Consider the following 144,179-nt stretch of genomic DNA (forward strand, 5'->3'; position numbering starts at 1 on the left):
GGCAGCTTTGGAAAGCCTTACTCTTCACTGAAATGTAGTACTACACTCTATAACACAGTTGAGAGACAATGTTCCCGAGCTGCCTCAGTTCATAACAGTGTGTAGGAAGTTGTTTGATAACGTGGTCAAAGCTTATACTTGGGCCAGAAAGCAGAATATAGGAAACTACATGAAAACATGAATAATTCAGTGAAAATGACTGTAAACAGATGAGAACTTGTTTAGAACAGCTGAAAGAGAATCTCCAAGTCAGTTCTTAGTGTAGAAAAGGTAGCTAAGATAAGGGAAATCCTTAATTCGAGTTAAGATAACATCAAACACTGTATGAATCCTATATTCATTACTTAAAGGAGACTAGAGTGGTAAATGTGTGTTATACAAGGCAGAATACCATTGAAATAGAGAAAGAAACACGTTCGGCAGCTTTGAAAAGCCTTACACTTCACTGAAATGTAGTACTACAATCTATAACACAGTTGAGAGACAATGTTCCCGAGCTGCCTCAGTTCATAACAGTGTGTAGGAAGTTGTTTGATAAAGTGGGCAAAGCTTATACTTGGACCAGAAGGCAGAATATAGGAAACTACATGAAAACATGGATAATTCAGAGACAATGACTGTAAACAGATGAGAACTTGTTTAGAACAGCTGAAAGAGAATCTCCAAGTCAGTTCTTAGTGTAGAAAAGGTAGCTAAGATACGGGAAATCCTTAATTCCAGTTAAGATGACATGAAACACTGTATGAATCCTATATTCTTTACGTTAAGGAGACTAGAGTGGTAAATGTGTGTTATACAAGGCAGAATACCATTGAAATAGAGAAAGAAACACGTTCGGCAGCTTTGGAAAGCCTTACACTTCACTGAAATGTAGTACTACACTCTATAACACAGTTGACAGACAATGTTCCCGAGCTGCCTCAGTTCATAACAGTGTGTATGAAGTTGTTTGATAACGTGTGCAAAGCTTATACTTGGGCCAGACAGCAGAATATAGGAAACTACATGAAAACATGAATAATTCAGTGAAAATGACTGTATACAGATGAGAACTTGTTTAGAACAGCTGAAAGAGAATCTCCAAGTCAGTTCTAAGTGTAGAAAAGGTAGCTAAGATAAGGGAAATCCTTAATTCGAGTTAAGATAACATCAAACACTGTATGAATCCTATATTCATTACTTAAAGAAGACTTGAGTGGTAAATGTGTGTTATACAAGGCAGAATACCATTGAAATAGAGAAAAAAACACGTTCGGCAGCTTTGGAAAGCTTTACACTTCACTGAAATGTAGTACTACACTCTATAACACAGTTGAGAGACAATGTTCCCGAGCTGCCTCAGTTCATAACAGTGTGTAGGAAGTTGTTTGATAAAGTGGGCAAAGCTTATACTTGGACCAGAAGGCAGAATATAGGAAACTACATGAAAACATGGATAATTCAGAGACAATGACTGTAAACAGATGAGAACTTGTTTAGAACAGCTGAAAGAGAATCTCCAAGTCAGTTCTTAGTGTAGAAAAGGTAGCTAAGATACGGGAAATCCTTAATTCCAGTTAAGATGACATGAAACACTGTATGAATCCTATATTCTTTACGTTAAGGAGACTAGAGTGGTAAATGTGTGTTATACAAGGCAGAATACCATTGAAATAGAGAAAGAAACACGTTCGGCAGCTTTGGAAAGCCTTACACTTCACTGAAATGTAGTACTACACTCTATAACACAGTTGACAGACAATGTTCCCGAGCTGCCTCAGTTCATAACAGTGTGTATGAAGTTGTTTGATAACGTGTGCAAAGCTTATACTTGGGCCAGACAGCAGAATATAGGAAACTACATGAAAACATGAATAATTCAGTGAAAATGACTGTATACAGATGAGAACTTGTTTAGAACAGCTGAAAGAGAATCTCCAAGTCAGTTCTAAGTGTAGAAAAGGTAGCTAAGATAAGGGAAATCCTTAATTCGAGTTAAGATAACATCAAACACTGTATGAATCCTATATTCATTACTTAAAGAAGACTTGAGTGGTAAATGTGTGTTATACAAGGCAGAATACCATTGAAATAGAGAAAAAAACACGTTCGGCAGCTTTGGAAAGCTTTACACTTCACTGAAATGTAGTACTACACTCTATAACACAGTTGAGAGACAATGTTCCCGAGCTGCCTCAGTTCATAACAGTGTGTAGGAAGTTGTTTGATAAAGTGGGCAAAGCTTATACTTGGACCAGAAGGCAGAATATAGGAAACTACATGAAAACATGATTAATTCAGTGAAAATGACTAAACAGATGAGAACTTGCTTAGAACAGCTGAAAGAGAATCTCCAAGTCAGTTCTTAGTGTAGAAAAGTTAGCTAAGATAAGGGAAATCCTTAATTCGACTTAAGATTACATGAAACACTGTATGAATCCTATATTCATTACTTAAAGGAGACTAGAGTGGTAAATGTGTGTTATACAAGCCAGAATACCATTGAAATAGAGAAAGAAACACGTTCGGCAGCTTTGGAAAGCCTTACACTTCACTGAAATATAGTACTACACTCTATAACACAGTTGAGAGACAATGTTCCCGAGCTGCCTCAGTTCAGAACAGTGTGTAGGAAGTTGTTTGATAACGTGGTCAAACCTTATACTTGGGCCAGAAAGCAGAATATAGGAAACTACATGAAAACATGAATAATTCAGTGAAAATGACTGTATACAGATGAGAACTTGTTTAGAACAGCTGAAAGAGAATCTCCAAGTCAGTTCTTAGTATAGATAAGGTAGCTAAGATAAGGGAAATCCTTAATTCGAGTTAAGATAACATCAAACACTGTATGAATCCTATATTCATTACTTAAAGTAGACTAGAGTGGTAAATGTGTGTTATACAAGGCAGAATTCCATTGAAATAGAGAAAGAAACACGTTCGGCAGCTTTGAAAAGCCTTACACTTCACGGAAATGTAGTACTACACTCTATAACACAGTTGAGAGACAATGTTCCCGAGCTGCCTCAGTTCATAACAGTGTGTAGGAAGTTGTTTGATAACGTGGGCAAAGCTTATACTTGGGCCAGAAAGCAGAATATAGGAAACTACATGAAAACATGAATAATTCAGTGAAAATGACTGTATACAGATGAGAACTTGTTTAGAACAGCTGAAAGAGAATCTCCAAGTCAGTTCTTAGTGTAGAAAAGGTAGCTAAGATAAGGGAAATCCTTAATTTGAGTTAAGATAACATCAAACACTGTATGAATCCTATATTCATTACTTAAAGAAGACTAGAGTAGTAAATGTGTGTTATACAAGGCAGAATACCATTGAAATACATAAAGAAACACGTTCGGCAGCTTTGGAAAGCCTTACACTTCACTGAAATGTAGTACTACACTCTATAACACAGTTGAGACACAATGTTCCCTAGCTCCCTCAGTTCATAACAGCGTGTAGGAAGTTGTTTGATAAAGTGGGCAAAGCTTATACTTGGGCCAGAAGGCAGAATATAGGAAACTACATGAAAACATGAATAATTCAGTGAAAATGACTGTAAACAGATGAGAACTTGTTTAGAACAGCTGAAAGAGAATCTCCAAGTCAGTTCTTAGTGTAGAAAAGGTAGCTAAGATAAGGGAAATCCTTAATTCGAGTTAAGATAACATCAAACACTGTATGAATCCTATATTCATTACTTAAAGGAGACTAGAGTGGTAAATGTGTGTTATACAAGGCAGAATACCATTGAAATAGAGAAAGAAACACGTTCGGCAGCTTTGAAAAACCTTACACTTCACTGAAATGTAGTACTACAATCTATAACACAGTTGAGAGACAATGTTCCCGAGCTGCCTCAGTTCATAACAGTGTGTAGGAAGTTGTTTGATAAAGTGGGCAAAGCTTATACTTGGACCAGAAGGCAGAATATAGAAAACTACATGAAAACATGGATAATTCAGAGACAATGACTGTAAACAGATGAGAACTTGTTTAGAACAGCTGAAAGAGAATCTCCAAGTCAGTTCTTAGTGTAGAAAAGGTAGCTAAGATACGGGAAATCCTTAATTCCAGTTAAGATCACATGAAACACTGTATGAATCCGATATTCTTTACTTAAAGGAGACTAGAGTGGTAAATGTGTGTTATCCAAGGCAGAATACCATTGAAATAGAGAAAGAAACACGTGCGGCAGCTTTGGAAAGCCTTACTCTTCACTGAAATGTAGTACTACACTCTATAACACAGTTGAGAGACAATGTTCCCGAGCTGCCTCAGTTCATAACAGTGTGTAGGAAGTTGTTTGATAACGTGGTCAAAGCTTATACTTGGGCCAGAAAGCAGAATATAGGAAACTACATGAAAACATGAATAATTCAGTGAAAATGACTGTAAACAGATGAGAACTTGTTTAGAACAGCTGAAAGAGAATCTCCAAGTCAGTTCTTAGTGTAGAAAAGGTAGCTAAGATAAGGGAAATCCTTAATTCGAGTTAAGATAACATCAAACACTGTATGAATCCTATATTCATTACTTAAAGGAGACTAGAGTGGTAAATGTGTGTTATACAAGGCAGAATACCATTGAAATAGAGAAAGAAACACGTTCGGCAGCTTTGAAAAGCCTTACACTTCACTGAAATGTAGTACTACAATCTATAACACAGTTGAGAGACAATGTTCCCGAGCTGCCTCAGTTCATAACAGTGTGTAGGAAGTTGTTTGATAAAGTGGGCAAAGCTTATACTTGGACCAGAAGGCAGAATATAGGAAACTACATGAAAACAAGGATAATTCAGAGACAATGACTGTAAACAGATGAGAACTTGTTTAGAACAGCTGAAAGAGAATCTCCAAGTCAGTTCTTAGTGTAGAAAAGGTAGCTAAGATACGGGAAATCCTTAATTCCAGTTAAGATGACATGAAACACTGTATGAATCCTATATTCTTTACGTTAAGGAGACTAGAGTGGTAAATGTGTGTTATACAAGGCAGAATACCATTGAAATAGAGAAAGAAACACGTTCGGCAGCTTTGGAAAGCCTTACACTTCACTGAAATGTAGTACTACACTCTATAACACAGTTGACAGACAATGTTCCCGAGCTGCCTCAGTTCATAACAGTGTGTAGGAAGTTGTTTGATAACGTGTGCAAAGCTTATACTTGGGCCAGACAGCAGAATATAGGAAACTACATGAAAACATGAATAATTCAGTGAAAATGACTGTATACAGATGAGAACTTGTTTAGAACAGCTGAAAGAGAATCTCCAAGTCAGTTCTAAGTGTAGAAAAGGTAGCTAAGATAAGGGAAATCCTTAATTCGAGTTAAGATAACATCAAACACTGTATGAATCCTATATTCATTACTTAAAGAAGACTTGAGTGGTAAATGTGTGTTATACAAGGCAGAATACCATTGAAATAGAGAAAAAAACACGTTCGGCAGCTTTGGAAAGCTTTACACTTCACTGAAATGTAGTACTACACTCTATAACACAGTTGAGAGACAATGTTCCCGAGCTGCCTCAGTTCATAACAGTGTGTAGGAAGTTGTTTGATAAAGTGGGCAAAGCTTATACTTGGACCAGAAGGCAGAATATAGGAAACTACATGAAAACATGATTAATTCAGTGAAAATGACTAAACAGATGAGAACTTGCTTAGAACAGCTGAAAGAGAATCTCCAAGTCAGTTCTTAGTGTAGAAAAGTTAGCTAAGATAAGGGAAATCCTTAATTCGACTTAAGATTACATGAAACACTGTATGAATCCTATATTCATTACTTAAAGGAGACTAGAGTGGTAAATGTGTGTTATACAAGCCAGAATACCATTGAAATAGAGAAAGAAACACGTTCGGCAGCTTTGGAAAGCCTTACACTTCACTGAAATATAGTACTACACTCTATAACACAGTTGAGAGACAATGTTCCCGAGCTGCCTCAGTTCAGAACAGTGTGTAGGAAGTTGTTTGATAACGTGGTCAAACCTTATACTTGGGCCAGAAAGCAGAATATAGGAAACTACATGAAAACATGAATAATTCAGTGAAAATGACTGTATACAGATGAGAACTTGTTTAGAACAGCTGAAAGAGAATCTCCAAGTCAGTTCTTAGTATAGATAAGGTAGCTAAGATAAGGGAAATCCTTAATTCGAGTTAAGATAACATCAAACACTGTATGAATCCTATATTCATTACTTAAAGTAGACTAGAGTGGTAAATGTGTGTTATACAAGGCAGAATTCCATTGAAATAGAGAAAGAAACACGTTCGGCAGCTTTGAAAAGCCTTACACTTCACGGAAATGTAGTACTACACTCTATAACACAGTTGAGAGACAATGTTCCCGAGCTGCCTCAGTTCATAACAGTGTGTAGGAAGTTGTTTGATAACGTGGGCAAAGCTTATACTTGGGCCAGAAAGCAGAATATAGGAAACTACATGAAAACATGAATAATTCAGTGAAAATGACTGTATACAGATGAGAACTTGTTTAGAACAGCTGAAAGAGAATCTCCAAGTCAGTTCTTAGTGTAGAAAAGGTAGCTAAGATAAGGGAAATCCTTAATTTGAGTTAAGATCACATCAAACACTGTATGAATCCTATATTCATTACTTAAAGAAGACTAGAGTGGTAAATGTGTGTTATACAAGGCAGAATACCATTGAAATACATAAAGAAACACGTTCGGCAGCTTTGGAAAGCCTTACACTTCACTGAAATGTAGTACTACACTCTATAACACAGTTGAGACACAATGTTCCCTAGCTCCCTCAGTTCATAACAGCGTGTAGGAAGTTGTTTGATAAAGTGGGCAAAGCTTATACTTGGGCCAGAAGGCAGAATATAGGAAACTACATGAAAACATGAATAATTCAGTGAAAATGACTGTAAACAGATGAGAACTTGTTTAGAACAGCTGAAAGAGAATCTCCAAGTCAGTTCTTAGTGTAGAAAAGGTAGCTAAGATAAGGGAAATCCTTAATTCGAGTTAAGATAACATCAAACACTCTATGAATCCTATATTCATTACTTAAAGGAGACTAGAGTGGTAAATGTGTGTTATACAAGGCAGAATACCATTGAAATAGAGAAAGAAACACGTTCGGCAGCTTTGAAAAGCCTTACACTTCACTGAAATGTAGTACTACAATCTATAACACAGTTGAGAGACAATGTTCCCGAGCTGCCTCAGTTCATAACAGTGTGTAGGAAGTTGTTTGATAAAGTGGGCAAAGCTTATACTTGGACCAGAAGGCAGAATATAGAAAACTACATGAAAACATGGATAATTCAGAGACAATGACTGTAAACAGATGAGAACTTGTTTAGAACAGCTGAAAGAGAATCTCCAAGTCAGTTCTTAGTGTAGAAAAGGTAGCTAAGATACGGGAAATCCTTAATTCCAGTTAAGATCACATGAAACACTGTATGAATCCTATATTCTTTATTTAAAGGAGACTAGAGTGGTAAATGTGTGTTATCCAAGGCAGAATACCATTGAAATAGAGAAAGAAACACGTGCGGCAGCTTTGGAAAGCCTTACTCTTCACTGAAATGTAGTACTACACTCTATAACACAGTTGAGAGACAATGTTCCCGAGCTGCCTCAGTTCATAACAGTGTGTAGGAAGTTGTTTGATAACGTGGTCAAAGCTTATACTTGGGCCAGAAAGCAGAATATAGGAAACTACATGAAAACATGAATAATTCAGTGAAAATGACTGTATACAGATGAGAACTTGTTTAGAACAGCTGAAAGAGAATCTCCAAGTCAGTTCTTAGTGTAGAAAAGGTAGCTAAGATAAGGGAAATCCTTAATTTGAGTTAAGATAACATCAAACACTGTATGAATCCTATATTCATTACTTAAAGAAGACTATAGTGGTAAATGTGTGTTATACAAGGCAGAATACCATTGAAATAGAGAAAGAAACACGTTCGGCAGCTTTGGAAAGCCTCACACTTCACTGAAATGTAGTACTACACTCAATAACACAGTTGAGAGACAATGTTCCCGAGCTGCCTCAGTTCATAACAGTGTGTAGGAAGTTGTTTGATAAAATGGGCAAAGCTTATACTTGGACCAGAAGGCAGAATATAGGAAACTACATGAAAACATGAATAATTCAGTGAAAATGACTAAACAGATGAGAACTTGTTTTGAACAGCTAAAAGAGAATCTCCAAGTCAGTTCTTATAATAGAAAAGGTAGCTAAGATAAGGGAAATCCTTAATTCGAGTTAAGATAACATCAAACACTGTATGAATCCTATATTCATTACTTAAAGGAGACTAGAGTGGTAAATGTGTGTTATACAAGGCAGAATACCATTGAAATAGAGAAAGAAACACGTTCGGCAGCTTTGAAAAGCCTTACACTTCACTGAAATGTAGTACTAGACTGTATAACACAGTTGAGAGACAATGTTCCCGAGCTGCCTCACTTCATAACAGTGTGTAGGAAGTTGTTTGATAAAGTGGGCAAAGCTTATACTTGGACCAGAAGGCAGAATATAGGAAACTACATGAAAACATGGATAATTCAGAGAAAATGACTGTAAACAGATGAGAACTTGTTAGAACAGCTGAAAGAGATTCTCCAAGTCAGTTCTTAGTGTAGAAAAGGTAGCTAAGATAAGGGAAATCCTTAATTTAAGTTAAGATGACATGAAACACTGTATGAATCCTATATTCTTTACTTAAAGGAGACTAGAGTGGTAAATGTGTGTTATACAAGGCAGAATACCATTGAAATACATAAAGAAACACGTTCGGCAGCTTTGGAAAGCCTTACACTTCACTGAAATGTAGTACTACACTCTATAACACAGTTGAGACACAATGTTCCCTAGCTCCCTCAGTTCATAACAGTGTGTAGGAAGTTGTTTGATAAAGTGGGCAAAGCTTATACTTGGGCCAGAAGGCAGAATATAGGAAACTACATGAAAACATGAATAATTCAGTGAAAATGACTGTAAACAGATGAGAACTTGTTTAGAACAGCTGAAAGAGAATCTCCAAGTCAGTTCTTAGTGTAGATAAGGTAGCTAAGATAAGGGAAATCCTTAATTCGAGTTAAGATAACATCAAACACTGTATGAATCCTATATTCATTACTTAAAGGAGACTAGAGTGGTAAATGTGTGTTATACAAGGCAGAATACCATTGAAATAGAGAAAGAAACACGTTCGGCAGCTTTGGAAAGACTTACACTTCACTGAAATGTAGTACTACAATCTATAACACAGTTGAGAGACAATGTTCCCGAGCTGCCTCAGTTCATAACAGTGTGTAGGAAGTTGTTTGATAAAGTGGGCAAAGCTTATACTTGGACCAGAAGGCAGAATATAGAAAACTACATGAAAACATGGATAATTCAGAGACAATGACTGTAAACAGATGAGAACTTGTTTAGAACAGCTGAAAGAGAATCTCCAAGTCAGTTCTTAGTGTAGAAAAGGTAGCTAAGATACGGGAAATCCTTAATTCCAGTTAAGATCACATGAAACACTGTATGAATCCTATATTCTTTATTTAAAGGAGACTAGAGTGGTAAATGTGTGTTATCCAAGGCAGAATACCTTTGAAATAGAGAAAGAAACACGTGCGGCAGCTTTGGAAAGCCTTACTCTTCACTGAAATGTAGTACTACACTCTATAACACAGTTGAGAGACAATGTTCCCGAGCTGCCTCAGTTCATAACAGTGTGTAGGAAGTTGTTTGATAACGTGGTCAAAGCTTATACTTGGGCCAGAAAGCAGAATATAGGAAACTACATGAAAACATGAATAATTCAGTGAAAATGACTGTATACAGATGAGAACTTGTTTAGAACAGCTGAAAGAGAATCTCCAAGTCAGTTCTTAGTGTAGAAAAGGTAGCTAAGATAAGGGAAATCCTTAATTTGAGTTAAGATAACATCAAACACTGTATGAATCCTATATTCATTACTTAAAGAAGAATATAGTGGTAAATGTGTGTTATACAAGGCAGAATACCATTGAAATAGAGAAAGAAACACGTTCGGCAGCTTTGGAAAGCCTCACACTTCACTGAAATGTAGTACTACACTCAATAACACAGTTGAGAGACAATGATCCTGAGCTGCCTCATTTCATAACAGTGTGTAGGAAGTTGTTTGATAAAGTAGGCAAAGCTTATACTTGGACCAGTAGGCAGAATATAGGAAACTACATGAAAACATGGATAATTCAGAGAAAATGACTGTAAACAGAGGAGAACTTGTTTAGAACAGCTGAAAGAGATTCTCCAAGTCAGTTCTTAGTGTAGAAAAGGTAGCTAAGATCCGGGAAATCCTTAATTTAAGTTAAGATGACATGAAACACTGTATGAATCCTATATTCTTTACGTTAAGGAGACTAGAGTGGTAAATGTGTGTTATACAAGGCAGAATACCATTGAAATAGAGAAAGAAACACGTTCGGCAGCTTTGGAAAGCCTTACACTTCACTGAAATGTAGTACTACACTCTATAACACAGTTGAGAGACAATGTTCCCGAGCTGCCTCAGTTCATAACAGTGTGTAGGAAGTTGTTTGATAACGTGTGCAAAGCTTATACTTGGGCCAGAAAGCAGAATATAGGAAACTACATGAAAACATGAATAATTCAGTGAAAATGACTGTATACAGATGAGAACTTGTTTAGAACAGCTGAAAGAGAATCTCCAAGTCAGTTCTAAGTGTAGAAAAGGTAGCTAAGATAAGGGAAATCCTTAATTCGAGTTAAGATAACATCAAACACTGTATGAATCCTATATTCATTACTTAAAGAAGACTTGAGTGGTAAATGTGTGTTATACAAGGCAGAATACCATTGAAATAGAGAAAAAAACACGTTCGGCAGCTTTGGAAAGCTTTACACTTCACTGAAATGTAGTACTACACTCTATAACACAGTTGAGAGACAATGTTCCCGAGCTGCCTCAGTTCATAACAGTGTGTAGGAAGTTGTTTGATAAAGTGGGCAAAGCTTATACTTGGACCAGAAGGCAGAATATAGGAAACTACATGAAAACATGATTAATTCAGTGAAAATGACTAAACGGATGAGAACTTGCTTAGAACAGCTAAAAGAGAATCTCCAAGTCAGTTCTTAGTGTAGAAAAGTTAGCTAAGATAAGGGAAATCCTTAATTCGACTTAAGATTACATGAAACACTGTATGAATCCTATATTCATTACTTAAAGGAGACTAGAGTGGTAAATGTGTGTTATACAAGGCAGAATACCATTGAAATAGAGAAAGAAACACGTTCGGCAGCTTTGGAAAGCCTTACACTTCACTGAAATGTAGTACTACACTCTATAACACAGTTGACAGACAATGTTCCCGAGCTGCCTCAGTTCATAACAGTGTGTAGGAAGTTGTTTGATAACGTGGGCAAAGCATATACTTTGGCCACAAAGCAGAATATAGGAAACAACATGAAAACATGAATAATTCAGTGAAAATGACTAAACAGATGAGAACTTGTTTAGAACAGCTAAAAGAGAATCTCCAACTCAGTTCTTAGTATAGAAAACGTAGCTAAGATAAGGGAAATCCTTAATTCGAGTTAAGATAACATCAAACACTGTATGAATCCTATATTCATTACTTAAAGGAGACTAGAGTGGTAAATGTGTGTTATACAAGGCAGAATACCATTGAAATAGAGAAAGAAACACGTTCGGCAGCTTTGGAAAGACTTACACTTCACTGAAATGTAGTACTACACTCTATAACACAGTTGAGAGACAATGTTCCCGAGCTGCCTCAGTTCATAACAGTGTGTAGGAAGTTGTTTGATAAAGTGGGCAAAGCTTATACTTGCACCAGAAGGCAAAATATAGGAAACTACATGAAAACATGAATAATTCAGTGAAAATGACTGTATACAGATGAGAACTTGTTTAGAACAGCTGAAAGAGAATCTCCAAGTCAGTTATTAGTGTAGTAAAGGTAGCTAAGATAAGGGAAATCCTTAATTCGAATTAAGATAACATCAAACACTGTATGAATCCTATATTCATTACTTAAAGGAGACTAGAGAGGTAAATGTGTGTTATACAAGGCAGAATACCATTGAAATAGAGAAATAAACACGTTCGGCAGCTTTGGAAAGCCTTACACTTCACTGAAATGTAGTACTACACTCTATAACACAGTTGAGAGACAATGTTCCTGAGCTGCCTCATTTCATAACAGTGTGTAGGAAGTTGTTTGATAAAGTAGGCAAAACTTATACTTGGACCAGTAGGCAGAATATAGGAAACTACATGAAAACATGGATAATTCAGAGAAAATGACTGTAAACAGATGAGAACTTGTTTAGAACAGCTGAAAGAGATTCTCCAAGTCAGTTCTTAGTGTAGAAAAGGTAGCTAAGATCCGGGAAATCCTTAATTTAAGTTAAGATGACATGAAACACTGTATGAATCCTATATTCTTTACTTAAAGGAGACTAGAGTGGTAAATGTGTGTTATACAAGGCAGAATACCATTGAAATACATAAAGAAACACGTTCGGCAGCTTTGGAAAGCCTTACACTTCACTGAAATGTAGTACTACACTCTATAACACAGTTGAGACACAATGTTCCCGAGCTGCCTCACTTCATAACAGTGTGTAGGAAGTTGTTTGATAAAGTGGGCAAAGCTTATACTTGGGCCAGAAGGCAGAATATAGGAAACTACATGAAAACATGAATAATTCAGTGAAAATGACTGTAAACAGATGAGAACTTGTTTAGAACAGCTGAAAGAGATTCTCCAAGTCAGTTCTTAGTGTAGAAAAGGTAGCTAAGATCCGGGAAATCCTTAATTTAAGTTAAGATGACATGAAACACTGTATGAATCCTATATTCTTTACTTAAAGGAGACTAGAGTGGTAAATGTGTGTTATACAAGCCAGAATACCATTGAAATCGAGAAAGAAACACGTTCGGCAGCTTTGGAAAGCCTTACACTTCACTGAAATGTAGTACTACACTCTATAACACAGTTGACAGACAATGTTCCCGAGCTGCCTCAGTTCATAACAGTGTGTAGGAAGTTGTTTGATAACGTGGGCAAAGCTTATACTTGGGCCAGAAAGCAGAATATAGGAAACTACATGAAAACATGAATAATTCAGTGAAAATGACTGTATACAGATGAGAACTTGTTTAGAACAGCTGAAAGAGAATCTCCAAGTCAGTTCTAAGTGTAGAAAAGGTAGCTAAGATAAGGGAAATCCTTAATTCGAGTTAAGATAACATCAAACACTGTATGAATCCTATATTCATTACTTAAAGAAGACTAGAGTGGTAAATGTGTATTATACAAGGCAGAATACCATTGAAATAGAGAAAAAAACACGTTTGGCAGCTTTGAAAAGCTTTACACTTCACTGAAATGTAGTACTACACTCTATAACACAGTTGAGAGACAATGTTCCCGAGCTGCCTCAGTTCATAACAGTGTGTAGGAAGTTGTTTGATAAAGTGGGCAAAGCTTATACTTGGACCAGAAGGCAGAATATAGGAAACTACATGAAAACATGATTAATTCAGTGAAAATGACTAAACAGATGAGAACTTGCTTAGAACAGCTGAAAGAGAATCTCCAAGTCAGTTCTTAGTGTAGAAAAGGTAGCTAAGATAAGGGAAATCCTTAATTCGACTTAAGATTACATGAAACACTGTATGAATCCTATATTCATTACTTAAAGGAGACTAGAGTGGTAAATGTGTGTTATACAAGCCAGAATACCATTGAAATAGAGAAAGAAACACGTTCGGCAGCTTTGGAAAGCCTTACACTTCACTGAAATGTAGTACTACACTCTATAACACAGCTGAGAGACAATGTTCCCGAGCTGCCTCAGTTCATAACAGTGTGTAGGAAGTTGTTTGATAACGTGGGCAAAGCTTATACTTGGGGCACAAAGCAGAATATAGGAAACTACATGAAAACATGAATAATTCAGTGAAAATGACTAAACATATGAGAACTTGTTTAGAACAGCTAAAAGAGAATCTCCAAGTCAGTTCTTAGTATAGATAAGGTAGCTAAGATAAGGGAAATCCTTAATTCGAGTTAAGATAACATCAAACACTGTATGAATCCTATATTCATTACTTAAAGGAGACTAGAGTGGTAAATGTGTGTTATACAAGGCAGAATACCATTGAAATAGAGAAAGAAACACGTTCGGCAGCTTTGAAAAGCCTTACACTTCACTGAAATGTAGTACTACACTGTATAACACAGTTGAGAGACAATGTTCCCGAGCTGCCTCAGTTCATAACAGTGTGTAGGAAGTTGTTTGATAAAGTGGGCAAAGCTTATACTTGGACCAGAAGGCAGAATATAGGAAACTACATGAAAACATGGATAATTCAGAGAAAATGACTGTAAACAGATGAGAACTTGTTAGAACAGCTGAAAGAGATTCTCCAAGTCAGTTCTTAGTGTAGAAAAGGTAGCTAAGATAAGGGAAATCCTTAATTTGAGTTAAGATAACATCAAACACTGTATGAATCCTATATTCATTACTTAAAGAAGACTAGAGTGGTAAATGTGTGTTATACAAGGCAGAATACCATTGAAATAGAGAAAGAAACACGTTCGGCAGCTTTGGAAAGCCTCACACTTCACTGAAATGTAGTACTACACTCTATAACACAGTTGAGAGACAATGTTCCCGAGCTGCCTCAATTCATAACAGTGTGTAGAAAGTTGTTTGATAAAGTGGGCAAAGCTTATACTTGCACCAGAAGGCAGAATATAGGAAACTACATGAAAACATGAAAAATTCAGTGAAAATGACTGTATACAGATGAGAACTTGTTTAGAACAGCTGAAAGAGAATCTCCAAGTCAGTTATTAGTGTAGAAAAGGTAGCTAAGATAAGGGAAATCCTTAATTCGAATTAAGATAACATCAAACACTGTATGAATCCTATATTCATTACTTAAAGGAGACTAGAGAGGTAAATGTGTGTTATACAAGGCAGAATACCATTGAAATAGAGAAATAAACACGTTCGGCAGCTTTGGAAAGCCTTACACTTCACTGAAATGTAGTACTACACTCTATAACACAGTTGACAGACAATGTTCCCGAGCTGCCTCAGTTCATAACAGTGTGTAGGAAGTTGTTTGATAACGTGTGCAAAGCTTATACTTGGGCCAGAAAGCAGAATATAGGAAACTACATGAAAACATGAATAATTCAGTGAAAATGACTGTATACAGATGAGAACTTGTTTAGAACAGCTGAAAGAGAATCTCCAGGTCAGTTCTAAGTGTAGAAAAGGTAGCTAAGATAAGGGAAATCCTTAATTCGAGTTAAGATAACATCAAACACTGTATGAATCCTATATTCATTACTTAAAGAAGACTTGAGTGGTAAATGTGTGTTATACAAGGCAGAATACCATTGAAATAGAGAAAAAATCACGTTCGGCAGCTTTGGAAAGCTTTACACTTCACTGAAATGTAGTACTACACTCTATAACACAGTTGAGAGACAATGTTCCCGAGCTGCCTCAATTCATAACAGTGTGTAGAAAGTTGTTTGATAAAGTGGGCAAAGCTTATACTTGCACCAGAAGGCAGAATATAGGAAACTACATGAAAACATGAAAAATTCAGTGAAAATGACTGTATACAGATGAGAACTTGTTTAGAACAGCTGAAAGAGAATCTCCAAGTCAGTTATTAGTGTAGAAAAGGTAGCTAAGATAAGGGAAATCCTTAATTCGAATTAAGATAACATCAAACACTGTATGAATCCTATATTCATGACTTAAAGGAGACTAGACTGGTAAATGTGTGTTATACAAGGCAGAATACCATTGAAATAGAGAAATAAACACGTTCGGCAGCTTTGGAAAGCCTTACACTTCACTGAAATGTAGTACTACACTCTATAACACAGTTGACAGACAATGTTCCCGAGCTGCCTCAGTTCATAACAGTGTGTAGGAAGTTGTTTGATAACGTGTGCAAAGCTTATACTTGGGCCAGAAAGCAGAATATAGGAAACTACATGAAAACATGAATAATTCAGTGAAAATGACTGTATACAGATGAGAACTTGTTTAGAACAGCTGAAAGAGAATCTCCAGGTCAGTTCTAAGTGTAGAAAAGGTAGCTAAGATAAGGGAAATCCTTAATTCGAGTTAAGATAACATCAAACACTGTATGAATCCTATATTCATTACTTAAAGAAGACTTGAGTGGTAAATGTGTGTTATACAAGGCAGAATACCATTGAAATAGAGAAAAAATCACGTTCGGCAGCTTTGGAAAGCTTTACACTTCACTGAAATGTAGTACTACACTCTATAACACAGTTGAGAGACAATGTTCCCGAGCTCCCTCAGTTCATAACAGTGTGTAGGAAGTTGTTTGATAAAGTCGGCAAAGCTTATACTTGGACCAGAAGGCAGAATATAGTAAACTACATGAAAACATGATTAATTCAGTGAAAATGACTAAACAGATGAGAACTTGCTTAGAACAGCTGAAAGAGAATCTCCAAGTCAGTTCTTAGTGTAGAAAAGTTAGCTAAGATAAGGGAAATCCTTAATTCGACTTAAGATTACATGAAACACTGTATGAATCCTATATTCATTACTTAAAGGAGACTAGAGTGGTAAATGTGTGTTATACAAGCCAGAATACCATTGAAATAGAGAAAGAAACACGTTCGGCAGCTTTGGAAAGCCTTACACTTCACTGAAATGTAGTACTACACTCTATAACACAGTTGAGAGACAATGTTCCCGAGCTGCCTCAGTTCATAACAGTGTGTAGGAAGTTGTTTGATAACGTGGGCAAAGCTTATACTTGGGCCACAAAGCAGAATATAGGAAACTACATGAAAACATGAATAATTCAGTGAAAATGACTAAACAGATGAGAACTTGTTTAGAACAGCTAAAAGAGAATCTCCAAGTCAGTTCTTAGTATAGAAAAGGTAGCTAAGATAAGGGAAATCCTTAATTCGAGTTAAGATAACATCAAACACTGTATGAATCCTATATTCATTACTTAAAGGAGACTAGAGTGGTAAATGTGTGTTATACAAGGCAGAATACCATTGAAATAGAGAAAGAAACACGTTCGGCAGCTTTGAAAAGCCTTACACTTCACTGAAATGTAGTACTAGACTGTATAACACAGTTGAGAGACAATGTTCCCGAGCTGCCTCAGTTCATAACAGTGTGTAGGAAGTTGTTTGATAAAGTGGGCAAAGCTTATACTTGGACCAGAAGGCAGAATATAGGAAACTACATGAAAACATGGATAATTCAGAGAAAATGACTGTAAACAGATGAGAACTTGTTAGAACAGCTGAAAGAGATTCTCCAAGTCAGTTCTTAGTGTAGAAAAGGTAGCTAAGATCCGGGAAATCCTTAATTTAAGTTAAGATGACATGAAACACTGTATGAATCATATATTCTTTACTTAAAGGAGACTAGAGTGGTAAATGTGTGTTATACAAGGCAGAATACCATTGAAATACATAAAGAAACACGTTCGGCAGCTTTGGAAAGCCTTACACTTCACTGAAATGTAGTACTACACTCTATAACACAGTTGAGACACAATGTTCCCTAGCTCCCTCAGTTCATAACAGTGTGTAGGAACTTGTTTGATAAAGTGGGCAAAGCTTATACTTGGGCCAGAAGGCAGAATATAGGAAACTACATGAAAACATGAATAATTCAGTGAAAATGACTGTAAACAGATGAGAACTTGTTTAGAACAGCTGAAAGAGAATCTCCAAGTCAGTTCTTAGTGTAGAAAAGGTAGCTAAGATAAGGGAAATCCTTAATTCGAGTTAAGATAACATCAAACACTGTATGAATCCTATATTCATTACTTAAAGGAGACTAGAGTGGTAAATGTGTGTTATACAAGGCAGAATACCATTGAAATAGAGAAAGAAACACGTTCGGCAGCTTTGAAAAGCCTTACACTTCACTGAAATGTAGTACTACAATCTATAACACAGTTGAGAGACAATGTTCCCGAGCTGCCTCAGTTCATAACAGTGTGTAGGAAGTTGTTTGATAAAGTCGGCAAAGCTTATACTTGGACCAGAAGGCAGAATATAGTAAACTACATGAAAACATGATTAATTCAGTGAAAATGACTAAACAGATGAGAACTTGCTTAGAACAGCTGAAAGAGAATCTCCAAGTCAGTTCTTAGTGTAGAAAAGTTAGCTAAGATAAGGGAAATCCTTAATTCGACTTAAGATTACATGAAACACTGTATGAATCCTATATTCATTACTTAAAGGAGACTAGAGTGGTAAATGTGTGTTATACAAGCCAGAATACCATTGAAATAGAGAAAGAAACACGTTCGGCAGCTTTGGAAAGCCTTACACTTCACTGAAATGTAGTACTACACTCTATAACACAGTTGAGAGACAATGTTCCCGAGCTGCCTCAGTTCATAACAGTGTGTAGGAAGTTGTTTGATAACGTGGGCAAAGCTTATACTTGGGCCACAAAGCAGAATATAGGAAACTACATGAAAACATGAATAATTCAGTGAAAATGACTAAACAGATGAGAACTTGTTTAGAACAGCTAAAAGAGAATCTCCAAGTCAGTTCTTAGTATAGAAAAGGTAGCTAAGATAAGGGAAATCCTTAATTCGAGTTAAGATAACATCAAACACTGTATGAATCCTATATTCATTACTTAAAGAAGACTTGAGTGGTAAATGTGTGTTATACAAGGCAGAATACCATTGAAATAGAGAAAAAATCACGTTCGGCAGCTTTGGAAAGCTTTACACTTCACTGAAATGTAGTACTACACTCTATAACACAGTTGAGAGACAATGTTCCCGAGCTGCCTCAATTCATAACAGTGTGTAGAAAGTTGTTTGATAAAGTGGGCAAAGCTTATACTTGCACCAGAAGGCAGAATATAGGAAACTACATGAAAACATGAAAAATTCAGTGAAAATGACTGTATACAGATGAGAACTTGTTTAGAACAGCTGAAAGAGAATCTCCAAGTCAGTTATTAGTGTAGAAAAGGTAGCTAAGATAAGGGAAATCCTTAATTCGAATTAAGATAACATCAAACACTGTATGAATCCTATATTCATGACTTAAAGGAGACTAGACTGGTAAATGTGTGTTATACAAGGCAGAATACCATTGAAATAGAGAAATAAACACGTTCGGCAGCTTTGGAAAGCCTTACACTTCACTGAAATGTAGTACTACACTCTATAACACAGTTGACAGACAATGTTCCCGAGCTGCCTCAGTTCATAACAGTGTGTAGGAAGTTGTTTGATAACGTGTGCAAAGCTTATACTTGGGCCAGAAAGCAGAATATAGGAAACTACATGAAAACATGAATAATTCAGTGAAAATGACTGTATACAGATGAGAACTTGTTTAGAACAGCTGAAAGAGAATCTCCAGGTCAGTTCTAAGTGTAGAAAAGGTAGCTAAGATAAGGGAAATCCTTAATTCGAGTTAAGATAACATCAAACACTGTATGAATCCTATATTCATTACTTAAAGAAGACTTGAGTGGTAAATGTGTGTTATACAAGGCAGAATACCATTGAAATAGAGAAAAAATCACGTTCGGCAGCTTTGGAAAGCTTTACACTTCACTGAAATGTAGTACTACACTCTATAACACAGTTGAGAGACAATGTTCCCGAGCTCCCTCAGTTCATAACAGTGTGTAGGAAGTTGTTTGATAAAGTCGGCAAAGCTTATACTTGGACCAGAAGGCAGAATATAGTAAACTACATGAAAACATGATTAATTCAGTGAAAATGACTAAACAGATGAGAACTTGCTTAGAACAGCTGAAAGAGAATCTCCAAGTCAGTTCTTAGTGTAGAAAAGTTAGCTAAGATAAGGGAAATCCTTAATTCGACTTAAGATTACATGAAACACTGTATGAATCCTATATTCATTACTTAAAGGAGACTAGAGTGGTAAATGTGTGTTATACAAGCCAGAATACCATTGAAATAGAGAAAGAAACACGTTCGGCAGCTTTGGAAAGCCTTACACTTCACTGAAATGTAGTACTACACTCTATAACACAGTTGAGAGACAATGTTCCCGAGCTGCCTCAGTTCATAACAGTGTGTAGGAAGTTGTTTGATAACGTGGGCAAAGCTTATACTTGGGCCACAAAGCAGAATATAGGAAACTACATGAAAACATGAATAATTCAGTGAAAATGACTAAACAGATGAGAACTTGTTTAGAACAGCTAAAAGAGAATCTCCAAGTCAGTTCTTAGTATAGAAAAGGTAGCTAAGATAAGGGAAATCCTTAATTCGAGTTAAGATAACATCAAACACTGTATGAATCCTATATTCATTACTTAAAGGAGACTAGAGTGGTAAATGTGTGTTATACAAGGCAGAATACCATTGAAATAGAGAAAGAAACACGTTCGGCAGCTTTGAAAAGCCTTACACTTCACTGAAATGTAGTACTAGACTGTATAACACAGTTGAGAGACAATGTTCCCGAGCTGCCTCAGTTCATAACAGTGTGTAGGAAGTTGTTTGATAAAGTGGGCAAAGCTTATACTTGGACCAGAAGGCAGAATATAGGAAACTACATGAAAACATGGATAATTCAGAGAAAATGACTGTAAACAGATGAGAACTTGTTAGAACAGCTGAAAGAGATTCTCCAAGTCAGTTCTTAGTGTAGAAAAGGTAGCTAAGATCCGGGAAATCCTTAATTTAAGTTAAGATGACATGAAACACTGTATGAATCATATATTCTTTACTTAAAGGAGACTAGAGTGGTAAATGTGTGTTATACAAGGCAGAATACCATTGAAATACATAAAGAAACACGTTCGGCAGCTTTGGAAAGCCTTACACTTCACTGAAATGTAGTACTACACTCTATAACACAGTTGAGACACAATGTTCCCTAGCTCCCTCAGTTCATAACAGTGTGTAGGAACTTGTTTGATAAAGTGGGCAAAGCTTATACTTGGGCCAGAAGGCAGAATATAGGAAACTACATGAAAACATGAATAATTCAGTGAAAATGACTGTAAACAGATGAGAACTTGTTTAGAACAGCTGAAAGAGAATCTCCAAGTCAGTTCTTAGTGTAGAAAAGGTAGCTAAGATAAGGGAAATCCTTAATTCGAGTTAAGATAACATCAAACACTGTATGAATCCTATATTCATTACTTAAAGGAGACTAGAGTGGTAAATGTGTGTTATACAAGGCAGAATACCATTGAAATAGAGAAAGAAACACGTTCGGCAGCTTTGAAAAGCCTTACACTTCACTGAAATGTAGTACTACAATCTATAACACAGTTGAGAGACAATGTTCCCGAGCTGCCTCAGTTCATAACAGTGTGTAGGAAGTTGTTTGATAAAGTCGGCAAAGCTTATACTTGGACCAGAAGGCAGAATATAGTAAACTACATGAAAACATGATTAATTCAGTGAAAATGACTAAACAGATGAGAACTTGCTTAGAACAGCTGAAAGAGAATCTCCAAGTCAGTTCTTAGTGTAGAAAAGTTAGCTAAGATAAGGGAAATCCTTAATTCGACTTAAGATTACATGAAACACTGTATGAATCCTATATTCATTACTTAAAGGAGACTAGAGTGGTAAATGTGTGTTATACAAGCCAGAATACCATTGAAATAGAGAAAGAAACACGTTCGGCAGCTTTGGAAAGCCTTACACTTCACTGAAATGTAGTACTACACTCTATAACACAGTTGAGAGACAATGTTCCCGAGCTGCCTCAGTTCATAACAGTGTGTAGGAAGTTGTTTGATAACGTGGGCAAAGCTTATACTTGGGCCACAAAGCAGAATATAGGAAACTACATGAAAACATGAATAATTCAGTGAAAATGACTAAACAGATGAGAACTTGTTTAGAACAGCTAAAAGAGAATCTCCAAGTCAGTTCTTAGTATAGAAAAGGTAGCTAAGATAAGGGAAATCCTTAATTCGAGTTAAGATAACATCAAACACTGTATGAATCCTATATTCATTACTTAAAGGAGACTAGAGTGGTAAATGTGTGTTATACAAGGCAGAATACCATTGAAATAGAGAAAGAAACACGTTCGGCAGCTTTGAAAAGCCTTACACTTCACTGAAATGTAGTACTAGACTGTATAACACAGTTGAGAGACAATGTTCCCGAGCTGCCTCAGTTCATAACAGTGTGTAGGAAGTTGTTTGATAAAGTGGGCAAAGCTTATACTTGGACCAGAAGGCAGAATATAGGAAACTACATGAAAACATGGATAATTCAGAGAAAATGACTGTAAACAGATGAGAACTTGTTAGAACAGCTGAAAGAGATTCTCCAAGTCAGTTCTTAGTGTAGAAAAGGTAGCTAAGATCCGGGAAATCCTTAATTTAAGTTAAGATGACATGAAACACTGTATGATTCCTATATTCTTTACGTTAAGGAGACTAGAGTGGTAAATGTGTGTTATACAAGGCAGAATACCATTGAAATAGAGAAAGAAACACGTTCGGCAGCTTTGGAAAGCCTTACACTTCACTGAAATGTAGTACTACACTCTATAACACAGTTGACAGGCAATGTTCCCGAGCTGCCTCAGTTCATAACAGTGTGTATGAAGTTGTTTGATAACGTGTGCAAAGCTTATACTTGGGCCAGAAGGCAGAATATAGGAAACTACATGAAAACATGAATAATTCAGTGAAAATGACTGTAAACAGATGAGAACTTGTTTAGAACAGCTGAAAGAGAATCTCCAAGTCAGTTCTTAGTGTAGAAAAGGTAGCTAAGATAAGGGAAATCCTTAATTCGAGTTAAGATAACATCAAACACTGTATGAATCCTATATTCATTACTTAAAGGAGACTAGAGTGGTAAATGTGTGTTATACAAGGCAGAATACCATTGAAATAGAGAAAGAAACACGTTCGGCAGCTTTGAAAAGCCTTACACTTCACTGAAATGTAGTACTACAATCTATAACACAGTTGAGAGACAATGTTCCCGAGCTGCCTCAGTTCATAACAGTGTGTAGGAAGTTGTTTGATAAAGTGGGCAAAGCTTATACTTGGACCAGAAGACAGAATATAGGAAACTACATGAAAACATGGATAATTCAGAGACAATGACTGTAAACAGATGAGAACTTGTTTAGAACAGCTGAAAGAGAATCTCCAAGTCAGTTCTTAGTGTAGAAAAGGTAGCTAAGATACGGGAAATCCTTAATTCCAGTTAAGATCACATGAAACACTGTATGAATCCTATATTCTTTACTTAAAGGAGACTAGAGTGGTAAATGTGTGTTATCCAAGGCAGAATACCATTGAAATAGAGAAAGAAACACGTGCGGCAGCTTTGGAAAGCCTTACTCTTCACTGAAATGTATTACTACACTCTATAACACAGTTGAGAGACAATGTTCCCGAGCTGCCTCAGTTCATAACAGTGTGTAGGAAGTTGTTTGATAACGTGGTCAAAGCTTATACTTGGGCCAGAAAGCAGAATATAGGAAACTACATGAAAACATGAATAATTCAGTGAAAATGACTGTATACAGATGAGAACTTGTTTAGAACAGCTGAAAGAGAATCTCCAAGTCAGTTCTTAGTATAGATAAGGTAGCTAAGATAAGGGAAATCCTTAATTCGAGTTAAGATAACATCAAACACTGTATGAATCCTATATTCATTACTTAAAGGAGACTAGAGTGGTAAATGTGTGTTATACAAGGCAGAATACCATTGAAATAGAGAAAGAAACACGTTCGGCAGCTTTGAAAAGCCTTACACTTCACTGAAATGTAGTACTACACTCTATAACACAGTTGAGAGACAATGTTCCCGAGCTGCCTCAGTTCATAACAGTGTGTAGGAAGTTGTTTGATAACGTGGGCAAAGCTTATACTTGGGCCAGAAAGCAGAATATAGGAAACTACATGAAAACATGAATAATTCAGTGAAAATGACTGTATACAGATGAGAACTTGTTTAGAACAGCTGAAAGAGAATCTCCAAGTCAGTTCTTAGTGTAGAAAAGGTAGCTAAGATAAGGGAAATCCTTAATTTGAGTTAAGATAACATCAAACACTGTATGAATCCTATATTCATTACTTAAAGAAGACTAGAGTGGTAAATGTGTGTTATACAAGGCAGAATACCATTGAAATAGAGAAAGAAACACCTTCGGCAGCTTTGGAAAGCCTTACACTTCACTGAAATGTAGTACTACACTCAATAACACAGTTGAGAGACAATGTTCCTGAGCTGCCTCATTTCATAACAGTGTGTAGGAAGTTGTTTGATAAAGTAGGCAAAGCTTATACTTGGACCAGTAGGCAGAATATAGGAAACTACATGAAAACATGGATAATTCAGAGAAAATGACTGTAAACAGAGGAGAACTTGTTTAGAACAGCTGAAAGAGATTCTCCAAGTCAGTTCTTAGTGTAGAAAAGGTAGCTAAGATCCGGGAAATCCTTAATTTAAGTTAAGATGACATGAAACACTGTATGAATCCTATATTCTTTACGTTAAGGAGACTAGAGTGGTAAATGTGTGTTATACAAGGCAGAATACCATTGAAATAGAGAAAGAAACACGTTCGGCAGCTTTGGAAAGCCTTACACTTCACTGAAATGTAGTACTACACTCTATAACACAGTTGACAGGCAATGTTCCCGAGCTGCCTCAGTTCATAACAGTGTGTATGAAGTTGTTTGATAACGTGTGCAAAGCTTATACTTGGGCCAGACAGCAGAATATAGGAAACTACATGAAAACATGAATAATTCAGTGAAAATGACTGTATACAGATGAGAACTTGTTTAGAACAGCTGAAAGAGAATCTCCAAGTCAGTTCTAAGTGTAGAAAAGGTAGCTAAGATAAGGGAAATCCTTAATTCGAGTTAAGATAACATCAAACACTGTATGAATCCTATATTCATTACTTAAAGAAGACTTGAGTGGTAAATGTGTGTTATACAAGACAGAATACCATTGAAATAGAGAAAAAAACACGTTCGGCAGCTTTGGAAAGCTTTACACTTCACTGACATGTAGTACTACACTCTATAACACAGTTGAGAGACAATGTTCCCGAGCTGCCTCAGTTCATAACAGTGTGTAGGAAGTTGTTTGATAAAGTGGGCAAAGCTTATACTTGGACCAGAAGGCAGAATATAGGAAACTACATGAAAACATGATTAATTCAGTGAAAATGACTAAACAGATGAGAACTTGCTTAGAACAGCTGAAAGAGAATCTCCAAGTCAGTTCTTAGTGTAGAAAAGGTAGCTAAGATAAGGGAAATCCTTAATTTGAGTTAAGATAACATCAAACACTGTATGAATCCTATATTCATTACTTAAAGAAGACTAGAGTGGTAAATGTGTGTTATACAAGGCAGAATACCATTGAAATAGAGAAAGAAACACGTTCGGCAGCTTTGGAAAGCCTCACACTTCACTGAAATGTAGTACTACACTCTATAACACAGTTGAGAGACAATGTTCCCGAGCTGCCTCAGTTCATAACCGTGTGTAGAAAGTTGTTTGATAAAGTGGGCAAAGCTTATACTTGCACCAGACGGCAGAATATAGGAAACTACATGAAAACATGAATAATTCAGTGAAAATGACTGGATACAGATGAGAACTTGTTTAGAACAGCTGAAAGAGAATCTCCAAGTCAGTTATTAGTGTAGAAAAGGTAGCTAAGATAAGGGAAATCCTTAATTCGAATTAAGATAACATCAAACACTGTATGAATCCTATATTCATTACTTAAAGGAGACTAGAGAGGAAAATGTGTGTTATACAAGGCAGAATACCATTGAAATAGAGAAATAAACACGTTCGGCAGCTTTGGAAAGCCTTACACTTCACTGAAATGTAGTACTACACTCTATAACACAGTTGAGAGACAATGTTCCTGAGCTGCCTCATTTCATAACAGTGTGTAGGAAGTTGTTTGATAAAGTGGGCAAAGCTTATACTTGCACCAGAAGGCAGAATATAGGAAACTACATGAAAACATGAATAATTCAGTGAAAATGACTGTATACAGATGAGAACTTGTTTAGAACAGCTGAAAGAGAATCTCCAAGTCAGTTATTAGTGTAGTAAAGGTAGCTAAGATGAGGGAAATCCTTAATTCGAATTAAGATAACATCAAACACTGTATGAATCCTATATTCATTACTTAAAGGAGACTAGAGAGGTAAATGTGTGTTATACAAGGCAGAATACCATTGAAATAGAGAAATAAACACGTTCGGCAGCTTTGGAAAGCCTTACACTTCACTGAAATGTAGTACTACACTCTATAACACAGTTGAGAGACAATGTTCCCGAGCTGCCTCAGTTCATAACAGTGTGTATGAAGTTGTTTGATAAAGTGGGCAAAGCTTATACTTGGACCAGAAGGCAGAATATAGGAAACTACATGAAAACATGGATAATTCAGAGACAATGACTGTAAACAGATGAGAACTTGTTTAGAACAGCTGAAAGAGAATCTCCAAGTCAGTTCTTAGTGTAGAAAAGGTAGCTAAGATACGGGAAATCCTTAATTCCAGTTAAGATCACATGAAACACTGTATGAATCCTATATTCTTTACTTAAAGGAGACTAGAGTGGTAAATGTGTGTTATACAAGGCAGAATACCATTGAAATAGAGAAAGAAACACGTTCGGCAGCTTTGGAAAGCCTTACACTTCACTGAAATGTAGTACTACACTCTATAACACAGTTTAGAGACAATGTTCCCGAGCTGCCTCAGTTCATAACAGTGTGTAGGAAGTTGTTTGATAAAGTGGGCAAAGCTTATACTTGCACCAGAAGGCAAAATATAGGAAACTACATGAAAACATGAATAATTCAGTGAAAATCACTGTAAACAGATGAGAACTTGTTTAGAACAGCTGAAAGAGAATCTCCAAGTCAGTTATTAGTGTAGTAAAGGTAGCTAAGATAAGGGAAATCCTTAATTCGAATTAAGATAACATCAAACACTGTATGAATCCTATATTCATTACTTAAAGGAGACTAGAGAGGTAAATGTGTGTTATACAAGGCAGAATACCATTGAAATAGAGAAATAAACACGTTCGGCAGCTTTGGAAAGCCTTACACTTCACTGAAATGTAGTACTACACTCTATAACACAGTTGACAGACAATGTTCCCGAGCTGTCTCAGTTCATAACAGTGTGTAGGAAGTTGTTTGATAACGTGGGCAAAGCTTATACTTGGGCCAGAAAGCAGAATATAGGAAACTACATGAAAACATGAATAATTCAGTGAAAATGACTGTATATAGATGAGAACTTGTTTAGAACAGCTGAAAGAGAATCTCCAAGTCAGTTCTAAGTGTAGAAAAGGTAGCTAAGATAAGGGAAATCCTTAATTCGAGTTAAGATAACATCAAACACTGTATGAATCCTATATTCATTACTTAAAGAAGACTAGAGTGGTAAATGTGTATTATACAAAGCAGAATACCATTGAAATAGAGAAAAAAACACGTTCGGCAGCTTTGGAAAGCTTTACACTTCACTGAAATGTAGTACTACACTCTATAACACAGTTGAGAGACAATGTTCCCGAGCTGCCTCAGTTCATAACAGTGTGTAGGAAGTTGTTTGATAAAGTGGGCAAAGCTTATACTTGGACCAGAAGGCAGAATATAGGAAACTACATGAAAACATGATTAATTCAGTGAAAATGACTAAACAGATGAGAACTTGCTTAGAACAGCTGAAAGAGAATCTCCAAGTCAGTTCTTAGTGTATAAAAGGTAGCTAAGATCCGGGAAATCCTTAATTTAAGTTAAGATGACATGAAACACTGTATGAATCCTATATTCTTTCCTTAAAGGAGACTAGAGTGGTAAATGTGTGTTATACAAGGCAGAATACCATTGAAATAGAGAAAGAAACACGTTCGGCAGCTTTGGAAAGCCTTACACTTCACTGAAATGTAGTACTACACTCTATAACACAGTTGACAGACAATGTTCCCGAGCTGCCTCAGTTCATAACCGTGTGTAGGAAGTTGTTTGATAACGTGTGCAAAGCTTATACTTGGGCCAGAAAGCAGAATATAGGAATCTACATGAAAACATGAATAATTCAGTGAAAATGACTAAACAGATGAGAACTTGCTTAGAACAGCTGAAAGAGAATCTCCAAGTCAGTTCTTAGTGTAGAAAAGGTAGCTAAGATAAGGGAAATCCTTAATTCGAGTTAAGATAACATCAAACACTGTATGAATCCTATATTCATTACTTAAAGAAGACTAGAGTGGTAAATGTGTGTTATACAAGGCAGAATACCATTGAAATAGAGAAAAAAACACGTTCGGCAGCTTTGGAAAGCTTTACACTTCACTGAAATGTAGTACTACACTCTATAACACAGTTGAGAGACAATGTTCCCGAGCTGCCTCAGTTCATAACAGTGTGTAGGAAGTTGTTTGATAAAGTGGGCAAAGCTTATACTTGGGCCACAAAGCAGAATATAGGAAACTACATGAAAACATGAATAATTCAGTGAAAATGACTAAACAGATGAGAACTTGTTTAGAACAGCTAAAAGAGAATCTCCAAGTCAGTTCTTAGTATAGAAAAGGTAGCTAAGATAAGGCAAATCCTTAATTCGAGTTAAGATAACATCAAACACTGTATGAATCCTATATTCATTACTTAAAGGAGACTAGAGTGGTAAATGTGTGTTATACAAGGCAGAATACCATTGAAATAGAGAAAGAAACACGTTCGGCAGCTTTGAAAAGCCTTACACTTCACTGAAATGTAGTACTACACTGTATAACACAGTTGAGAGACAATGTTCCCGAGCTGCCTCAGTTCATAACAGTGTGTAGGAAGTTGTTTGATAAAGTGGGCAAAGCTTATACTTGGACCAGAAGGCAGAATATAGGAAACTACATGAAAACATGGATAATTCAGAGAAAATGACTGTAAACAGATGAGAACTTGTTAGAACAGCTGAAAGAGATTCTCCAAGTCAGTTCTTAGTGTAGAAAAGGTAGCTAATATCCGGGAAATCCTTAATTTAAGTTAAGATGACATGAAACACTGTATGAATCCTATATTCTTTACTTAAAGGAGACTAGAGTGGTAAATGTGTGTTATACAAGGCAGAATACCATTGAAATACATAAAGAAACACGTTCGGCAGCTTTGGAAAGCCTTACACTTCACTGAAATGTAGTACTACACTCTATAACACAGTTGAGACACAATGTTCCCTAGCTCCCTCAGTTCATAACAGTGTGTAGGAAGTTGTTTGATAAAGTTGGCAAAGCTTATACTTGGGCCAGAAGGCAGAATATAGGAAACTACATGAAAACATGAATAATTCAGTGAAAATGACTGTAAACAGATGAGAACTTGTTTAGAACAGCTGAAAGAGAATCTCCAAGTCAGTTCTTAGTGTAGAAAAGGTAGCTAAGATAAGGGAAATCCTTAATTCGAGTTAAGATAACATCAAACACTGTATGAATCCTATATTCATTACTTAAAGGAGACTAGAGTGGTAAATGTGTGTTATACAAGGCAGAATACCATTGAAATAGAGAAAGAAACACGTTCGGCAGCTTTGAAAAGCCTTACAATTCACTGAAATGTAGTACTACAATCTATAACACAGTTGAGAGACAATGTTCCCGAGCTGCCTCAGTTCATAACAGTGTGTAGGAAGTTGTTTGATAAAGTGGGCAAAGCTTATACTTGCACCAGAAGGCAAAATATAGGAAACTACATGAAAACATGAATAATTCAGTTAAAATGACTGGATACAGATGAGAACTTGTTTAGAACAGCTGAAAGAGAATCTCCAAGTCAGTTATTAGTGTAGTAAAGGTAGCTAAGATAAGGGAAATCCTTAATTCGAATTAAGATAACATCAAACACTGTATGAATCCTATATTCATTACTTAAAGGAGACTAGAGAGGTAAATGTGTGTTATACAAGGCAGAATACCATTGAAATAGAGAAATAAACACGTTCGGCAGCTTTGGAAAGCCTTACACTTCACTGAAATGTAGTACTACACTCTATAACACAGTTGAGAGACAATGTTCCTGAGCTGCCTCATTTCATAACAGTGTGTAGGAAGTTGTTTGATAAAGTGGGCAAAGCTTATACTTGCACCAGAAGGCAGAATATAGGAAACTACATGAAAACATGAATAATTCAGTGAAAATGACTGTATACAGATGAGAACTTGTTTAGAACAGCTGAAAGAGAATCTCCAAGTCAGTTATTAGTGTAGTAAAGGTAGCTAAGATGAGGGAAATCCTTAATTCGAATTAAGATAACATCAAACACTGTATGAATCCTATATTCATTACTTAAAGGAGACTAGAGAGGTAAATGTGTGTTATACAAGGCAGAATACCATTGAAATAGAGAAATAAACACGTTCGGCAGCTTTGGAAAGCCTTACACTTCACTGAAATGTAGTACTACACTCTATAACACAGTTGAGAGACAATGTTCCCGAGCTACCTCAGTTCATAACAGTGTGTAGGAAGTTGTTTGATAAAGTGGGCAAAGCTTATACTTGGACCAGAAGGCAGAATATAGGAAACTACATGAAAACAAGGATAATTCAGAGACAATGACTGTAAACAGATGAGAACTTGTTTAGAACAGCTGAAAGAGAATCTCCAAGTCAGTTCTTAGTGTAGAAAAGGTAGCTAAGATACGGGAAATCCTTAATTCCAGTTAAGATCACATGAAACACTGTATGAATCCTATATTCTTTACTTAAAGGAGACTAGAGTGGTAAATGTGTGTTATACAAGGCAGAATACCATTGAAATAGAGAAAGAAACACGTTCGGCAGCTTTGGAAAGCCTTACACTTCACTGAAATGTAGTACTACACTCTATAACACAGTTGAGAGACAATGTTCCCGAGCTGCCTCAGTTCATAACAGTGTGTAGGAAGTTGTTTGATAAAGTGGGCAAAGCTTATACTTGCACCAGAAGGCAAAATATAGGAAACTACATGAAAACATGAATAATTCAGTGAAAATCACTGTAAACAGATGAGAACTTGTTTAGAACAGCTGAAAGAGAATCTCCAAGTCAGTTATTAGTGTAGTAAAGGTAGCTAAGATAAGGGAAATCCTTAATTCGAATTAAGATAACATCAAACACTGTATGAATCCTATATTCATTACTTAAAGGAGACTATAGAGGTAAATGTGTGTTATACAAGGCAGAATACCATTGAAATAGAGAAATAAACACGTTCGGCAGCTTTGGAAAGCCTTACACTTCACTGAAATGTAGTACTACACTCTATAACACAGTTGAGAGACAATGTTCCTGAGCTGCCTCATTTCATAACAGTGTGTAGGAAGTTGTTTGATAAAGTAGGCAAAGCTTATACTTGGACCAGTAGGCAGAATATAGGAAACTACATGAAAACATGGATAATTCAGAGAAAATGACTGTAAACAGATGAGAACTTGTTTAGAACAGCTGAAAGAGATTCTCCAAGTCAGTTCTTAGTGTAGAAAAGGTAGCTAAGATCCGGGAAATCCTTAATTTAAGTTAAGATGACATGAAACACTGTATGAATCCTATATTCTTTACTTAAAGGAGACTAGAGTGGTAAATGTGTGTTATACAAGGCAGAATACCATTGAAATAGAGAAAGAAACACGTTCGGCAGCTTTGGAAAGCCTTACACTTCACTGAAATGTAGTACTACACTCTATAACACAGTTGACAGACAATGTTCCCGAGCTGTCTCAGTTCATAACAGTGTGTAGGAAGTTGTTTGATAACGTGGGCAAAGCTTATACTTGGGCCACAAAGCAGAATATAGGAAACTACATGAAAACATGAATAATTCAGTGAAAATGACTAAACAGATGAGAACTTGTTTAGAACAGCTAAAAGAGAATCTCCAAGTCAGTTCTTAGTATAGAAAAGGTAGCTAAGATAAGGGAAATCCTTAATTCGAGTTAAGATAACATCAAACACTGTATGAATCCTATATTCATTACTTAAAGGAGACTAGAGTGGTAAATGTGTGTTATACAAGGCAGAATACCATTGAAATAGAGAAAGAAACACGTTCGGCAGCTTTGAAAAGCCTTACACTTCACTGAAATGTAGTACTACACTGTATAACACAGTTGAGAGACAATGTTCCCGAGCTGCCTCAGTTCATAACAGTGTGTAGGAAGTTGTTTGATAAAGTGGGCAAAGCTTATACTTGGACCAGAAGGCAGAATATAGGAAACTACATGAAAACATGGATAATTCAGAGAAAATGACTGTAAACAGATGAGAACTTGTTAGAACAGCGGAAAGAGATTCTCCAAGTCAGTTCTTAGTGTAGAAAAGGTAGCTAAGATCCGGGAAATCCTTAATTTAAGTTAAGATGACATGAAACACTGTATGAATCCTATATTCTTTACTTAAAGGAGACTAGAGTGGTAAATGTGTGTTATACAAGGCAGAATACCATTGAAATACATAAAGAAACACGTTCGGCAGCTTTGGAAAGCCTTACACTTCACTGAAATGTAGTACTACACTCTATAACACAGTTCAGACACAATGTTCCCTAGCTCCCTCAGTTCATAACAGTGTGTAGGAAGTTGTTTGATAAAGTGGGCAAAGCTTATACTTGGGCCAGAAGGCAGAATATAGGAAACTACATGAAAACATGAATAATTCAGTGAAAATGACTGTAAACAGATGAGAACTTGTTTAGAACAGCTGAAAGAGAATCTCCAATTCAGTTCTTAGTGTAGAAAAGGTAGCTAAGATCCGGGAAATCCTTAATTTAAGTTAAGATGACATGAAACACTGTATGAATCCTATATTCTTTACTTAAAGGAGACTAGAGTGGTAAATGTGTGTTATACAAGGCAGAATACCATTGAAATAGAGAAAGAAACACGTTCGGCAGCTTTGGAAAGCCTTACACTTCACTGAAATGTAGTACTACACTCTATAACACAGTTGACAGACAATGTTCCCGAGCTGCCTCAGTTCATAACAGTGTGTAGGAACTTGTTTGATAACGTGGGCAAAGCTTATACTTGGGCCAGAAAGCAGAATATAGGAAACTACATGAAAACATGAATAATTCAGTGAAAATGACTGTATACAGATGAGAACTTGTTTAGAACAGCTGAGAGAGAATCTCCAAGTCAGTTCTAAGTGTAGAAAAGGTAGCTAAGATAAGGGAAATCCTTAATTCGAGTTAAGATAACATCAAACACTGTATGAATCCTATATTCATTACTTAAAGAAGACTAGAGTGGTAAATGTGTATTATACAAGGCAGAATACCATTGAAATAGAGAAAAAAACACGTTCGGCAGCTTTGGAAAGCTTTACACTTCACTGAAATGTAGTACTACACTCTATAACACAGTTGAGAGACAATGTTCCCGAGCTGCCTCAGTTCATAACAGTGTGTAGGAAGTTGTTTGATAAAGTGGGCAAAGCTTATACTTGGACCAGAAGGCAGAATATAGGAAACTACATGAAAACATGATTAATTCAGTGAAAATGACTAAACAGATGAGAACTTGCTTAGAACAGCTGAAAGAGAATCTCCAAGTCAGTTCTTAGTGTAGAAAAGGTAGCTAAGATCCGGGAAATCCTTAATTGAAGTTAAGATGACATGAAACACTGTATGAATCCTATATTCTTTACTTAAAGGAGACTAGAGTGGTAAATGTGTGTTATACAAGGCAGAATACCATTGAAATAGAGAAAGAAACACGTTCGGCAGCTTTGGAAAGCCTTACACTTCACTGAAATGTAGTACTACACTCTATAACACAGTTCACAGACAATGTTCCCGAGCTGCCTCAGTTCATAACCGTGTGTAGGAAGTTGTTTGATAACGTGTGCAAAGCTTATACTTGGGCCAGAAAGCAGAATATAGGAATCTACATGAAAACATGAATAATTCAGTGAAAATGACTGTATACAGATGAGAACTTGTTTAGAACAGCTGAAAGAGAATCTCCAAGTCAGTTCTAAGTGTAGAAAAGGTAGCTAAGATAAGGGAAATCCTTAATTCGAGTTAAGATAACATCAAACACTGTATGAATCCTATATTCATTACTTAAAGAAGACTAGAGTGGTAAATGTGTGTTATACAAGGCAGAATACCATTGAAATAGAGAAAAAAACACGTTCGGCAGCTTTGGAAAGCTTTACACTTCACTGAAATGTAGTACTACACTCTATAACACAGTTGAGAGACAATGTTCCCGAGCTGCCTCAGTTCATAACAGTGTGTAGGAAGTTGTTTGATAAAGTGGGCAAAGCTTATACTTGGGCCACAAAGCAGAATATAGGAAACTACATGAAAACATGAATAATTCAGTGAAAATGACTAAACAGATGAGAACTTGTTTAGAACAGCTAAAAGAGAATCTCCAAGTCAGTTCTTAGTATAGAAAAGGTAGCTAAGATAAGGGAAATCCTTAATTCGAGTTAAGATAACATCAAACACTGTATGAATCCTATATTCATTACTTAAAGGAGACTAGAGTGGTAAATGTGTGTTATACAAGGCAGAATACCATTGAAATAGAGAAAGAAACACGTTCGGCAGCTTTGAAAAGCCTTACACTTCACTGAAATGTAGTACTACACTGTATAACACAGTTGAGAGACAATGTTCCCGAGCTGCCTCAGTTCATAACAGTGTGTAGGAAGTTGTTTGATAAAGTGGGCAAAGCTTATACTTGGACCAGAAGGCAGAATATAGGAAACTACATGAAAACATGGATAATTCAGAGAAAATGACTGTAAACAGATGAGAACTTGTTAGAACAGCTGAAAGAGATTCTCCAAGTCAGTTCTTAGTGTAGAAAAGGTAGCTAAGATCCGGGAAATCCTTAATTTAAGTTAAGATGACATGAAACACTGTATGAATCCTATATTCTTTACTTAAAGGAGACTAGAGTGGTAAATGTGTGTTATACAAGGCAGAATACCATTGAAATACATAAAGAAACACGTTCGGCAGCTTTGGAAAGCCTTACACTTCACTGAAATGTAGTACTACACTCTATAACACAGTTGAGACACAATGTTCCCGAGCTGCCTCAGTTCATAACAGTGTGTAGGAAGTTGTTTGATAAAGTGGGCAAACCTTATACTTGCACCAGAAGGCAAAATATAGGAAACTACATGAAAACATGAATAATTCAGTGAAAATCACTGTAAACAGATGAGAACTTGTTTAGAACAGCTGAAAGAGAATCTCCAAGTCAGTTATTAGTGTAGTAAAGGTAGCTAAGATAAGGGAAATCCTTAATTCGAATTAAGATAACATCAAACACTGTATGAATCCTATATTCATTACTTAAAGGAGACTAGAGAGGTAAATGTGTGTTATACAAGGCAGAATACCATTGAAATAGAGAAAGAAACACGTTCGGCAGCTTTGGAAAGCCTTACACTTCACTGAAATGTAGTACTACACTCTATAACACAGTTGAGAGACAATGTTCCTGAGCTGCCTCATTTCATAACAGTGTGTAGGAAGTTGTTTGATAAAGTAGGCAAAGCTTATACTTGGACCAGTAGGCAGAATATAGGAAACTACATGAAAACATGGATAATTCAGAGAAAATGACTGTAAACAGATGAGAACTTGTTTAGAACAGCTGAAAGAGATTCTCCAAGTCAGTTCTTAGTGTAGAAAAGGTACCTAAGATCCGGGAAATCCTTAATTTAAGTTAAGATGACATGAAACACTGTATGAATCCTATATTCTTTACTTAAAGGAGACTAGAGTGGTAAATGTGTGTTATACAAGGCAGAATACCATTGAAATAGAGAAAGAAACACGTTCGGCAGCTTTGGAAAGCCTTACACTTCACTGAAATGTAGTACTACACTCTATAACACAGTTGACAGACAATGTTCCCGAGCTGTCTCAGTTCATAACAGTGTGTAGGAAGTTGTTTGATAACGTGGGCAAAGCTTATACTTGGGCCAGAAAGCAGAATATAGGAAACTACATGAAAACATGAATAATTCAGTGAAAATGACTGTATACAGATGAGAACTTGTTTAGAACAGCTGAAAGAGAATCTCCAAGTCAGTTCTAAGTGTAGAAAATGTAGCTAAGATAAGGGAAATCCTTAATTCGAGTTAAGATAACATCAAACACTGTATGAATCCTATATTCATTACTTAAAGAAGACTAGAGTGGTAAATGTGTGTTATACAAGGCAGAATACCATTGAAATAGAGAAAGAAACACGTTCGGCAGCTTTGGAAAGCCTTACACTTCACTGAAATGTAGTACTACACTCTATAACACTGTTGAGAGACAATGTTCCCGAGCTGCCTCAGTTCATAACAGTGTGTAGGAAGTTGTTTGATAAAGTGGGCAAAGCTTATACTTGGACCAGAAGGCAGAATATAGGAAACTACATGAAAACATGGATAATTCAGAGAAAATGACTGTAAACAGATGAGAACTTGTTAGAACAGCGGAAAGAGATTCTCCAAGTCAGTTCTTAGTGTAGAAAAGGTAGCTAAGATCCGGGAAATCCTTAATTTAAGTTAAGATGACATGAAACACTGTATGAATCCTATATTCTTTACTTAAAGGAGACTAGAGTGGTAAATGTGTGTTATACAAGGCAGAATACCATTGAAATACATAAAGAAACACGTTCGGCAGCTTTGGAAAGCCTTACACTTCACTGAAATGTAGTACTACACTCTATAACACAGTTGAGACACAATGTTCCCTAGCTCCCTCAGTTCATAACAGTGTGTAGGAAGTTGTTTGATAAAGTGGGCAAAGCTTATACTTGGGCCAGAAGGCAGAATATAGGAAACTACATGAAAACATGAATAATTCAGTGAAAATGACTGTAAACAGATGAGAACTTGTTTAGAACAGCTGAAAGAGAATCTCCAATTCAGTTCTTAGTGTAGAAAAGGTAGCTAAGATCCGGGAAATCCTTAATTTAAGTTAAGATGACATGAAACACTGTATGAATCCTATATTCTTTACTTAAAGGAGACTAGAGTGGTAAATGTGTGTTATACAAGGCAGAATACCATTGAAATAGAGAAAGAAACACGTTCGGCAGCTTTGGAAAGCCTTACACTTCACTGAAATGTAGTACTACACTCTATAACACAGTTGACAGACAATGTTCCCGAGCTGCCTCAGTTCATAACAGTGTGTAGGAACTTGTTTGATAACGTGGGCAAAGCTTATACTTGGGCCAGAAAGCAGAATATAGGAAACTACATGAAAACAAGAATAATTCAGTGAAAATGACTGTATACAGATGAGAACTTGTTTAGAACAGCTGAAAGAGAATCTCCAAGTCAGTTCTAAGTGTAGAAAAGGTAGCTAAGATAAGGGAAATCCTTAATTCGAGTTAAGATAACATCAAACACTGTATGAATCCTATATTCATTACTTAAAGAAGACTAGAGTGGTAAATGTGTGTTATACAAGGCAGAATACCATTGAAATAGAGAAAGAAACACGTTCGGCAGCTTTGAAAAGCCTTACACTTCACTGAAATGTAGTACTACACTGTATAACACAGTTGAGAGACAATGTTCCCGAGCTGCCTCAGTTCATAACAGTGTGTAGGAAGTTGTTTGATAAAGTGGGCAAAGCTTATACTTGGACCAGAAGGCAGAATATAGGAAACTACATGAAAACATGGATAATTCAGAGAAAATGACTGTAAACAGATGAGAACTTGTTAGAACAGCGGAAAGAGATTCTCCAAGTCAGTTCTTAGTGTAGAAAAGGTAGCTAAGATCCGGGAAATCCTTAATTTAAGTTAAGATGACATGAAACACTGTATGAATCCTATATTCTTTACTTAAAGGAGACTAGAGTGGTAAATGTGTGTTATACAAGGCAGAATACCATTGAAATACATAAAGAAACACGTTCGGCAGCTTTGGAAAGCCTTACACTTCACTGAAATGTAGTACTACACTCTATAACACAGTTCAGACACAATGTTCCCTAGCTCCCTCAGTTCATAACAGTGTGTAGGAAGTTGTTTGATAAAGTGGGCAAAGCTTATACTTGGGCCAGAAGGCAGAATATAGGAAACTACATGAAAACATGAATAATTCAGTGAAAATGACTGTAAACAGATGAGAACTTGTTTAGAACAGCTGAAAGAGAATCTCCAATTCAGTTCTTAGTGTAGAAAAGGTAGCTAAGATCCGGGAAATCCTTAATTTAAGTTAAGATGACATGAAACACTGTATGAATCCTATATTCTTTACTTAAAGGAGACTAGAGTGGTAAATGTGTGTTATACAAGGCAGAATACCATTGAAATAGAGAAAGAAACACGTTCGGCAGCTTTGGAAAGCCTTACACTTCACTGAAATGTAGTACTACACTCTATAACACAGTTGACAGACAATGTTCCCGAGCTGCCTCAGTTCATAACAGTGTGTAGGAACTTGTTTGATAACGTGGGCAAAGCTTATACTTGGGCCAGAAAGCAGAATATAGGAAACTACATGAAAACATGAATAATTCAGTGAAAATGACTGTATACAGATGAGAACTTGTTTAGAACAGCTGAGAGAGAATCTCCAAGTCAGTTCTAAGTGTAGAAAAGGTAGCTAAGATAAGGGAAATCCTTAATTCGAGTTAAGATAACATCAAACACTGTATGAATCCTATATTCATTACTTAAAGAAGACTAGAGTGGTAAATGTGTATTATACAAGGCAGAATACCATTGAAATAGAGAAAAAAACACGTTCGGCAGCTTTGGAAAGCTTTACACTTCACTGAAATGTAGTACTACACTCTATAACACAGTTGAGAGACAATGTTCCCGAGCTGCCTCAGTTCATAACAGTGTGTAGGAAGTTGTTTGATAAAGTGGGCAAAGCTTATACTTGGACCAGAAGGCAGAATATAGGAAACTACATGAAAACATGATTAATTCAGTGAAAATGACTAAACAGATGAGAACTTGCTTAGAACAGCTGAAAGAGAATCTCCAAGTCAGTTCTTAGTGTAGAAAAGGTAGCTAAGATCCGGGAAATCCTTAATTGAAGTTAAGATGACATGAAACACTGTATGAATCCTATATTCTTTACTTAAAGGAGACTAGAGTGGTAAATGTGTGTTATACAAGGCAGAATACCATTGAAATAGAGAAAGAAACATGTTCGGCAGCTTTGGAAAGCCTTACACTTCACTGAAATGTAGTACTACACTCTATAACACAGTTCACAGACAATGTTCCCGAGCTGCCTCAGTTCATAACCGTGTGTAGGAAGTTGTTTGATAACGTGTGCAAAGCTTATACTTGGGCCAGAAAGCAGAATATAGGAATCTACATGAAAACATGAATAATTCAGTGAAAATGACTGTATACAGATGAGAACTTGTTTAGAACAGCTGAAAGAGAATCTCCAAGTCAGTTCTAAGTGTAGAAAAGGTAGCTAAGATAAGGGAAATCCTTAATTCGAGTTAAGATAACATCAAACACTGTATGAATCCTATATTCATTACTTAAAGAAGACTAGAGTGGTAAATGTGTGTTATACAAGGCAGAATACCATTGAAATAGAGAAAAAAACACGTTCGGCAGCTTTGGAAAGCTTTACACTTCACTGAAATGTAGTACTACACTCTATAACACAGTTGAGAGACAATGTTCCCGAGCTGCCTCAGTTCATAACAGTGTGTAGGAAGTTGTTTGATAAAGTGGGCAAAGCTTATACTTGGGCCACAAAGCAGAATATAGGAAACTACATGAAAACATGAATAATTCAGTGAAAATGACTAAACAGATGAGAACTTGTTTAGAACAGCTAAAAGAGAATCTCCAAGTCAGTTCTTAGTATAGAAAAGGTAGCTAAGATAAGGGAAATCCTTAATTCGAGTTAAGATAACATCAAACACTGTATGAATCCTATATTCATTACTTAAAGGAGACTAGAGTGGTAAATGTGTGTTATACAAGGCAGAATACCATTGAAATAGAGAAAGAAACACGTTCGGCAGCTTTGAAAAGCCTTACACTTCACTGAAATGTAGTACTACACTGTATAACACAGTTGAGAGACAATGTTCCCGAGCTGCCTCAGTTCATAACAGTGTGTAGGAAGTTGTTTGATAAAGTGGGCAAAGCTTATACTTGGACCAGAAGGCAGAATATAGGAAACTACATGAAAACATGGATAATTCAGAGAAAATGACTGTAAACAGATGAGAACTTGTTAGAACAGCTGAAAGAGATTCTCCAAGTCAGTTCTTAGTGTAGAAAAGGTAGCTAAGATCCGGGAAATCCTTAATTTAAGTTAAGATGACATGAAACACTGTATGAATCCTATATTCTTTACTTAAAGGAGACTAGAGTGGTAAATGTGTGTTATACAAGGCAGAATACCATTGAAATACATAAAGAAACACGTTCGGCAGCTTTGGAAAGCCTTACACTTCACTGAAATGTAGTACTACACTCTATAACACAGTTGAGACACAATGTTCCCGAGCTGCCTCAGTTCATAACAGTGTGTAGGAAGTTGTTTGATAAAGTGGGCAAACCTTATACTTGCACCAGAAGGCAAAATATAGGAAACTACATGAAAACATGAATAATTCAGTGAAAATCACTGTAAACAGATGAGAACTTGTTTAGAACAGCTGAAAGAGAATCTCCAAGTCAGTTATTAGTGTAGTAAAGGTAGCTAAGATAAGGGAAATCCTTAATTCGAATTAAGATAACATCAAACACTGTATGAATCCTATATTCATTACTTAAAGGAGACTAGAGAGGTAAATGTGTGTTATACAAGGCAGAATACCATTGAAATAGAGAAAGAAACACGTTCGGCAGCTTTGGAAAGCCTTACACTTCACTGAAATGTAGTACTACACTCTATAACACAGTTGAGAGACAATGTTCCTGAGCTGCCTCATTTCATAACAGTGTGTAGGAAGTTGTTTGATAAAGTAGGCAAAGCTTATACTTGGACCAGTAGGCAGAATATAGGAAACTACATGAAAACATGGATAATTCAGAGAAAATGACTGTAAACAGATGAGAACTTGTTTAGAACAGCTGAAAGAGATTCTCCAAGTCAGTTCTTAGTGTAGAAAAGGTACCTAAGATCCGGGAAATCCTTAATTTAAGTTAAGATGACATGAAACACTGTATGAATCCTATATTCTTTACTTAAAGGAGACTAGAGTGGTAAATGTGTGTTATACAAGGCAGAATACCATTGAAATAGAGAAAGAAACACGTTCGGCAGCTTTGGAAAGCCTTACACTTCACTGAAATGTAGTACTACACTCTATAACACAGTTGACAGACAATGTTCCCGAGCTGTCTCAGTTCATAACAGTGTGTAGGAAGTTGTTTGATAACGTGGGCAAAGCTTATACTTGGGCCAGAAAGCAGAATATAGGAAACTACATGAAAACATGAATAATTCAGTGAAAATGACTGTATACAGATGAGAACTTGTTTAGAACAGCTGAAAGAGAATCTCCAAGTCAGTTCTAAGTGTAGAAAATGTAGCTAAGATAAGGGAAATCCTTAATTCGAGTTAAGATAACATCAAACACTGTATGAATCCTATATTCATTACTTAAAGAAGACTAGAGTGGTAAATGTGTGTTATACAAGGCAGAATACCATTGAAATAGAGAAAGAAACACGTTCGGCAGCTTTGGAAAGCCTTACACTTCACTGAAATGTAGTACTACACTCTATAACACTGTTGAGAGACAATGTTCCCGAGCTGCCTCAGTTCATAACAGTGTGTAGGAAGTTGTTTGATAAAGTGGGCAAAGCTTATACTTGGACCAGAAGGCAGAATATAGGAAACTACATGAAAACATGGATAATTCAGAGAAAATGACTGTAAACAGATGAGAACTTGTTAGAACAGCGGAAAGAGATTCTCCAAGTCAGTTCTTAGTGTAGAAAAGGTAGCTAAGATCCGGGAAATCCTTAATTTAAGTTAAGATGACATGAAACACTGTATGAATCCTATATTCTTTACTTAAAGGAGACTAGAGTGGTAAATGTGTGTTATACAAGGCAGAATACCATTGAAATACATAAAGAAACACGTTCGGCAGCTTTGGAAAGCCTTACACTTCACTGAAATGTAGTACTACGCTCTATAACACAGTTGAGACACAATGTTCCCTAGCTCCCTCAGTTCATAACAGTGTGTAGGAAGTTGTTTGATAAAGTGGGCAAAGCTTATACTTGGGCCAGAAGGCAGAATATAGGAAACTACATGAAAACATGAATAATTCAGTGAAAATGACTGTAAACAGATGAGAACTTGTTTAGAACAGCTGAAAGAGAATCTCCAATTCAGTTCTTAGTGTAGAAAAGGTAGCTAAGATCCGGGAAATCCTTAATTTAAGTTAAGATGACATGAAACACTGTATGAATCCTATATTCTTTACTTAAAGGAGACTAGAGTGGTAAATGTGTGTTATACAAGGCAGAATACCATTGAAATAGAGAAAGAAACACGTTCGGCAGCTTTGGAAAGCCTTACACTTCACTGAAATGTAGTACTACACTCTATAACACAGTTGACAGACAATGTTCCCGAGCTGCCTCAGTTCATAACAGTGTGTAGGAACTTGTTTGATAACGTGGGCAAAGCTTATACTTGGGCCAGAAAGCAGAATATAGGAAACTACATGAAAACAAGAATAATTCAGTGAAAATGACTGTATACAGATGAGAACTTGTTTAGAACAGCTGAAAGAGAATCTCCAAGTCAGTTCTAAGTGTAGAAAAGGTAGCTAAGATAAGGGAAATCCTTAATTCGAGTTAAGATAACATCAAACACTGTATGAATCCTATATTCATTACTTAAAGAAGACTAGAGTGGTAAATGTGTATTATACAAGGCAGAATACCATTGAAATAGAGAAAAAAACACGTTCGGCAGCTTTGGAAAGCTTTACACTTTACTGAAATGTAGTACTACACTCTATAACACAGTTGAGAGACAATGTTCCCGAGCTGCCTCAGTTCATAACAGTGTGTAGGAAGTTGTTTGATAAAGTGGGCAAAGCTTATACTTGGACCAGAAGGCAGAATATAGGAAACTACATGAAAACATGATTAATTCAGTGAAAATGACTAAACAGATGAGAACTTGCTTAGAACAGCTGAAAGAGAATCTCCAAGTCAGTTCTTAGTGTAGAAAAGGTAGCTAAGATCCGGGAAATCCTTAATTGAAGTTAAGATGACATGAAACACTGTATGAATCCTATATTCTTTACTTAAAGGAGACTAGAGTGGTAAATGTGTGTTATACAAGGCAGAATACCATTGAAATAGAGAAAGAAACACGTTCGGCAGCTTTGGAAAGCCTTACACTTCACTGAAATGTAGTACTACACTCTATAACACAGTTGACAGACAATGTTCCCGAGCTGCCTCAGTTCATAACCGTGTGTAGGAAGTTGTTTGATAACGTGTGCAAAGCTTATACTTGGGCCAGAAAGCAGAATATAGGAATCTACATGAAAACATGAATAATTCAGTGAAAATGACTGTATACAGATGAGAACTTGTTTAGAACAGCTGAAATAGAATCTCCAAGTCAGTTCTAAGTGTAGAAAAGGTAGCTAAGATAAGGGAAATCCTTAATTCGAGTTAAGATAACATCAAACACTGTATGAATCCTATATTCATTACTTAAAGAAGACTAGAGTGGTAAATGTGTGTTATACAAGGCAGAATACCATTGAAATAGAGAAAAAAACACGTTCGGCAGCTTTGGAAAGCTTTACACTTCACTGAAATGTAGTACTACACTCTATAACACAGTTGAGAGACAATGTTCCCGAGCTGCCTCAGTTCATAACAGTGTGTAGGAAGTTGTTTGATAAAGTGGGCAAAGCTTATACTTGGGCCACAAAGCAGAATATAGGAAACTACATGAAAACATGAATAATTCAGTGAAAATGACTAAACAGATGAGAACTTGTTTAGAACAGCTAAAAGAGAATCTCCAAGTCAGTTCTTAGTATAGAAAAGGTAGCTAAGATAAGGGAAATCCTTAATTCCAGTTAAGATAACATCAAACACTGTATGAATCCTATATTCATTACTTTAAGGAGACTAGAGTGGTAAATGTGTGTTATACAAGGCAGAATACCATTGAAATAGAGAAAGAAACACGTTAGGCAGCTTTGAAAAGCCTTACACTTCACTGAAATGTAGTACTACACTGTATAACACAGTTGAGAGACAATGTTCCCGAGCTGCCTCAGTTCATAACAGTGTGTAGGAAGTTGTTTGATAAAGTGGGCAAAGCTTATACTTGGACCAGAAGGCAGAATATAGGAAACTACATGAAAACATGGATAATTCAGAGAAAATGACTGTAAACAGATGAGAACTTGTTAGAACAGCTGAAAGAGATTCTCCAAGTCAGTTCTTAGTGTAGAAAAGGTAGCTAAGATCCGGGAAATCCTTAATTTAAGTTAAGATGACATGAAACACTGTATGAATCCTATATTCTTTACTTAAAGGAGACTAGAGTGGTAAATGTGTGTTATACAAGGCAGAATACCATTGAAATACATAAAGAAACACGTTCGGCAGCTTTGGAAAGCCTTACACTTCACTGAAATGTAGTACTACACTCTATAACACAGTTGAGAGACAATGTTCCCGAGCTGCCTCAGTTCATAACAGTGTGTAGGAAGTGGTTTGATAAAGTGGGCAAAGCTTATACTTGGACCAGTAGGCAGAATATAGGAAACTACATGAAAACATGGATAATTCAGAGAAAATGACTGTAAACAGATGAGAACTTGTTTAGAACAGCTGAAAGAGAATCTCCAAGTCAGTTCTAAGTGTAGAAAGTTAGCTAAGATAAGGGAAATCCTTAATTCGAGTTAAGATAACATCAAACACTGTATGAATCCTATATTCATTACTTAAAGGAGACTAGAGTGGTAAATGTGTGTTATACAAGGCAGAATACCATTGAAATAGAGAAAGAAACACGTTCGGCAGCTTTGAAAAGCCTTACACTTCACTGAAATGTAGTACTACACTCTATAACACAGTTGAGAGACAATGTTCCCGAGCTGCCTCAGTTCATAACAGTGTGTAGGAAGTTGTTTGATAACGTGGGCAAAGCTTATACTTGGGCCACAAAGCAGAATATAGGAAACTACATGAAAACATGAATAATTCAGTGAAAATGACTAAACAGATGAGAACTTGTTTAGAACAGCTAAAAGAGAATCTCCAAGTCAGTTCTTAGTATAGAAAAGGTAGCTAAGATAAGGGAAATCCTTAATTCGAGTTAAGATAACATCAAACACTGTATGAATCCTACAGTCATTACTTAAAGGAGACTAGAGTGGTAAATGTGTGTTATACAAGGCAGAATACCATTGAAATAGAGAAAGAAACACGTTCGGCAGCTTTGAAAAGCCTTACAATTCACTGAAATGTAGTACTACAATCTATAACACAGTTGAGAGACAATGTTCCCGAGCTGCCTCAGTTCATAACAGTGTGTAGGAAGTTGTTTGATAAAGTGGGCAAAGCTTATACTTGCACCAGAAGGCAAAATATAGGAAACTACATGAAAACATGAATAATTCAGTGAAAATCACTGTAAACAGATGAGAACTTGTTTAGAACAGCTGAAAGAGAATCTCCAAGTCAGTTATTAGTGTAGTAAAGGTAGCTAAGATAAGGGAAATCCTTAATTCGAATTAAGATAACATCAAACACTGTATGAATCCTATATTCATTACTTAAAGGAGACTAGAGAGGTAAATGTGTGTTATACAAGGCAGAATACCATTGAAATAGAGAAAGAAACACGTTCGGCAGCTTTGGAAAGCCTTACACTTCACTGAAATGTAGTACTACACTCTATAACACAGTTGAGAGACAATGTTCCTGAGCTGCCTCATTTCATAACAGTGTGTAGGAAGTTGTTGGATAAAGTAGGCAAAGCTTATACTTGGACCAGTAGGCAGAATATAGGAAACTACATGAAAACATGGATAATTCAGAGAAAATGACTGTAAACAGATGAGAACTTGTTTAGAACAGCTGAAAGAGAATCTCCAAGTCAGTTCTAAGTGTAGAAAGTTAGCTAAGATAAGGGAAATCCTTAATTCGAGTTAAGATAACATCAAACACTGTATGAATCCTATATTCATTACTTAAAGGAGACTAGAGTGGTAAATGTGTGTTATACAAGGCAGAATACCATTGAAATAGAGAAAGAAACACGTTCGGCAGCTTTGGAAAGCCTTACACTTCACTGAAATGTAGTACTACACTCTATAACACAGTTGAGAGACAATGTTCCCGAGCTGCCTCAGTTCATAACAGTGTGTAGGAAGTTGTTTGATAAAGTGGGCAAAGCTTATACTTGGACCAGAAGGCAGAATATAGGAAACTACATGAAAACATGGATAATTCAGAGAAAATGACTGTAAACAGATGAGAACTTGTTAGAACAGCGGAAAGAGATTCTCCAAGTCAGTTCTTAGTGTAGAAAAGGTAGCTAAGATCCGGGAAATCCTTAATTTAAGTTAAGATGACATGAAACACTGTATGAATCCTATATTCTTTACTTAAAGGAGACTAGAGTGGTAAATGTGTGTTATACAAGGCAGAATACCATTGAAATACATAAAGAAACACGTTCGGCAGCTTTGGAAAGCCTTACACTTCACTGAAATGTAGTACTACACTCCATAACACAGTTGAGACACAATGTTCCCTAGCTCCCTCAGTTCATAACAGTGTGTAGGAAGTTGTTTGATAAAGTGGGCAAAGCTTATACTTGGGCCAGAAGGCAGAATATAGGAAACTACATGAAAACATGAATAATTCAGTGAAAATGACTGTAAACAGATGAGAACTTGTTTAGAACAGCTGAAAGAGAATCTCCAATTCAGTTCTTAGTGTAGAAAAGGTAGCTAAGATCCGGGAAATCCTTAATTTAAGTTAAGATGACATGAAACACTGTATGAATCCTATATTCTTTACTTAAAGGAGACTAGAGTGGTAAATGTGTGTTATACAAGGCAGAATACCATTGAAATAGAGAAAGAAACACGTTCGGCAGCTTTGGAAAGCCTTACACTTCACTGAAATGTAGTACTACACTCTATAACACAGTTGACAGACAATGTTCCCGAGCTGCCTCAGTTCATAACAGTGTGTAGGAACTTGTTTGATAACGTGGGCAAAGCTTATACTTGGGCCAGAAAGCAGAATATAGGAAACTACATGAAAACAAGAATAATTCAGTGAAAATGACTGTATACAGATGAGAACTTGTTTAGAACAGCTGAAAGAGAATCTCCAAGTCAGTTCTAAGTGTAGAAAAGGTAGCTAAGATAAGGGAAATCCTTAATTCGAGTTAAGATAACATCAAACACTGTATGAATCCTATATTCATTACTTAAAGAAGACTAGAGTGGTAAATGTGTATTATACAAGGCAGAATACCATTGAAATAGAGAAAAAAACACGTTCGGCAGCTTTGGAAAGCTTTACACTTTACTGAAATGTAGTACTACACTCTATAACACAGTTGAGAGACAATGTTCCCGAGCTGCCTCAGTTCATAACAGTGTGTAGGAAGTTGTTTGATAAAGTGGGCAAAGCTTATACTTGGACCAGAAGGCAGAATATAGGAAACTACATGAAAACATGATTAATTCAGTGAAAATGACTAAACAGATGAGAACTTGCTTAGAACAGCTGAAAGAGAATCTCCAAGTCAGTTCTTAGTGTAGAAAAGGTAGCTAAGATCCGGGAAATCCTTAATTGAAGTTAAGATGACATGAAACACTGTATGAATCCTATATTCTTTACTTAAAGGAGACTAGAGTGGTAAATGTGTGTTATACAAGGCAGAATACCATTGAAATAGAGAAAGAAACACGTTCGGCAGCTTTGGAAAGCCTTACACTTCACTGAAATGTAGTACTACACTCTATAACACAGTTGAGAGACAATGTTCCCGAGCTGCCTCAGTTCATAACAGTGTGTAGGAAGTTGTTTGATAAAGTGGGCAAAGCTTATACTTGGACCAGAAGGCAGAATATAGGAAACTACATGAAAACATGGATAATTCAGAGAAAATGACTGTAAACAGATGAGAACTTGTTAGAACAGCGGAAAGAGATTCTCCAAGTCAGTTCTTAGTGTAGAAAAGGTAGCTAAGATCCGGGAAATCCTTAATTTAAGTTAAGATGACATGAAACACTGTATGAATCCTATATTCTTTACTTAAAGGAGACTAGAGTGGTAAATGTGTGTTATACAAGGCAGAATACCATTGAAATACATAAAGAAACACGTTCGGCAGCTTTGGAAAGCCTTACACTTCACTGAAATGTAGTACTACACTCCATAACACAGTTGAGACACAATGTTCCCTAGCTCCCTCAGTTCATAACAGTGTGTAGGAAGTTGTTTGATAAAGTGGGCAAAGCTTATACTTGGGCCAGAAGGCAGAATATAGGAAACTACATGAAAACATGAATAATTCAGTGAAAATGACTAAACAGATGAGAACTTGTTTAGAACAGCTAAAAGAGAATCTCCAAGTCAGTTCTTAGTATAGAAAAGGTAGCTAAGATAAGGGAAATCCTTAATTCCAGTTAAGATAACATCAAACACTGTATGAATCCTATATTCATTACTTTAAGGAGACTAGAGTGGTAAATGTGTGTTATACAAGGCAGAATACCATTGAAATAGAGAAAGAAACACGTTAGGCAGCTTTGAAAAGCCTTACACTTCACTGAAATGTAGTACTACACTGTATAACACAGTTGAGAGACAATGTTCCCGAGCTGCCTCAGTTCATAACAGTGTGTAGGAAGTTGTTTGATAAAGTGGGCAAAGCTTATACTTGGACCAGAAGGCAGAATATAGGAAACTACATGAAAACATGGATAATTCAGAGAAAATGACTGTAAACAGATGAGAACTTGTTAGAACAGCTGAAAGAGATTCTCCAAGTCAGTTCTTAGTGTAGAAAAGGTAGCTAAGATCCGGGAAATCCTTAATTTAAGTTAAGATGACATGAAACACTGTATGAATCCTATATTCTTTACTTAAAGGAGACTAGAGTGGTAAATGTGTGTTATACAAGGCAGAATACCATTGAAATACATAAAGAAACACGTTCGGCAGCTTTGGAAAGCCTTACACTTCACTGAAATGTAGTACTACACTCTATAACACAGTTGAGAGACAATGTTCCCGAGCTGCCTCAGTTCATAACAGTGTGTAGGAAGTGGTTTGATAAAGTGGGCAAAGCTTATACTTGGACCAGTAGGCAGAATATAGGAAACTACATGAAAACATGGATAATTCAGAGAAAATGACTGTAAACAGATGAGAACTTGTTTAGAACAGCTGAAAGAGAATCTCCAAGTCAGTTCTAAGTGTAGAAAGTTAGCTAAGATAAGGGAAATCCTTAATTCGAGTTAAGATAACATCAAACACTGTATGAATCCTATATTCATTACTTAAAGGAGACTAGAGTGGTAAATGTGTGTTATACAAGGCAGAATACCATTGAAATAGAGAAAGAAACACGTTCGGCAGCTTTGAAAAGCCTTACACTTCACTGAAATGTAGTACTACACTCTATAACACAGTTGAGAGACAATGTTCCCGAGCTGCCTCAGTTCATAACAGTGTGTAGGAAGTTGTTTGATAACGTGGGCAAAGCTTATACTTGGGCCACAAAGCAGAATATAGGAAACTACATGAAAACATGAATAATTCAGTGAAAATGACTAAACAGATGAGAACTTGTTTAGAACAGCTAAAAGAGAATCTCCAAGTCAGTTCTTAGTATAGAAAAGGTAGCTAAGATAAGGGAAATCCTTAATTCGAGTTAAGATAACATCAAACACTGTATGAATCCTACAGTCATTACTTAAAGGAGACTAGAGTGGTAAATGTGTGTTATACAAGGCAGAATACCATTGAAATAGAGAAAGAAACACGTTCGGCAGCTTTGAAAAGCCTTACAATTCACTGAAATGTAGTACTACAATCTATAACACAGTTGAGAGACAATGTTCCCGAGCTGCCTCAGTTCATAACAGTGTGTAGGAAGTTGTTTGATAAAGTGGGCAAAGCTTATACTTGCACCAGAAGGCAAAATATAGGAAACTACATGAAAACATGAATAATTCAGTGAAAATCACTGTAAACAGATGAGAACTTGTTTAGAACAGCTGAAAGAGAATCTCCAAGTCAGTTATTAGTGTAGTAAAGGTAGCTAAGATAAGGGAAATCCTTAATTCGAATTAAGATAACATCAAACACTGTATGAATCCTATATTCATTACTTAAAGGAGACTAGAGAGGTAAATGTGTGTTATACAAGGCAGAATACCATTGAAATAGAGAAAGAAACACGTTCGGCAGCTTTGGAAAGCCTTACACTTCACTGAAATGTAGTACTACACTCTATAACACAGTTGAGAGACAATGTTCCTGAGCTGCCTCATTTCATAACAGTGTGTAGGAAGTTGTTGGATAAAGTAGGCAAAGCTTATACTTGGACCAGTAGGCAGAATATAGGAAACTACATGAAAACATGGATAATTCAGAGAAAATGACTGTAAACAGATGAGAACTTGTTTAGAACAGCTGAAAGAGAATCTCCAAGTCAGTTCTAAGTGTAGAAAGTTAGCTAAGATAAGGGAAATCCTTAATTCGAGTTAAGATAACATCAAACACTGTATGAATCCTATATTCATTACTTAAAGGAGACTAGAGTGGTAAATGTGTGTTATACAAGGCAGAATACCATTGAAATAGAGAAAGAAACACGTTCGGCAGCTTTGGAAAGCCTTACACTTCACTGAAATGTAGTACTACACTCTATAACACAGTTGAGAGACAATGTTCCCGAGCTGCCTCAGTTCATAACAGTGTGTAGGAAGTTGTTTGATAAAGTGGGCAAAGCTTATACTTGGACCAGAAGGCAGAATATAGGAAACTACATGAAAACATGGATAATTCAGAGAAAATGACTGTAAACAGATGAGAACTTGTTAGAACAGCGGAAAGAGATTCTCCAAGTCAGTTCTTAGTGTAGAAAAGGTAGCTAAGATCCGGGAAATCCTTAATTTAAGTTAAGATGACATGAAACACTGTATGAATCCTATATTCTTTACTTAAAGGAGACTAGAGTGGTAAATGTGTGTTATACAAGGCAGAATACCATTGAAATACATAAAGAAACACGTTCGGCAGCTTTGGAAAGCCTTACACTTCACTGAAATGTAGTACTACACTCCATAACACAGTTGAGACACAATGTTCCCTAGCTCCCTCAGTTCATAACAGTGTGTAGGAAGTTGTTTGATAAAGTGGGCAAAGCTTATACTTGGGCCAGAAGGCAGAATATAGGAAACTACATGAAAACATGAATAATTCAGTGAAAATGACTGTAAACAGATGAGAACTTGTTTAGAACAGCTGAAAGAGAATCTCCAATTCAGTTCTTAGTGTAGAAAAGGTAGCTAAGATCCGGGAAATCCTTAATTTAAGTTAAGATGACATGAAACACTGTATGAATCCTATATTCTTTACTTAAAGGAGACTAGAGTGGTAAATGTGTGTTATACAAGGCAGAATACCATTGAAATAGAGAAAGAAACACGTTCGGCAGCTTTGGAAAGCTTTACACTTCACTGAAATGTAGTACTACACTCTATAACACAGTTGAGAGACAATGTTCCCGAGCTGCCTCAGTTCATAACAGTGTGTAGGAAGTTGTTTGATAAAGTGGGCAAAGCTTATACTTGGGCCACAAAGCAGAATATAGGAAACTACATGAAAACATGAATAATTCAGTGAAAATGACTAAACAGATGAGAACTTGTTTAGAACAGCTAAAAGAGAATCTCCAAGTCAGTTCTTAGTATAGAAAAGGTAGCTAAGATAAGGGAAATCCTTAATTCCAGTTAAGATAACATCAAACACTGTATGAATCCTATATTCATTACTTTAAGGAGACTAGAGTGGTAAATGTGTGTTATACAAGGCAGAATACCATTGAAATAGAGAAAGAAACACGTTAGGCAGCTTTGAAAAGCCTTACACTTCACTGAAATGTAGTACTACACTGTATAACACAGTTGAGAGACAATGTTCCCGAGCTGCCTCAGTTCATAACAGTGTGTAGGAAGTTGTTTGATAAAGTGGGCATAGCTTATACTTGGACCAGAAGGCAGAATATAGGAAACTACATGAAAACATGGATAATTCAGAGAAAATGACTGTAAACAGATGAGAACTTGTTAGAACAGCTGAAAGAGATTCTCCAAGTCAGTTCTTAGTGTAGAAAAGGTAGCTAAGATCCGGGAAATCCTTAATTTAAGTTAAGATGACATGAAACACTGTATGAATCCTATATTCTTTACTTAAAGGAGACTAGAGTGGTAAATGTGTGTTATACAAGGCAGAATACCATTGAAATACATAAAGAAACACGTTCGGCAGCTTTGGAAAGCCTTACACTTCACTGAAATGTAGTACTACACTCTATAACACAGTTGAGAGACAATGTTCCCGAGCTGCCTCAGTTCATAACAGTGTGTAGGAAGTGGTTTGATAAAGTGGGCAAAGCTTATACTTGGACCAGAAGGCAGAATATAGGAAACTACAGGAAAACATGGATAATTCAGAGAAAATGACTGTAAACAGATGAGAACTTTTTTAGAACAGCTGAAAGAGAATCTCCAAGTCAGTTCTTAGTGTAGAAAAGGTAGCTAAGATACCGGAAATCCTTAATTCCAGTTAAGATCACATGAAACACTGTATGAATCCTATATTCTTTACTTAAAGGAGACTAGAGTGGTAAATGTGTGTTATACAAGGCAGAATACCATTGAAATAGAGAAAGAAACACGTTCGGCAGCTTTGGAAAGCCTTACACTTCACTGAAATGTAGTACTACACTCTATAACACAGTTGACAGACAATGTTCCCGAGCTGCCTCAGTTCATAACAATGTGTAGGAAGTTGTTTGATAACGTGGGCAAAGCTTATACTTGGGCCAGAAAGCAGAATATAGGAAACTACATGAAAACATGAATAATTCAGTGAAAATGACTGTATACAGATGAGAACTTGTTTAGAACAGCTGAAAGAGAATCTCCAAGTCAGTTCTAAGTGTAGAAAAGGTAGCTAAGATAAAGGAAATCCTTAATTCGAGTTAAGATAACATCAAACACTGTATGAATCCTATATTCATTACTTAAAGAAGACTAGAGTGGTAAATGTGTGTTATACAAGGCAGAATACCATTGAAATAGAGAAAAAAACACGTTCGCCAGCTTTGGAAAGCTTTACACTTCACTGAAATGTAGTACTACACTCTATAACACAGTTGAGAGACAATGTTCCCGAGCTGCCTCAGTTCATAACAGTGTGTAGGAAGTTGTTTGATAAAGTGGGCAAAGCTTATACTTGGACCAGAAGGCAGAATATAGGAAACTACATGAAAACATGATTAATTCAGTGAAAATGACTGTAAAAAGATGAGAACTTGCTTAGAACAGCTGAAAGAGAATCTCAAGTCAGTTCTTAGTGTAGAAAAGGTAGCTAAGATAAGGGAAATCCTTAATTCGACTTAAGATTACATGAAACACTGTATGAATCCTATATTCATTACTTAAAGGAGACTAGAGTGGTAAATGTGTGTTATACAAGCCAGAATACCATTGAAATAGAGAAAGAAACACGTTCGACAGCTTTGGAAAGCCTTACACTTCACTGAAATGTAGTACTACCCTCTATAACACAGTTGAGAGACAATGTTCCCGAGCTGCCTCAGTTCATAACAGTGTGTAGGAAGTTGTTTGATAACGTGGGCAAAGCTTATACTTGGGCCAGAAAGCAGAATATAGGAAACTAAATGAAAACATGAATAATTCAGTGAAAATGACTGTATACAGATGAGAACTTGTTTAGAACAGCTGAAAGAGAATCTCCAAGTCAGTTCTAAGTGTAGAAAAGGTAGCTAAGATAAGGGAAATCCTTAATTCGAGTTAAGATAACATCAAACACTGTATGAATCCTATATTCATTACTTAAAGAAGACTAGAGTGGTAAATGTGTATTATACAAGGCAGAATACCATTGAAATAGAGAAAAAAACACGTTCGGCAGCTTTGGAAAGCTTTACACTTTACTGAAATGTAGTACTACACTCTATAACACAGTTGAGAGACAATGTTCCCGAGCTGCCTCAGTTCATAACAGTGTGTAGGAAGTTGTTTGATAAAGTGGGCAAAGCTTATACTTGGACCAGAAGGCAGAATATAGGAAACTACATGAAAACATGATTAATTCAGTGAAAATGACTAAACAGATGAGAACTTGCTTAGAACAGCTGAAAGAGAATCTCCAAGTCAGTTCTTAGTGTAGAAAAGGTAGCTAAGATCCGGGAAATCCTTAATTGAAGTTAAGATGACATGAAACACTGTATGAATCCTATATTCTTTACTTAAAGGAGACTAGAGTGGTAAATGTGTGTTATACAAGGCAGAATACCATTGAAATAGAGAAAGAAACACGTTCGGCAGCTTTGGAAAGCCTTACACTTCACTGAAATGTAGTACTACACTCTATAACACAGTTGAGAGACAATGTTCCCGAGCTGCCTCAGTTCATAACAGTGTGTAGGAAGTGGTTTGATAAAGTGGGCAAAGCTTATACTTGGACCAGAAGGCAGAATATAGGAAACTACAGGAAAACATGGATAATTCAGAGAAAATGACTGTAAACAGATGAGAACTTTTTTAGAACAGCTGAAAGAGAATCTCCAAGTCAGTTCTTAGTGTAGAAAAGGTAGCTAAGATACCGGAAATCCTTAATTCCAGTTAAGATCACATGAAACACTGTATGAATCCTATATTCTTTACTTAAAGGAGACTAGAGTGGTAAATGTGTGTTATACAAGGCAGAATACCATTGAAATAGAGAAAGAAACACGTTCGGCAGCTTTGGAAAGCCTTACACTTCACTGAAATGTAGTACTACACTCTATAACACAGTTGACAGACAATGTTCCCGAGCTGCCTCAGTTCATAACAATGTGTAGGAAGTTGTTTGATAACGTGGGCAAAGCTTATACTTGGGCCAGAAAGCAGAATATAGGAAACTACATGAAAACATGAATAATTCAGTGAAAATGACTGTATACAGATGAGAACTTGTTTAGAACAGCTGAAAGAGAATCTCCAAGTCAGTTCTAAGTGTAGAAAAGGTAGCTAAGATAAAGGAAATCCTTAATTCGAGTTAAGATAACATCAAACACTGTATGAATCCTATATTCATTACTTAAAGAAGACTAGAGTGGTAAATGTGTGTTATACAAGGCAGAATACCATTGAAATAGAGAAAAAAACACGTTCGCCAGCTTTGGAAAGCTTTACACTTCACTGAAATGTAGTACTACACTCTATAACACAGTTGAGAGACAATGTTCCCGAGCTGCCTCAGTTCATAACAGTGTGTAGGAAGTTGTTTGATAAAGTGGGCAAAGCTTATACTTGGACCAGAAGGCAGAATATAGGAAACTACATGAAAACATGATTAATTCAGTGAAAATGACTGTAAAAAGATGAGAACTTGCTTAGAACAGCTGAAAGAGAATCTCAAGTCAGTTCTTAGTGTAGAAAAGGTAGCTAAGATAAGGGAAATCCTTAATTCGACTTAAGATTACATGAAACACTGTATGAATCCTATATTCATTACTTAAAGGAGACTAGAGTGGTAAATGTGTGTTATACAAGCCAGAATACCATTGAAATAGAGAAAGAAACACGTTCGACAGCTTTGGAAAGCCTTACACTTCACTGAAATGTAGTACTACCCTCTATAACACAGTTGAGAGACAATGTTCCCGAGCTGCCTCAGTTCATAACAGTGTGTAGGAAGTTGTTTGATAACGTGGGCAAAGCTTATACTTGGGCCAGAAAGCAGAATATAGGAAACTACATGAAAACATGAATAATTCAGTGAAAATGACTGTATACAGATGAGAACTTGTTTAGAACAGCTGAAAGAGAATCTCCAAGTCAGTTCTAAGTGTAGAAAAGGTAGCTAAGATAAGGGAAATCCTTAATTCGAGTTAAGATAACATCAAACACTGTATGAATCCTATATTCATTACTTAAAGAAGACTAGAGTGGTAAATGTGTATTATACAAGGCAGAATACCATTGAAATAGAGAAAAAAACACGTTCGGCAGCTTTGGAAAGCTTTACACTTTACTGAAATGTAGTACTACACTCTATAACACAGTTGAGAGACAATGTTCCCGAGCTGCCTCAGTTCATAACAGTGTGTAGGAAGTTGTTTGATAAAGTGGGCAAAGCTTATACTTGGACCAGAAGGCAGAATATAGGAAACTACATGAAAACATGATTAATTCAGTGAAAATGACTAAACAGATGAGAACTTGCTTAGAACAGCTGAAAGAGAATCTCCAAGTCAGTTCTTAGTGTAGAAAAGGTAGCTAAGATCCGGGAAATCCTTAATTGAAGTTAAGATGACATGAAACACTGTATGAATCCTATATTCTTTACTTAAAGGAGACTAGAGTGGTAAATGTGTGTTATACAAGGCAGAATACCATTGAAATAGAGAAAGAAACACGTTCGGCAGCTTTGGAAAGCCTTACACTTCACTGAAATGTAGTACTACACTCTATAACACAGTTGACAGACAATGTTCCCGAGCTGCCTCAGTTCATAACCGTGTGTAGGAAGTTGTTTGATAACGTGTGCAAAGCTTATACTTGGGCCAGAAAGCAGAATATAGGAATCTACATGAAAACATGAATAATTCAGTGAAAATGACTGTATACAGATGAGAACTTGTTTAGAACAGCTGAAAGAGAATCTCCAAGTCAGTTCTAAGTGTAGAAAAGGTAGCTAAGATAAGGGAAATCCTTAATTCGAGTTAAGATAACATCAAACACTGTATGAATCCTATATTCATTACTTAAAGAAGACTAGAGTGGTAAATGTGTGTTATACAAGGCAGAATACCATTGAAATAGAGAAAAAAACACGTTCGGCAGCTTTGGAAAGCTTTACACTTCACTGAAATGTAGTACTACACTCTATAACACAGTTGAGAGACAATGTTCCCGAGCTGCCTCAGTTCATAACAGTGTGTAGGAAGTTGTTTGATAAAGTGGGCAAAGCTTATACTTGGGCCACAAAGCAGAATATAGGAAACTACATGAAAACATGAATAATTCAGTGAAAATGACTAAACAGATGAGAACTTGTTTAGAACAGCTAAAAGAGAATCTCCAAGTCAGTTCTTAGTATAGAAAAGGTAGCTAAGATAAGGGAAATCCTTAATTCCAGTTAAGATAACATCAAACACTGTATGAATCCTATATTCATTACTTTAAGGAGACTAGAGTGGTAAATGTGTGTTATACAAGGCAGAATACCATTGAAATAGAGAAAGAAACACGTTAGGCAGCTTTGAAAAGCCTTACACTTCACTGAAATGTAGTACTACACTGTATAACACAGTTGAGAGACAATGTTCCCGAGCTGCCTCAGTTCATAACAGTGTGTAGGAAGTTGTTTGATAAAGTGGGCATAGCTTATACTTGGACCAGAAGGCAGAATATAGGAAACTACATGAAAACATGGATAATTCAGAGAAAATGACTGTAAACAGATGAGAACTTGTTAGAACAGCTGAAAGAGATTCTCCAAGTCAGTTCTTAGTGTAGAAAAGGTAGCTAAGATCCGGGAAATCCTTAATTTAAGTTAAGATGACATGAAACACTGTATGAATCCTATATTCTTTACTTAAAGGAGACTAGAGTGGTAAATGTGTGTTATACAAGGCAGAATACCATTGAAATACATAAAGAAACACGTTCGGCAGCTTTGGAAAGCCTTACACTTCACTGAAATGTAGTACTACACTCTATAACACAGTTGAGAGACAATGTTCCCGAGCTGCCTCAGTTCATAACAGTGTGTAGGAAGTGGTTTGATAAAGTGGGCAAAGCTTATACTTGGACCAGAAGGCAGAATATAGGAAACTACAGGAAAACATGGATAATTCAGAGAAAATGACTGTAAACAGATGAGAACTTTTTTAGAACAGCTGAAAGAGAATCTCCAAGTCAGTTCTTAGTGTAGAAAAGGTAGCTAAGATACCGGAAATCCTTAATTCCAGTTAAGATCACATGAAACACTGTATGAATCCTATATTCTTTACTTAAAGGAGACTAGAGTGGTAAATGTGTGTTATACAAGGCAGAATACCATTGAAATAGAGAAAGAAACACGTTCGGCAGCTTTGGAAAGCCTTACACTTCACTGAAATGTAGTACTACACTCTATAACACAGTTGACAGACAATGTTCCCGAGCTGCCTCAGTTCATAACAATGTGTAGGAAGTTGTTTGATAACGTGGGCAAAGCTTATACTTGGGCCAGAAAGCAGAATATAGGAAACTACATGAAAACATGAATAATTCAGTGAAAATGACTGTATACAGATGAGAACTTGTTTAGAACAGCTGAAAGAGAATCTCCAAGTCAGTTCTAAGTGTAGAAAAGGTAGCTAAGATAAAGGAAATCCTTAATTCGAGTTAAGATAACATCAAACACTGTATGAATCCTATATTCATTACTTAAAGAAGACTAGAGTGGTAAATGTGTGTTATACAAGGCAGAATACCATTGAAATAGAGAAAAAAACACGTTCGCCAGCTTTGGAAAGCTTTACACTTCACTGAAATGTAGTACTACACTCTATAACACAGTTGAGAGACAATGTTCCCGAGCTGCCTCAGTTCATAACAGTGTGTAGGAAGTTGTTTGATAAAGTGGGCAAAGCTTATACTTGGACCAGAAGGCAGAATATAGGAAACTACATGAAAACATGATTAATTCAGTGAAAATGACTGTAAAAAGATGAGAACTTGCTTAGAACAGCTGAAAGAGAATCTCAAGTCAGTTCTTAGTGTAGAAAAGGTAGCTAAGATAAGGGAAATCCTTAATTCGACTTAAGATTACATGAAACACTGTATGAATCCTATATTCATTACTTAAAGGAGACTAGAGTGGTAAATGTGTGTTATACAAGCCAGAATACCATTGAAATAGAGAAAGAAACACGTTCGACAGCTTTGGAAAGCCTTACACTTCACTGAAATGTAGTACTACCCTCTATAACACAGTTGAGAGACAATGTTCCCGAGCTGCCTCAGTTCATAACAGTGTGTAGGAAGTTGTTTGATAACGTGGGCAAAGCTTATACTTGGGCCAGAAAGCAGAATATAGGAAACTACATGAAAACATGAATAATTCAGTGAAAATGACTGTATACAGATGAGAACTTGTTTAGAACAGCTGAAAGAGAATCTCCAAGTCAGTTCTAAGTGTAGAAAAGGTAGCTAAGATAAGGGAAATCCTTAATTCGAGTTAAGATAACATCAAACACTGTATGAATCCTATATTCATTACTTAAAGAAGACTAGAGTGGTAAATGTGTATTATACAAGGCAGAATACCATTGAAATAGAGAAAAAAACACGTTCGGCAGCTTTGGAAAGCTTTACACTTTACTGAAATGTAGTACTACACTCTATAACACAGTTGAGAGACAATGTTCCCGAGCTGCCTCAGTTCATAACAGTGTGTAGGAAGTTGTTTGATAAAGTGGGCAAAGCTTATACTTGGACCAGAAGGCAGAATATAGGAAACTACATGAAAACATGATTAATTCAGTGAAAATGACTAAACAGATGAGAACTTGCTTAGAACAGCTGAAAGAGAATCTCCAAGTCAGTTCTTAGTGTAGAAAAGGTAGCTAAGATCCGGGAAATCCTTAATTGAAGTTAAGATGACATGAAACACTGTATGAATCCTATATTCTTTACTTAAAGGAGACTAGAGTGGTAAATGTGTGTTATACAAGGCAGAATACCATTGAAATAGAGAAAGAAACACGTTCGGCAGCTTTGGAAAGCCTTACACTTCACTGAAATGTAGTACTACACTCTATAACACAGTTGACAGACAATGTTCCCGAGCTGCCTCAGTTCATAACCGTGTGTAGGAAGTTGTTTGATAACGTGTGCAAAGCTTATACTTGGGCCAGAAAGCAGAATATAGGAATCTACATGAAAACATGAATAATTCAGTGAAAATGACTGTATACAGATGAGAACTTGTTTAGAACAGCTGAAAGAGAATCTCCAAGTCAGTTCTAAGTGTAGAAAAGGTAGCTAAGATAAGGGAAATCCTTAATTCGAGTTAAGATAACATCAAACACTGTATGAATCCTATATTCATTACTTAAAGAAGACTAGAGTGGTAAATGTGTGTTATACAAGGCAGAATACCATTGAAATAGAGAAAAAAACACGTTCGGCAGCTTTGGAAAGCTTTACACTTCACTGAAATGTAGTACTACACTCTATAACACAGTTGAGAGACAATGTTCCCGAGCTGCCTCAGTTCATAACAGTGTGTAGGAAGTTGTTTGATAAAGTGGGCAAAGCTTATACTTGGGCCACAAAGCAGAATATAGGAAACTACATGAAAACATGAATAATTCAGTGAAAATGACTAAACAGATGAGAACTTGTTTAGAACAGCTAAAAGAGAATCTCCAAGTCAGTTCTTAGTATAGAAAAGGTAGCTAAGATAAGGGAAATCCTTAATTCCAGTTAAGATAACATCAAACACTGTATGAATCCTATATTCATTACTTTAAGGAGACTAGAGTGGTAAATGTGTGTTATACAAGGCAGAATACCATTGAAATAGAGAAAGAAACACGTTAGGCAGCTTTGAAAAGCCTTACACTTCACTGAAATGTAGTACTACACTGTATAACACAGTTGAGAGACAATGTTCCCGAGCTGCCTCAGTTCATAACAGTGTGTAGGAAGTTGTTTGATAAAGTGGGCATAGCTTATACTTGGACCAGAAGGCAGAATATAGGAAACTACATGAAAACATGGATAATTCAGAGAAAATGACTGTAAACAGATGAGAACTTGTTAGAACAGCTGAAAGAGATTCTCCAAGTCAGTTCTTAGTGTAGAAAAGGTAGCTAAGATCCGGGAAATCCTTAATTTAAGTTAAGATGACATGAAACACTGTATGAATCCTATATTCTTTACTTAAAGGAGACTAGAGTGGTAAATGTGTGTTATACAAGGCAGAATACCATTGAAATACATAAAGAAACACGTTCGGCAGCTTTGGAAAGCCTTACACTTCACTGAAATGTAGTACTACACTCTATAACACAGTTGAGAGACAATGTTCCCGAGCTGCCTCAGTTCATAACAGTGTGTAGGAAGTGGTTTGATAAAGTGGGCAAAGCTTATACTTGGACCAGAAGGCAGAATATAGGAAACTACAGGAAAACATGGATAATTCAGAGAAAATGACTGTAAACAGATGAGAACTTTTTTAGAACAGCTGAAAGAGAATCTCCAAGTCAGTTCTTAGTGTAGAAAAGGTAGCTAAGATACCGGAAATCCTTAATTCCAGTTAAGATCACATGAAACACTGTATGAATCCTATATTCTTTACTTAAAGGAGACTAGAGTGGTAAATGTGTGTTATACAAGGCAGAATACCATTGAAATAGAGAAAGAAACACGTTCGGCAGCTTTGGAAAGCCTTACACTTCACTGAAATGTAGTACTACACTCTATAACACAGTTGACAGACAATGTTCCCGAGCTGCCTCAGTTCATAACAATGTGTAGGAAGTTGTTTGATAACGTGGGCAAAGCTTATACTTGGGCCAGAAAGCAGAATATAGGAAACTACATGAAAACATGAATAATTCAGTGAAAATGACTGTATACAGATGAGAACTTGTTTAGAACAGCTGAAAGAGAATCTCCAAGTCAGTTCTAAGTGTAGAAAAGGTAGCTAAGATAAAGGAAATCCTTAATTCGAGTTAAGATAACATCAAACACTGTATGAATCCTATATTCATTACTTAAAGATGACTAGAGTGGTAAATGTGTGTTATACAAGGCAGAATACCATTGAAATAGAGAAAAAAACACGTTCGCCAGCTTTGGAAAGCTTTACACTTCACTGAAATGTAGTACTACACTCTATAACACAGTTGAGAGACAATGTTCCCGAGCTGCCTCAGTTCATAACAGTGTGTAGGAAGTTGTTTGATAAAGTGGGCAAAGCTTATACTTGGACCAGAAGGCAGAATATAGGAAACTACATGAAAACATGATTAATTCAGTGAAAATGACTGTAAAAAGATGAGAACTTGCTTAGAACAGCTGAAAGAGAATCTCAAGTCAGTTCTTAGTGTAGAAAAGGTAGCTAAGATAAGGGAAATCCTTAATTCGACTTAAGATTACATGAAACACTGTATGAATCCTATATTCATTACTTAAAGGAGACTAGAGTGGTAAATGTGTGTTATACAAGCCAGAATACCATTGAAATAGAGAAAGAAACACGTTCGACAGCTTTGGAAAGCCTTACACTTCACTGAAATGTAGTACTACCCTCTATAACACAGTTGAGAGACAATGTTCCCGAGCTGCCTCAGTTCATAACAGTGTGTAGGAAGTTGTTTGATAACGTGGGCAAAGCTTATACTTGGGCCAGAAAGCAGAATATAGGAAACTACATGAAAACATGAATAATTCAGTGAAAATGACTGTATACAGATGAGAACTTGTTTAGAACAGCTGAAAGAGAATCTCCAAGTCAGTTCTAAGTGTAGAAAGTTAGCTAAGATAAGGGAAATCCTTAATTCGAGTTAAGATAACATCAAACACTGTATGAATCCTATATTCATTACTTAAAGGAGACTAGAGTGGTAAATGTGTGTTATACAAGGCAGAATACCATTGAAATAGAGAAAGAAACACGTTCGGCAGCTTTGAAAAGCCTTACACTTCACTGAAATGTAGTACTACACTCTATAACACAGTTGAGAGACAATGTTCCCGAGCTGCCTCAGTTCATAACAGTGTGTAGGAAGTTGTTTGATAACGTGGGCAAAGCTTATACTTGGGCCACAAAGCAGAATATAGGAAACTACATGAAAACATGAATAATTCAGTGAAAATGACTAAACAGATGAGAACTTGTTTAGAACAGCTAAAAGAGAATCTCCAAGTCAGTTCTTAGTATAGAAAAGGTAGCTAAGATAAGGGAAATCCTTAATTCGAGTTAAGATAACATCAAACACTGTATGAATCCTACAGTCATTACTTAAAGGAGACTAGAGTGGTAAATGTGTGTTATACAAGGCAGAATACCATTGAAATAGAGAAAGAAACACGTTCGGCAGCTTTGAAAAGCCTTACACTTCACTGAAATGTAGTACTACACTCTATAACACAGTTGAGAGACAATGTTCCCGAGCTGCCTCAGTTCATAACAGTGTGTAGGAAGTTGTTTGATAAAGTGGGCAAAGCTTATACTTGGACCAGAAGGCAGAATATAGGAAACTACAGGAAAACATGGATAATTCAGAGAAAATTACTGTAAACAGATGAGAACTTTTTTAGAACAGCTGAAAGAGAATCTCCAAGTCAGTTCTTAGTGTAGAAAAGGTAGCTAAGATACCGGAAATCCTTAATTCCAGTTAAGATCCCATGAAACACTGTATGAATCCTATATTCGTTACTTAAAGGAGACTAGAGTGGTAAATGTGTGTTATACAAGGCAGAATACCATTGAAATAGAGAAAGAAACACGTTCGGCAGCTTTGGAAAGCCTTACACTTCACTGAAATGTAGTACTACACTCTATAACACAGTTGACAGACAATGTTCCCGAGCTGCCTCAGTTCATAACAGTGTGTAGGAAGTTGTTTGATAACGTGGGCAAAGCTTATACTTGGGCCAGAAAGCAGAATATAGGAAACTACATGAAAACATGAATAATTCAGTGAAAATGACTGAATACAGATGAGAACTTGTTTAGAACAGCTGAAAGAGAATCTCAAGTCAGTTCTAAGTATAGAAAGTTAGCTAAGATAAGGGAAATCCTTAATTCGAGTTAAGATAACATCAAACACTGTATGAATCCTATATTCATTACTTAAAGGAGACTAGAGTGGTAAATGTGTGTTATACAAGGCAGAATACCATTGAAATAGAGAAAGAAACACGTTCGGCAGCTTTGAAAAGCCTTACACTTCACTGAAATGTAGTACTACACTCTATAACACAGTTGAGAGACAATGTTCCCGAGCTGCCTCAGTTCATAACAGTGTGTAGGAAGTTGTTTGATAAAGTGGGCAAAGCTTATACTTGGCCCAGAAAGCAGAATATAGGAAACTACATGAAAACATGAATAATTCAGTGAAAATGACTGTATACAGATGAGAACTTGTTTAGAACAGCTGAAAGAGAATCTCCAAGTCAGTTCTTAGTGTAGAAAAGGTAGCTAAGATAAGGGAAATTCTTAATTCGAGTTAAGATAACATCAAACACTGTATGAATCCTATATTCATGACTTAAAGGAGACTAGAGTGGTAAATATGTGTTATACAAGGCAGAATACCATTGAAATAGAGAAAAAAACACGTTCGGCAGCTTTGGAAAGCCTTACACTTCACTGAAATGTAGTACTACACTCTATAACACAGTTGAGAGACAATGTTCAATAGCTGCCTCAGTACTTAACAGTGTGTTGGAAGTTGTTTGATAAAGTGGGCAAAGCTTATACTTGGACCAGAAGGCAGAATATAGGAAACTACATGAAAACATGATTAATTCAGTGAAAATGACTGTAAACAGATGAGAACTTGCTTAGAACAGCTGAAAGAGAATCTCCAAGTCAGTTCTTAGTGTAGAAAAGGTACCTAAGATAAGGGAAATCCTTAATTCGACTTAAGATTACATGAAACACTGTATGAATCCTATACTCATTACTTAAAGGAGAATAGAGTGGTAAATGTGTGTTATACAAGCCAGAATACCATTGAAAAAGAGAAAGAAACACGTTCGGCAGCTTTGGAAAGCCTTACACTTCACTGAAATGTAGTACTACACTCTATAACACAGTTGAGAGACAATGTTCCCGAGCTGCCTCAGTTCATAACTAGTGTAGGAAGTTGTTTGATAACGTGGGCAAAGCTTATACTTGGGCCACAAAGCAGAATATAGGAAACTACATGAAAACATGAATAATTCAGTGAAAATGACTAAACAGATGAGAACTTGTTTAGAACAGCTAAAAGAGAATCTCCAAGTCAGTTCTTAGTATAGAAAAGGTAGCTAAGATAAGGGAAATCCTTAATTCGAGTTAAGATAACATCAAACACTGTATGAATCCTATAGTCATTACTTAAAGGAGACTAGAGTGGTAAATGTGTGTTATACAAGGCAGAATACCATTGAAATAGAGAAAGAAACACGTTCGGCAGCTTTGAAAAGCCTTACACTTCACTGAAATGTAGTACTACACTCTATAACACAGTTGAGAGACAATGTTCCCGAGCTGCCTCAGTTCATAACAGTGTGTAGGAAGTTGTTTGATAAAGTGGGCAAAGCTTATACTTGGACCAGAAGGCAGAATATAGGAAACTACAGGAAAACATGGATAATTCAGAGAAAATTACTGTAAACAGATGAGAACTTTTTTAGAACAGCTGAAAGAGAATCTCCAAGTCAGTTCTTAGTGTAGAAAAGGTAGCTAAGATACCGGAAATCCTTAATTCCAGTTAAGATCCCATGAAACACTGTATGAATCCTATATTCGTTACTTAAAGGAGACTAGAGTGGTAAATGTGTGTTATACAAGGCAGAATACCATTGAAATAGAGAAAGAAACACGTTCGGCAGCTTTGGAAAGCCTTACACTTCACTGAAATGTAGTACTACACTCTATAACACAGTTGACAGACAATGTTCCCGAGCTGCCTCAGTTCATAACAGTGTGTAGGAAGTTGTTTGATAACGTGGGCAAAGCTTATACTTGGGCCAGAAAGCAGAATATAGGAAACTACATGAAAACATGAATAATTCAGTGAAAATGACTGAATACAGATGAGAACTTGTTTAGAACAGCTGAAAGAGAATCTCAAGTCAGTTCTAAGTGTAGAAAGTTAGCTAAGATAAGGGAAATCCTTAATTCGAGTTAAGATAACATCAAACACTGTATGAATCCTATATTCATTACTTAAAGGAGACTAGAGTGGTAAATGTGTGTTATACAAGGCAGAATACCATTGAAATAGAGAAAGAAACACGTTCGGCAGCTTTGGAAAGCCTTACACTTCACTGAAATGTAGTACTACACTCTATAACACAGTTGACAGACAATGTTCCCGAGCTGCCTCAGTTCATAACAATGTGTAGGAAGTTGTTTGATAACGTGGGCAAAGCTTATACTTGGGCCAGAAAGCAGAATATAGGAAACTACATGAAAACATGAATAATTCAGTGAAAATGACTGTATACAGATGAGAACTTGTTTAGAACAGCTGAAAGAGAATCTCCAAGTCAGTTCTAAGTGTAGAAAAGGTAGCTAAGATAAAGGAAATCCTTAATTCGAGTTAAGATAACATCAAACACTGTATGAATCCTATATTCATTACTTAAAGAAGACTAGAGTGGTAAATGTGTGTTATACAAGGCAGAATACCATTGAAATAGAGAAAAAAACACGTTCGCCAGCTTTGGAAAGCTTTACACTTCACTGAAATGTAGTACTACACTCTATAACACAGTTGAGAGACAATGTTCCCGAGCTGCCTCAGTTCATAACAGTGTGTAGGAAGTTGTTTGATAAAGTGGGCAAAGCTTATACTTGGACCAGAAGGCAGAATATAGGAAACTACATGAAAACATGATTAATTCAGTGAAAATGACTGTAAAAAGATGAGAACTTGCTTAGAACAGCTGAAAGAGAATCTCAAGTCAGTTCTTAGTGTAGAAAAGATAGCTAAGATAAGGGAAATCCTTAATTCGACTTAAGATTACATGAAACACTGTATGAATCCTATATTCATTACTTAAAGGAGACTAGAGTGGTAAATGTGTGTTATACAAGCCAGAATACCATTGAAATAGAGAAAGAAACACGTTCGACAGCTTTGGAAAGCCTTACACTTCACTGAAATGTAGTACTACACTCTATAACACAGTTGAGAGACAATGTTCCCGAGCTGCCTCAGTTCATAACAGTGTGTAGGAAGTTGTTTGATAACGTGGGCAAAGCTTATACTTGGGCCAGAAAGCAGAATATAGGAAACTACATGAAAACATGAATAATTCAGTGAAAATGACTGTATACAGATGAGAACTTGTTTAGAACAGCTGAAAGAGAATCTCCAAGTCAGTTCTAAGTGTAGAAAGTTAGCTAAGATAAGGGAAATCCTTAATTCGAGTTAAGATAACATCAAACACTGTATGAATCCTATATTCATTACTTAAAGGAGACTAGAGTGGTAAATGTGTGTTATACAAGGCAGAATACCATTGAAATAGAGAAAGAAACACGTTCGGCAGCTTTGAAAAGCCTTACACTTCACTGAAATGTAGTACTACACTCTATAACACAGTTGAGAGACAATGTTCCCGAGCTGCCTCAGTTCATAACAGTGTGTAGGAAGTTGTTTGATAACGTGGGCAAAGCTTATACTTGGGCCACAAAGCAGAATATAGGAAACTACATGAAAACATGAATAATTCAGTGAAAATGACTAAACAGATGAGAACTTGTTTAGAACAGCTAAAAGAGAATCTCCAAGTCAGTTCTTAGTATAGAAAAGGTAGCTAAGATAAGGGAAATCCTTAATTCGAGTTAAGATAACATCAAACACTGTATGAATCCTACAGTCATTACTTAAAGGAGACTAGAGTGGTAAATGTGTGTTATACAAGGCAGAATACCATTGAAATAGAGAAAGAAACACGTTCGGCAGCTTTGAAAAGCCTTACACTTCACTGAAATGTAGTACTACACTCTATAACACAGTTGAGAGACAATGTTCCCGAGCTGCCTCAGTTCATAACAGTGTGTAGGAAGTTGTTTGATAAAGTGGGCAAAGCTTATACTTGGACCAGAAGGCAGAATATAGGAAACTACATGAAAACATGAATAATTCAGTGAAAATGACTGAATACAGATGAGAACTTGTTTAGAACAGCTGAAAGAGAATCTCAAGTCAGTTCTAAGTGTAGAAAGTTAGCTAAGATAAGGGAAATCCTTAATTCGAGTTAAGATAACATCAAACACTGTATGAATCCTATATTCATTACTTAAAGGAGACTAGAGTGGTAAATGTGTGTTATACAAGGCAGAATACCATTGAAATAGAGAAAGAAACACGTTCGGCAGCTTTGGAAAGCCTTACACTTCACTGAAATGTAGTACTACACTCTATAACACAGTTGACAGACAATGTTCCCGAGCTGCCTCAGTTCATAACAATGTGTAGGAAGTTGTTTGATAACGTGGGCAAAGCTTATACTTGGGCCAGAAAGCAGAATATAGGAAACTACATGAAAACATGAATAATTCAGTGAAAATGACTGTATACAGATGAGAACTTGTTTAGAACAGCTGAAAGAGAATCTCCAAGTCAGTTCTAAGTGTAGAAAAGGTAGCTAAGATAAAGGAAATCCTTAATTCGAGTTAAGATAACATCAAACACTGTATGAATCCTATATTCATTACTTAAAGAAGACTAGAGTGGTAAATGTGTGTTATACAAGGCAGAATACCATTGAAATAGAGAAAAAAACAAGTTCGCCAGCTTTGGAAAGCTTTACACTTCACTGAAATGTAGTACTACACTCTATAACACAGTTGAGAGACAATGTTCCCGAGCTGCCTCAGTTCATAACAGTGTGTAGGAAGTTGTTTGATAAAGTGGGCAAAGCTTATACTTGGACCAGAAGGCAGAATATAGGAAACTACATGAAAACATGATTAATTCAGTGAAAATGACTGTAAAAAGATGAGAACTTGCTTAGAACAGCTGAAAGAGAATCTCAAGTCAGTTCTTAGTGTAGAAAAGATAGCTAAGATAAGGGAAATCCTTAATTCGACTTAAGATTACATGAAACACTGTATGAATCCTATATTCATTACTTAAAGGAGACTAGAGTGGTAAATGTGTGTTATACAAGCCAGAATACCATTGAAATAGAGAAAGAAACACGTTCGACAGCTTTGGAAAGCCTTACACTTCACTGAAATGTAGTACTACACTCTATAACACAGTTGAGAGACAATGTTCCCGAGCTGCCTCAGTTCATAACAGTGTGTAGGAAGTTGTTTGATAACGTGGGCAAAGCTTATACTTGGGCCAGAAAGCAGAATATAGGAAACTACATGAAAACATGAATAATTCAGTGAAAATGACTGTATACAGATGAGAACTTGTTTAGAACAGCTGAAAGAGAATCTCCAAGTCAGTTCTAAGTGTAGAAAGTTAGCTAAGATAAGGGAAATCCTTAATTCGAGTTAAGATAACATCAAACACTGTATGAATCCTATATTCATTACTTAAAGGAGACTAGAGTGGTAAATGTGTGTTATACAAGGCAGAATACCATTGAAATAGAGAAAGAAACACGTTCGGCAGCTTTGAAAAGCCTTACACTTCACTGAAATGTAGTACTACACTCTATAACACAGTTGAGAGACAATGTTCCCGAGCTGCCTCAGTTCATAACAGTGTGTAGGAAGTTGTTTGATAACGTGGGCAAAGCTTATACTTGGGCCACAAAGCAGAATATAGGAAACTACATGAAAACATGAATAATTCAGTGAAAATGACTAAACAGATGAGAACTTGTTTAGAACAGCTAAAAGAGAATCTCCAAGTCAGTTCTTAGTATAGAAAAGGTAGCTAAGATAAGGGAAATCCTTAATTCGAGTTAAGATAACATCAAACACTGTATGAATCCTACAGTCATTACTTAAAGGAGACTAGAGTGGTAAATGTGTGTTATACAAGGCAGAATACCATTGAAATAGAGAAAGAAACACGTTCGGCAGCTTTGAAAAGCCTTACACTTCACTGAAATGTAGTACTACACTCTATAACACAGTTGAGAGACAATGTTCCCGAGCTGCCTCAGTTCATAACAGTGTGTAGGAAGTTGTTTGATAAAGTGGGCAAAGCTTATACTTGGACCAGAAGGCAGAATATAGGAAACTACAGGAAAACATGGATAATTCAGAGAAAATTACTGTAAACAGATGAGAACTTTTTTAGAACAGCTGAAAGAGAATCTCCAAGTCAGTTCTTAGTGTAGAAAAGGTAGCTAAGATACCGGAAATCCTTAATTCCAGTTAAGATCCCATGAAACACTGTATGAATCCTATATTCGTTACTTAAAGGAGACTAGAGTGGTAAATGTGTGTTATACAAGGCAGAATACCATTGAAATAGAGAAAGAAACACGTTCGGCAGCTTTGGAAAGCCTTACACTTCACTGAAATGTAGTACTACACTCTATAACACAGTTGACAGACAATGTTCCCGAGCTGCCTCAGTTCATAACAGTGTGTAGGAAGTTGTTTGATAACGTGGGCAAAGCTTATACTTGGGCCAGAAAGCAGAATATAGGAAACTACATGAAAACATGAATAATTCAGTGAAAATGACTGAATACAGATGAGAACTTGTTTAGAACAGCTGAAAGAGAATCTCAAGTCAGTTCTAAGTATAGAAAGTTAGCTAAGATAAGGGAAATCCTTAATTCGAGTTAAGATAACATCAAACACTGTATGAATCCTATATTCATTACTTAAAGGAGACTAGAGTTGTAAATGTGTGTTATACAAGGCAGAATACCATTGAAATAGAGAAAGAAACACGTTCGGCAGCTTTGAAAAGCCTTACACTTCACTGAAATGTAGTACTACACTCTATAACACAGTTGAGAGACAATGTTCCCGAGCTGCCTCAGTTCATAACAGTGTGTAGGAAGTTGTTTGATAAAGTGGGCAAAGCTTATACTTGGCCCAGAAAGCAGAATATAGGAAACTACATGAAAACATGAATAATTCAGTGAAAATGACTGTATACAGATGAGAACTTGTTTAGAACAGCTGAAAGAGAATCTCCAAGTCAGTTCTTAGTGTAGAAAAGGTAGCTAAGATAAGGGAAATTCTTAATTCGAGTTAAGATAACATCAAACACTGTATGAATCCTATATTCATGACTTAAAGGAGACTAGAGTGGTAAATATGTGTTATACAAGGCAGAATACCATTGAAATAGAGAAAGAAACACGTTCGGCAGCTTTGGAAAGCCTTACACTTCACTGAAATGTAGTACTACACTCTATAACACAGTTGAGAGACAATGTTCAATAGCTGCCTCAGTACTTAACAGTGTGTTGGAAGTTGTTTGATAAAATGGGCAAAGCTTATACTTGGACCAGAAGGCAGAATATAGGAAACTACATGAAAACATGATTAATTCAGTGAAAATGACTGTAAACAGATGAGAACTTGCTTAGAACAGCTGAAAGAGAATCTCCAAGTCAGTTCTTAGTGTAGAAAAGGTACCTAAGATAAGGGAAATCCTTAATTCGACTTAAGATTACATGAAACACTGTATGAATCCTATACTCATTACTTAAAGGAGAATAGAGTGGTAAATGTGTGTTATACAAGGCAGAATACCATTGAAATAGAGAAAGAAACACGTTCGGCAGCTTTGAAAAGCCTTACACTTCACTGAAATGTAGTACTACACTCTATAACACAGTTGAGAGACAATGTTCCCGAGCTGCCTCAGTTCATAACAGTGTGTAGGAAGTTGTTTGATAAAGTGGGCAAAGCTTATACTTGGACCAGAAGGCAGAATATAGGAAACTACAGGAAAACATGGATAATTCAGAGAAAATTACTGTAAACAGATGAGAACTTTTTTAGAACAGCTGAAAGAGAATCTCCAAGTCAGTTCTTAGTGTAGAAAAGGTAGCTAAGATACCGGAAATCCTTAATTCCAGTTAAGATCCCATGAAACACTGTATGAATCCTATATTCGTTACTTAAAGGAGACTAGAGTGGTAAATGTGTGTTATACAAGGCAGAATACCATTGAAATAGAGAAAGAAACACGTTCGGCAGCTTTGGAAAGCCTTACACTTCACTGAAATGTAGTACTACACTCTATAACACAGTTGACAGACAATGTTCCCGAGCTGCCTCAGTTCATAACAGTGTGTAGGAAGTTGTTTGATAACGTGGGCAAAGCTTATACTTGGGCCAGAAAGCAGAATATAGGAAACTACATGAAAACATGAATAATTCAGTGAAAATGACTGAATACAGATGAGAACTTGTTTAGAACAGCGGAAAGAGAATCTCAAGTCAGTTCTAAGTATAGAAAGTTAGCTAAGATAAGGGAAATCCTTAATTCGAGTTAAGATAACATCAAACACTGTATGAATCCTATATCCATTACTTAAAGGAGACTAGAGTGGTAAATGTGTGTTATACAAGGCAGAATACCATTGAAATAGAGAAAGAAACACGTTCGGCAGCTTTGAAAAGCCTTACACTTCACTGAAATGTAGTACTACACTCTATAACACAGTTGAGAGACAATGTTCCCGAGCTGCCTCAGTTCATAACAGTGTGTAGGAAGTTGTTTGATAAAGTGGGCAAAGCTTATACTTGGCCCAGAAAGCAGAATATAGGAAACTACATGAAAACATGAATAATTCAGTGAAAATGACTGTATACAGATGAGAACTTGTTTAGAACAGCTGAAAGAGAATCTCCAAGTCAGTTCTTAGTGTAGAAAAGGTAGCTAAGATAAGGGAAATTCTTAATTCGAGTTAAGATAACATCAAACACTGTATGAATCCTATATTCATGACTTAAAGGAGACTAGAGTGGTAAATATGTGTTATACAAGGCAGAATACCATTGAAATAGAGAAAGAAACACGTTCGGCAGCTTTGGAAAGCCTTACACTTCACTGAAATGTAGTACTACACTCTATAACACAGTTGAGAGACAATGTTCAATAGCTGCCTCAGTACTTAACAGTGTGTTGGAAGTTGTTTGATAAAGTGGGCAAAGCTTATACTTGGACCAGAAGGCAGAATATAGGAAACTACATGAAAACATGATTAATTCAGTGAAAATGACTGTAAACAGATGAGAACTTGCTTAGAACAGCTGAAAGAGAATCTCCAAGTCAGTTCTTAGTGTAGAAAAGGTACCTAAGATAAGGGAAATCCTTAATTCGACTTAAGATTACATGAAACACTGTATGAATCCTATACTCATTACTTAAAGGAGAATAGAGTGGTAAATGTGTGTTATACAAGGCAGAATACCATTGAAATAGAGAAAGAAACACGTTCGGCAGCTTTGAAAAGCCTTACACTTCACTGAAATGTAGTACTACACTCTATAACACAGTTGAGAGACAATGTTCCCGAGCTGCCTCAGTTCATAACAGTGTGTAGGAAGTTGTTTGATAAAGTGGGCAAAGCTTATACTTGGCCCAGAAAGCAGAATATAGGAAACTACATGAAAACATGAATAATTCAGTGAAAATGACTGTATACAGATGAGAACTTGTTTAGAACAGCTGAAAGAGAATCTCCAAGTCAGTTCTTAGTGTAGAAAAGGTAGCTAAGATAAGGGAAATTCTTAATTCGAGTTAAGATAACATCAAACACTGTATGAATCCTATATTCATGACTTAAAGGAGACTAGAGTGGTAAATATGTGTTATACAAGGCAGAATACCATTGAAATAGAGAAAGAAACACGTTCGGCAGCTTTGGAAAGCCTTACACTTCACTGAAATGTAGTACTACACTCTATAACACAGTTGAGAGACAATGTTCCCGAGCTGCCTCAGTTCATAACTAGTGTAGGAAGTTGTTTGATAACGTGGGCAAAGCTTATACTTGGGCCACAAAGCAGAATATAGGAAACTACATGAAAACATGAATAATTCAGTGAAAATGACTAAACAGATGAGAACTTGTTTAGAACAGCTAAAAGAGAATCTCCAAGTCAGTTCTTAGTATAGAAAAGGTAGCTAAGATAAGGGAAATCCTTAATTCGAGTTAAGATAACATCAAACACTGTATGAATCCTATAGTCATTACTTAAAGGAGACTAGAGTGGTAAATGTGTGTTATACAAGGCAGAATACCATTGAAATAGAGAAAGAAACACGTTCGGCAGCTTTGAAAAGCCTTACACTTCACTGAAATGTAGTACTACACTCTATAACACAGTTGAGAGACAATGTTCCCGAGCTGCCTCAGTTCATAACAGTGTGTAGGAAGTTGTTTGATAAAGTGGGCAAAGCTTATACTTGGACCAGAAGGCAGAATATAGGAAACTACAGGAAAACATGGATAATTCAGAGAAAATTACTGTAAACAGATGAGAACTTTTTTAGAACAGCTGAAAGAGAATCTCCAAGTCAGTTCTTAGTGTAGAAAAGGTAGCTAAGATACCGGAAATCCTTAATTCCAGTTAAGATCCCATGAAACACTGTATGAATCCTATATTCGTTACTTAAAGGAGACTAGAGTGGTAAATGTGTGTTATACAAGGCAGAATACCATTGAAATAGAGAAAGAAACACGTTCGGCAGCTTTGGAAAGCCTTACACTTCACTGAAATGTAGTACTACACTCTATAACACAGTTGACAGACAATGTTCCCGAGCTGCCTCAGTTCATAACAGTGTGTAGGAAGTTGTTTGATAACGTGGGCAAAGCTTATACTTGGGCCAGAAAGCAGAATATAGGAAACTACATGAAAACATGAATAATTCAGTGAAAATGACTGAATACAGATGAGAACTTGTTTAGAACAGCTGAAAGAGAATCTCAAATCAGTTCTAAGTGTAGAAAGTTAGCTAAGATAAGGGAAATCCTTAATTCGAGTTAAGATAACATCAAACACTGTATGAATCCTATATTCATTACTTAAAGGAGACTAGAGTGGTAAATGTGTGTTATACAAGGCAGAATACCATTGAAATAGATAAAGAAACACGTTCGGCAGCTTTGAAAAGCCTTACACTTCACTGAAATGTAGTACTACACTCTATAACACAGTTGAGAGACAATGTTCCCGAGCTGCCTCAGTTCATAACAGTGTGTAGGAAGTTGTTTGATAAAGTGGGCAAAGCTTATACTTGGACCAGAAGGCAGAATATAGGAAACTACATGAAAACATGATTAATTCAGTGAAAATGACTGTAAACAGATGAGAACTTGTTTAGAACAGCTGAAAGAGATTCTCCAAGTCAGTTCTCAGTGTAGAAAAGGTAGCTAAGATCCGGGAAATCCTTAATTCGCGTTAAGATCACATGAAACACTGTATTAATCCTATATTCTTTACTTAAAGGAGACTAGTGTGGTAAATGTGTGTTATACAAGGCAGAATACCATTGAAATAGAGAAAGAAACACGTTCGGCAGCTTTGGAAAGCCTTACACTTCACTGAAATGTAGTACTACACTCTATAACACAGTTGAGAGACAATGTTCCCGAGCTGCCTCAGTTCATAACAGTGTGTAGGAAGTTGTTTGATAAAGTGGGCAAAGCTTATACTTGGGCCAGAAAGCAGAATATAGGAAACTACATGAAAACATGAATAATTCAGTGAAAATGACTGTATACAGATGAGAACTTGTTTAGAACAGCTGAAAGAGAATCTCCAAGTCAGTTCTTAGTGTAGAAAAGGTAGCTAAGATAAGGGAAATTCTTAATTCGAGTTAAGATAACATCAAACACTGTATGAATCCTATATTCATGACTTAAAGAAGACTAGAGTGGTAAATATGTGTTATACAAGGCAGAATACCATTGAAATAGAGAAATAAACACGTTCGGCAGCTTTGGAAAGCCTTACACTTCACTGAAATGTAGTACTACACTCTATAACACAGTTGAGAGACAATGTTCCCGAGCTGCCTCAGTTCATAACAGTGTGTAGGAATTTGTTTGATAAAGTGGGCAAAGCTTATACTTGGACCAGAAGGCAGAATATAGGAAACTACATGAAAACATGATTAATTCAGTGAAAATGACTGTAAACAGATGAGAACTTGTTTGGAACAGCTGAAAGAGATTCTCCAAGTCAGTTCTCAGTGTAGAAAAGGTAGCTAAGATCCGGGAAATCCTTAATTCGCGTTAAGATCACATGAAACACTGTATGAATCCTATATTCTTTACTTAAAGGAGACTAGAGTGGTAATTGTGTGTTATACAAGGCAGAATACCATTGAAATAGAGAAAGAAACACGTTCGGCAGCTTTGGAAAGCCTTACACTTCACTGAAATGTAGTACTACACTCTATAACACAGTTGAGAGACAATGTTCAATAGCTGCCTCAGTACTTAACAGTGTGTTGGAAGTTGTTTGATAAAGTGGGCAAAGCTTATACTTGGACCAGAAGGCAGAATATAGGAAACTACATGAAAACATGATTAATTCAGTGAAAATGACTGTAAACAGATGAGAACTTGCTTAGAACAGCTGAAAGAGAATCTCCAAGTCAGTTCTTAGTGTAGAAAAGGTACCTAAGATAAGGGAAATCCTTAATTCGACTTAAGATTACATGAAACACTATATGAATCCTATACTCATTACTTAAAGGAGAATAGAGTGGTAAATGTGTGTTATACAAGCCAGAATACCATTGAAAAAGAGAAAGAAACACGTTCGGCAGCTTTGGAAAGCCTTACACTTCACTGAAATGTAGTACTACACTCTATAACACAGTTGAGAGACAATGTTCCCGAGCTGCCTCAGTTCATAGCAGTGTGTAGGAAGTTGTTTGATAACGTGGGCAAAGCTTATACTTGGGCCACAAAGCAGAATATAGGAAACTACATGAAAACATGAATAATTCAGTGAAAATGACTAAACAGATGAGAACTTGTTTAGAACAGCTAAAAGAGAATCTCCAAGTCAGTTCTTAGTATAGAAAAGGTAGCTAAGATAAGGGAAATCCTTAATTCGAGTTAAGATAACATCAAACACTGTATGAATCCTATAGTCATTACTTAAAGGAGACTAGAGTGGTAAATGTGTGTTATACAAGGCAGAATACCATTGAAATAGAGAAAGAAACACGTTCGGCAGCTTTGAAAAGCCTTACACTTCACTGAAATGTAGTACTACACTCTATAACACAGTTGAGAGACAATGTTCCTGAGCTGCCTCAGTTCATAACAGTGTGTAGGAAGTTGTTTGATAAAGTGGGCAAAGCTTATACTTGGACCAGAAGGAAGAATATAGGAAACTACAGGAAAACATGGATAATTCAGAGAAAATTACTGTAAACAGATGAGAACTTTTTTAGAACAGCTGAAAGAGAATCTCCAAGTCAGTTCTTAGTGTAGAAAAGGTAGCTAAGATACCGGAAATCCTTAATTCCAGTTAAGATCACATGAAACACTGTATGAATCCTATATTCTTTACTTAAAGGAGACTAGAGTGGTAAATGTGTGTTATACAAGGCAGAATACCATTGAAATAGAGAAAGAAACACGTTCGGCAGCTTTGGAAAGCCTTACACTTCACTGAAATGTAGTACTACACTCTATAACACAGTTGACAGAAAATGTTCCCGAGCTGCCTCAGTTCATAACAGTGTGTAGGAAGTTGTTTGATAACGTGGGCAAAGCTTATACTTGGGCCACAAAGCAGAATATAGGAAACTACATGAAAACATGAATAATTCAGTGAAAATGACTAAACAGATGAGAACTTGTTTAGAACAGCTAAAAGAGAATCTCCAAGTCAGTTTTTAGTATAGAAAAGGTAGCTAAGATAAGGGAAATCCTTAATTCGAGTTAAGATAACATCAAACACTGTATGAATCCTACAGTCATTACTTAAAGGAGACTAGAGTGGTAAATGTGTGTTATACAAGGCAGAATACCATTGAAATAGAGAAAGAAACACGTTCGGCAGCTTTGAAAAGCCTTACACTTCACTGAAATGTAGTACTACACTCTATAACACAGTTGAGAGACAATGTTCCCGAGCTGCCTCAGTTCATAACAGTGTGTAGGAAGTTGTTTGATAAAATGGGCAAAGCTTATACTTGGACCAGAAGGCAGAATATAGGAAACTACAGGAAAACATGGATAATTCAGAGAAAATTACTGTAAACAGATGAGAACTTTTTTAGAACAGCTGAAAGAGAATCTCCAAGTCAGTTCTTAGTGTAGAAAAGGTAGCTAAGATACCGGAAATCCTTAATTCCAGTTAAGATCACATGAAACAATGTATGAATCCTATATTCGTTACTTAAAGGAGACTAGAGTGGTAAATGTGTGTTATACAAGGCAGAATACCATTGAAATAGAGAAAGAAACACGTTGGGCAGCTTTGGAAAGCCTTACACTTCACTGAAATGTAGTACTACACTCTATAACACAGTTGACAGACAATGTTCCCGAGCTGCCTCAGTTCATAACAGTGTGTAGGAAGTTGTTTGATAACGTGGGCAAAGCTTATACTTGGGCCAGAAAGCAGAATATAGGAAACTACATGAAAACATGAGTAATTCAGTGAAAATGACTGTATACAGATGAGAACTTGTTTAGAACAGCTGAAAGAGAATCTCCAAGTCAGTTCTAAGTGTAGAAAAGGTAGCTAAGATAAAGGAAATCCTTAATTCGAGTTAAGATAACATCAAACACTGTATGAATCCTATATTCATTACTTAAAGAAGACTAGAGTGGTAAATGTGTGTTATACAAGGCAGAATACCATTGAAATAGAGAAAAAAACACGTTCGCCAGCTTTGGAAAGCTTTACACTTCACTGAAATGTAGTACTACACTCTATAACACAGTTGAGAGACAATGTTCCCGAGCTGCCTCAGTTCATAACAGTGTGTAGGAAGTTGTTTGATAAAGTGGGCAAAGCTTATACTTGGACCAGAAGGCAGAATATAGGAAACTACATGAAAACATGATTAATTCAGTGAAAATGACTGTAAAAAGATGAGAACTTGCTTAGAACACCTGAAAGAGAATCTCAAGTCAGTTCTTAGTGTAGAAAAGATAGCTAAGATAAGGGAAATCCTTAATTCGACTTAAGATTACATGAAACACTGTATGAATCCTATATTCATTACTTAAAGGAGACTAGAGTGGTAAATGTGTGTTATACAAGCCAGAATACCATTGAAATAGAGAAAGAAACACGTTCGACAGCTTTGGAAAGTCTTACACTTCACTGAAATGTAGTACTACACTCTATAACACAGTTGAGAGACAATGTTCCCGAGCTGCCTCAGTTCATAACAGTGTGTAGGAAGTTGTTTGATAACGTGGGCAAAGCTTATACTTGGGCCAGAAAGCAGAATATAGGAAACTACATGAAAACATGAATAATTCAGTGAAAATGACTGTATACAGATGAGAACTTGTTTAGAACAGCTGAAAGAGAATCTCCAAGTCAGTTCTAAGTGTAGAAAGTTAGCTAAGATAAGGGAAATCCTTAATTCGAGTTAAGATAACATCAAACACTGTATGAATCCTATATTCATTACTTAAAGGAGACTAGAGTGGTAAATGTGTGTTATACAAGGCAGAATACCATTGAAATAGAGAAAGAAACACGTTCGGCAGCTTTGAAAAGCCTTACACTTCACTGAAATGTAGTACTACACTCTATAACACAGTTGAGAGACAATGTTCCCGAGCTGCCTCAGTTCATAACAGTGTGTAGGAAGTTGTTTGATAACGTGGGCAAAGCTTATACTTGGGCCACAAAGCAGAATATAGGAAACTACATGAAAACATGAATAATTCAGTGAAAATGACTAAACAGATGAGAACTTGTTTAGAACAGCTAAAAGAGAATCTCCAAGTCAGTTCTTAGTATAGAAAAGGTAGCTAAGATAAGGGAAATCCTTAATTCGAGTTAAGATAACATCAAACACTGTATGAATCCTACAGTCATTACTTAAAGGAGACTAGAGTGGTAAATGTGTGTTATACAAGGCAGAATACCATTGAAATAGAGAAAGAAACACGTTTGTCAGCTTTGAAAAGCCTTACACTTCACTGAAATGTAGTACTACACTCTATAACACAGTTGAGAGACAATGTTCCCGAGCTGCCTCAGTTCATAACAGTGTGTAGGAAGTTGTTTGATAAAGTGGGCAAAGCTTATACTTGGACCAGAAGGCAGAATATAGGAAACTACAGGAAAACATGGATAATTCAGAGAAAATTACTGTAAACAGATGAGAACTTTTTTAGAACAGCTGAAAGAGAATCTCCAAGTCAGTTCTTAGTGTAGAAAAGGTAGCTAAGATACCGGAAATCCTTAATTCCAGTTAAGATCACATGAAACACTGTATGAATCCTATATTCGTTACTTAAAGGAGACTAGAGTAGTAAATGTGTGTTATACAAGGCAGAATACCATTGAAATAGAGAAAGAAACACGTTGGGCAGCTTTGGAAAGCCTTACACTTCACTGAAATGTAGTACTACACTCTATAACACAGTTGACAGACAATGTTCCCGAGCTGCCTCAGTTCATAACAGTGTGTAGGAAGTTGTTTGATAACGTGGGCAAAGCTTATACTTGGGCCAGAAAGCAGAATATAGGAAACTACATGAAAACATGAATAATTCAGTGAAAATGACTGTATACAGATGAGAACTTGTTTAGAACAGCTGAAAGAGAATCTCCAAGTCAGTTCTAAGTGTAGAAAAGGTAGCTAAGATAAAGGAAATCCTTAATTCGAGTTAAGATAACATCAAACACTGTATGAATCCTATATTCATTACTTAAAGAAGACTAGAGTGGTAAATGTGTGTTATACAAGGCAGAATACCATTGAAATAGAGAAAAAAACACGTTCGCCAGCTTTGGAAAGCTTTACACTTCACTGAAATGTAGTACTACACTCTATAACACAGTTGAGAGACAATGTTCCCGAGCTGCCTCAGTTCATAACAGTGTGTAGGAAGTTGTTTGATAAAGTGGGCAAAGCTTATACTTGGACCAGAAGGCAGAATATAGGAAACTACATGAAAACATGATTAATTCAGTGAAAATGACTGTAAAAAGATGAGAACTTGCTTAGAACAGCTGAAAGAGAATCTCAAGTCAGTTCTTAGTGTAGAAAAGGTAGCTAAGATAAGGGAAATCCTTAATTCGACTTAAGATTACATGAAACACTGTATGAATCCTATATTCATTACTTAAAGGAGACTAGAGTGGTAAATGTGTGTTATACAAGGCAGAATACCATTGAAATAGAGAAAGAAACACGTTCGACAGCTTTGGAAAGCCTTACACTTCACTGAAATGTAGTACTACACTCTATAACACAGTTGAGAGACAATGTTCCCGAGCTGCCTCAGTTCATAACAGTGTGTAGGAAGTTGTTTGATAACGTGGGCAAAGCTTATACTTGGGCCAGAAAGCAGAATATAGGAAACTACATGAAAACATGAATAATTCAGTGAAAATGACTGTATACAGATGAGAACTTGTTTAGAACAGCTGAAAGAGAATCTCCAAGTCAGTTCTAAGTGTAGAAAGTTAGCTAAGATAAGGGAAATCCTTAATTCGAGTTAAGATAACATCAAACACTGTATGAATCCTATATTCATTACTTAAAGGAGACTAGAGTGGTAAATGTGTGTTATACAAGGCAGAATACCATTGAAATAGAGAAAGAAACACGTTCGGCAGCTTTGAAAAGCCTTACACTTCACTGAAATGTAGTACTACACTCTATAACACAGTTGAGAGACAATGTTCCCGAGCTGCCTCAGTTCATAACAGTGTGTAGGAAATTGTTTGATAAAGTGGGCAAAGCTTATACTTGGACCAGAAGGCAGAATATAGGAAACTACATGAAAACATGATTAATTCAGTGAAAATGACTGTAAACACATGAGAACTTGTTTAGAACAGCTGAAAGAGATTCTCCAAGTCAGTTCTCAGTGTAGAAAAGGTAGCTAAGATCCGGGAAATCCTTAATTCGCGTTAAGATCACATGAAACACTGTATTAATACTATATTCTTTACTTAAAGGAGACTAGTGTGGTAAATGTGTGTTATACAAGGCAGAATACCATTGAAATAGAGAAAGAAACACGTTCGGCAGCTTTGGAAAGCCTTACACTTCACTGAAATGTAGTACTACACTCTATAACACAGTTGAGAGACAATGTTCCCGAGCTGCCTCAGTTCATAACAGTGTGTAGGAAGTTGTTTGATAAAGTAGGCAAAGCTTATACTTGGGCCAGAAAGCAGAATATAGGAAACTACATGAAAACGTGAATAATTCAGTGAAAATGACTGTATACAGATGAGAACTTGTTTAAAACAGCTGAAAGAGAATCTCCAAGTCAGTTCTTAGTGTAGAAAAGGTAGCTAAGATACCGGAAATCCTTAATTCGAGTTAAGATAACATCAAACACTGTATGAATCCTATATTCATTACTTAAAGGAGACTAGAGTGGTAAATGTGTGTTATACAAGGCAGAATACCATTGAAATAGAGAAAGAAACACGTTCGGCAGCTTTGAAAAGCCTTACACTTCACTGAAATGTAGTACTACACTCTATAACACAGTTGAGAGACAATGTTCCCGAGCTGCCTCAGTTCATAACAGTGTGTAGGAAGTTGTTTGATAACGTGGGCAAAGCTTATACTTGGGCCACAAAGCAGAATATAGGAAACTACATGAAAACATGAATAATTCAGTGAAAATGACTAAACAGATGAGAACTTGTTTAGAACAGCTAAAAGAGAATCTCCAAGTCAGTTCTTAGTATAGAAAAGGTAGCTAAGATAAGGGAAATCCTTAATTCGAGTTAAGATAACATCAAACACTGTATGAATCCTACAGTCATTACTTAAAGGAGACTAGAGTGGTAAATGTGTGTTATACAAGGCAGAATACCATTGAAATAGAGAAAGAAACACGTTCGGCAGCTTTGAAAAGCCTTACACTTCACTGAAATGTAGTACTACACTCTATAACACAGTTGAGAGACAATGTTCCCGAGCTGCCTCAGTTCATAACAGTGTGTAGGAAGTTGTTTGATAAAGTGGGCAAAGCTTATACTTGGACCAGAAGGCAGAATATAGGAAACTACAGGAAAACATGGATAATTCAGAGAAAATTACTGTAAACAGATGAGAACTTTTTTAGAACAGCTGAAAGAGAATCTCCAAGTCAGTTCTTAGTGTAGAAAAGGTAGCTAAGATACCGGAAATCCTTAATTCCAGTTAAGATCACATGAAACACTGTATGAATCCTATATTCGTTACTTAAAGGAGACTAGAGTAGTAAATGTGTGTTATACAAGGCAGAATACCATTGAAATAGAGAAAGAAACACGTTGGGCAGCTTTGGAAAGCCTTACACTTCACTGAAATGTAGTACTACACTCTATAACACAGTTGACAGACAATGTTCCCGAGCTGCCTCAGTTCATAACAGTGTGTAGGAAGTTGTTTGATAACGTGGGCAAAGCTTATACTTGGGCCAGAAAGCAGAATATAGGAAACTACATGAAAACATGAATAATTCAGTGAAAATGACTGTATACAGATGAGAACTTGTTTAGAACAGCTGAAAGAGAATCTCCAAGTCAGTTCTAAGTGTAGAAAAGGTAGCTAAGATAAAGGAAATCCTTAATTTGAGTTAAGATAACATCAAACACTGTATGAATCCTATATTCATTACTTAAAGAAGACTAGAGTGGTAAATGTGTGTTATACAAGGCAGAATACCATTGAAATAGAGAAAAAAACACGTTCGCCAGCTTTGGAAAGCTTTACACTTCACTGAAATGTAGTACTACACTCTATAACACAGTTGAGAGACAATGTTCCCGAGCTGCCTCAGTTCATAACAGTGTGTAGGAAGTTGTTTGATAAAGTGGGCAAAGCTTATACTTGGACCAGAAGGCAGAATATAGGAAACTACATGAAAACATGATTAATTCAGTGAAAATGACTGTAAAAAGATGAGAACTTGCTTAGAACAGCTGAAAGAGAATCTCAAGTCAGTTCTTAGTGTAGAAAAGGTAGCTAAGATAAGGGAAATCCTTAATTCGACTTAAGATTACATGAAACACTGTATGAATCCTATATTCATTACTTAAAGGAGACTAGAGTGGTAAATGTGTGTTATACAAGGCAGAATACCATTGAAATAGAGAAAGAAACACGTTCGACAGCTTTGGAAAGCCTTACACTTCACTGAAATGTAGTACTACACTCTATAACACAGTTGAGAGACAATGTTCCCGAGCTGCCTCAGTTCATAACAGTGTGTAGGAAGTTGTTTGATAACGTGGGCAAAGCTTATACTTGGGCCAGAAAGCAGAATATAGGAAACTACATGAAAACATGAATAATTCAGTGAAAATGACTGTATACAGATGAGAACTTGTTTAGAACAGCTGAAAGAGAATCTCCAAGTCAGTTCTAAGTGTAGAAAGTTAGCTAAGATAAGGGAAATCCTTAATTCGAGTTAAGATAACATCAAACACTGTATGAATCCTATATTCATTACTTAAAGGAGACTAGAGTGGTAAATGTGTGTTATACAAGGCAGAATACCATTGAAATAGAGAAAGAAACACGTTCGGCAGCTTTGAAAAGCCTTACACTTCACTGAAATGTAGTACTACACTCTATAACACAGTTGAGAGACAATGTTCCCGAGCTGCCTCAGTTCATAACAGTGTGTAGGAAATTGTTTGATAAAGTGGGCAAAGCTTATACTTGGACCAGAAGGCAGAATATAGGAAACTACATGAAAACATGATTAATTCAGTGAAAATGACTGTAAACACATGAGAACTTGTTTAGAACAGCTGAAAGAGATTCTCCAAGTCAGTTCTCAGTGTAGAAAAGGTAGCTAAGATCCGGGAAATCCTTAATTCGCGTTAAGATCACATGAAACACTGTATTAATCCTATATTCTTTACTTAAAGGAGACTAGTGTGGTAAATGTGTGTTATACAAGGCAGAATACCATTGAAATAGAGAAAGAAACACGTTCGGCAGCTTTGGAAAGCCTTACACTTCACTGAAATGTAGTACTACACTCTATAACACAGTTGAGAGACAATGTTCCCGAGCTGCCTCAGTTCATAACAGTGTGTAGGAAGTTGTTTGATAAAGTAGGCAAAGCTTATACTTGGGCCAGAAAGCAGAATATAGGAAACTACATGAAAACGTGAATAATTCAGTGAAAATGACTGTATACAGATGAGAACTTGTTTAAAACAGCTGAAAGAGAATCTCCAAGTCAGTTCTTAGTGTAGAAAAGGTACCTAAGATAAGGGAAATCCTTAATTCTACTTAAGATAACATCAAACACTGTATGAATCCTATATTCATTACTTAAAGGAGACTAGAGTGGTAAATGTGTGTTATACAAGCCAGAATACCATTGAAATAGAGAAAGAAACACGTTCGGCAGCTTTGGAAAGCCTTACACTTCACTGAAATGTAGTACTACACTCTATAACACAGTTGAGAGACAATGTTCCCGAGCTGCCTCAGTTCATAACAGTGTGTAGGAAGTTGTTTGATAACGTGGGCAAAGCTTATACTTGGGCCAGAAAGCAGAATATAGGAAACTACATGAAAACATGAATAATTCAGTGAAAATGACTGTATACAGATGAGAACTTGTTTAGAACAGCTGAAAGAGAATCTCCAAGTCAGTTCTAAGTGAAGAAAAGGTAGCTAAGATAAAGGAAATCCTTAATTCGAGTTAAGATAACATCAAACACTGTATGAATCCTATATTCATTACTTAAAGAAGACTAAAGTGGTAAATGTGTGTTATACAAGGCAGAATACCATTGAAATAGAGAAAAAAACACGTTCGCCAGCTTTGGAAAGCTTTACACTTCACTGAAATGTAGTACTACACTCTATAACACAGTTGAGAGACAATGTTCCCGAGCTGCCTCAGTTCATAACAGTGTGTAGGAAGTTGTTTGATAAAGTGGGCAAAGCTTATACTTGGACCAGAAGGCAGAATATAGGAAACTACATGAAAACATGATTAATTCAGTGAAAATGACTGTAAAAAGATGAGAACTTGCTAAGAACAGCTGAAAGAGAATCTCAAGTCAGTTCTTAGTGTAGAAAAGGTAGCTAAGATAAGGGAAATCCTTAATTCGACTTAAGATTACATGAAACACTGTATGAATCCTATATTCATTACTTAAAGGAGACTAGAGTGGTAAATGTGTGTTATACAAGCCAGAATACCATTGAAATAGAGAAAGAAACACGTTCGACAGCTTTGGAAAGCCTTACACTTCACTGAAATGTAGTACTACACTCTATAACACAGTTGAGAGACAATGTTCCCGAGCTGCCTCAGTTCATAACAGTGTGTAGGAAGTTGTTTGATAACGTGGGCAAAGCTTATACTTGGGCCAGAAAGCAGAATATAGGAAACTACATGAAAACATGAATAATTCAGTGAAAATGACTGTATACAGATGAGAACTTGTTTAGAACAGCTGAAAGAGAATCTCCAAGTCAGTTCTAAGTGTAGAAAGTTAGCTAAGATAAGGGAAATCCTTAATTCGAGTTAAGATAACATCAAACACTGTATGAATCCTATATTCATTACTTAAAGGAGACTAGAGTGGTAAATGTGTGTTATACAAGGCAGAATACCATTGAAATAGAGAAAGAAACACGTTCGGCAGCTTTGAAAAGCCTTACACTTCACTGAAATGTAGTACTACACTCTATAACACAGTTGAGAGACAATGTTCCCGAGCTGCCTCAGTTCATAACAGTGTGTAGGAAGTTGTTTGATAAAGTGGGCAAAGCTTATACTTGGACCAGAAGGCAGAATATAGGAAACTACATGAAAACATGATTAATTCAGTGAAAATGACTGTAAACAGATGAGAACTTGTTTAGAACAGCTGAAAGAGATTCTCCAAGTCAGTTCTCAGTGTAGAAAAGGTAGCTAAGATCCGGGAAATCCTTAATTCGCGTTAAGATCACATGAAACTCTGTATTAATCCTATATTCTTTACTTAAAGGAGACTAGTGTGGTAAATGTGTGTTATACAAGGCAGAATACCATTGAAATAGAGAAAGAAACATGTTCGGCAGCTTTGGAAAGCCTTACACTTCACTGAAATGTAGTACTACACTCTATAACACAGTTGAGAGACAATGTTCCCGAGCTGCCTCAGTTCATAACAGTGTGTAGGAAGTTGTTTGATAAAGTGGGCAAAGCTTATACTTGGGCCAGAAAGCAGAATATAGGAAACTACATGAAAACATGAATAATTCAGTGAAAATGACTGTATACAGATGAGAACTTGTTTAAAACAGCTGAAAGAGAATCTCCAAGTCAGTTCTTAGTGTAGAAAAGGTACCTAAGATAAGGGAAATCCTTAATTCTACTTAAGATAACATCAAACACTGTATGAATCCTATATTCATTACTTAAAGGAGACTAGAGTGGTAAATGTGTGTTATACAAGCCAGAATACCATTGAAATAGAGAAAGAAACACGTTCGGCAGCTTTGGAAAGCCTTACACTTCACTGAAATGTAGTACTACACTCTATAACACAGTTGAGAGACAATGTTCCCGAGCTGCCTCAGTTCATAACAGTGTGTCGGAATTTGTTTGATAAAGTGGGCAAAGCTTATACTTGGACCAGAAGGCAGAATATAGGAAACTACATGAAAACATGATTAATTCAGTGAAAATGACTGTAAACAGATGAGAACTTGTTTAGAACAGCTGAAAGAGATTCTCCAAGTCAGTTCTCAGTGTAGAAAAGGTAGCTAAGATCCGGGAAATCCTTAATTCGCGTTAAGATCACCTGAAACACTGTATTAATCCTATATTCTTTACTTAAAGGAGACTAGAGTGGTAAATGTGTGTTATACAAGGCAGAATACCATTGAAATAGAGAAAGAAACACGTTCGGCAGCTTTGGAAAGCCTTACACTTCACTGAAATGTAGTACTACACTCTATAACACAGTTGACAGACAATGTTCCCGAGCTGCCTCAGTTCATAACAGTGTGTAGGAAGTTGTTTGATAACGTGGGCAAAGCTTATACTTGGGCCAGAAAGCAGAATATAGGAAACTACATGAAAACATGAATAATTCAGTGAAAATGACTGTATACAGATAAGAACTTGTTTAGAACAGCTGAAAGAGAATCTCCAAGTCAGTTCTAAGTGAAGAAAAGGTAGCTAAGATAAAGGAAATCCTTAATTCGAGTTAAGATAACATCAAACACTGTATGAATCCTATATTCATTACTTAAAGAAGACTAAAGTGGTAAATGTGTGTTATACAAGGCAGAATACCATTGAAATAGAGAAAAAAACACGTTCGCCAGCTTTGGAAAGCTTTACACTTCACTGAAATGTAGTACTACACTCTATAACACAGTTGAGAGACAATGTTCCCGAGCTGCCTCAGTTCATAACAGTGTGTAGGAAGTTGTTTGATAAAGTGGGCAAAGCTTATACTTGGACCAGAAGGCAGAATATAGGAAACTACATGAAAACATGATTAATTCAGTGAAAATGACTGTAAAAAGATGAGAACTTGCTAAGAACAGCTGAAAGAGAATCTCAAGTCAGTTCTTAGTGTAGAAAAGGTAGCTAAGATAAGGGAAATCCTTAATTCGACTTAAGATTACATGAAACACTGTATGAATCCTATATTCATTACTTAAAGGAGACTAGAGTGGTAAATGTGTGTTATACAAGCCAGAATACCATTGAAATAGAGAAAGAAACACGTTCGACAGCTTTGGAAAGCCTTACACTTCACTGAAATGTAGTACTACACTCTATAACACAGTTGAGAGACAATGTTCCCGAGCTGCCTCAGTTCATAACAGTGTGTAGGAAGTTGTTTGATAACGTGGGCAAAGCTTATACTTGGGCCAGAAAGCAGAATATAGGAAACTACATGAAAACATGAATAATTCAGTGAAAATGACTGTATACAGATGAGAACTTGTTTAGAACAGCTGAAAGAGAATCTCCAAGTCAGTTCTAAGTGTAGAAAGTTAGCTAAGATAAGGGAAATCCTTAATTCGAGTTAAGATAACAACAAACACTGTATGAATCCTATATTCATTACTTAAAGGAGACTAGAGTGGTAAATGTGTGTTATACAAGGCAGAATACCATTGAAATAGAGAAAGAAACACGTTCGGCAGCTTTGAAAAGCCTTACACTTCACTGAAATGTAGTACTACACTCTATAACACAGTTGAGAGACAATGTTCCCGAGCTGCCTCAGTTCATAACAGTGTGTAGGAAGTTGTTTGATAAAGTGGGCAAAGCTTATACTTGGACCAGAAGGCAGAATATAGGAAACTACATGAAAACATGATTAATTCAGTGAAAATGACTGTAAACAGATGAGAACTTGTTTAGAACAGCTGAAAGAGATTCTCCAAGTCAGTTCTCAGTGTAGAAAAGGTAGCTAAGATCCGGGAAATCCTTAATTCGCGTTAAGATCACATGAAACACTGTATTAATCCTATATTCTTTACTTAAAGGAGACTAGTGTGGTAAATGTGTGTTATACAAGGCAGAATACCATTGAAATACAGAAAGAAACATGTTTGGCAGCTTTGGAAAGCCTTACACTTCACTGAAATGTAGTACTACACTCTATAACACAGTTGAGAGACAATGTTCCCGAGCTGCCTCAGTTCATAACAGTGTGTAGGAAGTTGTTTGATAAAGTGGGCAAAGCTTATACTTGGGCCAGAAAGCAGAATATAGGAAACTACATGAAAACATGAATAATTCAGTGAAAATGACTGTATACAGATGAGAACTTGTTTAAAACAGCTGAAAGAGAATCTCCAAGTCAGTTCTTAGTGTAGAAAAGGTACCTAAGATAAGGGAAATCCTTAATTCTACTTAAGATAACATCAAACACTGTATGAATCCTATATTCATTACTTAAAGGAGACTAGAGTGGTAAATGTGTGTTATACAAGCCAGAATACCATTGAAATAGAGAAAGAAACACGTTCGGCAGCTTTGGAAAGCCTTACACTTCACTGAAATGTAGTACTACACTCTATAACACAGTTGAGAGACAATGTTCCCGAGCTGCCTCAGTTCATAACAGTGTGTAGGAATTTGTTTGATAAAGTGGGCAAAGCTTATACTTGGACCAGAAGGCAGAATATAGGAAACTACCTGAAAACATGATTAATTCAGTGAAAATGACTGTAAACAGATGAGAACTTGTTTAGAACAGCTGAAAGAGATTCTCCAAGTCAGTTCTCAGTGTAGAAAAGGTAGCTAAGATCCGGGAAATCCTTAATTCGCGTTAAGATCACATGAAACACTGTATTAATCCTATATTCTTTACTAAAAGGAGACTAGAGTGGTAAATGTTTGTTATACAAGGCAGAATACCATTGAAATAGAGAAAGAAACACGTTCGGCAGCTTTGGAAAGCCTTACACTTCACTGAAATGTAGTACTACACTCTATAACACAGTTGAGAGACAATGTTCCCGAGCTGCCTCAGTTCATAACAGTGTGTAGGAATTTGTTTGATAAAGTGGGCAATGCTTATACTTGGACCAGAAGGCAGAATATAGGAAACTACATGAAAACATGATTAATTCAGTGAAAATGACTGTAAACAGATGAGAACTTGTTTAGAACAGCTGAAAGAGATTCTCCAAGTCAGTTCTCAGTGTAGAAAAGGTAGCTAAGATCCGGGAAATCCTTAATTCCCGTTAAGATCACATGAAACACTGTATTAATCCTATATTCTTTACTTAAAGGAGACTAGAGTGGTAAATGTGTGTTATACAAGGCAGAATACCATTGAAATAGAGAAAGAAACACGTTCCGCAGCTTTGGAAAGCCTTACACTTCACTGAAATGTAGTACTACACTCTATAACACAGTTGAGAGACAATGTTCCCGAGCTGCCTCAGTTCATAACAGTGTGTAGGAAGTTGTTTGATAACGTGGGCAAAGCTTATACTTGGGCCAGAAAGCAGAATATAGGAAACTACATGAAAACATGAATAATTCAGTGAAAATGACTGTATACAGATGAGAACTTGTTTAGAACAGCTGAAAGAGAATCTCCAAGTCAGTTCTTAGTGTAGAAAAGGTAGTTAAGATAAGGGAAATCCTCAATTCGAGTTAAGATAACATCAAACACTGTATGAATCCTATATTCATGACTTAAAGGAGACTAGAGTGGTAAATGTGTGTTATACAAGGCAGAATACCATTGAAATAGAGAAATAAACACGTTCGGCAGCTTTGGAAAGCCTTACACTTCACTGAAATGTAGTACTACACTCTATAAAACAGTTGAGAGACAATGTTCCTGAGCTTCCTCATTTCATAACAGTGTGTAGGAAGTTGTTTGATAAAGTGGGCAAAGCTTATACTTGGACCAGAAGGCAGAATATAGGAAACTACATGAAAACATGGATAATTCAGAGAAAATGACTGTAAACAGATGACAACTTGTTTAGAACAGCTGAAAGAGATTCTCCAAGTCAGTTCTTAGTGTAGAAAAGGTAGCTAAGATCCGGGAAATCCTTAATTTAAGTTAAGATGACATGAAACACTGTATGAATCCTATATTCTTTACTTAAAGGAGACTAGAGTGGTAAATGTGTGTTATACAAGCCAGAATACCATTGAAATAGAGAAAGAAACACGTTCGGCAGCTTTGAAAGCCTTACACGTCACTGAAATGTAGTACTACACTCTATAACACAGTTGAGAGACAATGTTCCCGAGCTGCCTCAGTTCATAACAGTGTGTAGGAAGTTGTTTGATAACGTGGGCAAAGCTTATACTTGGGCCAGAAAGCAGAATATAGGAAACTACATGAAAACATGAATAATTCAGTGAAAATGACTGTATACAGATGAGAACTTGTTTAGAACAGCTGAAAGAGAATCTCCAAGTCAGTTCTAAGTGTAGAAAAGGTAGCTAAGATAAGGGAAATCCTTAATTCGAGTTAAGATAACATCAAACACTGTATGAATCCTATATTCATGACTTAAAGGAGACTAGAGTGGTAAATGTGTGTTATACAAGGCAGAATACCATTGAAATAGAGAAAGAAACACGTTCGGCAGCTTTGGAAAGCCTTACACTTCACTGAAATGTAGTACTACACTCTATAACACAGTTGAGAGACAATGTTCCCGAGCTGCCTCAGTTCATAACAGTGTGTAGGAAGTTGTTTGATAACGTGGGAAAAGCTTATACTTGGGCCACAAAGCAGAATATAGGAAACTACATGAAAACATGAATAATTCAGTGAAAATGACTAAACAGATGAGAACTTGTTTAGAACAGCTAAAAGAAAATCTCCAAGTCAGTTCTTAGTATAGAAAAGGTAGCTAAGATAAGGGAAATCCTTAATTCGAGTTAAGATAACATCAAACACTGTATGAATCCTATAGTCATTACTTAAAGGAGACTAGAGTGGTAAATGTGTGTTATACAACGCAGAATACCATTGAAATAGAGAAAGAAACACGTTCGGCAGCTTTGAAAAGCCTTACACTTCACTGAAATGTAGTACTACACTCTATAACACAGTTGAGAGACAATGTTCCCGAGCTGCCTCAGTTCATAACAGTGTGTAGGAAGTTGTTTGATAAAGTGGGCAAAGCTTATACTTGGACCAGAAGGCAGAATATAGGAAACTACAGGAAAACATGGATAATTCAGAGAAAATTACTGTAAACAGATGAGAACTTTTTTAGAACAGCTGAAAGAGAATCTCCAAGTCAGTTCTTAGTGTAGAAAAGGTAGCTAAGATACCGGAAATCCTTAATTCCAGTTAAGATCACATGAAACACTGTATTAATCCTATATTCTTTACTTAAAGGAGACTAGAGTGGTAAATGTGTGTTATACAAGGCAGAATACCATTGAAATAGAGAAAGAAACACGTTCGGCAGCTTTGAAAAGCCTTACACTTCACTGAAATGTAGTACTACACTCTATAACACAGTTGAGGGACAATGTTCCCAAGCTGCCTCAGTTCATAACAGTGTGTAGGAAGTTGTTTGATAAAGTGGGCAAAGCTTATACTTGGACCAGAAGGCAGAATATAGGAAACTACCTGAAAACATGATTAATTCAGTGAAAATGACTGTAAACAGATGAGAACTTGTTTAGAACAGCTGAAAGAGATTCTCCAAGTCAGTTCTCAGTGTAGAAAAGGTAGCTAAGATCCGGGAAATCCTTAATTCGCGTTAAGATCACATGAAACACTGTATTAATCCTATATTCTTTACTAAAAGGAGACTAGAGTGGTAAATGTGTGTTATACAAGGCAGAATACCATTGAAATAGAGAAAGAAACACGTTCGGCAGCTTTGGAAAGCCTTACACTTCACTGAAATGTAGTACTACACTCTATAACACAGTTGAGAGACAATGTTCCCCAGCTGCCTCAGTTCATAACAGTGTGTAGGAAGTTGTTTGATAACGTGGGCAAAGCTTATACTTGGGCCAGAAAGCAGAATATAGGAAACTACATGAAAACATGAATAATTCAGTGAAAATGACTGTATACAGATGAGAACTTGTTTAGAACAGCTGAAAGAGAATCTCCAAGTCAGTTCTTAGTGTAGAAAAGGTAGCTAAGATAAGGGAAATCCTTAATTCGAGTTAAGATAACATCAAACACTGTATGAATCCTATATTCATGACTTAAAGGAGACTAGAGTGGTAAATGTGTGTTATACAAGGCAGAATACCATTGAAATAGAGAAATAAACACGTTCGGCAGCTTTGGAAAGCCTTACACTTCACTGAAATGTAGTACTACACTCTATAACACAGTTGAGAGACAATGTTCCCGAGCTGCCTCAGTTCATAACAGTGTGTAGGAAGTTGTTTGATAACGTGGGAAAAGCTTATACTTGGGCCACAAAGCAGAATATAGGAAACTACATGAAAACATGAATAATTCAGTGAAAATGACTAAACAGATGAGAACTTGTTTAGAACAGCTAAAAGAGAATCTCCAAGTCAGTTCTTAGTATAGAAAAGGTAGCTAAGATAAGGGAAATCCTTAATTCGAGTTAAGATAACATCAAACACTGTATGAATCCTATAGTCATTACTTAAAGGAGACTAGAGTGGTAAATGTGTGTTATAAGAGGCAGAATACCATTGAAATAGAGAAAGAAACACGTTCGGCAGCTTTGAAAAGCCTTACACTTCACTGAAATGTAGTACTACACTCTATAACACAGTTGAGAGACAATGTTCCCGAGCTGCCTCAGTTCATAACAGTGTGTAGGAAGTTGTTTGATAAAGTGGGCAAAGCTTATACTTGGACCAGAAGGCAGAATATAGGAAACTACAGGAAAACATGGATAATTCAGAGAAAATTACTGTAAACAGATGAGAACTTTTTTAGAACAGCTGAAAGAGAATCTCCAAGTCAGTTCTTAGTGTAGAAAAGGTAGCTAAGATACCGGAAATCCTTAATTCCAGTTAAGATCACATGAAACACTGTATTAATCCTATATTCTTTACTTAAAGGAGACTAGAGTGGTAAATGTGTGTTATACAAGGCAGAATACCATTGAAATAGAGAAAGAAACACGTTCGGCAGCTTTGAAAAGCCTTACACTTCACTGAAATGTAGTACTACACTCTATAACACAGTTGAGGGACAATGTTCCCAAGCTGCCTCAGTTCATAACAGTGTGTAGGAAGTTGTTTGATAAAGTGGGCAAAGCTTATACTTGGACCAGAAGGCAGAATATAGGAAACTACCTGAAAACATGATTAATTCAGTGAAAATGACTGTAAACAGATGAGAACTTGTTTAGAACAGCTGAAAGAGATTCTCCAAGTCAGTTCTCAGTGTAGAAAAGGTAGCTAAGATCCGGGAAATCCTTAATTCGCGTTAAGATCACATGAAACACTGTATTAATCCTATATTCTTTACTAAAAGGAGACTAGAGTGGTAAATGTGTGTTATACAAGGCAGAATACCATTGAAATAGAGAAAGAAACACGTTCGGCAGCTTTGGAAAGCCTTACACTTCACTGAAATGTAGTACTACACTCTATAACACAGTTGAGAGACAATGTTCCCCAGCTGCCTCAGTTCATAACAGTGTGTAGGAAGTTGTTTGATAACGTGGGCAAAGCTTATACTTGGGCCAGAAAGCAGAATATAGGAAACTACATGAAAACATGAATAATTCAGTGAAAATGACTGTATACAGATGAGAACTTGTTTAGAACAGCTGAAAGAGAATCTCCAAGTCAGTTCTTAGTGTAGAAAAGGTAGCTAAGATAAGGGAAATCCTTAATTCGAGTTAAGATAACATCAAACACTGTATGAATCCTATATTCATGACTTAAAGGAGACTAGAGTGGTAAATGTGTGTTATACAAGGCAGAATACCATTGAAATAGAGAAATAAACACGTTCGGCAGCTTTGGAAAGCCTTACACTTCACTGAAATGTAGTACTACACTCTATAACACAGTTGAGAGACAATGTTCCCGAGCTGCCTCAGTTCATAACAGTGTGTAGGAAGTTGTTTGATAACGTGGGAAAAGCTTATACTTGGGCCACAAAGCAGAATATAGGAAACTACATGAAAACATGAATAATTCAGTGAAAATGACTAAACAGATGAGAACTTGTTTAGAACAGCTAAAAGAGAATCTCCAAGTCAGTTCTTAGTATAGAAAAGGTAGCTAAGATAAGGGAAATCCTTAATTCGAGTTAAGATAACATCAAACACTGTATGAATCCTATAGTCATTACTTAAAGGAGACTAGAGTGGTAAATGTGTGTTATAAGAGGCAGAATACCATTGAAATAGAGAAAGAAACACGTTCGGCAGCTTTGAAAAGCCTTACACTTCACTGAAATGTAGTACTACACTCTATAACACAGTTGAGAGACAATGTTCCAGAGCTGCCTCAGTTCATAACAGTGTGTAGGAAGTTGTTTGATAAAGTGGGCAAAGCTTATACTTGGACCAGAAGGCAGAATATAGGAAACTACAGGAAAACATGGATAATTCAGAGAAAATTACTGTAAACAGATGAGAACTTTTTTAGAACAGCTGAAAGAGAATCTCCAAGTCAGTTCTTAGTGTAGAAAAGGTAGATAAGATACCGGAAATCCTTAATTCCAGTTAAGATCACATGAAACACTGTATTAATCCTATATTCTTTACTTAAAGGAGACTAGAGTGGTAAATGTGTGTTATACAAGGCAGAATACCATTGAAATAGAGAAAGAAACACGTTCGGCAGCTTTGAAAAGCCTTACACTTCACTGAAATGTAGTACTACACTCTATAACACAGTTGAGAGACAATGTTCCCAAGCTGCCTCAGTTCATAACAGTGTGTAGGAAGTTGTTTGATAAAGTGGGAAAAGCTTATACTTGGACCAGAAGGCAGAATATAGGAAACTACCTGAAAACATGATTAATTCAGTGAAAATGACTGTAAACAGATGAGAACTTGTTTAGAACAGCTGAAAGAGATTCTCCAAGTCAGTTCTCAGTGTAGAAAAAGTAGCTAAGATCCGGGAAATCCTTAATTCGCGTTAAGATCACATGAAACACTGTGTTAATCCTATATTCTTTACTAAAAGGAGACTAGAGTGGTAAATGTGTGTTATACAAGGCAGAATACCATTGAAATAGAGAAAGAAACACGTTCGGCAGCTTTGGAAAGCCTTACATTTCACTGAAATGTAGTACTACACTCTATAACACAGTTGAGAGACAATGTTCCCCAGCTGCCTCAGTTCATAACAGTGTGTAGGAAGTTGTTTGATAACGTGGGCAAAGCTTATACTTGGGCCAGAAAGCAGAATATAGGAAACTACATGAAAACATGAATAATTCAGTGAAAATGACTGTATACAGATGAGAACTTGTTTAGAACAGCTGAAAGAGAATCTCCAAGTCAGTTCTTAGTGTAGAAAAGGTAGGTAAGATAAGGGAAATCCTTAATTCGAGTTAAGATAACATCAAACACTGTATGAATCCTATATTCATGACTTAAAGGAGACTAGAGTGGTAAATGTGTGTTATACAAGGCAGAATACCATTGAAATAGAGAAATAAACACGTTCGGCAGCTTTGGAAAGCCTTACACTTCACTGAAATGTAGTACTACACTCTATAACACAGTTGAAAGACAATGTTCCTGAGCTGCCTCAGTTCATAACAGTGTGTAGGAATTTGTTTGATAAAGTGGGCAAAGCTTATACTTGGACCAGAAGGCAGAATATAGGAAACTACATGAAAACATGATTAATTCAGTGAAAATGACTGTAAACAGATGAGAACTTGTTTAGAACAGCTGAAAGAGATTCTCCAAGTCAGTTCTCAGTGTAGAAAAGGTAGCTAAGATCCGGGAAATCCTTAATTCGCGTTAAGATCACATGAAACACTGTATTAATCCTATATTCTTTACTTAAAGGAGACTAGAGTGGTAAATGTGTGTTATACAGGGCAGAATACCATTGAAATAGAGAAAGAAACACGTTCGGCAGCTTTGGAAAGCCTTACACTTCACTGAAATGTAGTACTACACTCTATAACACAGTTGAGAGACAATGTCCCCGAGCTGCCTCAGTTCATAACAGTGTGTAGGAAGTTGTTTGATAACGTGGGCAAAGCTTATACTTGGGCCAGAAAGCAGAATATAGGAAACTACATGAAAACATGAATAGTTCAGTGAAAATGACTGTATACAGATGAGAACTTGTTTAGAACAGCTGAAAGAGAATCTCCAAGTCAGTTCTTAGTGTAGAAAAGGTGGCTAAGATAAGGGAAATCCTTAATTCGAGTTAAGATAACATCAAACACTGTATGAATCCTATATTCATGACTTAAAGGAGACTAGAGTGGTAAATGTGTGTTATACAAGGCAGAATACCATTGAAATAGAGAAATAAACACGTTCGGCAGCTTTGGAAAGCCTTACACTTCACTGAAATGTAGTACTACACTCTATAACACAGTTGAGAGACAATGTTCCTGAGCTTCCTCATTTCATAACAGTGTGTAGGAAGTTGTTTGATAAAGTGGGCAAAGCTTATACTTGGACCAGAAGGCAGAATATAGGAAACTACATGAAAACATGGATAATTCAGAGAAAATGACTGTAAACAGATGACAACTTGTTTAGAACAGCTGAAAGAGATTCTCCAAGTCAGTTCTTAGTGTAGAAAAGGTAGCTAAGATCCGGGAAATCCTTAATTTAAGTTAAGATGACATGAAACACTGTATGAATCCTATATTCTTTCCTTAAAGGAGACTAGAGTGGTAAATGTGTGTTATACAAGCCAGAATACCATTGAAATAGAGAAAGAAACACGTTCGGCAGCTTTGAAATCCTTACACGTCACTGAAATGTAGTACTACACTCTATAACACAGTTGAGAGACAATGTTCCCGAGCTGCCTCAGTTCATAACAGTGTGTAGGAAGTTGTTTGATAACGTGGGCAAAGCTTATACTTGGGCCAGAAAGCAGAATATAGGAAACTACATGAAAACATGAATAATTCAGTGAAAATGACTGTATACAGATGAGAACTTGTTTAGAAAAGCTGAAAGAGAATCTCCAAGTCAGTTCTAAGTGTAGAAAAGGTAGCTAAGATAAGGGAAATCCTTAATTCGAGTTAAGATAACATCAAACACTGTATGAATCCTATATTCATGACTTAAAGGAGACTAGAGTGGTAAATTTGTGTTATACAAGGCAGAATACCATTGAAATAGAGAAATAAACAGGTTCGGCAGCTTTGGAAAGCCTTACACTTCACTGAAATGTAGTACTACACTCTATAACACAGTTGAGAGACAATGTTCCCGAGCTGCCTCAGTTCATAACAGTGTGTAGGAAGTTGTTTGATAATGTGGGAAAAGCTTATACTTGGGCCACAAAGCAGAATATAGGAAACTACATGAAAACATGAATAATTCAGTGAAAATGACTAAACAGATGAGAACTTGTTTAGAACAGCTAAAAGAGAATCTCCAAGTCAGTTCTTAGTATAGAAAAGGTAGCTAAGATAAGGGAAATCCTTAATTCGAGTTAAGATAACATCAAACACTGTATGAATCCTATAGTCATTACTTAAAGGAGACTAGAGTGGTAAATGTGTGTTATACAAGGCAGAATACCATTGAAATAGAGAAAGAAACACGTTCGGCAGCTTTGAAAAGCCTTACACTTCACTGAAATGTAGTACTACACTCTATAACACAGTTGAGAGACAATGTTCCCGAGCTGCCTCAGTTCATAACAGTGTGTAGGAAGTTGTTTGATAAAGTGGGCAAAGCTTATACTTGGACCAGAAGGCAGAATATAGGAAACTACAGGAAAACATGGATAATTCAGAGAAAATTACTGTAAACAGATGAGAACTTTTTTAGAACAGCTGAAAGAGAATCTCCAAGTCAGTTCTTAGTGTAGAAAATGTAGCTAAGATACCGGAAATCCTTAATTCCAGTTAAGATCACATGAAACACTGTATTAATCCTATATTCTTTACTTAAAGGAGACTAGAGTGGTAAATGTGTGTTATACAAGGCAGAATACCATTGAAATAGAGAAAGAAACACGTTCGGCAGCTTTGAAAAGCCTTACACTTCACTGAAATGTAGTACTACACTCTATAACACAGTTGAGAGACAATGTTCCCAAGCTGCCTCAGTTCATAACAGTGTGTAGGAAGTTGTTTGATAAAGTGGGCAAAGCTTATACTTGGACCAGAAGGCAGAATATAGGAAACTACCTGAAAACACGATTAATTCAGTGAAAATGACTGTAAACAGATGAGAACTTGTTTAGAACAGCTGAAAGAGATTCTCCAAGTCAGTTCTCAGTGTAGAAAAGGTAGCTAAGATCCGGGAAATCCTTAATTCGCGTTAAGATCACATGAAACACTGTATTAATCCTATATTCTTTACTAAAAGGAGACTAGAGTGGTAAATGTGTGTTATACAAGGCAGAATACCATTGAAATAGAGAAAGAAACACGTTCGGCAGCTTTGGAAAGCCTTACACTTCACTGAAATGTAGTACTACACTCTATAACACAGTTGAGAGACAATGTTCCCCAGCTGCCTCAGTTCATAACAGTGTGTAGGAAGTTGTTTGATAACGTGGGCAAAGCTTATACTTGGGCCAGAAAGCAGAATATAGGAAACTACATGAAAACATGAATAATTCAGTGAAAATGACTGTATACAGATGAGAACTTGTTTAGAACAGCTGAAAGAGAATCTCCAAGTCAGTTCTTAGTGTAGAAAAGGTAGCTAAGATAAGGGAAATCCTTAATTTGAGTTAAGATAACATCAAACACTGTATGAATCCTATATTCATGACTTAAAGGAGACTAGAGTGGTAAATGTGTGTTATACAAGGCAGAATACCATTGAAATAGAGAAATAAACACGTTCGGCAGCTTTGGAAAGCCTTACACTTCACTGAAATGTAGTACTACACTCTATAACACAGTTGAGAGACAATGTTCCCGAGCTGCCTCAGTTCATAACAGTGTGTAGGAATTTGTTTGATAAAGTGGGCAAAGCTTATACTTGGACCAGAAGGCAGAATATAGGAAACTACATGAAAACATGATTAATTCAGTGAAAATGACTGTAAACAGATGAGAACTTGTTTAGAACAGCTGAAAGAGATTCTCCAAGTCAGTTCTCAGTGTAGAAAAGGTAGCTAAGATCCGGGAAATCCTTAATTCGCGTTAAGATCACATGAAACACTGTATTAATCCTATATTCTTTACTTAAAGGAGACTAGAGTGGTAAATGTGTGTTATACAAGGCAGAATACCATTGAAATAGAGAAAGAAACACGTTCGGCAGCTTTGGAAAGCCTTACACTTCACTGAAATGTAGTACTACACTCTATAACACAGTTGAGAGACAATGTTCCCGAGCTGCCTCAGTTCATAACAGTGTGTAGGAAGTTGTTTGATAACGTGGGCAAAGCTTATACTTGGGGCAGAAAGCAGAATATAGGAAACTACATGAAAACATGAATAATTCAGTGAAAATGACTGTATACAGATGAGAACTTGTTTAGAACAGCTGAAAGAGAATCTCCAAGTCAGTTTTTAGTGTAGAAAAGGTAGCTAAGATAAGGGAAATCCTTAATTCGAGTTAAGATAACATCAAACACTGTATGAATCCTATATTCATGACTTAAAGGAGACTAGAGTGGTAAATGTGTGTTATACAAGGCAGAATACCATTGAAATAGAGAAATAAACACGTTCGGCAGCTTTGGAAAGCCTTACACTTCACTGAAATGTAGTACTACACTCTATAACACAGTTGAGAGACAATGTTCCTGAGCTTCCTCATTTCATAACAGTGTGTAGGAAGTTGTTTGATAAAGTGGGCAAAGCTTATACTTGGACCAGAAGGCAGAATATAGGAAACTACATGAAAACATGGATAATTCAGAGAAAATGACTGTAAACAGATGACAACTTGTTTAGAACAGCTGAAAGAGATTCTCCAAGTCAGTTCTTAGTGTAGAAAAGGTAGCTAAGATCCGGGAAATCCTTAATTTAAGTTAAGATGACATGAAACACTGTATGAATCCTATATTCTTTACTTAAAGGAGACTAGAGTGGTAAATGTGTGTTATACAAGCCAGAATACCATTGAAATAGAGAAAGAAACACGTTCGGCAGCTTTGAAAGCCTTACACGTCACTGAAATGTAGTACTACACTCTATAACACAGTTGAGAGACAATGTTCCCGAGCTGCCTCAGTTCATAACAGTGTGTAGAAAGTTGTTTGATAACGTGGGCAAAGCTTATACTTGGGCCAGAAAGCAGAATATAGGAAATTACATGAAAACATGAATAATTCAGTGAAAATGACTGTATACAGATGAGAACTTGTTTAGAACAGCTGAAAGAGAATCTCCAAGTCAGTTCTAAGTGTAGAAAAGGTAGCTAAGATAAGGGAAATCCTTAATTCGAGTTAAGATAACATCAAACACTGTATGAATCCTATATTCATGACTTAAAGGAGACTAGAGTGGTAAATGTGTGTTATACAAGGCAGAATACCATTGAAATAGAGAAATAAACACGTTCAGCAGCTTTGGAAAGCCTTACACTTCACTGAAATGTAGTACTACACTCTATAACACAGTTGAGAGACAATGTTCCCGAGCTGCCTCAGTTCATAACAGTGTGTAGGAAGTTGTTTGATAACGTGGGAAAAGCTTATACTTGGGCCAGAAAGCAGAATATAGGAAACTACATGAAAACATGAATAATTCAGTGAAAATGACTAAACAGATGAGAACTTGTTTAGAACAGCTAAAAGAGAATCTCCAAGTCAGTTCTTAGTATAGAAAAGGTAGCTAAGATAAGGGAAATCCTTAATTCGAGTTAAGATAACATCAAACACTGTATGAATCCTATAGTCATTACTTAAAGGAGACTAGAGTGGTAAATGTGTGTTATACAAGGCAGAATACCATTGAAATAGAGAAAGAAACACGTTCAGCAGCTTTGAAAAGCCTTACACTTCACTGAAATGTAGTACTACACTCTATAACACAGTTGAGAGACAATGTTCCCGAGCTGCCTCAGTTCATAACAGTGTGTAGGAAGTTGTTTGATAAAGTGGGCAAAGCTTATACTTGGACCAGAAGGCAGAATATAGGAAACTACAGGAAAACATGGATAATTCAGAGAAAATTACTGTAAACAGATGAGAACTTTTTTAGAACAGCTGAAAGAGAATCTCCAAGTCAGTTCTTAGTGTAGAAAAGGTAGCTAAGATACCGGAAATCCTTAATTCCAGTTAAGATCACATGAAACACTATATTAATCCTATATTCTTTACTTAAAGGAGACTAGAGTGGTAAATGTGTGTTATACAAGGCAGAATACCATTGAAATAGAGAAAGAAACACGTTCGGCAGCTTTGGAAAGCCTTACACTTCACTGAAATGTAGTACTACACTCTATAACACAGTTGAGAGACAATGTTCCCAAGCTGCCTCAGTTCATAACAGTGTGTAGGAAGTTGTTTGATAACGTGGGCAAAGCTTATACTTGGGCCAGAAAGCAGAATATAGGAAACTACATGAAAACATGAATAATTCAGTGAAAATGACTGTATACAGATGAGAACTGGTTTAAAACATCTGAAAGAGAATCTCCAAGTCAGTTCTTAGTGTAGAAAAGGTACCTAAGATAAGGGAAATCCTTAATTCTACTTAAGATAACATCAAACACTGTATGAATCCTATATTCATTACTTAAAGGAGACTAGAGTGGTAAATGTGTGTTATATAAGACAGAATACCATTGAAATAGAGAAAGAAACACGTTCGGCAGCTTTGGAAAGCCTTACACTTCACTGAAATGTAGTACTACACTCTATAACACAGTTGAGAGACAATGTTCCCGAGCTGCCTCAGTTCATAACAGTGTGTAGGAATTTGTTTGATAAAGTGGGCAAAGCTTATACTTGGACCAGAAGGCAGAATATAGGAAACTACATGAAAACATGATTAATTCAGTGAAAATGACTGTAAACAGATGAGAACTTGTTTAGAACAGCTGAAAGAGATTCTCCAAGTCAGTTCTCAGTGTAGAAAAGGTAGCTAAGATCCGGGAAATCCTTAATTCCAGTTAAGATCACATGAAACACTGTATTAATCCTATATTCTTTACTTAAAGGAGACTAGAGTGGTAAATGTGTGTTATACAAGGCAGAATACCATTGAAATAGAGAAAGAAACACGTTCGGCAGCTTTGAAAGCCTTACACGTCACTGAAATGTAGTACTACACTCTATAACACAGTTGAGAGACAATGTTCCCGAGCTGCCTCAGTTCATAACAGTGTGTAGGAAGTTGTTTGATAACGTGGGCAAAGCTTATTCTTGGGCCAGAAAGCAGAATATAGGAAACAACATGAAAACATGAATAATTCAGTGAAAATGACTGTATACAGATGAGAACTTGTTTAGAACAGCTGAAAGAGAATCTCCAAGTCAGTTCTAAGTGTAGAAAAGGTAGCTAAGATAAGGGAAATCCTTAATTCGAGTTAAGATAACATCAAACACTGTATGAATCCTATATTCATGACTTAAAGGAGACTAGAGTGGTAAATATGTGTTATACAAGGCAGAATACCATTGAAATAGAGAAATAAACACGTTCGGCAGCTTTGGAAAGCCTTACACTTCACTGAAATGTAGTACTACACTCTATAACACAGTTGAGAGACAATGTTCCTGAGCTGCCTCATTTCATAACAGTGTGTAGGAAGTTGTTTGATAAAGTGGGCAAAGCTTATACTTGGACCAGAAGGCAGAATATAGGAAACTACATGAAAACATGGATAATTCAGAGAAAATGACTGTAAACAGATGACAACTTGTTTAGAACAGCTGAAAGAGATTCTCCAAGTCAGTTCTTAGTGTAGAAAAGGAAGCTACGATCCGGGAAATCCTTTATTTAAGTTAAGATGACATGAAACACTGTATGAATCCTATATTCTTTACTTAAAGGAGACTAGAGTGGTAAATGTGTGTTATACAAGGCAGAATACCATTGAAATAGACAAAGAAACACGTTCGGCAGCTTTGAAAGCCTTACACGTCACTGAAATGTAGTACTACACTCTATAACACAGTTGAGAGACAATGTTCCCGAGCTGCCTCAGTTCATAACAGTGTGTAGGAAGTTGTTTGATAACGTGGGCAAAGCTTATACTTGGGCCAGAAAGCAGAATATAGGAAACTACATGAAAACATGAATAATTCAGTGAAAATGACTGTATACAGATGAGAACTTGTTTAGAACAGCTGAAAGAGAATCTCCAAGTCAGTTCTAAGTGTAGAAAAGGTAGCTAAGATAAGGGAAATCCTTAATTCGAGTTAAGATAACATCAAACACTGTATGAATCCTATATTCATGACTTAAAGGAGACTAGAGTGGTAAATGTGTGTTATACAAGGCAGAATACCATTGAAATAGAGAAAGAAACACGTTCGGCAGCTTTGGAAAGCCTTACACTTCACTGAAATGTAGTACTACACTCTATAACACAGTTGAGAGACAATGTTCCCGAGCTGCCTCAGTTCATAACAGTGTGTAGGAAGTTGTTTGATAACGTGGGAAAAGCTTATACTTGGGCCAGAAAGCAGAATATAGGAAACTACATGAAAACATGAATAATTCAGTGAAAATGACTAAACAGATGAGAACTTGTTTAGAACAGCTAAAAGAGAATCTCCAAGTCAGTTCTTAGTATAGAAAAGGTAGCTAAGATAAGGGAAATCCTTAATTCGAGTTAAGATAACATCAAACACTGTATGAATCCTATAGTCATTACTTAAAGGAGACTAGAGTGGTAAATGTGTGTTATACAAGGCAGAATACCATTGAAATAGAGAAAGAAACACGTTCAGCAGCTTTGAAAAGCCTTACACTTCACTGAAATGTAGTACTACACTCTATATCACAGTTGAGAGACAATGTTCCCGAGCTGCCTCAGTTCATAACAGTGTGTAGGAAGTTGTTTGATAAAGTGGGCAAAGCTTATACTTGGACCAGAAGGCAGAATATAGGAAACTACAGGAAAACATGGATAATTCAGAGAAAATTACTGTAAACAGATGAGAACTTTTTTAGAACAGCTGAAAGAGAATCTCCAAGTCAGTTCTTAGTGTAGAAAAGGTAGCTAAGATACCGGAAATCCTTAATTCCAGTTAAGATCACATGAAACACTATATTATTCCTATATTCTTTACTTAAAGGAGACTAGAGTGGTAAATGTGTGTTATACAAGGCAGAATACCATTGAAATAGAGAAAGAAACACGTTCGGCAGCTTTGAAAAGCCTTACACTTCACTGAAATGTAGTACTACACTCTATAACACAGTTGAGAGACAATGTTCCCAAGCTGCCTCAGTTCATAACAGTGTGTAGGAAGTTGTTTGATAAAGTGGGCAAAGCTTATACTTGGGCCAGAAAGCAGAATATAGGAAACTACATGAAAACATGAATAATTCAGTGAAAATGACTGTATACAGATGAGAACTGGTTTAAAACATCTGAAAGAGAATCTCCAAGTCAGTTCTTAGTGTAGAAAAGGTACCTAAGATAAGGGAAATCCTTAATTCTACTTAAGATAACATCAAACACTGTATGAATCCTATATTCATTACTTAAAGGAGACTAGAGTGGTAAATGTGTGTTATATAAGACAGAATACCATTGAAATAGAGAAAGAAACACGTTCGGCAGCTTTGGAAAGCCTTACACTTCACTGAAATGTAGTACTACACTCTATAACACAGTTGAGAGACAATGTTCCCGAGCTGCCTCAGTTCATAACAGTGTGTAGGAATTTGTTTGATAAAGTGGGCAAAGCTTATACTTGGACCAGAAGGCAGAATATAGGAAACTACATGAAAACATGATTAATTCAGTGAAAATGACTGTAAACAGATGAGAACTTGTTTAGAACAGCTGAAAGAGATTCTCCAAGTCAGTTCTCAGTGTAGAAAAGGTAGCTAAGATCCGGGAAATCCTTAATTCCAGTTAAGATCACATGAAACACTGTATTAATCCTATATTCTTTACTTAAAGGAGACTAGAGTGGTAAATGTGTGTTATACAAGGCAGAATACCATTGAAATAGAGAAAGAAACACGTTCGGCAGCTTTGAAAGCCTTACACTTCACTGAAATGTAGTACTACACTCTATAACACAGTTGAGAGACAATGTTCCCGAGCTGCCTCAGTTCATAACAGTGTGTAGGAAGTTGTTTGATAACGTGGGCAAAGCTTATACTTGGGCCAGAAAGCAGAATATAGGAAACTACATGAAAACATGAATAATTCAGTGAAAATGACTGTATACAGATGAGAACTTGTTTAGAACAGCTGAAAGAGAATCTCCAAGTCAGTTCTTAGTGTAGAAAAGGTAGCTAAGATAAGGGAAATCCTTAATTCGAGTTAAGATAACATCAAACACTGTATGAATCCTATATTCATAACTTAAAGGAGACTAGAGTGGTAAATGTGTGTTATACAAGGCAGAATACCATTGAAATAGAGAAATAAACACGTTCGGCAGCTTTGGAAAGCCTTACACTTCACTGAAATGTAGTACTACACTCTATAACACAGTTGAGAGACAATGTTCCTGAGCTTCCTCATTTCATAACAGTGTGTAGGAAGTTGTTTGATAAAGTGGGCAAAGCTTATACTTGGACCAGAAGGCAGAATATAGGAAACTACATGAAAACATGGATAATTCAGAGAAAATGACTGTAAACAGATGACAACTTGTTTAGAACAGCTGAAAGAGATTCTCCAAGTCAGTTCTTAGTGTAGAAAAGGTAGCTAAGATCCGGGAAATCCTTAATTTAAGTTAAGATGACATGAAACACTGTATGAATCCTATATTCTTTACTTAAAGGAGACTAGAGTGGTAAATGTGTGTTATACAAGCCAGAATACCATTGAAATAGAGAAAGAAACACGTTTGGCAGCTTTGAAAGCCTTACACGTCACTGAAATGTAGTACTACACTCTATAACACAGTTGAGAGACAATGTTCCCGAGCTGCCTCAGTTCATAACAGTGTGTAGGAAGTTGTTTGATAACGTGGGCAAAGCTTATACTTGGGCCAGAAAGCAGAATATAGGAAACTACATGAAAACATGAATAATTCAGTGAAAATGACTGTATACAGATGAGAACTTGTTTAGAACAGCTGAAAGAGAATCTCCAAGTCAGTTCTAAGTGTAGAAAAGGTAGCTAAGATAAGGGAAATCCTTAATTCGAGTTAAGATAACATCAAACACTGTATGAATCCTATATTCATGACTTAAAGGAGACTAGAGTGGTAAATGTGTGTTATACAAGGCAGAATACCATTGAAATAGAGAAAGAAACACGTTCGGCAGCTTTGGAAAGCCTTACACTTCACTGAAATGTAGTACTACACTCTATAACACAGTTGAGAGACAATGTTCCTGAGCTGCCTCATTTCATAACAGTGTGTAGGAAGTTGTTTGATAAAGTGGGCAAAGCTTATACTTGGACCAGAAGGCAAAATATAGGAAACTACATGAAAACATGGATAATTCAGAGAAAATGACTGTAAACAGATGACAACTTGTTTAGAACAGCTGAAAGAGATTCTCCAAGTCAGTTCTTAGTGTAGAAAAGGTAGCTAAGATCCGGGAAATCCTTAATTTAAGTTAAGATGACATGAAACACTGTATGAATCCTATATTCTTTAATTAAAGGAGACTAGAGTGGTAAATGTGTGTTATACAAGCCAGAATACCATTGAAATAGAGAAAGAAACACGTTCGGCAGCTTTGAAAGCCTTACACGTCACTGAAATGTAGTACTACACTCTATAACACAGTTGAGAGACAATGTTCCCGAGCTGCCTGAGTTCATAACAGTGTGTAGGAAGTTGTTTGATAACGTGGGCAAAGCTTATACTTGGGCCAGAAAGCAGAATATAGGAAACTACATGAAAACATGAATAATTCAGTGAAAATGACTGTATACAGATGAGAACTTGTTTAGAACAGCTGAAAGAGAATCTCCAAGTCAGTTCTAAGTGTAGAAAAGGTAGCTAAGATAAGGGAAATCCTTAATTCGAGTTAAGATAACATCAAACACTGTATGAATCCTATATTCATGACTTAAAGGAGACTAGAGTGGTAAATGTGTGTTATACAAGGCAGAATACCATTGAAATAGAGAAAGAAACACGTTCGGCAGCTTTGGAAAGCCTTACACTTCACTGAAATGTAGTACTACACTCTATAACACAGTTGAGAGACCATGTTCCCGAGCTACCTCAGTTCATGACAGTGTGTAGGAAGTTGTTTGATAAAGTGGGCAAAGCTTATACTTGGGCCAGAAAGCAGAATATAGGAAACTACATGAAAACATGAATAATTCAGTGAAAATGACTGTATACAGATGAGAACTTGTTTAAAACAGCTGAAAGAGAATCTCCAAGTCAGTTCTTAGTGTAGAAAAGGTACCTAAGATAAGGGAAATCCTTAATGCTACTTAAGATAACATCAAACACTGTATGAATCCTATATTCATTACTTAAAGGAGACTGGAGTGGTAAATGTGTGTTATACAAGCCAGAATACAATTCAAATAGAGAAAGAAACACGTTCGGCAGCTTTGGAAAGCCTTACACTTCACTGAAATGTAGTACTACACTCTATAACACAGTTGAGAGACAATGTTCCCGAGCTGCCTCAGTTCATAACAGTGTGTAGGAATTTGTTTTTTTAAAGTGGGCAAAGCTTATACTTGGACCAGAAGGCAGAATATAGGAAACTACATGAAAACATGATTAATTCAGTGAAAATGACTGTATACAGATGAGAACTTGTTTAGAACAGCTGAAAGAGAATCTCCAAGTCAGTTCTTAGTGTAGAAAAGGTAGCTAAGATAAGGGAAATCCTTAATTCGAGTTAAGATAACATCAAACACTGTATGAATCCTATATTCATGACTTAAAGGAGACTAGAGTGGTAAATGTGTGTTATACAAGTTAGAATACCATTGAAATAGAGAAATAAACACGTTCGGCAGCTTTGGAAAGCCTTACACTTCACTGAAATGTAGTACTACACTCTATAACACAGTTGAGAGACAATGTTCCTGAGCTGCCTCATTTCATAACAGTGTGTAGGAAGTTGTTTGATAAAGTGGGCAAAGCTTATACTTGGACCAGAAGGCAGAATATAGGAAACTACATGAAAACATGGATAATTCAGAGAAAATGACTGTAAACAGATGACAACTTGTTTAGAACAGCTGAAAGAGATTCTCCAAGTCAGCACTCAGTGTAGGAAAGGTAGTTAAGATCCGGGAAATCCTTAATTCGAGTTAAGATAACATCAAACACTGTAGGAATCCTATATTAATGACTTAAAGGAGACTAGAGTGGTAAATGTGTGTTATACAAGGCAGAATACCATTGAAATAGAGAAATAAACACGTTCGGCAGCTTTGGAAAGCCTTACACTTCACTGAAATGTAGTACTACACTCTATAACACAGTTGAGAGACAATGTTCCTGAGCTGCCTCATTTCATAACAGTGTGTAGGAAGTTGTTTGATAAAGTGGGCAAAGCTTATACTTGGACCAGAAGGCAGAATATAGGAAACTAAATGAAAACATGGATAATTCAGAGAAAATGACTGTAAACAGATGACAACTTGTTTAGAACAGCTGAAAGAGATTCTCCAAGTCAGTTCTTAGTGTAGAAAAGGTAGCTAAGATCCGGGAAATCCTTAATTTAAGTTAAGATGACATGAAACACTGTATGAATCCTATATTCTTTACTTAAAGGAGACTAGAGTGGTAAATGTGTGTTATACAAGCCAGAATACCATTGAAATAGAGAAAGAAACACGTTTGGCAGCTTTGAAAGCCTTACACGTCACTGAAATGTAGTACTACACTCTATAACACAGTTGAGAGACAATGTTCCCGAGCTGCCTCAGTTCATAACAGTGTGTAGGAAGTTGTTTGATAACGTGGGCAAAGCTTATACTTGGGCCAGAAAGCAGAATATAGGAAACTACATGAAAACATGAATAATTCAGTGAAAATGACTGTATACAGATGAGAACTTGTTTAGAACAGCTGAAAGAGAATCTCCAAGTCAGTTCTAAGTGTAGAAAAGGTAGCTAAGATAAGGGAAATCCTTAATTCGAGTTAAGATAACATCAAACACTGTATGAATCCTATATTCATGACTTAAAGGAGACTAGAGTGGTAAATGTGTGTTATACAAGGCAGAATACCATTGAAATAGAGAAAGAAACACGTTCGGCAGCTTTGGAAAGCCTTACACTTCACTGAAATGTAGTACTACACTCTATAACACAGTTGAGAGACAATGTTCCTGAGCTGCCTCATTTCATAACAGTGTGTAGGAAGTTGTTTGATAAAGTGGGCAAAGCTTATACTTGGACCAGAAGGCAAAATATAGGAAACTACATGAAAACATGGATAATTCAGAGAAAATGACTGTAAACAGATGACAACTTGTTTAGAACAGCTGAAAGAGATTCTCCAAGTCAGTTCTTAGTGTAGAAAAGGTAGCTAAGATCCGGGAAATCCTTAATTTAAGTTAAGATGACATGAAACACTGTATGAATCCTATATTCTTTAATTAAAGGAGACTAGAGTGGTAAATGTGTGTTATACAAGCCAGAATACCATTGAAATAGAGAAAGAAACACGTTCGGCAGCTTTGAAAGCCTTACACGTCACTGAAATGTAGTACTACACTCTATAACACAGTTGAGAGACAATGTTCCCGAGCTGCCTGAGTTCATAACAGTGTGTAGGAAGTTGTTTGATAACGTGGGCAAAGCTTATACTTGGGCCAGAAAGCAGAATATAGGAAACTACATGAAAACATGAATAATTCAGTGAAAATGACTGTATACAGATGAGAACTTGTTTAGAACAGCTGAAAGAGAATCTCCAAGTCAGTTCTAAGTGTAGAAAAGGTAGCTAAGATAAGGGAAATCCTTAATTCGAGTTAAGATAACATCAAACACTGTATGAATCCTATATTCATGACTTAAAGGAGACTAGAGTGGTAAATGTGTGTTATACAAGGCAGAATACCATTGAAATAGAGAAAGAAACACGTTCGGCAGCTTTGGAAAGCCTTACACTTCACTGAAATGTAGTACTACACTCTATAACACAGTTGAGAGACCATGTTCCCGAGCTACCTCAGTTCATGACAGTGTGTAGGAAGTTGTTTGATAAAGTGGGCAAAGCTTATACTTGGGCCAGAAAGCAGAATATAGGAAACTACATGAAAACATGAATAATTCAGTGAAAATGACTGTATACAGATGAGAACTTGTTTAAAACAGCTGAAAGAGAATCTCCAAGTCAGTTCTTAGTGTAGAAAAGGTACCTAAGATAAGGGAAATCCTTAATGCTACTTAAGATAACATCAAACACTGTATGAATCCTATATTCATTACTTAAAGGAGACTGGAGTGGTAAATGTGTGTTATACAAGCCAGAATACAATTCAAATAGAGAAAGAAACACGTTCGGCAGCTTTGGAAAGCCTTACACTTCACTGAAATGTAGTACTACACTCTATAACACAGTTGAGAGACAATGTTCCCGAGCTGCCTCAGTTCATAACAGTGTGTAGGAATTTGTTTTTTTAAAGTGGGCAAAGCTTATACTTGGACCAGAAGGCAGAATATAGGAAACTACATGAAAACATGATTAATTCAGTGAAAATGACTGTATACAGATGAGAACTTGTTTAGAACAGCTGAAAGAGAATCTCCAAGTCAGTTCTTAGTGTAGAAAAGGTAGCTAAGATAAGGGAAATCCTTAATTCGAGTTAAGATAACATCAAACACTGTATGAATCCTATATTCATGACTTAAAGGAGACTAGAGTGGTAAATGTGTGTTATACAAGTTAGAATACCATTGAAATAGAGAAATAAACACGTTCGGCAGCTTTGGAAAGCCTTACACTTCACTGAAATGTAGTACTACACTCTATAACACAGTTGAGAGACAATGTTCCTGAGCTGCCTCATTTCATAACAGTGTGTAGGAATTTGTTTGATAAAGTGGGCAAAGCTTATACTTGGACCAGAAGGCAGAATATAGGAAACTACATGAAAACATGGATAATTCAGAGAAAATGACTGTAAACAGATGACAACTTGTTTAGAACAGCTGAAAGAGATTCTCCAAGTCAGCACTCAGTGTAGGAAAGGTAGTTAAGATCCGGGAAATCCTTAATTCGAGTTAAGATAACATCAAACACTGTAGGAATCCTATATTAATGACTTAAAGGAGACTAGAGTGGTAAATGTGTGTTATACAAGGCAGAATACCATTGAAATAGAGAAATAAACACGTTCGGCAGCTTTGGAAAGCCTTACACTTCACTGAAATGTAGTACTACACTCTATAACACAGTTGAGAGACAATGTTCCTGAGCTGCCTCATTTCATAACAGTGTGTAGGAAGTTGTTTGATAAAGTGGGCAAAGCTTATACTTGGACCAGAAGGCAGAATATAGGAAACTAAATGAAAACATGGATAATTCAGAGAAAATGACTGTAAACAGATGACAACTTGTTTAGAACAGCTGAAAGAGATTCTCCAAGTCAGTTCTTAGTGTAGAAAAGGTAGCTAAGATCCGGGAAATCCTTAATTTAAGTTAAGATGACATGAAACACTGTATGAATCCTATATTCTTTACTTAAAGGAGACTAGAGTGGTAAATGTGTGTTATACAAGCCAGAATACCATTGAAATAGAGAAAGAAACACGTTTGGCAGCTTTGAAAGCCTTACACGTCACTGAAATGTAGTACTACACTCTATAACACAGTTGAGAGACAATGTTCCCGAGCTGCCTCAGTTCATAACAGTGTGTAGGAAGTTGTTTGATAACGTGGGCAAAGCTTATACTTGGGCCAGAAAGCAGAATATAGGAAACTACATGAAAACATGAATAATTCAGTGAAAATGACTGTATACAGATGAGAACTTGTTTAGAACAGCTGAAAGAGAATCTCCAAGTCAGTTCTAAGTGTAGAAAAGGTAGCTAAGATAAGGGAAATCCTTAATTCGAGTTAAGATAACATCAAACACTGTATGAATCCTATATTCATGACTTAAAGGAGACTAGAGTGGTAAATGTGTGTTATACAAGGCAGAATACCATTGAAATAGAGAAAGAAACACGTTCGGCAGCTTTGGAAAGCCTTACACTTCACTGAAATGTAGTACTACACTCTATAACACAGTTGAGAGACAATGTTCCTGAGCTGCCTCATTTCATAACAGTGTGTAGGAAGTTGTTTGATAAAGTGGGCAAAGCTTATACTTGGACCAGAAGGCAAAATATAGGAAACTACATGAAAACATGGATAATTCAGAGAAAATGACTGTAAACAGATGACAACTTGTTTAGAACAGCTGAAAGAGATTCTCCAAGTCAGTTCTTAGTGTAGAAAAGGTAGCTAAGATCCGGGAAATCCTTAATTTAAGTTAAGATGACATGAAACACTGTATGAATCCTATATTCTTTAATTAAAGGAGACTAGAGTGGTAAATGTGTGTTATACAAGCCAGAATACCATTGAAATAGAGAAAGAAACACGTTCGGCAGCTTTGAAAGCCTTACACGTCACTGAAATGTAGTACTACACTCTATAACACAGTTGAGAGACAATGTTCCCGAGCTGCCTGAGTTCATAACAGTGTGTAGGAAGTTGTTTGATAACGTGGGCAAAGCTTATACTTGGGCCAGAAAGCAGAATATAGGAAACTACATGAAAACATGAATAATTCAGTGAAAATGACTGTATACAGATGAGAACTTGTTTAGAACAGCTGAAAGAGAATCTCCAAGTCAGTTCTAAGTGTAGAAAAGGTAGCTAAGATAAGGGAAATCCTTAATTCGAGTTAAGATAACATCAAACACTGTATGAATCCTATATTCATGACTTAAAGGAGACTAGAGTGGTAAATGTGTGTTATACAAGGCAGAATACCATTGAAATAGAGAAAGAAACACGTTCGGCAGCTTTGGAAAGCCTTACACTTCACTGAAATGTAGTACTACACTCTATAACACAGTTGAGAGACCATGTTCCCGAGCTACCTCAGTTCATGACAGTGTGTAGGAAGTTGTTTGATAAAGTGGGCAAAGCTTATACTTGGGCCAGAAAGCAGAATATAGGAAACTACATGAAAACATGAATAATTCAGTGAAAATGACTGTATACAGATGAGAACTTGTTTAAAACAGCTGAAAGAGAATCTCCAAGTCAGTTCTTAGTGTAGAAAAGGTACCTAAGATAAGGGAAATCCTTAATGCTACTTAAGATAACATCAAACACTGTATGAATCCTATATTCATTACTTAAAGGAGACTGGAGTGGTAAATGTGTGTTATACAAGCCAGAATACAATTCAAATAGAGAAAGAAACACGTTCGGCAGCTTTGGAAAGCCTTACACTTCACTGAAATGTAGTACTACACTCTATAACACAGTTGAGAGACAATGTTCCCGAGCTGCCTCAGTTCATAACAGTGTGTAGGAATTTGTTTTTTTAAAGTGGGCAAAGCTTATACTTGGACCAGAAGGCAGAATATAGGAAACTACATGAAAACATGATTAATTCAGTGAAAATGACTGTATACAGATGAGAACTTGTTTAGAACAGCTGAAAGAGAATCTCCAAGTCAGTTCTTAGTGTAGAAAAGGTAGCTAAGATAAGGGAAATCCTTAATTCGAGTTAAGATAACATCAAACACTGTATGAATCCTATATTCATTACTTAAAGGAGACTAGAGTGGTAAATGTGTGTTATACAAGACAGAATACCATTGAAATAGAGAAAGAAACACGTTCGGCAGCTTTGGAAAGCCTTACACTTCACTGAAATGTAGTACTACACTCTATAACACAGTTGAGAGACAATGTTCCCGAGCTGCCTCAGTTCATAACAGTGTGTAGGAATTTGTTTGATAAAGTGGGCAAAGCTTATACTTGGACCAGAAGGCAGAATATAGGAAACTACATGAAAACATGATTAATTCAGTGAAAATGACTGTAAACAGATGAGAACTTGTTTAGAATAGCTGAAAGAGATTCTCCAAGTCAGTTCTCAGTGTAGAAAAGGTAGTTAAGATCCGGGAAATCCTTAATTCGAGTTAAGATCACATGAAACACTGTATGAATCCTATATTCTTTACTTAAAGGAGACTAGAGTGGTAAATATGTGTTATACAAGGCAGAATACCATTGAAATAGAGAAAGAAACACGTTCGGTAGCTTTGGAAAGCCTTACACTTCACTGAAATGTAGTACTACACTCTATAACACAGTTGAGAGACAATGTTCCCGAGCTGCCTCAGTTCATAACAGTGTGTAGGAAGGTGTTTGATAACGTGGGCAAAGCTTATACTTGTGCCAGAAAGCAGAATATAGGAAACAACATGAAAACATGAATAATTCAGTGAAAATGACTGTATACAGATGAGAACTTGTTTAGAACAGCTGAAAGAGAATCTCCAAGTCAGTTCTTAGTGTAGAAAAGGTAGCTAAGATAAGGGAAATCCTTAATTCGAGTTAAGATAACATCAAACACTGTATGAATCCTATATTCATGACTTAAAGGAGACTAGAGTGGTAAATGTATGTTATACAAGGCAGAATACCATTGAAATAGAGAAATAAACACGTTCGGCAGCTTTGGAAAGCCTTACACTTCACTGAAATGTAGTACTACACTCTATAACACAGTTGAGAGACAATGTTCCTGAGCTGCCTCATTTCATAACAGTGTGTACGAAGTTGTTTGATAAAGTGGGCAAAGCTTATACTTGGACCAGAAGGCAGAATATAGGAAACTACATGAAAACATGGATAATTCAGAGAAAATGACTGTAAACAGATGACAACTTGTTTAGAACAGCTGAAAGAGATTCTCCAAGTCAGTTCTTAGTGTAGAAAAGGTAGCTAAGATCCGGGAAATCCTTAATTTAAGTTAAGATGACATGAAACACTGTATGAATCCTATATTCTTTACTTAAAGGAGACTAGAGTGGTAAATGTGTGTTATACAAGCCAGAATACCATTGAAATAGAGAAAGAAACACGTTCGGCAGCTTTGAAAGCCTTACCCATCACTGAAATGTAGTACTACACTCTATAACACAGTTGAGAGACAATGTTCCCGAGCTGCCTCAGTTCATAACAGTGTGTAGGAAGTTGTTTGATAAAGTGGGCAAAGCTTATACTTGGACCAGAAGGCAGAATATAGGAAACTACATGAAAACATGATTAATTCAGTGAAAATGACTGTAAACAGATGAGAACTTTTTTAGAACAGCTGAAAGAGATTCTCCAAGTCAGTTCTCAGTGTAGCAAAGGTAGCTAAGATCCGGGAAATCCTTATTTCGCGTTAAGATCACATGAAACACTGTATTAATCCTATATTCTTTACTTAAAGGAGACTAGAGTGGTAAATGTGTGTTATACAAGGCAGAATACCATTGAAATAGAGAAAGAAACACGTTCGGCAGCTTTGGAAAGCCTTACACTTCACTGAAATGTAGTACTACACTCTATAACACAGTTGAGAGACAATGTTCCCGAGCTGCCTCAGTTCATAGCAATGTGTAGGAAGTTGTTTGATAAAGTGGGCAAAGCTTATACTTGGGCCAGAAAGCAGAATATTGGAAACTACATGAAAACATGAATAATTCACTGAAAATGACTGTATACAGATGAGAACTTGTTTAAAACAGCTGAAAGAGAATCTCCAAGTCAGTTCTTAGTGTAGAAAAGGTACCTAAGATAAGGGAAATCCTTAATTCGAGTTAAGATAACATCAAACACTGTATGAATCCTATATTCATGACTTAAAGGAGACTAGAGTGGTAAATGTGTGTTATACAAGGCAGAATACCATTGAAATAGAGAAATAAACACGTTCGGCAGCTTTGGAAAGCCTTACACTTCACTGAAATGTAGTACTACACTCTATAACACAGTTGAGAGACAATGTTCCCGAGCTGCCTCAGTTCATAACAATGTGTAGGAAGTTGTTTGATAAAGTGGGCAAAGCTTATACTTGGGCCAGAAAGCAGAATATAGGAAACTACATGAAAACATGAATAATTCAGTGAAAATGACTGTATACAGATGAGAACTTGTTTAAAAGAGCTGAAAGTGAATCTCCAAGTCAGTTCTTAGTGTAGAAAAGGTACCTAAGATAAGGGAAATCCTTAATTCTACTTAAGATTACATCAAACACTGTATGAATCCTATATTCATTACTTAAAGGAGACTAGAGTGGTAAATGTGTGTTATACAAGCCAGAATACCATTGAAATAGAGAAAGAAACACGTTCGGCAGCTTTGGAAAGCCTTACACTTCACTGAAATGTAGTACTACACTCTATAACACAGTTGAGAGACAATGTTCCCGAGCTGCCTCAGTTCATAACAGTGTGTAGGAATTTGTTTGATAAAGTGGGCAAAGCTTATACTTGGACCAGAAGGCAGAATATAGGAAACTACATGAAAACATGATTAATTCAGGGAAAATGACTGTAAACAGATGAGAACTTATTTAGAACAGCTGAAAGAGATTCTCCAAGTCAGTTCTCAGTGTAGAAAAGGTAGTTAAGATCCGGGAAATCCTTAATTCGAGTTAAGATCACATGAAACACTGTATGAATCCTATATTCTTTACTTAAAGGAGACTAGAGTGGTAAATGTGTGTTATACAAGGCAGAATACCATTGAAATAGAGAAATAAACACGTTCGGCAGCTTTGGAAAGCCTTACACTTCACTGAAATGTAGTACTACACTCTATAACACAGTTGAGAGACAATGTTCCCGAGCTGCCTCAGTTCATAACAGTGTGTAGGAAGTTGTTTGATAAAGTGGGCAAAGCTTATACTTGGACCAGAAGGCAGAATATAGGAAACTACATGAAAACATGATTAATTCAGTGAAAATGACTGTAAACAGATGAGAACTTGTTTAGAACAGCTGAAAGAGATTCTCCAAGTCATTTCTCAGTGTAGCAAAGGTAGCTAAGATCCAGGAAATCCTTATTTCGCGTTAAGATCACATGAAACACTGTATTAATCCTATATTCTTTACTTAAAGGAGACTAGAGTGGTAAATGTGTGTTATACAAGGCAGAATACCATTGAAATAGAGAAAGAAACACGTTCGGCAGCTTTGGAAAGCCTTACACTTCACTGAAATGTAGTACTACACTCTATAACACAGTTGAGAGACAATGTTCCCGAGCTGCCTCAGTTCATAACAATGTGTAGGAAGTTGTTTGATAAAGTGGGCAAAGCTTATACTTGGGCCAGAAAGCAGAATATAGGAAACTACATGAAAACATGAATAATTCAGTGAAAATGACTGTATACAGATGAGAACTTGTTTAAAACAGCTGAAAGTGAATCTCCAAGTCAGTTCTTAGTGTAGAAAAGGTACCTAAGATAAGGGAAATCCTTAATTCTACTTAAGATTACATCAAACACTGTATGAATCCTATATTCATTACTTAAAGGAGACTAGAGTGGTAAATGTGTGTTATACAAGCCAGAATACCATTGAAATAGAGAAAGAAACACGTTCGGCAGCTTTGGAAAGCCTTACACTTCACTGAAATGTAGTACTACACTCTATAACACAGTTGAGAGACAATGTTCCCGAGCTGCCTCAGTTCATAACAGTGTGTAGGAATTTGTTTGATAAAGTGGGCAAAGCTTATACTTGGACCAGAAGGCAGAATATAGGAAACTACATGAAAACATGATTAATTCAGGGAAAATGACTGTAAACAGATGAGAACTTATTTAGAAAAGCTGAAAGAGATTCTCCAAGTCAGTTCTCAGTGTAGAAAAGGTAGTTAAGATCCGGGAAATCCTTAATTCGAGTTAAGATCACATGAAACACTGTATGAATCCTATATTCTTTACTTAAAGGAGACTAGAGTGGTAAATGTGTGTTATACAAGGCAGAATACCATTGAAATAGAGAAATAAACACGTTCGGCAGCTTTGGAAAGCCTTACACTTCACTGAAATGTAGTACTACACTCTATAACACAGTTGAGAGACAATGTTCCCGAGCTGCCTCAGTTCATAACAGTGTGTAGGAAGTTGTTTGATAAAGTGGGCAAAGCTTATACTTGGGCCAGAAAGCAGAATATAGGAAACTACATGAAAACATGAATAATTCAGTGAAAATGACTGTAAACAGATGAGAACTTGTTTAGAACAGCTGAAAGAGAATCTCCAAGTCAGTTCTTAGTGTAGAAAAGGTAGCTAAGATAAGGGAAATCCTTAATTCGAGTTAAGATAACATCAAACACTGTATGAATCCTATATTCATGACTTAAAGGAGACTAGAGTGGTAAATGTGTGTTATACAAGCCAGAATACCATTGAAATAGAGAAAGAAACACGTTCGGCAGCTTTGAAAGCCTTACCCGTCACTGAAATGTAGTACTACACTCTATAACACAGTTGAGAGACAATGTTCCCGAGCTGCCTCAGTTCATAACAGTGTGTAGGAAGTTGTTTGATAAAGTGCGCAAAGCTTATACTTGGACCAGAAGGCAGAATATAGGAAACTACATGAAAACATGATTAATTCAGTGAAAATGACTGTAAACAGATGAGAACTTGTTTAGAACAGCTGAAAGAGATTCTCCAAGTCATTTCTCAGTGTAGCAAAGGTAGCTAAGATCCGGGAAATCCTTATTTCGCGTTAAGATCACATGAAACACTGTATTAATCCTATATTCTTTACTTAAAGGAGACTAGAGTGGTAAATGTGTGTTATACAAGGCAGAATACCATTGAAATAGAGAAAGAAACACGTTCGGCAGCTTTGGAAAGCCTTACACTTCACTGAAATGTAGTACTACACTCTATAACACACTTGAGAGACAATGTTCCCGAGCTGCCTCAGTTCGTAACAATGTGTAGGAAGTTGTTTGATAAAGTGGGCAAAGCTTATACTTGGGCCAGAAAGCAGAATATAGGAAACTACATGAAAACATGAATAATTCAGTGAAAATGACTGTATACAGATGAGAACTTGTTTAAAACAGCTGAAAGAGATTCTCCAAGTCATTTCTCAGTGTAGCAAAGGTAGCTAAGATCCAGGAAATCCTTATTTCGCGTTAAGATCACATGAAACACTGTATTAATCCTATATTCTTTACTTAAAGGAGACTAGAGTGGTAAATGTGTGTTATACAAGGCAGAATACCATTGAAATAGAGAAAGAAACACGTTCGGCAGCTTTGGAAAGCCTTACACTTCACTGAAATGTAGTACTACACTCTATAACACAGTTGAGAGACAATGTTCCCGAGCTGCCTCAGTTCATAACAATGTGTAGGAAGTTGTTTGATAAAGTGGGCAAAGCTTATACTTGGGCCAGAAAGCAGAATATAGGAAACTACATGAAAACATGAATAATTCAGTGAAAATGACTGTATACAGATGAGAACTTGTTTAAAACAGCTGAAAGTGAATCTCCAAGTCAGTTCTTAGTGTAGAAAAGGTACCTAAGATAAGGGAAATCCTTAATTCTACTTAAGATTACATCAAACACTGTATGAATCCTATATTCATTACTTAAAGGAGACTAGAGTGGTAAATGTGTGTTATACAAGCCAGAATACCATTGAAATAGAGAAAGAAACACGTTCGGCAGCTTTGGAAAGCCTTACACTTCACTGAAATGTAGTACTACACTCTATAACACAGTTGAGAGACAATGTTCCCGAGCTGCCTCAGTTCATAACAGTGTGTAGGAATTTGTTTGATAAAGTGGGCAAAGCTTATACTTGGACCAGAAGGCAGAATATAGGAAACTACATGAAAACATGATTAATTCAGGGAAAATGACTGTAAACAGATGAGAACTTATTTAGAAAAGCTGAAAGAGATTCTCCAAGTCAGTTCTCAGTGTAGAAAAGGTAGTTAAGATCCGGGAAATCCTTAATTCGAGTTAAGATCACATGAAACACTGTATGAATCCTATATTCTTTACTTAAAGGAGACTAGAGTGGTAAATGTGTGTTATACAAGGCAGAATACCATTGAAATAGAGAAATAAACACGTTCGGCAGCTTTGGAAAGCCTTACACTTCACTGAAATGTAGTACTACACTCTATAACACAGTTGAGAGACAATGTTCCCGAGCTGCCTCAGTTCATAACAGTGTGTAGGAAGTTGTTTGATAAAGTGGGCAAAGCTTATACTTGGGCCAGAAAGCAGAATATAGGAAACTACATGAAAACATGAATAATTCAGTGAAAATGACTGTAAACAGATGAGAACTTGTTTAGAACAGCTGAAAGAGAATCTCCAAGTCAGTTCTTAGTGTAGAAAAGGTAGCTAAGATAAGGGAAATCCTTAATTCGAGTTAAGATAACATCAAACACTGTATGAATCCTATATTCATGACTTAAAGGAGACTAGAGTGGTAAATGTGTGTTATACAAGCCAGAATACCATTGAAATAGAGAAAGAAACACGTTCGGCAGCTTTGAAAGCCTTACCCGTCACTGAAATGTAGTACTACACTCTATAACACAGTTGAGAGACAATGTTCCCGAGCTGCCTCAGTTCATAACAGTGTGTAGGAAGTTGTTTGATAAAGTGCGCAAAGCTTATACTTGGACCAGAAGGCAGAATATAGGAAACTACATGAAAACATGATTAATTCAGTGAAAATGACTGTAAACAGATGAGAACTTGTTTAGAACAGCTGAAAGAGATTCTCCAAGTCATTTCTCAGTGTAGCAAAGGTAGCTAAGATCCGGGAAATCCTTATTTCGCGTTAAGATCACATGAAACACTGTATTAATCCTATATTCTTTACTTAAAGGAGACTAGAGTGGTAAATGTGTGTTATACAAGGCAGAATACCATTGAAATAGAGAAAGAAACACGTTCGGCAGCTTTGGAAAGCCTTACACTTCACTGAAATGTAGTACTACACTCTATAACACACTTGAGAGACAATGTTCCCGAGCTGCCTCAGTTCGTAACAATGTGTAGGAAGTTGTTTGATAAAGTGGGCAAAGCTTATACTTGGGCCAGAAAGCAGAATATAGGAAACTACATGAAAACATGAATAATTCAGTGAAAATGACTGTATACAGATGAGAACTTGTTTAAAACAGCTGAAAGTGAATCTCCAAGTCAGTTCTTAGTGTAGAAAAGGTACCTAAGATAAGGGAAATCCTTAATTCTACTTAAGATTACATCAAACACTGTATGAATCCTATATTCATTACTTAAAGGAGACTAGAGTGGTAAATGTGTGTTATACAAGCCAGAATACCATTGAAATAGAGAAATAAACACGTTCGGCAGCTTTGGAAAGCCTTACACTTCACTGAAATGTAGTACTACACTCTATAACACAGTTGAGAGACAATGTTCCCGAGCTGCCTCAGTTCATAACAATGTGTAGGAAGTTGTTTGATAAAGTGGGCAAAGCTTATACTTGGGCCAGAAAGCAGAATATAGGAAACTACATGAAAACATGAATAATTCAGTGAAAATGACTGTATACAGATGAGAACTTGTTTAAAAGAGCTGAAAGTGAATCTCCAAGTCAGTTCTTAGTGTAGAAAAGGTACCTAAGATAAGGGAAATCCTTAATTCTACTTAAGATTACATCAAACACTGTATGAATCCTATATTCATTACTTAAAGGAGACTAGAGTGGTAAATGTGTGTTATACAAGCCAGAATACCATTGAAATAGAGAAAGAAACACGTTCGGCAGCTTTGGAAAGCCTTACACTTCACTGAAATGTAGTACTACACTCTATAACACAGTTGAGAGACAATGTTCCCGAGCTGCCTCAGTTCATAACAGTGTGTAGGAATTTGTTTGATAAAGTGGGCAAAGCTTATACTTGGACGAGAAGGCAGAATATAGGAAACTACATGAAAACATGATTAATTCAGGGAAAATGACTGTAAACAGATGAGAACTTATTTAGAACAGCTGAAAGAGATTCTCCAAGTCAGTTCTCAGTGTAGAAAAGGTAGTTAAGATCCGGGAAATCCTTAATTCGAGTTAAGATCACATGAAACACTGTATGAATCCTATATTCTTTACTTAAAGGAGACTAGAGTGGTAAATGTGTGTTATACAAGGCAGAATACCATTGAAATAGAGAAATAAACACGTTCGGCAGCTTTGGAAAGCCTTACACTTCACTGAAATGTAGTACTACACTCTATAACACAGTTGAGAGACAATGTTCCCGAGCTGCCTCAGTTCATAACAGTGTGTAGGAAGTTGTTTGATAAAGTGGGCAAAGCTTATACTTGGACCAGAAGGCAGAATATAGGAAACTACATGAAAACATGATTAATTCAGTGAAAATGACTGTAAACAGATGAGAACTTGTTTAGAACAGCTGAAAGAGATTCTCCAAGTCATTTCTCAGTGTAGCAAAGGTAGCTAAGATCCAGGAAATCCTTATTTCGCGTTAAGATCACATGAAACACTGTATTAATCCTATATTCTTTACTTAAAGGAGACTAGAGTGGTAAATGTGTGTTATACAAGGCAGAATACCATTGAAATAGAGAAAGAAACACGTTCGGCAGCTTTGGAAAGCCTTACACTTCACTGAAATGTAGTACTACACTCTATAACACAGTTGAGAGACAATGTTCCCGAGCTGCCTCAGTTCATAACAATGTGTAGGAAGTTGTTTGATAAAGTGGGCAAAGCTTATACTTGGGCCAGAAAGCAGAATATAGGAAACTACATGAAAACATGAATAATTCAGTGAAAATGACTGTATACAGATGAGAACTTGTTTAAAACAGCTGAAAGTGAATCTCCAAGTCAGTTCTTAGTGTAGAAAAGGTACCTAAGATAAGGGAAATCCTTAATTCTACTTAAGATTACATCAAACACTGTATGAATCCTATATTCATTACTTAAAGGAGACTAGAGTGGTAAATGTGTGTTATACAAGCCAGAATACCATTGAAATAGAGAAAGAAACACGTTCGGCAGCTTTGGAAAGCCTTACACTTCACTGAAATGTAGTACTACACTCTATAACACAGTTGAGAGACAATGTTCCCGAGCTGCCTCAGTTCATAACAGTGTGTAGGAATTTGTTTGATAAAGTGGGCAAAGCTTATACTTGGACCAGAAGGCAGAATATAGGAAACTACATGAAAACATGATTAATTCAGGGAAAATGACTGTAAACAGATGAGAACTTATTTAGAAAAGCTGAAAGAGATTCTCCAAGTCAGTTCTCAGTGTAGAAAAGGTAGTTAAGATCCGGGAAATCCTTAATTCGAGTTAAGATCACATGAAACACTGTATGAATCCTATATTCTTTACTTAAAGGAGACTAGAGTGGTAAATGTGTGTTATACAAGGCAGAATACCATTGAAATAGAGAAATAAACACGTTCGGCAGCTTTGGAAAGCCTTACACTTCACTGAAATGTAGTACTACACTCTATAACACAGTTGAGAGACAATGTTCCCGAGCTGCCTCAGTTCATAACAGTGTGTAGGAAGTTGTTTGATAAAGTGGGCAAAGCTTATACTTGGGCCAGAAAGCAGAATATAGGAAACTACATGAAAACATGAATAATTCAGTGAAAATGACTGTAAACAGATGAGAACTTGTTTAGAACAGCTGAAAGAGAATCTCCAAGTCAGTTCTTAGTGTAGAAAAGGTAGCTAAGATAAGGGAAATCCTTAATTCGAGTTAAGATAACATCAAACACTGTATGAATCCTATATTCATGACTTAAAGGAGACTAGAGTGGTAAATGTGTGTTATACAAGCCAGAATACCATTGAAATAGAGAAAGAAACACGTTCGGCAGCTTTGAAAGCCTTACCCGTCACTGAAATGTAGTACTACACTCTATAACACAGTTGAGAGACAATGTTCCCGAGCTGCCTCAGTTCATAACAGTGTGTAGGAAGTTGTTTGATAAAGTGCGCAAAGCTTATACTTGGACCAGAAGGCAGAATATAGGAAACTACATGAAAACATGATTAATTCAGTGAAAATGACTGTAAACAGATGAGAACTTGTTTAGAACAGCTGAAAGAGATTCTCCAAGTCATTTCTCAGTGTAGCAAAGGTAGCTAAGATCCGGGAAATCCTTATTTCGCGTTAAGATCACATGAAACACTGTATTAATCCTATATTCTTTACTTAAAGGAGACTAGAGTGGTAAATGTGTGTTATACAAGGCAGAATACCATTGAAATAGAGAAAGAAACACGTTCGGCAGCTTTGGAAAGCCTTACACTTCACTGAAATGTAGTACTACACTCTATAACACACTTGAGAGACAATGTTCCCGAGCTGCCTCAGTTCATAACAATGTGTAGGAAGTTGTTTGATAAAGTGGGCAAAGCTTATACTTGGGCCAGAAAGCAGAATATAGGAAACTACATGAAAACATGAATAATTCAGTGAAAATGACTGTATACAGATGAGAACTTGTTTAAAACAGCTGAAAGTGAATCTCCAAGTCAGTTCTTAGTGTAGAAAAGGTACCTAAGATAAGGGAAATCCTTAATTCTACTTAAGATTACATCAAACACTGTATGAATCCTATATTCATTACTTAAAGGAGACTAGAGTGGTAAATGTGTGTTATACAAGCCAGAATACCATTGAAATAGAGAAAGAAACACGTTCGGCAGCTTTGGAAAGCCTTACACTTCACTGAAATGTAGTACTACACTCTATAACACAGTTGAGAGACAATGTTCCCGAGCTGCCTCAGTTCATAACAGTGTGTAGGAATTTGTTTGATAAAGTGGGCAAAGCTTATACTTGGACCAGAAGGCAGAATATAGGAAACTACATGAAAACATGATTAATTCAGGGAAAATGACTGTAAACAGATGAGAACTTATTTAGAACAGCTGAAAGAGATTCTCCAAGTCAGTTCTCAGTGTAGAAAAGGTAGTTAAGATCCGGGAAATCCTTAATTCGAGTTAAGATCACATGAAACACTGTATGAATCCTATATTCTTTACTTAAAGGAGACTAGAGTGGTAAATGTGTGTTATACAAGGCAGAATACCATTGAAATAGAGAAATAAACACGTTCGGCAGCTTTGGAAAGCCTTACACTTCACTGAAATGTAGTACTACACTCTATAACACAGTGGAGAGACAATGTTCCCGAGCTGCCTCAGTTCATAACAGTGTGTAGGAATTTGTTTGATAAAGTGGGCAAAGCTTATACTTGGACCAGAAGGCAGAATATAGGAAACTACATGAAAACATGATTAATTCAGTGAAAATGACTGTAAACAGATGAGAACTTGTTTAGAACAGCTGAAAGAGATTCTCCAAGTCAGTTCTCAGTGTAGGAAAGGTAGTTAAGATCCGGGAAATCCTTAATTCGAGTTAAGATAACATCAAACACTGTATGAATCCTATATTCATGACTTAAAGGAGACTAGAGTGGTAAATGTGTGTTATACAAGGCAGAATACCATTGAAATAGAGAAAGAAACACGTTCGGCAGCTTTGGAAAGCCTTACACTTCACTGAAATGTAGTACTACACTCTATAACACAGTTGAGAGACAATGTTCCCGAGCTGCCTCAGTTCATAACAGTGTGTAGGAAGGTGTTTGATAACGTGGGCAAAGCTTATACTTGTGCCAGAAAGCAGAATATAGGAAACAACATGAAAACATGAATAATTCAGTGAAAATGACTGTATACAGATGAGAACTTGTTTAGAACAGCTGAAAGAGAATCTCCAAGTCAGTTCTTAGTGTAGAAAAGGTAGCTAAAATAAGGGAAATCCTTAATTCGAGTTAAGATAACATCAAACACTGTATGAATCCTATATTCATGACTTAAAGGAGACTAGAGTGGTAAATGTGTGTTATACAAGGCAGAATACCATTGAAATAGAGAAATAAACACGTTCGGCAGCTTTGGAAAGCCTTACACTTCACTGAAATGTAGTACTACACTCTATAACACAGTTGAGAGACAATGTTCCTGAGCTGCCTCATTTCATAACAGTGTGTACGAAGTTGTTTGATAAAGTGGGCAAAGCTTATACTTGGACCAGAAGGCAGAATATAGGAAACTACATGAAAACATGGATAATTCAGAGAAAATGACTGTAAACAGATGACAACTTGTTTAGAACAGCTGAAAGAGATTCTCCAAGTCAGTTCTTAGTGTAGAAAAGGTAGCTAAGATCCGGGAAATCCTTAATTTAAGTTAAGATGACATGAAACACTGTATGAATCCTATATTCTTTACTTAAAGGATACTAGAGTGGTAAATGTGTGTTATACAAGCCAGAATACCATTGAAATAGAGAAAGAAACACGTTCGGCAGCTTTGAAAGCCTTGCCCGTCACTGAAATGTACTACTACACTCTATAACACAGTTGAGAGACAATGTTCCCGAGCTGCCTCAGTTCATAACAGTGTGTAGGAAGTTGTTTGATAAAGTGGGCAAAGCTTATACTTGGACCAGAAGGCAGAATATAGGAAACTATATGAAAACATGATTAATTCAGTGAAAATGACTGTAAACAGATGAGAACTTGTTTAGAACAGCTGAAAGAGATTCTCCAAGTCAGTTCTCAGTGTAGCAAAGGTAGCTAAGATCCGGGAAATCCTTATTTCGCGTTAAGATCACATGAAACACTGTATTAATCCTATATTCTTTACTTAAAGGAGACTAGAGTGGTAAATGTGTGTTATACAAGGCAGAATACCATTGAAATAGAGAAATAAACACGTTCGGCAGCTTTGGAAAGCCTTACACTTCACTGAAATGTAGTACTACACTCTATAACACAGTTGAGAGACAATGTTCCCGAGCTGCCTCAGTTCATAACAGTGTGTAGGAAGTTGTTTGATAAAGTGGGCAAAGCTTATACTTGGGCGAGAAAGCAGAATATAGGAAACTACATGAAAACATGAATAATTCAGTGAAAATGACTGTAAACAGATGAGAACTTGTTTAGAACAGCTAAAAGAGAATCTCCAAGTCAGTTCTTAGTGTAGAAAAGGTAGCTAAGAAAAGGGAAATCCTTAATTCGAGTTAAGATAACATCAAACACTGTATGAATCCTATATTCATGACTTAAAGGAGACTAGAGTGGTAAATGTGTGTTATACAAGGCAGAATACCATTGAAATAGAGAAAGAAACACGTTCGGCAGCTTTGGAAAGCCTTACACTTCACTGAAATGTAGTACTACACTCTATAACACAGTTGAGAGACAATGTTCCCGAGCTGCCTCAGTTCATAACAGTGTGTAGGAATTTGTTTGATAAAGTGGGCAAAGCTTATACTTGGACCAGAAGGCAGAATATAGGAAACTACATGAAAACATGATTAATTCAGTGAAAATGACTGTAAACAGATGAGAACTTGTTTAGAACAGCTGAAAGAGATTCTCCAAGTCAGTTCTCAGTGTAGGAAAGGTAGTTAAGATCCGGGAAATCCTTAATTCGAGTTAAGATAACATCAAACACTGTATGAATCCTATATTCATGACTTAAAGGAGACTAGAGTGGTAAATGTGTGTTATACAAGGCAGAATACCATTGAAATAGAGAAAGAAACACGTTCGGCAGCTTTGGAAAGCCTTACACTTCACTGAAATGTAGTACTACACTCTATAACACAGTTGAGAGACAATGTTCCCGAGCTGCCTCAGTTCATAACAGTGTGTAGGAAGGTGTTTGATAACGTGGGCAAAGCTTATACTTGTGCCAGAAAGCAGAATATAGGAAACAACATGAAAACATGAATAATTCAGTGAAAATGACTGTATACAGATGAGAACTTGTTTAGAACAGCTGAAAGAGAATCTCCAAGTCAGTTCTTAGTGTAGAAAAGGTAGCTAAAATAAGGGAAATCCTTAATTCGAGTTAAGATAACATCAAACACTGTATGAATCCTATATTCATGACTTAAAGGAGACTAGAGTGGTAAATGTGTGTTATACAAGGCAGAATACCATTGAAATAGAGAAATAAACACGTTCGGCAGCTTTGGAAAGCCTTACACTTCACTGAAATGTAGTACTACACTCTATAACACAGTTGAGAGACAATGTTCCTGAGCTGCCTCATTTCATAACAGTGTGTACGAAGTTGTTTGATAAAGTGGGCAAAGCTTATACTTGGACCAGAAGGCAGAATATAGGAAACTACATGAAAACATGGATAATTCAGAGAAAATGACTGTAAACAGATGACAACTTGTTTAGAACAGCTGAAAGAGATTCTCCAAGTCAGTTCTTAGTGTAGAAAAGGTAGCTAAGATCCGGGAAATCCTTAATTTAAGTTAAGATGACATGAAACACTGTATGAATCCTATATTCTTTACTTAAAGGATACTAGAGTGGTAAATGTGTGTTATACAAGCCAGAATACCATTGAAATAGAGAAAGAAACACGTTCGGCAGCTTTGAAAGCCTTGCCCGTCACTGAAATGTACTACTACACTCTATAACACAGTTGAGAGACAATGTTCCCGAGCTGCCTCAGTTCATAACAGTGTGTAGGAAGTTGTTTGATAAAGTGGGCAAAGCTTATACTTGGACCAGAAGGCAGAATATAGGAAACTACATGAAAACATGATTAATTCAGTGAAAATGACTGTAAACAGATGAGAACTTGTTTAGAACAGCTGAAAGAGATTCTCCAAGTCAGTTCTCAGTGTAGCAAAGGTAGCTAAGATCCGGGAAATCCTTATTTCGCGTTAAGATCACATGAAACACTGTATTAATCCTATATTCTTTACTTAAAGGAGACTAGAGTGGTAAATGTGTGTTATACAAGGCAGAATACCATTGAAATGGAGAAATAAACACGTTCGGCAGCTTTGGAAAGCCTTACACTTCACTGAAATGTAGTACTACACTCTATAACACAGTTGAGAGACAATGTTCCCGAGCTGCCTCAGTTCATAACAGTGTGTAGGAAGTTGTTTGATAAAGTGGGCAAAGCTTATACTTGGGCCAGAAAGCAGAATATAGGAAACTACATGAAAACATGAATAATTCAGTGAAAATGACTGTATACAGATGAGAACTTGTTTAAAACAGCTGAAAGAGAATCTCCAAGTCAGTTCTTAGTGTAGAAAAGGTACCTAAGATAAGGGAAATCCTTAATTCTACTTGAGATTACATCAAACACTGTATGAATCCTATATTCATTACTTAAAGGAGACTAGAGTGGTAAATGTGTGTTATACAAGCCAGAATACCATTGAAATAGAGAAAGAAACACGTTCGGCAGCTTTGGAAAGCCTTACACTTCACTGAAATGTAGTACTACACTCTATAACACAGTTGAGAGACAATGTTCCCGAGCTGCCGCAGTTCATAACAGTGTGTAGGAAGTTGTTTGATAAAGTGGGCAAAGCTTATACTTGGACCAGAAGGCAGAATATAGGAAACTACATGAAAACATGATTAATTCAGTGAAAATGACTGTAAACAGATGAGAACTTGTTTAGAACAGCTGAAAGAGATTCTCCAAGTCAGTTCTCAGTGTAGCAAAGGTAGCTAAGATCCGGGAAATCCTTATTTCACGTTAAGATCACATGAAACACTGTATTAATCCTATATTCTTTACTTAAAGGAGACTAGAGTGGTAAATGTGTGTTATACAAGGCAGAATACCATTGAAATAGAGAAAGAAACACGTTCGGCAGCTTTGGAAAGCCTTACACTTCACTGAAATGTAGTACTACACTCTATAACACAGTTGAGAGACAATGTTCCCGAGCTGCCTCAGTTCATAACAATGTGTAGGAAGTTGTTTGATAAAGTGGGCAAAGCTTATACTTGGGCCAGAAAGCAGAATATAGGAAACTACATGAAAACATGAATAATTCAGTGAAAATGACTGTATACAGATGAGAACTTGTTTAAAACAGCTGAAAGAGAATCTCCAAGTCAGTTCTTAGTGTAGAAAAGGTAGCTAAGATAAGGGAAATCCTTAATTCGAGTTAAGATAACATCAAACACTGTATGAATCCTATATTCATGACTTAAAGGAGACTAGAGTGGTAAATGTGTGTTATACAAGGCAGAATACCATTGAAATAGAGAAATAAACACGTTCGGCAGCTTTGGAAAGCCTTACACTTCACTGAAATGTAGTACTACACTCTATAACACAGTTGAGAGACAATGTTCCTGAGCTGCCTCATTTCATAACAGTGTGTACGAAGTTGTTTGATAAAGTGGGCAAAGCTTATACTTGGACCAGAAGGCAGAATATAGGAAACTACATGAAAACATGGATAATTCAGAGAAAATGACTGTAAACAGATGACAACTTGTTTAGAACAGCTGAAAGAGATTCTCCAAGTCAGTTATTAGTGTAGAAAAGGTAGCTAAGATCCGGGAAATCCTTAATTTAAGTTAAGATGACATGAAACACTGTATGAATCCTATATTCTTAACTTAAAGGAGACTAGAGTGGTAAATGTGTGTTATACAAGCCAGAATACCATTGAAATAGAGAAAGAAACACGTTCGGCAGCTTTGAAAGCCTTACCCGTCACTGAAATGTAGTACTACACTCTATAACACAGTTGAGAGACAATGTTCCCGAGCTGCCTCAGTTCATAACAGTGTGTAGGAAGTTGTTTGATAAAGTGGGCAAAGCTTATACTTGGACCAGAAGGCAGAATATAGGAAACTACATGAAAACATGATTAATTCAGTGAAAATGACTGTAAACAGATGAGAACTTGTTTAGAACAGCTGAAAGAGATTCTCCAAGTCAGTTCTCAGTGTAGCAAAGGTAGCTAAGATCCGGGAAATCCTTATTTGGCGTTAAGATCACATGAAACACTGTATTAATCCTATATTCTTTACTTAAAGGAGACTAGAGTGGTAAATGTGTGTTATACAAGGCAGAATACCATTGAAATAGAGAAAGAAACACGTTCGGCAGCTTTGGAAAGCCTTACACTTCACTGAAATGTAGTACTACACTCTATAACACAGTTGAGAGACAATGTTCCCGAGCTGCCTCAGTTCATAACAGTGTGTAGGAAGGTGTTTGATAACGTGGGCAAAGCTTATACTTGGGCCAGAAAGCAGAATATAGGAAACTACATGAAAACATGAATAATTCAGTGAAAATGACTGTATACAGATGAGAACTTGTTTAGAACAGCTGAAAGAGAATCTCCAAGTCAGTTCTAAGTGTAGAAAAGGTAGCTAAGATAAGGGAAATCCTTAATTCGAGTTAAGATAACATCAAACACTATATGAATCCTATATTCATGACTTAAAGGAGACTAGAGTGGTAAATGTGTGTTATACAAGGCAGAATACCATTGAAATAGAGAAAGAAACACGTTCGGCAGCTTTGGAAAGCCTTACACTTCACTGACATGTAGTACTACACTCTATAACACAGTTGAGAGACAATGTTCCCGAGCTGCCTCAGTTCATAACAGTGTGTAGGAAGTTTTTTGATAAAGTGGGCAAAGCTTATACTTGGGCCAGAAAGCAGAATATAGGAAACTACATGAAAACATGAATAATTCAGTGAAAATGACTGTATACAGATGAGAACTTGTTTAAAACAGCTGAAAGAGAATCTCCAAGTCAGTTCTTAGTGTAGAAAAGGTACCTAAGATAAGGGAAATCCTTAATTCTACTTAAGATAACATCAAACACTGTATGAATCCTATATTCATTACTTAAAGGAGACTAGAGTGGTAAATGTGTGTTATACAAGGCAGAATACCATTGAAATAGAGAAAGAAACACGTTCGGCAGCTTTGGAAAGCCTTACACTTCACTGACATGTAGTACTACACTCTATAACACAGTTGAGAGACAATGTTCCCGAGCTGCCTCAGTTCATAACAGTGTGTAGGAAGTTGTTTGATAAAGTGGGCAAAGCTTATACTTGGGCCAGAAAGCAGAATATAGGAAACTACATGAAAACATGAATAATTCAGTGAAAATGACTGTATACAGATGAGAACTTGTTTAAAACAGCTGAAAGAGAATCTCCAAGTCAGTTCTTAGTGTAGAAAAGGTACCTAAGATAAGGGAAATCCTTAATTCTACTTAAGATTACATCAAACACTGTATGAATCCTATATTCATTACTTAAAGGAGACTAGAGTGGTAAATGTGTGTTATACAAGCCAGAATACCATTGAAATAGAGAAAGAAACACGTTCGGCAGCTTTGGAAAGCCTTACACTTCACTGAAATGTAGTACTACACTCTATAACACAGTTGAGAGACAATGTTCCCGAGCTGCCTCAGTTCATAACACTGTGTAGGAATTTGTTTGATAAAGTGGGCAAAGCTTATACTTGGACCAGAAGGCAGAATATAGGAAACTACATGAAAACATGATTAATTCAGTGAAAATGACTGTAAACAGATGAGAACTTGTTTAGAACAGCTGAAAGAGATTCTCCAAGTCAGTTCTCAGTGTAGAAAAGGTAGTTAAGATCCGGGAAATCCTTAATTCGAGTTAAGATCACATGAAACACTGTATGAATCCTATATTCTTTACTTAAAGGAGACTAGAGTGGTAAATGTGTGTTATACAAGGCAGAATACCATTGAAATAGAGAAAGAAACACGTTCGGCAGCTTTGGAAAGCCTTACACTTCACTGAAATGTAGTACTACACTCTATAACACAGTTGAGAGACAATGTTCCCGAGCTGCCTCAGTTCATAACAGTGTGTAGGAAGGTGTTTGATAACGTGGGCAAAGCTTATACTTGTGCCAGAAAGCAGAATATAGGAAACAACATGAAAACATGAATAATTCAGTGAAAATGACTGTATACAGATGAGAACTTATTTAGAACAGCTGAAAGAGAATCTCCAAGTCAGTTCTTAGTATAGAAAAGGTAGCTAAGATAAGGGAAATCCTTAATTCGAGTTAAGATAACATCAAACACTGTATGAATCCTATATTCATGACTTAAAGGAGACTAGAGTGGTAAATGTGTGTTATACAAGGCAGAATACCATTGAAATAGAGAAATAAACACGTTCGGCAGCTTTGGAAAGCCTTACACTTCACTGAAATGTAGTACTACACTCTATAACACAGTTGAGAGACAATGTTCCTGAGCTGCCTCATTTCATAACAGTGTGTACGAAGTTGTTTGATAAAGTGGGCAAAGCTTATACTTGGACCAGAAGGCAGAATATAGGAAACTACATGAAAACATGGATAATTCAGAGAAAATGACTGTAAACAGATGACAACTTGTTTAGAACAGCTGAAAGAGATTCTCCAAGTCAGTTCTTAGTGTAGAAAAGGTAGCTAAGATCCGGGAAATCCTTAATTTAAGTTAAGATGACATGAAACACTGTATGAATCCTATATTCTTAACTTAAAGGAGACTAGAGTGGTAAATGTGTGTTATACAAGCCAGAATACCATTGAAATAGAGAAAGAAACACGTTCGGCAGCTTTGAAAGCCTTACCCGTCACTGAAATGTAGTACTACACTCTATAACACAGTTGAGAGACAATGTTCCCGAGCTGCCTCAGTTCATAACAGTGTGTAGGAAGTTGTTTGATAAAGTGGGCAAAGCTTATACTTGGACCAGAAGGCAGAATATAGGAAACTACATGAAAACATGATTAATTCAGTGAAAATGACTGTAAACAGATGAGAACTTGTTTAGAACAGCTGAAAGAGATTCTCCAAGTCAGTTCTCAGTGTAGCAAAGGTAGCTAAGATCCGGGAAATCCTTATTTCGCGTTAAGATCACATGAAACACTGTATTAATCCTATATTCTTTACTTAAAGGAGACTAGAGTGGTAAATGTGTGTTATACAAGGCAGAATACCATTGAAATAGAGAAAGAAACACGTTCGGCAGCTTTGGAAAGCCTTACACTTCACTGAAATGTAGTACTACACTCTATAACACAGTTGAGAGACAATGTTCCCGAGCTGCCTCAGTTCATAACAGTGTGTAGGAAGGTGTTTGATAACGTGGGCAAAGCTTATACTTGGGCCAGAAAGCAGAATATAGGAAACTACATGAAAACATGAATAATTCAGTGAAAATGACTGTATACAGATGAGAACTTGTTTAGAACAGCTGAAAGAGAATCTCCAAGTCAGTTCTAAGTGTAGAAAAGGTAGCTAAGATAAGGGAAATCCTTAATTCGAGTTAAGATAACATCAAACACTATATGAATCCTATATTCATGACTTAAAGGAGACTAGAGTGGTAAATGTGTGTTATACAAGGCAGAATACCATTGAAATAGAGAAAGAAACACGTTCGGCAGCTTTGGAAAGCCTTACACTTCACTGACATGTAGTACTACACTCTATAACACAGTTGAGAGACAATGTTCCCGAGCTGCCTCAGTTCATAACAGTGTGTAGGAAGTTGTTTGATAAAGTGGGCAAAGCTTATACTTGGGCCAGAAAGCAGAATATAGGAAACTACATGAAAACATGAATAATTCAGTGAAAATGACTGTATACAGATGAGAACTTGTTTAAAACAGCTGAAAGAGAATCTCCAAGTCAGTTCTTAGTGTAGAAAAGGTACCTAAGATAAGGGAAATCCTTAATTCTACTTAAGATAACATCAAACACTGTATGAATCCTATATTCATTACTTAAAGGAGACTAGAGTGGTAAATGTGTGTTAAACAAGGCAGAATACCATTGAAATAGAGAAAGAAACACGTTCGGCAGCTTTGGAAAGCCTTACACTTCACTGACATGTAGTACTACACTCTATAACACAGTTGAGAGACAATGTTCCCGAGCTGCCTCAGTTCATAACAGTGTGTAGGAAGTTGTTTGATAAAGTGGGCAAAGCTTATACTTGGGCCAGAAAGCAGAATATAGGAAACTACATGAAAACCTGAATAATTCAGTGAAAATGACTGTATACAGATGAGAACTTGTTTAAAACAGCTGAAAGAGAATCTCCAAGTCAGTTCTTAGTGTAGAAAAGGTACCTAAGATAAGGGAAATCCTTAATTCTACTTAAGATTACATCAAACACTGTATGAATCCTATATTCATTACTTAAAGGAGACTAGAGTGGTAAATGTGTGTTATACAAGCCAGAATACCATTGAAATAGAGAAAGAAACACGTTCGGCAGCTTTGGAAAGCCTTACACTTCACTGAAATGTAGTACTACACTCTATAACACAGTTGAGAGACAATGTTCCCGAGCTGCCTCAGTTCATAACACTGTGTAGGAATTTGTTTGATAAAGTGGGCAAAGCTTATACTTGGACCAGAAGGCAGAATATAGGAAACTACATGAAAACATGATTAATTCAGTGAAAATGACTGTAAACAGATGAGAACTTGTTTAGAACAGCTGAAAGAGATTCTCCAAGTCAGTTCTCAGTGTAGAAAAGGTAGTTAAGATCCGGGAAATCCTTAATTCGAGTTAAGATCACATGAAACACTGTATGAATCCTATATTCTTTACTTAAAGGAGACTAGAGTGGTAAATGTGTGTTATACAAGGCAGAATACCATTGAAATAGAGAAAGAAACACGTTCGGCAGCTTTGGAAAGCCTTACACTTCACTGAAATGTAGTACTACACTCTATAACACAGTTGAGAGACAATGTTCCCGAGCTGCCTCAGTTCATAACAGTGTGTAGGAAGGTGTTTGATAACGTGGGCAAAGCTTATACTTGTGCCAGAAAGCAGAATATAGGAAACAACATGAAAACATGAATAATTCAGTGAAAATGACTGTATACAGATGAGAACTTGTTTAGAACAGCTGAAAGAGAATCTCCAAGTCAGTTCTTAGTGTAGAAAAGGTACCTAAGATAAGGGAAATCCTTAATTCTACTTAAGATTACATCAAACACTGTATGAATCCTATATTCATTACTTAAAGGAGACTAGAGTGGTAAATGTGTGTTATACAAGCCAGAATACCATTGAAATAGAGAAAGAAACACGTTCGGCAGCTTTGGAAAGCCTTACACTTCACTGAAATGTAGTACTACACTCTATAACACAGTTGAGAGACAATGTTCCCGAGCTGCCTCAGTTCATAACACTGTGTAGGAATTTGTTTGATAAAGTGGGCAAAGCTTATACTTGGACCAGAAGGCAGAATATAGGAAACTACATGAAAACATGATTAATTCAGTGAAAATGACTGTAAACAGATGAGAACTTGTTTAGAACAGCTGAAAGAGATTCTCCAAGTCAGTTCTCAGTGTAGAAAAGGTAGTTAAGATCCTGGAAATCCTTAATTCGAGTTAAGATCACATGAAACACTGTATGAATCCTATATTCTTTACTTAAAGGAGACTAGAGTGGTAAATGTGTGTTATACAAGGCAGAATACCATTGAAATAGAGAAAGAAACACGTTCGGCAGCTTTGGAAAGCCTTACACTTCACTGAAATGTAGTACTACACTCTATAACACAGTTGAGAGACAATGTTCCCGAGCTGCCTCAGTTCATAACAGTGTGTAGGAAGGTGTTTGATAACGTGGGCAAAGCTTATACTTGTGCCAGAAAGCAGAATATAGGAAACAACATGAAAACATGAATAATTCAGTGAAAATGACTGTATACAGATGAGAACTTGTTTAGAACAGCTGAAAGAGAATCTCCAAGTCAGTTCTTAGTGTAGAAAAGGTAGCTAAGATAAGGGAAATCCTTAATTCGAGTTAAGATAACATCAAACACTGTATGAATCCTATATTCATGACTTAAAGTTGACTAGAGTGGTAAATGTGTGTTATACAAGGCAGAATACCATTGAAATAGAGAAATAAACATGTTCGGCAGCTTTGGAAAGCCTTACACTTCACTGAAATGTAGTACTACACTCTATAACACAGTTGAGAGACAATGTTCCTGAGCTGCCTCATTTCATAACAGTGTGTACGAAGTTGTTTGATAAAGTGGGCAAAGCTTATACTTGGACCAGAAGGCAGAATATAGGAAACTACATGAAAACATGGATAATTCAGAGAAAATGACTGTAAACAGATGACAACTTGTTTAGAACAGCTGAAAGAGATTCTCCAAGTCAGTTCTTAGTGTAGAAAAGGTAGCTAAGATCCGGGAAATCCTTATTTCGCGTTAAGATCACATGAAACACTGTATTAATCCTATATTCTTTACTTAAAGGAGACTAGAGTGGTAAATGTGTGTTATACAAGGCAGAATACCATTGAAATAGAGAAAGAAACACGTTCGGCAGCTTTGGAAAGCCTTACACTTCACTGAAATGTAGTACTACACTCTATAACACAGTTGAGAGACAATGTTCCCGAGCTGCCTCAGTTCATAACAATGTGTAGGAAGTTGTTTGATAAAGTGGGCAAAGCTTATACTTGGGCCAGAAAGCAGAATATAGGAAACTACATGAAAACATGAATAATTCAGTGAAAATGACTGTATACAGATGAGAACTTGTTTAAAACAGCTGAAAGAGAATCTCCAAGTCAGTTCTTAGTGTAGAAAAGGTACCTAAGATAAGGGAAATCCTTAATTCTACTTAAGATTACATCAAACACTGTATGAATCCTATATTCATTACTTAAAGGAGACTAGAGTGGTAAATGTGTGTTATACAAGCCAGAATACCATTGAAATAGAGAAAGAAACACATTCGGCAGCTTTGGAAAGCCTTACACTTCACTGAAATGTAGTACTACACTCTATAACACAGTTGAGAGACAATGTTCCCGAGCTGCCTCAGTTCATAACACTGTGTAGGAATTTGTTTGATAAAGTGGGCAAAGCTTATACTTGGACCAGAAGGCAGAATATAGGAAACTACATGAAAACATGATTAATTCAGTGAAAATGACTGTAAACAGATGAGAACTTGTTTAGAATAGCTGAAAGAGATTCTCCAAGTCAGTTCTCAGTGTAGAAAAGGTAGTTAAGATCCGGGAAATCCTTAATTCGAGTTAAGATCACATGAAACACTGTATGAATCCTATATTCTTTACTTAAAGGAGACTAGAGTGGTAAATGTGTGTTATACAAGGCAGAATACCATTGAAATAGAGAAAGAAACACGTTCGGCAGCTTTGGAAAGCCTTACACTTCACTGAAATGTAGTACTACACTCTATAACACAGTTGAGAGACAATGTTCCCGAGCTGCCTCAGTTCATAACAGTGTGTAGGAAGGTGTTTGATAACGTGGGCAAAGCTTATACTTGTGCCAGAAAGCAGAATATAGGAAACAACATGAAAACATGAATAATTCAGTGAAAATGACTGTATACAGATGAGAACTTGTTTAGAACAGCTGAAAGAGAATCTCCAAGTCAGTTCTTAGTGTAGAAAAGGTAGCTAAGATAAGGGAAATCCTTAATTCGAGTTAAGATAACATCAAACACTGTATGAATCCTATATTCATGACTTAAAGGAGACTAGAGTGGTAAATGTGTGTTATACAAGGCAGAATACCATTGAAATAGAGAAATAAACACGTTCAGCAGCTTTGGAAAGCCTTACACTTCACTGAAATGTAGTACTACACTCTATAACACAGTTGAGAGACAATGTTCCTGAGCTGCCTCATTTCATAACAGTGTGTACGAAGTTGTTTGATAAAGTGGGCAAAGCTTATACTTGGACCAGAAGGCAGAATATAGGAAACTACATGAAAACATGGATAATTCAGAGAAAATGACTGTAAACAGATGACAACTTGTTTAGAACAGCTGAAAGAGATTCTCCAAGTCAGTTCTTAGTGTAGAAACGGTAGCTAAGATCCGGGAAATCCTTAATTTAAGTTAAGATGACATGAAACACTGTATGAATCCTATATTCTTTACTTAAAGGAGACTAGAGTGGTAAATGTGTGTTATACAAGCCAGAATACCATTGAAATAGAGAAAGAAACACGTTCGGCAGCTTTGAAAGCCTTACCCGTCACTGAAATGTAGTACTACACTCTATAACACAGTTGAGAGACAATGTTCCCGAGCTGCCTCAGTTCATAACAGTGTGTAGGAAGTTGTTTGATAAAGTGGGCAAAGCTTATACTTGGACCAGAAGGCAGAATATAGGAAACTACATGAAAACATGATTAATTCAGTGAAAATGACTGTAAACAGATGAGAACTTGTTTAGAACAGCTGAAAGAGATTCTCCAAGTCAGTTCTCAGTGTAGCAAAGGTAGCTAAGATCCGGGAAATCCTTATTTCGCGTTAAGATCACATGAAACACTGTATTAATCCTATATTCTTTACTTAAAGGAGACTAGAGTGGTAAATGTGTGTTATACAAGGCAGAATACCATTGAAATAGAGAAAGAAACACGTTCGGCAGCTTTGGAAAGCCTTACACTTCACTGAAATGTAGTACTACACTCTATAACACAGTTGAGAGACAATGTTCCCGAGCTGCCTCAGTTCATAACAATGTGTAGGAAGTTGTTTGATAAAGTGGGCAAAGCTTATACTTGGGCCAGAAAGCAGAATATAGGAAACTACATGAAAACATGAATAATTCAGTGAAAATGACTGTATACAGATGAGAACTTGTTTAAAACAGCTGAAAGAGAATCTCCAAGTCAGTTCTTAGTGTAGAAAAGGTACCTAAGATAAGGGAAATCCTTAATTCTACTTGAGATTACATCAAACACTGTATGAATCCTATATTCATTACTTAAAGGAGACTAGAGTGGTAAATGTGTGTTATACAAGCCAGAATACCATTGAAATAGAGAAAGAAACACGTTCGGCAGCTTTGGAAAGCCTTACACTTCACTGAAATGTAGTACTACACTCTATAACGCAGTTGAGAGACAATGTTCCCGAGCTGCCTCAGTTCATAACAGTGTGTAGGAAGTTGTTTGATAAAGTGGGCAAAGCTTATACTTGGACCAGAAGGCAGAATATAGGAAACTACATGAAAACATGATTAATTCAGTGAAAATGACTGTAAACAGATGAGAACTTGTTTAGAACAGCTGAAAGAGATTCTCCAAGTCAGTTCTCAGTGTAGCAAAGGTAGCTAAGATCCGGGAAATCCTTATTTCGCGTTAAGATCACATGAAACACTGTATTAATCCTATATTCTTTACTTAAAGGAGACTAGAGTGGTAAATGTGTGTTATACAAGGCAGAATACCATTGAAATAGAGAAAGAAACACGTTCGGCAGCTTTGGAAAGCCTTACACTTCACTGAAATGTAGTACTACACTCTATAACACAGTTGAGAGACAATGTTCCCGAGCTGCCTCAGTTCATAACAATGTGTAGGAAGTTGTTTGATAAAGTGGGCAAAGCTTATACTTGGGCCAGAAAGCAGAATATAGGAAACTACATGAAAACATGAATAATTCAGTGAAAATGACTGTATACAGATGAGAACTTGTTTAAAACAGCTGAAAGAGAATCTCCAAGTCAGTTCTTAGTGTAGAAAAGGTACCTAAGATAAGGGAAATCCTTAATTCTACTTAAGATTACATCAAACACTGTATGAATCCTATATTCATTACTTAAAGGAGACTAGAGTTGTAAATGTGTGTTATACAAGCCAGAATACCATTGAAATAGAGAAAGAAACACGTTCGGCAGCTTTGGAAAGCCTTACACTTCACTGAAATGTAGTACTACACTCTATAACACAGTTGAGAGACAATGTTCCCGAGCTGCCTCAGTTCATAACACTGTGTAGGAATTTGTTTGATAAAGTGGGCAAAGCTTATACTTGGACCAGAAGGCAGAATATAGGAAACTACATGAAAACATGATTAATTCAGTGAAAATGACTGTAAACAGATGAGAACTTGTTTAGAACAGCTGAAAGAGATTCTCCAAGTCAGTTCTCAGTGTAGAAAAGGTAGTTAAGATCCGGGAAATCCTTAATTCGAGTTAAGATCACATGAAACACTGTATGAATCCTATATTCTTTACTTAAAGGAGACTAGAGTGGTAAATGTGTGTTATACAAGGCAGAATACCATTGAAATAGAGAAAGAAACACGTTCGGCAGCTTTGGAAAGCCTTACACTTCACTGAAATGTAGTACTACACTCTATAACACAGTTGAGAGACAATGTTCCCGAGCTGCCTCAGTTCATAGCAGTGTGTAGGAAGGTGTTTGATAACGTGGGCAAAGCTTATACTTGTGCCAGAAAGCAGAATATAGGAAACAACATGAAAACATGAATAATTCAGTGAAAATGACTGTATACAGATGAGAACTTGTTTAGAACAGCTGAAAGAGAATCTCCAAGTCAGTTCTTAGTGTAGAAAAGGTAGCTAAGATAAGGGAAATCCTTAATTCGAGTTAAGATAACATCAAACACTGTATGAATCCTATATTCTTTACTAAAAGGAGACTAGAGTGGTAAATGTGTGTTATACAAGGCAGAATACCATTGAAATAGAGAAAGAAACACGTTCGGCAGCTTTGGAAAGCCTTACACTTCACTGAAATGTAGTACTACACTCTATAACACAGTTGAGAGACAATGTTCCCGAGCTTCCTCAGTTCATAACAGTGTGTAGGAAGTTGTTTGATAACGTGGGCAAAGCTTATACTTGGGGCAGAAAGCAGAATATAGGAAACTACATGAAAACATGAATAATTCAGTGAAAATGACTGTATACAGATGAGAACTTGTTTAGAACAGCTGAAGGAGAATCTCCAAGTCAGTTCTTAGTGTAGAAAAGGTACCTAAGATAAGGGAAATCCTTAATTCTACTTAAGATTACATCAAACACTGTATGAATCCTATATTCATTACTTAAAGGAGACTAGAGTGGTAAATGTGTGTTATACAAGCCAGAATACCATTGAAATAGAGAAAGAAACACGTTCGGCAGCTTTGGAAAGCCTTACACTTCACTGAAATGTAGTACTACACTCTATAACACAGTTGAGAGACAATGTTCCCGAGCTGCCTCAGTTAATAACAGTGTGTAGGAATTTGTTTGATAAAGTGGGCAAAGCTTATACTTGGGCCAGAAAGCAGAATATAGGAAACTACATGAAAACATGAATAATTCAATGAAAATGACTGTATACAGATGAGAACTTGTTTAAAACAGCTGAAAGAGAATCTCCAAGTCAGTTCTTAGTGTAGAAAAGGTACCTAAGATAAGGGAAATCCTTAATTCTACTTAAGATAACATCAAACACTGCATGAATCCTATATTCATTACTTAAAGGAGACTAGAGTGGTAAATGTGTGTTATACAAGGCAGAATACCATTGAAATAGAGAAAGAAACACGTTCGGCAGCTTTGGAAAGCCTTACACTTCACTGAAATGTAGTACTACACTCTATAACACAGTTGAGAGACAATGTTCCCGAGCTGCCTCAGTTCATAACAGTGTGTAGGAATTTGTTTGATAAAGTGGGCAAAGCCTATACTTGGACCA

The sequence above is a fragment of the Pipistrellus hanaki genome (genome assembly GCF_964339955.1).
Source record: "Pipistrellus hanaki genome assembly, contig: scaffold_24, whole genome shotgun sequence".
NCBI classification, from domain to species: domain Eukaryota; kingdom Metazoa; phylum Chordata; class Mammalia; order Chiroptera; family Vespertilionidae; genus Pipistrellus; species Pipistrellus hanaki.